This window comes from Leguminivora glycinivorella, chromosome 22 (genome assembly GCF_023078275.1).
Source record: "Leguminivora glycinivorella isolate SPB_JAAS2020 chromosome 22, LegGlyc_1.1, whole genome shotgun sequence".
In the NCBI taxonomy this organism is placed as follows: Eukaryota; Metazoa; Arthropoda; class Insecta; order Lepidoptera; family Tortricidae; genus Leguminivora; species Leguminivora glycinivorella.
The window spans coordinates 2,187,338-2,309,379 of NC_062992.1; the positions used below are offsets into that span (position 1 = coordinate 2,187,338).

At 38.0% G+C, this 122,042-nt stretch overlaps 6 protein-coding genes and 2 non-coding genes across 9 annotated transcripts; 3 read left to right on the forward strand and 5 right to left on the reverse strand.

The window, feature by feature from the left end:
* Positions 1 to 19,619: 19,619 nt before the first annotated feature.
* Positions 19,620 to 19,692, reverse strand: Trnak-cuu. Its single transcript has one exon. It is a non-coding gene; the product is annotated as a tRNA-Lys (tRNA).
* Positions 19,693 to 48,591: 28,899 nt separating this feature from the next.
* Positions 48,592 to 55,094, reverse strand: LOC125238003 (ADP-ribosylation factor-like protein 6). Its single transcript, XM_048145273.1, has 4 exons — positions 54,914 to 55,094; positions 53,793 to 53,921; positions 53,154 to 53,386; positions 48,592 to 48,720 (listed from the first exon to the last, which is right to left on the reverse strand). Exons 1-4 carry the CDS (start codon positions 55,092 to 55,094, stop codon positions 48,685 to 48,687), a joined length of 579 nt encoding a protein of 192 aa, XP_048001230.1. The 3' UTR covers positions 48,592 to 48,684.
* A 3,823-nt stretch (positions 55,095 to 58,917) lies between these two features.
* LOC125238069 (ecdysone oxidase-like) lies at positions 58,918 to 63,405 on the forward strand. Its single transcript, XM_048145358.1, has 4 exons — positions 58,918 to 59,062; positions 60,047 to 60,183; positions 61,456 to 61,619; positions 61,992 to 63,405. Exons 1-4 carry the CDS (start codon positions 58,918 to 58,920, stop codon positions 63,367 to 63,369), a joined length of 1,824 nt encoding a protein of 607 aa, XP_048001315.1. The 3' UTR covers positions 63,370 to 63,405.
* A 415-nt stretch (positions 63,406 to 63,820) lies between these two features.
* Positions 63,821 to 74,319, forward strand: LOC125237881 (zinc finger protein 878-like). 2 transcript variants are annotated; one of them, XM_048145113.1, is made up of 15 exons: positions 63,821 to 64,030; positions 64,341 to 64,472; positions 65,210 to 65,692; positions 65,911 to 66,038; positions 66,634 to 66,708; positions 68,891 to 69,023; positions 70,041 to 70,165; positions 70,728 to 70,791; positions 71,406 to 71,428; positions 71,883 to 71,973; positions 72,363 to 72,485; positions 72,691 to 72,801; positions 73,484 to 73,599; positions 73,874 to 73,984; positions 74,110 to 74,319. In XM_048145113.1, exons 1-15 carry the CDS (start codon positions 63,923 to 63,925, stop codon positions 74,267 to 74,269), a joined length of 1,983 nt encoding a protein of 660 aa, XP_048001070.1. In that variant the 5' UTR covers positions 63,821 to 63,922; the 3' UTR covers positions 74,270 to 74,319. The 2 variants fall into 2 exon arrangements, with proteins under 2 accessions (XP_048001070.1, XP_048001071.1); XM_048145114.1 differs by lacking the exon at positions 73,874 to 73,984.
* Positions 74,320 to 75,813: 1,494 nt separating this feature from the next.
* Positions 75,814 to 80,633, reverse strand: LOC125238070 (piggyBac transposable element-derived protein 4-like). The gene is made up of 3 exons (XM_048145359.1): positions 80,627 to 80,633; positions 78,794 to 78,846; positions 75,814 to 78,085 (listed from the first exon to the last, which is right to left on the reverse strand). The coding sequence occupies exons 1-3, from the start codon at positions 80,631 to 80,633 to the stop codon at positions 76,370 to 76,372; spliced, it is 1,776 nt and encodes a 591-aa protein (XP_048001316.1). The 3' UTR covers positions 75,814 to 76,369.
* Positions 80,634 to 82,100: 1,467 nt separating this feature from the next.
* Positions 82,101 to 82,173, reverse strand: Trnan-auu. The gene has a single exon. It is a non-coding gene; the product is annotated as a tRNA-Asn (tRNA).
* A 710-nt stretch (positions 82,174 to 82,883) lies between these two features.
* On the reverse strand, positions 82,884 to 101,100 carry LOC125237985 (PSME3-interacting protein-like). The gene is made up of 7 exons (XM_048145247.1): positions 100,919 to 101,100; positions 99,143 to 99,241; positions 98,422 to 98,542; positions 96,312 to 96,420; positions 94,207 to 94,301; positions 93,185 to 93,302; positions 82,884 to 83,296 (listed from the first exon to the last, which is right to left on the reverse strand). The coding sequence occupies exons 1-7, from the start codon at positions 101,013 to 101,015 to the stop codon at positions 83,225 to 83,227; spliced, it is 711 nt and encodes a 236-aa protein (XP_048001204.1). The 5' UTR covers positions 101,016 to 101,100; the 3' UTR covers positions 82,884 to 83,224.
* A 516-nt stretch (positions 101,101 to 101,616) lies between these two features.
* On the forward strand, positions 101,617 to 103,162 carry LOC125237928 (guanine nucleotide exchange factor MSS4 homolog). The gene is made up of 2 exons (XM_048145170.1): positions 101,617 to 101,852; positions 102,518 to 103,162. Exons 1-2 carry the CDS (start codon positions 101,730 to 101,732, stop codon positions 102,755 to 102,757), a joined length of 363 nt encoding a protein of 120 aa, XP_048001127.1. The 5' UTR covers positions 101,617 to 101,729; the 3' UTR covers positions 102,758 to 103,162.
* The last annotated feature ends 18,880 nt before the right edge of the window (positions 103,163 to 122,042 follow it).

Sequence of the window (122,042 nt, forward strand, 5' to 3'; positions counted from 1 at the left end):
CACTCCTCAGTATTTCATAGAAATTCCATATTAAGTAGCAAATCGTTTTGACAACTCTTAAAAAGCTGATTTGACTAGTAGGAAACTAGCCTATTCGCGTACAACCGCGAAACTTAACCGTCTAAGAAAGTACACGAAATGAACATATTATTACCTGTATAGAATCTTCGAACCAATTCACACGAGCGTTAAAAAAATGGCTTATCGCCCACGCCTTTTATGACATGAATGAATTCTACATCTTTTAAATTATTTAATTAACTATCTAATTAACAGTCACAAAACATTGTATCCATTCTATTCTAATATTATATAATGCTCAATGGTCCTTAATGTAATTTAAAAATGTATTACCATATTTCGACATATCAAACTACGAATACTAATATAATAATTTTAATTTTAATATACCATATAATAACTATGTACCTAAATCAATTGTGACGTGTAATATGTAACAATATTATAAATAAATGAGTATGAGTATGAGTATTTATTTATTTATTTAACCTTTATTGCACAAAAGAAAACCTTAAAGTACAAAAGGCGAACTCAGTTTGGCCGTAGATTAAATATAAGAAGATCATACCATCCCATACATTAAAATGGTTAGGCATATTAAGTAGGATGAACGATGAACGTAATTTCTTTCCTTTTGTAAACTTTCCTTTCCTTTCGGGTATGAAAAACAAAGCTAAAGAACCACCGACTAACCACGGTCCTATGAAAACACGCCACAGGTGTCTCGCCTCCTCCATCACAAGTTCCTTATATCTTCAGTAAAAGAGCTATGTTCCTCTGTCGCTTTGTCTACTGCCTGTTGCAAAACAGACGTTTTTACGACTTGATAATACGTAATAGCATCGTTTTAAGGCTTAAAATGATGATATTCAACTGTTTCGAATGCTTGAGAAAGTTTCGTCTCGCGGAACAAATGCGGGTTAAACTAATTTCAAGGGACCTTTCGATGTTTTTGATCAAACTGAAAGCTACTCGTAGTTCGGGTAACACACTAAAGCATACAGAGGGTATTCATTTGGTGACCTGCAATAATTTGCGGTGTGTAAAGGACATACTGAGCAACTTGTGCTTGTGGGATCAGCCTCGAAATCCGCTAAAGAAATTTGCTGTTTCAAGTAACAACAACTTTTCGGTTTTGCCCAATGCCTTATGTTTGCCTATTATATAATATGTTTCATTGTTCAATAAAGATTAAAGTAATTAAGTCTTGGGGAGAGTATTATTTTGTTCTAGTTCGAGGTTAAGCTCTTAAAATCCCTTGTTCCTCTCAAGATTCTATTTTAAAACTGGCTCTGCTTGCTAACTTATTAGGTAAGTACTTGAGACTATATTATTCTTTGTTTCATTCAAGATTCAATAAATGTCATCACGACGTTACCATTATAGCATACCATTTTTTTATGCGATAGGAGGCAAACAAGCAGACAGGTCACCTGTTGGTAAGCATTGCCGCCCATGGACACCCGAAGCACAAGAAGGTTTAGAGCTGAACGCTCTTATGGGTATTTTACTGCCTTGTGACATACATTTCTATTCATACCATCTTATTTTGGCTCTGAAGTGTGATTTCACTGAAGTAGACTATTATGTGTCGCATTTGCAACATCTGTTAGTATTCTGTCCTAGTTAGAGCGATCGTTATTCATCCGGATGACCAGATGTTTCCAACAAGCGTGTCTACTTGGGCCCGTAGCCAGGAGTCCATTCGGTCACGCTTCGTAGCTATATCTCTCTGTCGCTCTTCCGAGTTCGTGCCACAGAGCCAATTCACATCGTTCGCCGCGAGTCGTCAACGATTGTACTCTTGGCTACGGACCTGGATGCAAACTGCAAACTTTGCTTACGTGCAATGATAATGAACAGTATTCGCTTTACAGTAAAACTGAAACTAGGAGCCAAAAGAGTTTACGTTTATGCCTGTACTCTTAAGTTCTCGTGTACAATTAGACCTAAGTACAGCTTACAGAATCACATTTTAACGACCGGTCTCGCCTAGCGCGTAGTAACTGCCTGCTAAGCGGTGGTCCCGGGTTCGAATTCCGGTAACCGAGTCATGGATGTTTTACGTATATAAGTATTTGTATATTATACATATCGTTGTCTGAGTACCCACAACACACCTTCCTTCTTGCGCTCTTCTTGCCTTCTTGAGCTTACCATGGGACTCAGTCAATCCGTGTAAAAAAAGAAGTCTTATAATATTTATTTATTAATTTAAATAGATAGGTACAACTCATAATCCATCTTCAATTCTTCGCACGTGACAAGAACAAAAGTTCCAAGCGCTGCTCACATAAAGATATTTTTTCCGTTCACGTTTTTTCCGACACACACAATGCATAGTGCACCTGTCATCAACTGATGGATCGAATGTGAACCAGTCTGTTCGTCGCCTAGCCAAAGTGACAATAAAACGATTTGTCTATCACTCTTAGTAGTGCAATAATGAGAGTCGCATTCCGGATAGCTCCATAAGCGCTCTGGCTAGGATATTATGGACTTGGCTGCAGCAGACTAATTTACACTTATTAAAAACGAAAAAACTTAATTATGTATAAATAAAATAAATAACAATTCATATGTACCTAGACTCCTTAACTCAAATAATATTTTTATATTAAAGGAAAAAATGGAAAAATTTACGCTTCCGGCGGGACTTGAACCCGCGTCATTTGCAATCCGTGCAAGGCTCTTAACCAATTGAGCTACGGAAGCCACGCCGGACATCGCAAATCTTTCCATGCCTTTCCTTATGTACACACGTCTTGGGGTGACGTCTAGCGCCATCTACCGACAGACTATTATAAAATAAAAATGTTTAGAATCGTTAGCAGACGTTTCTGCTTGTTAAAAATCAAATAATATTTTCAATTTAAGATTAGCAGTTAAGTTCATAAATGCATGTACGTTCTTAGAAATAAACAGTTTTTTTTTTCTACCTCAATAAGAGACAAAGAGTGAATACAAACAGTGACACAAATTTCCATACATTTTTGTTACCTGCTTTCCTCTTTTGAGGAAAATGGTAACAAAATAAGGAAAAATCGTATAGGACCTACGAGCGTGTATGAGAAACGTTACATTATAGTCCTTCTCATCGGTTTCGATGACGGCGACCTCAGCAGATTATGAATTATTTTGCCTGATGAGAAACGTTATGAAAGTGTGTGAAGCGAAAGTGGTTTGTCAGGATCGTAGTAAATGGAAATCCGTGATCTCTACCTACCCCTCTGGGAAACAGGCGTGATTGTATGTATGAATGTATGTATGTATAGGATATTAAAAAAATCTAGTAATTCTGAGTAGACTTAACATGAAATTTATCAAATAAGTAACAAAAAAAGACCTGCTCCAGGTACAAAAGACCGGGAGTTAAGTTTAGGTATATCAGCTGTCCTCATTCATACGAACGAACACTAAATAAACAACTCGAGGTTCAATATTTCATTGCATTCCAATTCGAATGACAAAGGGTTATCGTTTATTCATTGGAAAACTAAATCATATTGAAATGCGAATTTTATATTGCTTGAAGTTGCTGACAGACAAATAAATACTGCAGCCAAATAGCAGCCTCATAGTGTTGTGTTCCTGCCGGTGAGTAAGGCTGCCAGAGTTCAACGAGGGTGCGGTGTGCTGGTGAGGGAAGGACTAACTAATTTGTTCCGTCTATTGTCCTCTGAGTCGTCGGCAACTGTGCGTAGATTTGCCCCGCTGTACCTTACAAGAGTTATATTTCGGTTGCAAATTATATAAACTTTTAAAGCACGACCACAATGGTCTTAGAAGCTACGCTTCTGTCGAGTTTCAGTCCATTTGACATTCAAATGAAGTGCCTTAAAACGAGTTCTCTCCAACTTTACTCAACTCCACGTTCGTTAGGGACTCTTCTCATGAAAATTTTGAATTTTCGAGCCACCTCGCATTTTTTAAATATTTTATACGTTCCGCGTCCTGCATTTGTTTCAGTTATACGTCGAAAAAATTCAACACATTTTGTTTTTTGTTCTAAAACGTAAACGTAAGTTAACAAAAAACGTAAGTTTGACAAAAAATATTAAGCATATATTGGGTTGGCACAAAAGTAATGAGACACTTGGTTTAAGTTTTATATTTTTTATTATTATTACAATACAAAAAGCTTAGTCGATGACGTAATCACCATTAGCATCTATGACTTCTTGCCAACGCTCCGGCAAAGTTTGGATACCTTTCGCCCAGAACTTGGATGGCTGTGCCTCGAAAACGTTGTTCAACTCCACCTGTACATCATGGAAATCATTGAATTGTTTACCCCGCAAATGTCGTTTCAGGGCTCTAAACAAATGAAAGTCTGATGGTGCGAGGTCTGGAGAATAAGGTGGGTGGGGTATCGTCTCCCAGCCCAAGTTCTGCAGCTGTTGGCGAACGGTAGATGCGACATGAGGTCGATCGTTATCATGTAGTAAAATTACAGTGGCTCGTCTTTGTCGTTTTTTCTTGATAGCAGAAGAGAGTTCGGTGAGCTGTGTTGAATATTTGTTAGCGTTTACAGTTTTATTGTGTAATAGTTCATGAAACAGCATGCCTTGCGAGTCCCAGAAACAACAAAGCAAAACTTTTAAGCAGTTCTTTTGACTCAGCTTCCGCTAATTCACGAATAGTAGCATCAGGATTGTAGTTCGCGGCGTAAATCGTTATAATTGAATGCAGGTGGTCGCCCTGAGCGTGACTGACTTTCAAGGCTCCTGTCTCCTGATTTAAAACGGTCAAACCATCTGGACACCGTGGCATGGCTTGTACTTCCAGCGCCCAAAGCAGTGTTGATATTGTCAGCCGCAGCCCGCGTACTGTGGCCTAACAAGTACTCGTATAAGTAGTGTTCGAACTTGTCGCTCGTCCATTTTGTTTCAATCTAACTAAACCAATCACGAGGGCGGCTTTATATACCCTCACATTAGAAGTACCTAGAATGTTCTACAACATACTAGAATATTATCGAAAACAATTAACTTAAGAAAGGAAATGTATAGAGTTTTGTAGAGTGTGTCATTACTTTTGTGCCAACCCAATAACTTTCCAGAAAGGATGAGTGAAGATCGAGAAGTCAAAAGAGCCTACCTGGGGAGACCGAATGGACGCCGTCCTGTTGAGTCACCCAAAATATTGTTGGGTAGGTAGACCTCCGTGAGCTCGGCGTCGACGGTAGCTGGCAAGATGCCGCTCAAAACCGAGCAAAGTGGCATGCGCTTATGTTGGAAGCCAAAACTCATTTTGGGTTATAGCGCCAGCCAAGTAATAAAGTAATTATCTGATTTCATGAGGTCATGGTTTATGCATTGCCTATGATAAATAATATCATAAAGTGTAATGTAATTTTCTTAAGACATGACACAGTGCCTACAGAAAACAGAAAATAAATAATACAGTGAGATAGACTACTCCCAAATAGCTTGGCCTAAGATTTGAAATGAATAAAGGAATGATAATATTTTTAACCGGCGCCCAAATCTCGAAGGAGGAGGTTATCAATATTTATGTCTGGTTTTTTTTGGCTTTTTGTTATGTTAATTTTTAACTTAATAATGTTATGTACCTATCCTAACTACACTAACTAGGAAGTGGCTTCTCAGCCATGTTTTTTATTCGATAGACGAGTTGCTAAAGCTCCCTGACATATAATATTAAGTAATTAAGATATATTTATAGTTTTGTAATTAATTGTCATTCAATATGTACAATGCTCATGACATGTAACCTGGTGTTATTAATAAACTATCTGTATCTGTATCTGTATCTGTACACGGTATAAACGATAAAATCGATTGATGTTACAATTATTTCTCATTCACCTTTAGTTTTCTAAAAAGTTCGTAATCAAAATAAAGTGGCAGATCAGGATTGCTCCAGTCCATCGCTTCTACAACAGTTTTCCTATTCGGCCAAAAGTACTGTCCTTTCACCGACTGCTCCACGTCCAGTGCTAAATATACTGGACCTTTAGCTCCTTGCTCTTCTGTATAAAAACCCTTGCCACGATTAATTGAAGTTTTGACGAATCCAGGATGTATGGAATTAATGGAGATGTTCCTACCGATCTCTTTCTGTTGCACTATTGTTAACGCGCATAGCGCTATCTTAGAAATCCTGTAAGCAAGCATCTCTGTTTGGAAGAAGTCTTCAGCCTTAACTGTTCCGTTTTTGACGGATTCTAGAAACCAATTGACGAACGCGTCAATATCAGCTCTCTCCAAATTTTTATTCGTCAGCTTGTCGATCCAATATTTGTTTCGAATATTAGAAATGTGTCCACAGATACTGGAGATGTTTATTACTCTTGCATTCTCATTTAGGATTGGGAAGAAATGTTTCTCAACAGTTTTATTACCGTAATAATTTGTATTAAGAACTCGAACAGAATCTTCATGATTTGTTTTTTCTAAATCATTGACAGTAACGCCTGCGTTATTGATCAGTATATCTAAGCGTCCATGTTTTTGTTGCACGTGATCTGCACAATCCTTGACACTTTTTGGATCAGTTACATCTAATACATGAAATTCTGGTTTTAAACCATCATCTTTGAGCTTTTTAATGGCATCACTGCCTAGTTGTTCATTCATTGCTGTCACGTAAACTGTCTTTACTGTCCTTTTCATCAATTCTTTCACGATAGCGAAACCAATTCCTTGACTAGACCCAGTGACTAATGCTACTTTATTGATCATCATGTATTCCTATTTTTTTCAAAAATTCGTTACAACATGCGTCGTCCTCGATGTCGCGCGGTTTTATGCGAATCAAATGCACACAAACACCCCAAGATAAGGAAGTCATGAGCATAATAAACACGTTTGAGTACGAAAATGCTCGTAAAGTCTATTTTTGTTGCTACTCGTGAGCTCGTGACAATAATAAAGATTATGTGGCCCTTGTTGACACATTTATGGCACACTGTGTTATTATTTTTAGAATGATGTACATAGGTACTCGTAAAATAATAATAGTACATTATGATACAAGTGCGATAAATGAGAAATTCGAAACGAGTGGCGAGTGTTTTAAATCGACACGAGTTGCGAATTTCTTATTCGCACATGTATCGTGCATCGTTTTACAGCATGTTATGGCCATTTCCACTTTTGACATCGTTGCGTAATGTGCTCATCACCTAACGAATGCGGTAATATAGAGCCATATTATGTACTGTAAAGGTATTTACAATTACAATATTACAAATCCTTGGTTCAGTGCCTCGGAGGCCTATTTTAGATGTAAAGTATCTATTAAGTAGTAAGCTTTGATTTTTTCCCCTCACTAGCTCGGAAATACGTGTTTTGTCCTTTAATACCAGCGGGTAAAAACGCATTTTATCCAATATTGGGTAAAGTAATTTGACCTTGAATAAAGTCAAATAAACTGCTTTAAAATTTATAAAAATAGGTGAATCTAGTAATAAAGATGATTAACCACCTGTGGAACTACTGGAAGCAGTGATAAACACATTTTTTGCGTTGTAGTTTCCTCGCTATAGTGAGGGGAAAAGTTTTGTGTTACACTCGGGTGCAAATGTATTTTACTTCTTGTGTGTTAAAAAACTCGCAAGTTCAGGATTCTATTCTCGAACCACTCGCTTCGCTCGTGGTTCAACTATAGAATCCTTTCACTTGCTCGTTTTTCAATTCCACACTCGGCGTTAAAATACAACTTTGCCCCCTTGTATAACAAATAACTATTTCCTTTGAAATCGTTCCTACTTCCGATATCGGATCGGATAATTTGAAAACGCACTTAGTCTTGTATTTGTTTCAATATTTTCAATATCTAAATTTGAACTCCGTGAATTTTGAAGTCAAAATGTAAGCAAAAGAAAGGTTGCGCCATTACACACAGCAAAATCCTTTATACTTCAAATTAATGCAAATCCAATCCCCATTCAGCCTATTTATAAAAGATCTTAGTTAACCCCAACCGGCCTAGCCGATAACAATCGTTGACGCTAGGTGGCGATCCAAACGCAGTCTGGCTCTGTCGCGCCACTGCAGAAGAGCGATAGAGAGAGCTAGCCACGAAGGGGCTCTCCACACGGTAAATTTGCACTACAGATAGAATTATAAGACCAATGGCCATCGGTTCTTCAATCTTTTATCTCTATTCGTAAGAGCAGAGAAAAAAAATAGTACTTATTTTTTATGTTTTTTTAAACATGGTCTAAAAAAAAAACACTTTAAAAGCTCGGCCACACATGCGCGTTTTGATAGCGTAGGCGGAGCGGTAGCGGAGCGTCAGCGGAGCGCAACGATAGCGGTGCGCCGGACGAACGCTGGCGTTGCGCCCAGCGGACGCCGGCGCGAACTAACGAGCGCGGATTGCGAGCGGAATGCGCGCGGATTGCAAGCGGAACGCCAGCGTTCCGCCGGCGCACCGCTATCATTGCGCTCCGCTAACGCTACGCTATCAAAACGCTTTATGTGTGGCGGAGGCTTTATCGAAATTAAATTTCAGTGAAGGGTATTACATACATGAAATTGACATGATTGGATTCACCTTTGACTTTTCTAAAAATTCAAAAGAGATTTCAATTTTAATCTGATTAAAATAAAAGTTATGGTCAAAAAACAAGTTTTCGACCCTAAAATTATTGTGCAACTTTGATGCCAAATATCTCAGAAACAATGAGCTGTAAATTCATTATGAGATACTATTTTGTTAAAAGACGATACTGTTAATATGATAGGCTTTAGAAACTATCATAATGTCAATAGATTTAAATCGAAGGTCATCGGCGCAGGGAATCCCCTTAAGCGATTGTTAGATTGCTGCAATGGCTAGGCTCACAACAAAGGGTAGCGACATTCTAATACGATTCAAACACCAATTTTGCCAATCCAGCCACAGCGAGCGGACGAGACAAAAATTTTCAAACATTTTCACTCCTTAAAGCTCTAAACTCAACGTTTAAGGTTTCCTTTTGAATAGCTGAGTTGCAGGAGTTATTTTGTTTGAGTGTTGATTAAAACACAGAAGCGGGCCGTTGGTTCGCAATACTCGGAATTGAGTTTTATTCGTGCGGCGAGTGAGCAACTAGTGAAATGTTAGCTGTTGTCAATTTAAATAAGTTTTAATGCAGAAAAGGAAATACTTCTTTTATCAGACTTGCTTGAAAAAGAACAGCACCGAAAATGTCGTCCAGGCCGTCCCTACCGCGCTTACAAATAGTACGAAAGAAACGGCCAGGCAGGCAATTATGGTCGCGCGATAAATGATAAAACATCGTCCCTATCGCACTTACTAATAGTGCCATAGGGACGGCCTGATATTTTATCGTCTATCGCGCGACCATGCTACCCGTGCTGATGTTATATCATTTATCGCGCGACCATGATTGCCTTATTAACTGAACTGTAAAACAAAGACCTTTATTCTCCCCGAAAAATAAAACAGAGGTATAACTCCATATTGCGCTGTAACTTCGAGCAACAGGTGGGACCTCAACTAAGCTCAAAACATATCATGCAGCTATATAAACTTGAATAGATAAAAGACTGTCAAATTTATTTTTTAATTATTGTTATTTTTATACAGCTTTTGAATTTTTTATACATTTAACTTAAAATTAAACCTTTGATTTATAATAATAACGACTTATTGGTGTTTTGGGGGACCACAGGGCGGATTCCTTCTTTGCTCAGAGGTTGAGTCTGGCGGTGCAAAGGGGAAACGCCGCCAGCATTTGGGGGTCTATGCCAGAGGCAAAGGATCTGTGGTTTTCTATATTTTACAATACAATACAAACATTGTTTATTGCTCACCGATATAACAAGATGACATTAAAAAAATAAGCATGTAACTTTAATTAACTATGGCACTATTTTATTACATTGTGTTAGTTTTAGTCTTTTAGGAATAGATAAATGATAAAGACATCAAAATTGGCTGCTCATGGAAATACCAATCCCACGTGGCGGGCGGGTGGTCTAGTGGTAATGACGTTAGATTCCCGGCTCGGCCGCCAGTGAGCCTATGTCGTTTTTTCTTTCGTGTATGATATCTATCCCACGGGAAGAAAGGGGATGGTGAAATTCTTATCCCGTCACCACACGGGTAGGTAGGTAATATTTGAAAATTTAAACCGCTCCGGAGGTTATCTCCCTTGTAATGGCGCGACGATCCGCAGATCGTTTGAGCAAACATGCTAGATTGGATACGACTCCTTCAACGCCAATTTAAACTTGCACTGCCAGCCTAGCCAAATGACAATCGTTAACGCTAGACGCCGATCAAAACGCAGTCTGGTTCTGTCACACCAATAAGGAAAAGCGATAGAGATAGGTAGCTGCGAAACAGATATTATTTGTTTATTATTATTTATTCATTTAATCAAAAAATAACACATCATTACAGTTTACACTAAGGCACTGTGAAACTACAAAATACAAAACAAGACACAAACGATAAATAATACAAAATAACCACAAAATTAAAATTTTGAAACCCCCGACCGCGACATAGTGAACCGATTGTCATGAAACATGTCTAAGAATACTCCCGACTAACTCAGCTTTCAAACAAAAAAAACTAAATCGAAATTGGTTTATCCGTTCCCGAACGAGCTACGATACCACAGACAGACACACACAGACAGACAGACAGACACGTCAAACTTATAACACCCCGTCGTTTTTGCGTCGTTTTTGCGTCAAATTAAACATTAGATTTGGGTGATTATCGTAAGCGTTTGTGCCCCGGGTGCGTAGCCGAATGCCACAAACGCTCACGAAACGAAACGCTCGTAGAAACTTTTATTGTTTGTTTTTTTTTTCATGTTCTTATTTACTGTTTTTTTTAACCCCCGACGCAAAAACGACGGGGTGTTATAAGTTTTAGTTTACAAAAATAATTGATTTGTTTATAATCTGGATGTTTAGGTTATTGCAATCCGATAAGAAATCTAAATTCAAAGGTTTATTATTTTTTGCTTTTTAGTTTCTCCGTGTTTTGTAACACGCTTATTTTTGAAGGCTGTTTTATTTTTTGTCTGAAAGCTGAGTTAGTCGGGAGTGTTCTTAGCCATGTTTCATGAAAATCGGTCTACTATGTCACAGTCGGGTTTTTTTTCAAAATTTTAATTTTTTGTTTATTGTTATTTAAGTTTCATCAAGCATTGGATTTATCTGTAATGTCAATGAAATATGTTTTGAAATAAATAAATAAATCTATCTCTATCGCTTTTGCGTATTGGCGCGCCAGAGCCAAACTACCTCTCGCGGCGTTTTGTTTTCGTTTCGCGTCGGAGAAATGTCATTTGGCAACGGCACCTGGTTCATTCGAACCAATAAGGAAGGGTGATAGAGATAGATAGATAGATACGAAACAGATTAACGTAAGCGTTTGTGCCCTGACATGCTGGAGAAATGTGAAAGATAGGTTATGCAGAGCAACTCAATATTTCCTTGACGGATAAAAGGTAAAGCACTTACTGATATTCTATCGCGTTCGACCTGTAAGTGACTTAAGAAATAAAATTTTCCTATGCAAAAAGTTACAGGGTGAAAATGTAATCGTAAACCAAAACATGTTTTTCTTAAACAATTGACGGCTGAATGTCCATGGTGTTACTTATAATAACCACAAAATTACAATTTTGAAAAAACCCCCGACCGCGACATATTGGACCGATTTTTATGAAACATGGATAAGAACACTCTCGACTAACTAAGCTTTCAAACAAAAAAAACGAAATCGAAATCGGTTCATTCGTTCGGGAGCTACGATGCCACAGACAGACACACACACACACAGACAGACAGACTGACAACCAGACACACAGACACGTCAAACATAACACCCCGTCGTTTTTGCGTCGGGGGTTAAAAACAGACAAGTTACCTGTATAGGTAGGTTTTGTTTATAGCTTTACCAGGTTTTGCCCGCGGCTTCGCATTAGAGAGAGACAAAAACTAGCCTATGTCACTCTCCATCCCTTCAACTATCTCCATTTAAAGAATCACGTCAATTCGTGGCTCAGTTTTGCCGTGAAAGACGGACAAACAAACAGACTCACACACTTTCCCATTTATTTATAATATTAAGTATGGATTCACTCGGTGTTGTCACAATAAATGAAGGTATCTTCTTTTCTTTCTTTCATGCTTTTTTTTTTTCATTTTTAACCGTTTTTTGTGGATATTTTTTTATTTCTGAGTGGTTTTAGGATATTTTATGGTTTTATTTAGCTGCAAGGTTTCACTCGAACAGTTATTTTGTCAAGAATTCAGATATCTACATCGTCGGCATTCCTTTTTAACACGCTTTTATTAGGTCGTCGTGTATGTAACTATGTATGTAATGGAATCTGCGGAGGCTAATTTAACCATCTTCCAGGAGTCGTAGCGTAATGAAAATTGGCAGCTATATGTAGTTCCGATGACAATACAATAATATGGTACTGTTGAGCTGATCTGATGATGGAGTCGGAAGATATGAACTGGAACTACATGATGGAACATCGTATCATAGCCGTTTTTGGGTTTCTTAGAAAAGTCTTGTAATGAACTTTGACTACAATTAGGTTTCAAGGTCTGATGATGAAGCCGAAAGATATGAACTGGAACTACATGATGGAACATCGTATCATAGCTGTTTTTAGGTTTCTTAGAAAAGTCTTGTAATGAACTTTGACTACGATTAGGTTTCAAGGTCTGATGATGGAGCCGGAAGATATGAACTGGAACTACATGATGGAACATCGTATCATAGCTGTTTTTGGGCTTCTTAGGAAAGTCTTGTAATGAACTTTGACTACAATTAGGTTTCAAGGTCTGATGATGGAGCCGGAAGATATGAGCTGGAACTACATGATGGAACATCGTATCATAGCTGTTTTTGGGCTTCTTAGAAAAGTCTTGTAATGAACTTTGACTACGATTAGGTTTCAAGGTCTGATGATGGTGCCGGAAGATAAGAACAGAAAAAAGGGGGGGGGGGCTCGAGGGGGAAGCATGAAAGAAAGATCAACGTAGTATTTAAAATAAGTTGGGTTAGCGTTTTCTTGTGACATTTAAGAGCAAACAAGGGGGGCTCAGGGGCGAAGCCCCCCCGCATGAAGGAAAGATCAACGTAGTATTTAAGATAAGTTGGGTTAGCGTTTTCTTGTGACATTTAAGAGCAAACAAAGGGGGGCTCGGGGGGCGAAGCCCCCCGCATGAAAGAAAGATCAACGTTGTATTTAAAATAAGTTGGTTTAGGGTTTTCTTGTGATCCTTAAGAGTAAAGAAAAGGGGGGCTCGCATGAAAGAAAGATCAACGTAGTATTTAAGATAAGTTGGGTTAGCGTTTTCTTGTGACCTTTAAGAGCAAACAAAGGGGGGCTCGGGGGCGAAGCCCCCCGCATAAAAGAAAGATTAACGTAGTATTTAAAATAAGTTGGGTTAGCGTTTTCTTGTGACCTTTCAGAGCAAACAAAGGGGGGCTCGGGGGGCGAAGCCCCCCGTATGAAAGAAAGATCAACGTTGTATTTAAAATAAGTTGGGTTAAGGTTTTCTTGTGATCCTTAAGAGTAAAAGAAAAGGGGGGCTCGGGGGGCGAAGCCCCCCGCACGAAAGAAAGATCAACGTAGTATTTAGAATAAGTTCGGTTAGCGTTTTCTTGTGACCTTTAAGAGCAAACAAAGGGGGGCTCGGGGGCGAAGCCCCCGCATGAAAGAAAGATCAACGTAGTATTTAAGATAAGTTGGGTTAGCATTTTCTTGTGACCTTTAAGAGCAAACAAAGGGGCTCGGGGCGAAGCCCCCGCATAAAAGAAAGATTAACGTAGTATTTAAAATAAGTTGGGTTAGCGTTTTCTTGTGACCTTTCAGAGCAAACAAAGGGGGCTCGGGGGCGAAGCCCCCGCATGAAAGAAAGATCAACGTTGTATTTAAAATAAGTTGGGTTAAGGTTTTCTTGTGATCCTTAAGAGTAAAAGAAAAGGGGGCTCGGGGGCGAAGCCCCCGCATGAAAGAAACATCAACGTAGTATTTAGAATAAGTTCGGTTAGCGTTTTCTTGTGACCTTTAAGAGCAAACAAAGGGGGGCTCGGGGGCGAAGCCCCCGCATGAAAGAAAGATCAACGTAGTATTTAAGATAAGTTGGGTTAGCGTTTTCTTGTGACCTTTAAGAGCAAACAAAGGGGCTCGGGGGCGAAGCCCCCGCATAAAAGAAAGATAAACGTTGTATTTAAAATAAGTTGGGTTAAGGTTTTCTTGTGATCCTTAAGAGTAAAGAAAAGGGGGCTCGGGGGCGAAGCCCCCGCATGAAAGAAAGATCAACGTAGTATTTAGAATAAGTTGGGTTAGCGTTTTCTTGTGACGTTTAAGAGCAAACAAAGGGGGGCTCGGGGGGCGAAGCCCCCCGCATGAAAGAAAGATCAACGTAGTATTTAAAATAAGTTGGGTTAGCGTTTTCTTGTGACCTTTCAGAGCAAACAAAGGGGGGCTCGAGAGGCAAAGCCCCCCGCATAAAAGAAAGATCAACGTTGTATTTAAAATAAGTTGGGTTAAGGTTTTCTTGTGATCCTTAAGAGTAAAGAAAAGGGGGGCTCGGGGAGCGAAGCCCCCCGCATGAAAGAAAGATCAACGTAGTATTTAGAATAAGTTGGGTTAGCGTTTTCTTGTGACCTTTAAGAGCAAACAAAGGGGGGTCGGGGGGCGAAGCCCCCGCATGAAAGAAAGATCAACGTAGTATTTAAGATAAGTTGGTTTAGGGTTTTCTTGTGATCCTTAAGAGTAAAGAAAAGGGGGCTCGGGGGCGAAGCCCCCGCATGAAAGAAAGATCAACGTAGTATTTAAGATAAGTTGGGTTAGCGTTTTCTTGTGACCTTTAAGAGCAAACAAAGGGGGGCTCGGGGGGCGAAGCCCCCCGCATAAAAGAAAGATTAACGTAGTATTTAAAATAAGTTGGGTTAGCGTTTTCTTGTGACCTTTCAGAGCAAACAAAGGGGGGCTCGGGGGGCGAAGCCCCCGCATAAAAGAAAGATCAACGTTGTATTTAAAATAAGTTGGATTAAGGTTTTCTTGTGATCCTTAAGAGTAAAGAAAAGGGGGGCTCGGGGGGCGAAGCCCTCCGCATGTAAGAAAGATCAACGTAGTATTTAGAATAAGTTGGGTTAGCGTTTTCTTGTGACGTTTAAGAGCAAACAAAGGGGGGCTCGGGGGGCGAAGCCCCCGCATGAAAGAAAGATCAACGTAGTATTTAACATAAGTTGGGTTAGCATTTTCTTGTGACCTTTAAGAGCAAACAAAGGGGGGCTCGGGGGGCGAAGCCCCCCGCATGAAAGAAAGATCAACGTTGTATTTAAAATAAGTTGGTTTAGGGTTTTCTTGTGATCCTTAAGAGTAAAGAAAAGGGGGGCTCGGGGGGCGAAGCCCCCCGCATGAAAGAAAGATCAACGTAGTATTTAAGATAAGTTGGGTTAGCGTTTTCTTGTGACCTTTAAGAGCAAACAAATGGGGGCTCGGGGGGCGAAGCCCCCCGCATGAAAGAAAGATCAACGTAGTATTAGAAATCAGTTGGGTTAGGGTTTTCTTGTGACCTTTAAGAGCAAACAAAGGGGGGCTCGGGGGGCGAAGCCCCCGCATGAAAGAAAGATCAAAGTAGTATTTAAAATAAGTTGGGTTAGCGTTTTCTTGTGACCTTTCAGAGCAAACAAAGGGGGGCTAGGTTAAGATGGGTAATGGTTTTCCTGTGACCCTTAAGTGCAAATAAAGGGGGGCTCGGCAAAAAAGAAATACTTAAATTTTGTTTGAATTAGTTGAAATGTGACAATATTTTCTAATCGAGTCAAACAAAATCCCACTAGCTGAGAGCTTCAAAACAATGTATGGCGAAAGTATGTCTCTCTAATGTCTTCAAAAAGTCCGCGATGGCACATGTCTATATTGTCTATCTTTTACGGATAACTTACTAGGTATTTATAAACATTTTTATGATTATACCGTAATAAGAAGGTAGCCGCTAGTTATTATTAAGTAGCAATTAGCAATAAGTACACGTTAAGCCACAAATGGCATGTAAAATCCGCCTACTTGAAATAATTTTATGTATAAATGTTAAAAGGTATTTATTTCATTCTTAATGACTAAAAAGTATAAAATAAATTAATAGTTTAAAAAACACTATAAAACACGCTTTTATAAATGCACGTAAAAGCCAAAAATAAATTATGGATCGTTCAAGTTGTCTCTTTTTGTGTGCTGAAGTTTAAAAACTATGTGCTTTTAATTATAATATTTGATTGTAAAAGCGTGGGGCGCTGGAACAGGAAAGACTTTCTTGTAAACAAATACTAATTCGAACTTCCTGGCGAATGAAGTTGCATTAAGAACATAACGTTTACATATGCCGCCTAAGGGTTACCAAAGAGAACCAAAGATATCTCGTCCACGAACAAGAACTCTGCATCCTGTCACTGTAGACACTTTCCCCTTTTGTACTTAGATTACCGGAAAAAAGCGGCGTTCTAAGTGTCGGTGACTGTCGACTCTCCTCGCTACTAGCGCATATTTTGTCTGAGTTCGACAAACTGGTACCTACTTTGAACACTGACTTTTAATTGATTTGACTGTTTAATGTAGAACCTACTAGTCATGCTGCAACTCCAGTTAGCGCGTCAATCTCTGTAACCTCCTTCCCGTAACATAGCATAATTTGATTTATCAGCAAGTTATACTTATATATTCTGTGGTTATACAAAATGTCTTTCCTGTTCCAGCGCCCCACGCTTTTACAATCAAATATTATAATTAAAAGCACATAGTTTTTAAACTTCAGCACACAAAAAGAGACAACTTGAACGATCCATAATTTATTTTTGGCTTTTACGTGCATTTATAAAAGCGTGTTTTATAGTGTTTTTTAAACTATTAATTTATTACTAAAAAAAAGTACATAACTTTACTGCTAGTGAATTGCACATTCTTTGTCGGCGAGTTAATAATAAAATTCCCTATTTACTTTTAATTACTTGCGAAAGACATAAACCCCGGATAAATTAAATCTGTATTCACTGCACGCAGACTCAAGGGCCTACCACTGACCAAAGCTCGAAAGCGATTCATAAAATACTCATGGTCATGATCATCCTCCTTACGTTATCCCGGCATTTGCCACGGCTCATGGAAGCCTGGGGCCAGCTTTGACAATAAATCCCAATATTTGGCGTAGGCACTAGTTTTTACGAAAGCGACTGCCGTCTGACCTTCCAACCCGAACCTTAACCTTATTGGAATTAGTCCGGTTTCCTCACATTTTCCTTCACCGAAAAGCGACTGGCACATAAAGTCCGAAAAACTCATTGGTACGAGCAAAGGTTCAAACCCGCGACCTCCGGAACGGAAGTCGCACGTACTTACCGCTAGGCTACCAGCGATTTATAAAATACTGGAAAAGTAGTCCTTTCTTTTTAACCCCCGACACAAAAACGACGGAGTGTTAGAAGTTTGACGTGTCTGTCTGTGGCTTCGTAGCTCCCGAACGGATGAACCGATTTAGATTTATTTATTTTTTATTTGAAAGATAATTAGTCGGGAGTGTACTTTAGCCATGTTTGATGGAGATCGATCCACTAATGTCAGGATTTTTTTTTATTTAAGTTTTTGACAGAGGAGTTTAAGTGATGTTCGTGGTAGTCCCTCTGTTCCAGAGTCTTACTAATTGCGTCCCGGGCGAACAATGTGGAATAATTGGTCGCTCGCAAACCGATCTGGAAGTTCTTGCTATCGAGTTGAGCCAATCTAGTCTACGACAATATCTGTCAATTAAGCTGTTGAAACTTAATTGACTAAGTCCTGTCGGGGCGGATGTATTAGGGCCGATATAGACGGATGGAAAACCAATTTGCAACTGATATGGGATCTGCACCCTTCTTATGTGGTAGTATTTTTTTATTTCGCGCTTTGGGAGTTGGTTTCTTAGTAAAAGTTGCTCAATGTGAACTATATTAACGTCTTCTAGTCAATGGTTTTTGTTTATTTACATACTGCAGATACCTATTTTTTTAAATGTCATTTAAAACTAGTTCAAGATTTGACGATTTTCTGATAAATTTAATTTTTAACAAGCAGAAACGTCTGCTAACGATTCTAAACAAGTTCAAAACGATTCAAGTCCCGCCGGAAGCGTAAATTTTTCCAATTTTTCCTTTAATATAAAAATGATTTTCTGATAGTTATAAAGCAATGTTCAAATAGTGCATGGAGTGTAGATATTTAGCCGCTGCGAGCAATCAAGTCATGCCTGACGAAGAATCACCAACTGATTGGAAACTTACGAAACTAAAAATATACGAAAGTAACTATATTTTTCACTATTTTAATGCAACTCACGAAATTCTTTCATTGTTCTGTCTTAAAATCCGAATAGTCTGTTGCAACTTCCTAATGACCTATAAACCATTCAATATACAAAAATTCAAATTCTAATCCCTTCACCCCTGACCACTTTTATTAATAACCCGACGAGACACCCATTGTCCCCGACGCTCCAGCCACCGCCACACGAAATGACACCTTACTAACCTGTCATAGGCAGCACATTGTTGTGACATGAAAGATTCATTAGACGGCGTCTTAGGCATGCCATTAAGGCCTGCGTCTAAAGCACTAGACTAACGAGCATGGAGATATGTGACATGGCTTATTTGAGAGTATACGTACAGCCTGTAGTGTTTCTATTCTGATAGGAATGGTAGATAAAGCCTGACCTATATATAATTATTACGTGCCATGTTGCGGAATTTCATAAAAACTATGTTCTTTATACTATAATTATTTTAAAAATCGGGACTTAATTGCGTATGACTACATATTAAACTGACCTCCAACGTTTCAGAGACGGCGTTGTCCCCGTGGTCTTGGAGAAGACTGGCTTGAAATGACATCAACACCTTCTGACAGCCGTGCGAGTTTTTCGAACTACCCGCACTTGATTTTGATTATCAACTTGAACTGTTTGCGCACTAGGGATGTTACTCTGTCGATATACAACACTGACGATATTCGATTTAACGACTGTCGATATTATTTTCCGCTTACACTTATTTATGACAGGATTCCATGTGGATAAGATCCTAAAACCTTCGTCCCGATCGAAATTGCGATGTTTTTTGATTTCAATGGCTTCACGCTCTTTTCTACTGTAAAAATGGCGTTCCGTGGAAAGGACTTTAAGGTCATGTAGTTCGATCCAATGGTTTGGTCCTGACTCTAACAAATGTTCAGCCACGGCAGACTTGTTGACCTGACGATTTTTCACAGCCGCGATGTGCTCCTTTACCCTTTCTTCTATGGTGCGCTTAGTTTCTCCAATGTAGGAGCTACCACAACTGCAATCAATTTTATAATCGATTTTAAAAATAATTATGTGTAATAATCGTGAAAGTTTAAATCAGTGTTCTTTATACTATACTGAATTGTCACCCCATATATAGTCATCTCATATCAGAATAACAGCGCCCTACTGACAATGGTCATGCTTTAGTTATTTGTGCCACAAGAGAGCAAATGGGTGATTCTTAATGGACCTCATTGACTAACCCTGCGTGACCCGGTGAGTATGAACCCAATTATTACTGATACAAAGTGGCGCCCAACGTGGGGCCCGAACCCACGACTCTAAGATCAAGAGTCTCATGATCTACCGACTGAGCTAGCCGGGCTAAAATGACATTTCCACTGAGACTATCGAAACTGATGCCGACTTAATGTCTTAGGCATGCCATTAAGGCCTGTGTCTAAAGCACTAGACGAACGAGCATGGAGTTATGTGACATGGCTTATTTCAGAATATACGTGGAGCCTGTAGTGTTTCTATTCGGCGGGCCATTGGAACTAATCCATTTTTTCCATTATTACGCTATGATGTTGTGTTCTACGTGTATCCACTAAACACGCCTACCATATTGCCAGAGAAAATTTTTACAACTTAAAAACAAAAGAATGCCGATAAGCGGCCGCTGCGCACATGGCCTCCCTGATGCGCAAACCAAGGAGCCGAGACTGAGCCTGTCGCTCACAGCATTCATAAATACATATACAGGATGTCTGGTAATTAATTTGTAGTGTGTGTACCACACCTTACCCACACATGTGCATAGCTTAGTATATATTGGCATGTACTTGTTATTTAAGACACATTAAACGTATACTCCATACGAAGTAGTTATCATTTACGCTCCACATCACATGGCGATCCTGCCAGTGCGGCCTCGAGCTGCACTGGCGGCGCGCTGCGCCAGCCAGTATTACTGACCGTGACCTTTCGTAAATAAATATTTGGAACTCTAAGTGAATGAAAAGGACTATTATATATTTATAGTGACAGTGAAAAGTTTCAAGAGAATAAATAGAACTTACGGATTGGACTAATATATCAAATATATGAGTATCATATAGTGAAAGTGAAAAGGTTACAGAGACTAAATCGAAAGTTACGGATTGGTGCTTATTGCAAATAAAAAAAAATATGTGCAGTGTGGACTAAATTACATTTCTAATATCTACTTAATAGACTCATGTTATCAGGAGATTTTGAAAATAAATCATTTTTTTTTTCGAATAAACGAAAGTGGCAAGTTGTAAGTTGTAAGGACGTTGCAGCTGGGAGATTGTTCGCGTCACGGACCCCGGGCGTGGCCTTGCCGACGTTGGACGCGAGGACGAGGAGACTGGACACGAAGGCCTGGTCCCGCCACACAACGGTCATGGAATGGTCGTAATCTAAACTAGGTGGTTATATGGTTTTAGTTAATAAGTATAAGCAGTTGATTGACAGTTTCTTCTTATGTTTAAAATAAATATGAAGCGTGTTATATGCATTATTTTCATTAGATAACTATTTTAAATTTCGTTTTTTGAGTAGGTAATAAAAATTAAGTTTCAAAATTGTGTCTGTGTATACGTAATATTAGCAATTGCTATTATTTACGGAAATTAAGTTTAATAATATTGCGATGTAGGAATACAATGCATATGCAAATTAAATATTATGTGGAATCTAATTAAATGCTGCTTGATGACGAAATAGTAATATGGTTAAAAGTACGGCACGTTTTAATATTACATCATTCGATCTCTACTTTGCATTCAGTAATTCAAATTGGTAAACCTAACAAATGATTTCGTGCACTTGGATACAACATTCGTCATAGCGTACAGGTGGGCCGCGTCATCCGCGACACGTGTTCACATATAAGGGATCGGTATGTAGCTTCTGTTATTACGTCTCGAATTTCAGTTTCAACATAATGCATTATTAATGTATTGTGCAATAATTTAGATTACTTCAAAATTATCGTATTTAACTTGGCAATTGCATATAATTATAATCTTACCGACTTTTGACCATATTAAACTGAAAATTGGTATTTAGAACTAGATTGTTATGAAATAATAATGTACCTACTTGAATGTTTATGTATGTATGTATGTATGTATGTATGTATGTATGTATTTTTGGAAATATATATTTAGGTTTATGTATATTTATTATGTAACTTCTTATGTAAAGTTTTAGTAATATCACCGCCCACAATATCTCTGCTTTGCCTAAAGGTTGACTGGTAGAGAATGCTGTCTGGCATTAAGTCCGCCTTTTGTACTATAAGTTTTTCTTTCTTTGTGTACAATAAAGATTAAATAAATAAATAAATAAATAAATAAATGTTTCAGATTTTTTTTCTCGGAAATGACTATAATATGTTTTACGGATTTAACAATGTGGGGAAAATAAATATATTTAAGATCTAATAAGAGATAAAAAGTTGGATTATTTTAAATTGGTGTAAAATGGATATGGAATTTGTTGGTATATGAAAAGTTTTTGTTATTTAGGTATAGGAGTGTCAAGTTTTGTTTTATTTTGCGACGGATTTTATGGCTAGAGGTTTTATTAATGTTGGTAATTTTATGTACTTATAAGTAAAGGGTGGAATAGAAAAGAATGGTTTGTGTTTTGAAAAATTAGGTATATGTGCGAGATTTTGGAAGTCAAGTAAACTGAAGCAGGTATGTTTTTCAAAGAGCGACTGGTCTGATCAACCAAGGGTTGTTGAAATTCTTATTTGTTGAAGTTTTATGGTGTTGGTTTGATTGTGGTTGGTAATTGAATGTTTTTTTTAATGAGTGTTACTGAATCGATATACTTATAAATATGCCTATCGTATCATCGGCAGTCCGAGAGGGGTCATGAGCGATATGGTATAGCAAGGGTACGCCAGGGTACAAGGCAGGTAGGGAATCCTTGGAGATCTGATCATGATTTGATCGAGCATCAATCGTGAAGACTCCTTGGACACATGGAAGGTTATTATGTAAGGACGTGTTAAAAGAACTGCCTGTGTGAGTTAATATATTGTATGTGTGCGCGCTTAAAAATAAATATCCTTGTATCCTGAGCAAATAAATAAATAAATATATAGTAAGGTCGGCCGGCCAGGTAAGTAAATGCGTTGTGTACCCTTGCCATAAAAAAGAGAAGCACGCTTTAGATGCACAAGTAAATACAGTGTTATTATTATGATAAAAATAAAGTTAAGACGTCTATGAATGAAAGTAAGACTTGCAAGTAAATAATGAGATAAATATGATGTTCACCCAAGGTACCCTAGATTGGGAGTTCATAATCGTACTGTACGAACTATCTATTTGGATTTGAATTGTATCGACGGATACTTATTTCACTGTGGATTTTTTTTTTATTTACTTAGTGTAGTTTTAAGTTTTGTGTTAAGTCTTTGATGTTTTACATTTTGTATTCTGGTTATTTTTATACAAATATGTATAATTGTTTATTAAACGATTCGTCATCAAAGCAAGCATAGATAACTAAGTGTATAAGTTGTATAACCTTTATGTACCCACCCATGGTAATAACTATTGTATGGTGCCCTTAGCGTATAATGGAAATTTGTGTTTATTTTAGACAAATTTTATAAGTAAAACTTATAATTTTCATTTACCTATTGTATAAGTATCTCTTTAAAATTTTTTTTTTTATTCGTCAAATATTCTTTCCTTGAACTTCGAACTTTTTTATTGTATGCCTAATACCTATATGTGTAAAAAAAATGATTTAATTTTGTATAAGATATACATTTCCTGAGAGCTTTTGCTTACAAAAGATACCTTTCCTTACTTTTTTTTTAATTTGTGTAATTCTTTTTTTTTGATATTTAAAAAAAAAATATTCCTCATAGTAGAGGACAATTTTTTTTTTCTCTGAGGGGGAAGGTGTAGTGTGTGTACCACACCTTACCCACACATGTGCATAGCTTAGTATATATTGGCATGTACTTGTTATTTAAGACACATTAAACGTATACTCCATACGAAGTAGTTATCATTTACGCTCCACATCACAAATTCATAACCTTTTAACCACCCACAGAGCACCTTACACAATATGGTGTAGGCGATAGGCTGGCAGCCTTACTACAATTTATTTTTCTTTCAATCCCTTATTTGCCTAGAGTGTCACTGAAACTTGCCTACCCTTGAGGGTTTACCTATACCTATACTGTTATGATTTCATATATTTTTCTACATTTACGTACCACAATCCTTGTATCATCATTCACCTGCCCTTGTCCCAGTCATTTGGGGTCGGCGCAGCATGTCCTCCTTTTCCATACCTCTCTATCACCCGTCATCTAATCATTCACTTGATTCCGTTTCATATAATCTTTCGCACAGCCCATCCACCTTTTCCTCGGGTTTCTTCTCCCTTTACTTCAAGTTCAAGTTCTTCATAAGTATTCATGTTGTAAGTAAAAACAGGTATAATGTTATTACATAGGCAAGCATTCCAAACATGAGCCCTGTAAGGGCATAGCAAACATTACTTAATGTAACTTATTTCTAATTTAGCAAAATTATTCAATATAAGTTTTTAAAAATTGTCACTTAAATATTCATCTACAGTACCTTTGTAAATACCTTTTTCAGTACAGATGGTGTTTTTTTTACGCACTAGTGCGAGAAGTGGTTCATTATATGCCAGGTCAAAACTTCGGAAGCTCATCTGTACTGAAAAACGTCGTACGATACACGTGCGAAAAGGAAATTCGTAACTCGTGTCGATTTAAAACACTCCCTTCGGTCGTGTTTTAATTTATCGCCACTCGTTTCGAACTTCCTTTTTTACGCACTTGTATCGTAATGTACTATTTCAGTACAGATGGTCTTTTTTTACGCACTAGTGCGAGAAGTGGTTCATTATATGCCAGGTCGAAACTTCGGAGATCCATCTGTACTGAAAAACGTCGTTCGATACACGTGCGAAAAGGAAATTCGCAACTCGTGTCGATTTAAAACACTCCCTTAGGTCGTGTTTTAATTTATCGCCACTTGTTTCGAACTTCCTTATTTTCGCACTTGTATCGTAATGTACTATTTCGTCACATGACTTTAATCTCTTGTAATTTCACAAAACTGTTTACCAACGATCCTTTTGACCTCACAAATACTAACACAAATTTTACTATATTCGGGCCGCGTATTATAATAACGTAAGGATACTGATATAAATCTTGTTTGCGTGTTTAATCTCAATTTATTGAGCGTTCATTTATTTGGCTTGGCGTTATTGGACGATTAACTTTCAAACTGTTGTTTACTTACCTAATCAGGGCACTTATTTTGAGGTGAATAGATGAATTTTATTGCGACTGCACTATATAAAGTTCGATGTAGGTACCTATCATGTTCGTTTGTATGTTCGCGATAAACTCAAAATAGTATATTACGATACGAGTTAGGAAAAGAGGAAGTTCGAAACGAGCAGCGATAATTTAAATTAAATTGTTTTAAATCGACTCGAGTGACGACTTTCCTTTTCACACGTGTATTGTACGACGTTTTTCAGTACAGATGGCCGTCCGAAGTTTCGACCTGACAAGAAATAACCTACTTCTTGCACTATTGTCCCGGATTTGTAAGTTCACATTTTTGACACATTTGTTTTGAAGTATGTTGTGATGTGGCTAAGACGTATCGTTTGCCAAATCTAACGATTAATTTCGAATTGGTTGAATCGATTGGGCCCATGTACGAGGCGCTTAAACAAATATACCATTTATATCAACTTACTACAATGTCATTTGAATCGAAGTGACAGACTCTGCCACAGCACTAGTCATCATCATCACTACATAGTATAAAACAAAGTCGCTTTCTCTGTCCCTATGTCCCTATGTCCCTATGTATGCTTAAATCTTTAAAACTGCGCAACGGATTTTGATGCGGTTTTTTTTAATAGATAGAGTGATTCTAGAGGAAGGTTTATATGTAGGTTTAGTACCCGTGCGAAGCCGGGGCGGGTCGCTAGTTTAAAAATAAAAATGAATGATAAATGACATAATAAGTAAATTTCTTTGAGTTGCAGGCGTCCATAGGTTACGGTGACCGCTTTCCATCAGGCGGGCCGTACGCTTGTTTGCCACCGACGTACTATAAAAAAAATCCTGCGTGATAAATTAATATCTTAAAATACTCATATTGTTTTTAAGTATTGATTTTTTTAAATATTATTACAGGATTTTATTTAAAATTTCATTAGCCCTTCAGGTGGCGGAGCTACAAGTTGCATAGGGGATAAGTGGCACGGTCGTTTTATAAAACATTCCGTTAAGTGGCAGGGACCGGCTCCCGGACCCCGTGCGACGATATACCTAAATATATAAATAAAACCATCTAAAACTGTATCTAGCTTCCTCACACTTGCACGAACCATTCGTCACTAAACAAGGACGGCATTCAGTAAAGGTCCAACACCCTCAACTTCAAAACAGCTTGAAATATGACCCAATTTGATTGGACCAACCGCCTGCCATATTTGAGACACGTGTTTAAAAACCGTCTTTTTTGCAAAAATTGTACTGTAATATGTTAAAAAAAGGGATATAAGTTTAAATAAATGTATATTTAAGTCCCTGAATTACTTTTTTATACAATTTACTGTTTGTTTTCCTAAACAAAGTTACTTTAATACATGGAAGTGGAAAACGTAGCCACCTGATATTTGATCGAGTCTAGCAAGATTCACATAAATGAAATGTATTTTTTTGCTATGGAATGATTTTAGCCGTTTCATAATGAATCCAGTGATATATGGTTTATGCACAACATCCCTACACTTTTTGAGAAATTATAATTTTTGTAACACAAGTGACATTCGCGATGACCACCCGTGAGGGCCCCGCCACTCAAGGGTAAACTATTTCTGTCATTTTATCGGTATCCTTGCCACTCAACAGCTTTTTATTTCAAGTCCGGCTCCCGGTTACCTGCCACTTTACGTGCGGTCGGCTCCCGGATTTCGCCACCTGAAGGGTTAGGTTGCGCGAGTTAACGTTTTGTGGACGCTGTCATGTGTCAAAAAGAGGTTCTTACATCTCTGGGACAATAGTGCGTAAAAAAGCACCATTTGTACTGAAAACTCCTTATAGGAAAATCATACGTTTGACCTATGATATGACTATTCACCAAAAATGACTAGAATCACTCTATAGTGATTCTTGAAGAAGATATACCTACTTTAGATACAAGTCAATATCGGTCATTTGTAAAGATTCGTAGCGTAGCACTCACTGGCTCTGAATTACCTACGTCGTTGTAGCGCGTAGCAAGTATTTCCCTCGTAGCTTTTATATCAATCGCATTTATCTATAGTAAAAGTATCTATCTATAGTAAAAGCATCTATCTATAGTAAAAGCATCTATCTATAGTAAAAGCATCTATCTATAGTAAAAGCATCTATCTATAGTAAAAGCATCTATCTATAGTAAAATCATCTATCTATAGTAAAAGCATCTATCTATAGTAAAAGCATCTATCTATAGTAAAAGCATCTATCTATAGTAAAAGCTACACACAATTCCCAACTTGAATAAGCGTTAAAGTATCCATTTTGTGTGACGCCATAGATATTTTAAGACGATACAGGAGGGGTCAATTATCCATACAAACGCTCTCGACTGTTTCCTCCCTGGTTTTTGAAGATGGAACAATGATTTTTTCAACACAGATTATTATTATTTTTATTTGTGTCTGACCGTTTTGATTTTTTTGATATTTTTTTTAAAGACGCTAGAGCCAATCAAAAATTTCCAAAAACGGCCTTTTTCATTATGGCGCAAAAAAAGGTGTGATAAGTACTCAAGGTTGGTAACAATTAGCCAAAAAAACTAAACGGTCCGACATAGATTATTTCATTCTTCATTGTTATTCAGATTCTCAAATTGCGTTTCGATTAATTAAGTTTTGAAGGAGGAAGCAGTCGTGAGCGGAACCTCGATTTTAAAGATTTTTTCGCAATATCTTTTAACTGAGTTGTTCTTAATGGACGATTTTTTTTTCGACACATGCGCGTTTTGATAGCGTAGGCGAAGCGGTAGCGGAGCGTCAGCGGAGCGCAACGATAGCGGTGCGCCGGACGAACGCTGGCGTTGCGCCCAGCGGACGCCGGCGGGAACTAATGAGCGCGGATTGCGAGCGAAATGCGCGCGGATTGCGAGCGGAACGCCAGCGTTCCGCCGGGGCGCATCGCTAATCATTGCGCTCCGCTAACGCTACGCTATCGAAACGCTTTATGTGTGGCGGAGGCTTAAATATATATACTACTATGTTTTACCTGCAAAATGACAATGGTAATACAAAATAATTTTATTTATTCCCTAGTTGGACAATGATATTACTTATATTATAACGGTACATTGCTTGGAATTACCAGTTATCTATCACAACTCGCAATATTGGCAACTGTGCCGTAATTTAGGCAGTTGAAACACTCAAGCATCAATTTAATTCAAATAGAAATGGATAATAAATCAACTGAACTACAAACTAGTAAGTTCATCCCTACAATTAATATTTATGTATAATCTGCTGGACCACCCGTCGCGGCCACTGGGTGGTCTATGGTAGAACTGGCGATGAAAGGCCTTGTTATTAAAGGGCCGATTCGAAACTGGGGAACGATTTTTGAATCTCGAATCTCGGCCATTCGATTTCGTGAAATTCGTTCAATAATATCTCCACTACTAGCGATTTAAATTCTACGAACAGAATCGAAAACGAGTGGTCATTACTAGTTTTAAAATTACTAGCCGTCCTTTTTCAAAAATAGCATTAATTACGTCGTTTTCCACAGAATTTAGAACGACGAATTCGTGCATTCGAAATTCAAAAATCGATCGCCTGAAAACGTCAAATTTTAGATATAGATAATATCACAGTATAATAAAGAGCACTATCGTATATAATACAGATATACATACAGCGCGTAAACCTAATAAGGACGATAAATGAAACCAGGCATATAATTCAATATTGTTATCATTAATTAAGAGGTGTTTTTGAGTTACTTTTAATTTTCACCCCATAATGAATTTTTGAAAAATTTCCCAGGAGCAATGTACTGTAAACGTTGTTGCGATGACAATCAATGACAACTGTCAACGAGCGGTTAACGAGAGTGTGTTTGCATTACGTTGCGGGCCGAATTATTTTGTATGGATAAAAAAAATATTTAAATTTTAAGTAAAAGTTATCTAATTCCATTTTTTATGTCCTATACTCACCACCGTTAAGAGGTTCGCCCGTATTAAGTTTACACCCTGTATAATATGATACTGATCAATTTAAAAATGTATTTTTTTCTCTGACTCTCTGTAGTAAAGTATTTTTCTATAAGACTAACGTTAGACAAAAAAACTGGAAAATGTGTAAATATGAAACTACTGAGTCAGTAGTACTGACTCAGACCGTGAAAAATAAAGCTACTGAGTTAGTTTTCACATTATCCGATCCGATATCGGATGTCGGTCCGATATCCTATACATTACATTTTGGATTTTTTCCATTGAAATCCTTACGACATCCGATATCGGATCGGAGATGTGAAAACGGACTTAGAGCGACCATACCAAGTTAAACGAAGTTTAATAGATACATATATCCAGGCCCCGTAGCCGAATGCCATTTCTCCGACACGAAACGAAAACGAAACGCAGTCTGGCTCTGTCGCGCCAATACGCAAGAGCGATAGAGATAGATATCTACGAGCGTTTCGTTTCGTGAGCGTTTGTGCCATTCGGCTACGCACCCTGTTATGTTACGAGTTACGACCCAACTTGTTGCATCCAGTCTCCTGCAAACAAGATCGACGTATATGTGGGGTTCAGGGGGTTTATTTGTTTACTATTTAGAGCCAATTGCATCAACCACAGTTAACCCACATATCAACAGGCTTCGGATATTTCGTAGCATGGTAAGACGTTAGAGAACCATGGAGTCGACTTTTACATAAAAGTTAACTCATACTCATACTCACTCATTCCAAAAGTTGATTATAAAAGAAATAAATATAATCTGGAATTCAATAAAACTATATTTTAAATCTGTGACAAACGGTTTGGTGCAAGTGACCCTTAATCTATCAAACTTACCTCAATCAAATGAAACCATGCAAGTGCAAACACTGTAAACGACCAATCGGCCCGCGTGAGGATTATCGGATAAGAGCATTAGATCCATTAGGACCATTTGTAGCTGCCAAATGCCACGCCGAGGTCGACCATTAACTTGATGACCAATACGGGATTATTTACCAATTATAACTGATTGGTGAGCGATTTGTTAGGTATTTCTCTCGACTGGATAACATAAGATTTTTTTACAAAAGTCGCGCAAGTCTTTATCGCTGAGTTTACTTTTCTTTTGACAGAGAAATGTTACCCAGTTTGGTTTTAGAATAGGCTACTTGACTCTTTTTAACCGCCTTCCAAATCTCAAAGGAAGGGGTTATCAAGTCGTCTGTATGTTTTTTTTTTCTTTTTTTTTAATGTTTGTTCCTCGATATCTCCGTCGTTACTAGACCGATTTTGATTGAATGTATATGTATACAGATTGGTCCCATTTTTCTCAGAACCCAGTTCTGATGATGGGATCCTGGAGAAATCGAGGGAACTCCTCAAATCTGAAAGGCATACATGTGGTGATTTTTGTGTTTTTAAAGGAACAGCATGCATTTACGTACGGAACAGTGACATTTGGTGCAGTGGAAATCCTGATGATGGTCAGAATGGAACTCCTCAAATCTGAACGGCACACTTATAGTGACTTTGGTATTTTTATAAGAACAGCATGCACTTACGTTCAGAACAGTGATATTTGGTGCAGTGGAATTGCTGATGATGGTCAGAACGGAACTCCTCAAATCTGAACGGCACACTTATAGTGACTTTGGTATTTTTATAAGAACAGCATGCACTTACGTCCAGAACAGTGACATTTGGTGCAGTGGAACTGCTGATGAAGAGTGAGCCGCCCCTGGTTAGAGTTCCGTTCTGATAATCATTCTCATCTGTAAGTACTTCAGAATCATCCAGATTTTAAAATTGGTTCAGAAATGACGGAGATATCGAATAACAAACATTAAAAAATATACAGACGAATTGATAACATAATCCAACATTTGAAAGTATTTATCACCAGAACCCCAAAGGAAGGCGGTTTTTATTTTCTTAAAAATTATAGAATTATTTAAAGTCTATTTTATATTATTTATTACTGTCCAATTAACCGAAAAAAATACTACCATATTTTATTACGACTTGAAAAACATAAAAAACATTTATAAAGTTTACTTTAACTTAATTAGGCAAAAACATCATTAGCCATGTTAATCTACAGATTGTCTGCGCATGACGTAAATCGAATTGAACTCAAAATTTTCTATTTAAGTTATGAGGCATAAAAGTTTTGAATGATTCACGGTTATTTTCATTAGACTTATATTGACTGGGAACGGGATTGGATCGAGTTGCATAGTCCTAAGGTAATTTCGACGGAACGCCACTACATACATACCGAGATTTGTAAGAGAAGCCATTGAGATTCACAAATATAAAAATTTCAATCGTGAGGATGGCTTCAAACTATCTAATGTATGGAATCCAGTGATTTGTTCGTCAGTTTTCCGTGATCATGATGCATGCAACTGCGTCGAAATATCGGGAGCTCGACAAAAATCAAAAAGGTGACAAAAATCACGGTCTATATCCCAATCATAATATAAGTCTAATGAGGCATAAAGTTCATCATGTCAGTGATTGACTCGACATTAAGTTAAGTTAGGTTCTATGACGTCACTACACGTCTGACAGCGTTTTCGGTGGCCAAAGTTAAAATACGTAGCCACCATACACTTTTAATACCCAAAATTTATAAAAATTGATTTCTTATGTCAAATACTACAGGAAACAATCATTTCTTGTGCCAAATCGATAAGAGTCTAGTAGTCTATTGTCTCAATGATTTTCAATAAGTAACGTGCAAGAGCATAGGCCCAAGTTAGATAGGTAGGGTAGACTTTGCACATGTTAAGTAAACGTCATAAATCTGAAAATATTTTAAGCGGGTTACTCACGTATTAAGTCGATATAGCGTTCGACATGTTTCGGTTCAATTTCGAGAACCTTTCTCAAGAGTAGCGACCCCGCCTTTACATGTCGAGAGCGCGACGCATACTGATACTGTGTATGCGTCGCGCTCTCGACATGTAAAGGCGGGGTCGCTACTCTTGAGAAAGGTTCTCGAAATTGAACCGAAACATGTCGAACGCTATATCGACTTAATACGTGAGTAACCCGCTTAAAATATTTTTAAATATGTATGAGTCTCACGGGAGTTTTATAGTTAAAATAGTCATAAATCTGATAGAATTTGTCGTTTAAAATACCCCTTGTGCAATCTGTAAACACACCAATAGTCAGACCAATTTGGCATTGAGAAGCAACAAACTTAAACTTTAGTAATAAATTCACTTAAATATTAAACAAAGAGTGGAACATCTGAATCACACTGATTTTCAGGACCACTAAGCAGAGTGCTTATATATACAGTGCAGCGCGGCTATTTTGCTTCCAATTTTATCACTTAATCTACGTGGATAAAGCATCCGTCACGTTCTGGCAAGGATGTCAGTGTGTGAGTGACAGATGTCTTATCCACGTTGATAAGTGATACAATTGGAAGCATAATATGCTACAGAGCTGGTGCTTGAGCCGCTCGATCACAGTTAATTTTCAACATCACTAAACAAAGTGATTACAGTGTGCAACACAGCTGACTGCTTGCACCACATTTTGCATCAGCGCTCCCTATAGGTACTATGGGCATTCATGATCGCTGCTCTGTTGTTTTACACATCAATGCATTCTATTGCAAGCTCGGTAGTTGGATATCAAACGTTAGAATGCATCGATTAGGTAGGTACACTAAGCTCTTGCGTATTTTTACGAGGTTTTATTTATGTATTTGAAATTTTATAATTTAGTTGTACAAAAATAAATATTATGTAGGTAGTAACGAGCAACTGACAGTTTCAACCCGTTCGCGTTCCAGTTTGGTAAGTAAATTGTATAAGGTTCTACTAAGTTGTAACCATGAATCCTTGTTCTTTATCTCCATAAAATCAAAAACATTTTTAACTCCGTATAGACGGATAAAGTCTAAGAAAAACGTATTTCAAAGCCATAGAGAAAAATGTACGGTGGCCTAGATGGTCTTACACCTTTGGGGAACGCTCGGCTAGATGGCGCTAATATAATATTTGACATTTTAACCAAATTGTCAAAACTGAGGTTCAAAAGTTTTAAGCTTGTGTCGAGAGATGGCAGTCTATGCACTGTGATTACACATTTACTTTGACAGTAACTCTCTATAATACTCGATCCTCTGTGATAAAATGAATGCCAATTTTCCGTGTTATTAACGTTTTTAAATGTATAACGTTTTAAAATATATTATATTATATTTAATATATTATATTTTAAAAATAATAAGTGTCTAAAAAGCGAAGCGGCGGGCCGGAGGCCCAACGCTGAGCTTCAAACCTAGCGAAGGCCGAAGGCCGAGCTCCGCGTAGGGCCGAAGGCCGGAGCGTCCCCGATGCACTCCCAAGCACGCGAGGCCGCAGGCCGAGCTGCGGACAGATAGTGCTCCCACACAGAGCAATAATAAAAGTGTCTAAAAGCGAAGCGGCGGGCCGGAGGCCCAACGCTGAGCTTCGAAACCCAGCGAAGGCCGAAGGCCGAGCTCCGCATAGGGCCGAAGGCCCGGAGCGTCCCCGATGCGCTCCCAAGCACGCGAGGCCGCAGGCCGAGCTGCGGACAGATAGTGCTCCCACACAGAGCAATAATAAAAGTGTCTAAAAAGCGAAGCGGCGGGCCGGAGGCCCAACGCTGAGCTTCAAACCCAGCGAAGGCCGAAGGCCGAGCTCCGCGTAGGGCCGAAGGCCCGGAGCGTCCCCGATGCGCTCCCAAGCACGCGAGGCCGCAGGCCGAGCTGCGGACAGATAGTGCTCCAACACAGAGCAATAATAAAAGTGTCTAAAAAGCGAAGCGGCGGGCCGGAGGCCCAACGCTGAGCTTCAAACCCAGCGAAGGCCGAAGGCCGAGCTCCGCGTAGGGCCGAAGGGCCGGAGCGGCCCCGAGGCGCTCCTAAGCACGCGAGGCCGCAGGCCGCAGGCCGAGCTGCGGACAGATAGTGCTCCCACACAGAGCAATAATAAACGTGTCTAAAAAGCGAAGCGGCGGGCCGGAGGCCCAACGCTGAGCTTCAAACCTAGCGAAGGCCGAAGGCCGAGCTCCGCGTAGGGCCGAAGGCCCGAAGCGTCCCCGAGGCGCTCCCAAGCACGCGAGGCCGCAGGCCGAGCTGCGGACATATAGTGCTCCAACACAGAGCAATAATAAAAGTGTCTAAAAAGCGAAGCGGCGGGCCGGAGGCCCAACGCTGAGCTTCAAACCCAGCGAAGGCCGAAGGCCGAGCTCCGCGTAGGGCCGAAGGGCCGGAGCGGCCCCGAGGCGCTCCTAAGCACGCGAGGCCGCAGGCCGAGCTGCGGACATATAGTGCTCCCACACAGAGCAATAATAAAAGTGTCTAAAAAGCGAAGCGGCGGGCCGGAGGCCCAACGCTGAGCTTCAAACCCAGCGAAGGCCGAGCTCCGAGTAGGGCCGAAGGCCCGGAGCGTCCACGAGGCGCTCCCAAGCACGCGAGGCCGTAGGCCGAGCTGCGGACATATAGTGCTCCAACACAGAGCAATAATAAAAGTGTCTAAAAAGCGAAGCGGCGGGCCGGAGGCCCAACGCTGAGCTTCAAACCAGCGAAGGCCGAAGGCCGAGCTCCGCGTAGGGCCGAAGGGCCGGAGCGGCCCCGAGGCGCTCCTAAGCACGCGAGGCCGCAGGCCGAGCTGCGGACATATAGTGCTCCCACACTGAGCAATAATAAAAGTGTCTAAAAAGCGAAGCGGCGGGCCGGAGGCCCAACGCTGAGCTTCAAACCCAGCGAAGGCCGAAGGCCGAGCTGCGGACATATAGTGCTCCCACACAGAGCAATAATAAAAGTGTCTAAAAAGCGAAGCGGCGGGCCGGAGGCCCAACGCTGAGCTTCAAACCCAGCGAAGGCCGAGCTCCGAGTAGGGCCGAAGGCCCGGAGCGTCCTTCAGGCGCTCCCAAGCACGCGAGGCCGCAGGCCGAGCTGCGGACATATAGTGCTCCTACACAGAGCAATAATAAAAGTGTCTAAAAAGCGAAGCGGCGGGCCGGAGGCCCAACGCTGAGCTTCAAACCCAGCGAAGGCCGAAGGTCCAATTCCCACGCAGAACAATAATAAAAGTGTATAAAAAGTGTACCGCGTGGGAGCACTATCTATCTACAGCTCGGCCTGCGGCCTCGTGTGAAAACACTAGAGGTGAACAAAAGACAAAATACAAAAGACAAGACCGTCGGGCCTTCGGGCCCTGCGCACCACCAAAAAGTACTATAGGTACATGTAAATAAATAAATAAATAAAATATTGAACGACACCTTACACAGATCAACATATAAAACATCCATGACTCAGGAACAAATATCTATGTTCGTCACACAATTAAATGGCCTTACCGGGATTCGAACCCAGGACCGCGGCTTAGCAGGCAGGGTACTATAAACTACGCCGGACCGGTCGTCTACGTGTAAGTATATAGCTAAAAATGTACCAACATTTAAAGTAGGTACGTATAATGTCGCTGGCACTCATAGTACGAGCTACAATTAGTTTGAGGACTTTCAGGCTAATAGGTTCGTTGTATGGGAGGTGTCTTTCAATATATACCTATATTTAGGTATTTTTGTATATTTATAACTAGAAGTTTTCGACACACATAGTAACTACTAAAATTTTGAATGAATGAATGAACATTAAAAACACCAAATTCTTAAGCAACCGTTGTCGGTTCCATTTACTGCTGCCGCGCCGCTACAGATTCTGATTTGAGAATATTAATATTATGTTACTTTACTGAATTTGAACTAGGTACAATGAGTCATTATTGCTTGATCTTAGTAATAAAAGTATTTTGCGTAAGTTTAATGTTTAAATTTTGCATACGATGGCCTTAAACGAATCGAAAGAGACAAGATTGCTTCGGTATGTTATATTATGCGGCCGCCGGTGCCATACATTCTAATGCATATTTGAGGAGATGAATATGTTTTACTATAGAAAATGTATATTTATAGTAATCTTTATTAGTTAGTCTTAGTATTTTTAGTGATTTTTGTCGGTTTTATGCTTTAATTTTTACATACGATTGCCTCAAACGAATCGAAAGAGTCACGATTGCCGACAAGTTTCAGTACATTGCCAGCCGTTGCCGCCGCCATTGTTTCTAATGCATTATTTGATAAGATGTATAAGTTTTACTAGAGATAATGTATATTTATTTGAATCCTTATTAGTTAATCTTAGTGTTTTAAGTAATTTTTGACAGTTTTATGCTTTAATTTTTGCATACGATGTCCTCAAATATGAACAATCACTAAATTTTTGTAAAAAATGCCACATTATTGAATTTTTCCAGCTGGTCATAAATAAATATGTTAGTTTTTTATAATATTTCAATAATTCAGCACTAGATCTGTCTAACAATACCATTTTATGGTACAGCACAATACAATTTTTGTGAGTAATTGCTAAACAAACACTACAAAAAACGTCATTTTTGGCCCAAATGGAACGCTTTTACCGCAAATGTGGCGCCACCTGTAGCAGCCAATTATATATGTCCGAGTAATGGCTACTTTCCTCTGTACGGTCATATTAAAATTGTCTATGTAGGTATTATAGTTACAGAGATATAAGCCGCCGCGCCATAACACTTTTCGTTACACCTGGTTTTCGGTCCGGTCACTCTACTACGGGTTTTTAAAGACGTTCACCTAACGTTTCACGTCAAAAAACCCCGCTGTATGGCGATGGGACAGACAGACAGACAGACAGATAGACAGACAGACAGACACGTCAAACTTATAACACCCCGTCGTTTTTGCGTCGGGGCTTAAAAACCGGCCTAGCGTAGTCGGTAGTGGCCCTACCTGCTAAGCCGAAGGTCCTGGCTGGGACTCCTGGGTTCTAATCCCAGTCGGGCATTTAAATATTTGTGTGATAAACAAAAAAAAATATTTCGGCGTTCCTTGTCAAGAGATACCATATAATCCATATATACTGTGTCTACAAATAATGCGAATTTCGTTAAACTTTGGATTTTTTTATGAAAACCTGTCTAGCGCAGTCGGTAGTGACCCTGGCTACTAAACCGTTAATCTAAGGACTCCTGGGTTCTATTCCCGGTAGGGCATTTATTTGTGTGATAAACACAGATATTTGTTCCTGAGTCATGGATGTTTTCCGTGTATATAAGTATGTATTTATGTATATAAGTATGTACATCGTCCTAGCACTCATACCAAAAGTTTTTCTTAGTTTGGGGCTAGGTTTATCTGTGTAAATGTCCCCACAATATTCATTTATTTATTTAACATAATCGTACTTGGAGCATAAGGACCCTAGATGGAATTAGACACATTTAAAACCACCGATCTCAGATTGTTAAGGTAAGTTTATACAAGCTTTCAAAGGTCAAAACTGGGACGTTTTTTTACCTGTGTTCCAATTTTGGGTTGAAGTGAAACTTGGCGCTTTGCAAAAGTTCTTACATCAAGATAATGCTATAATAATTATACATTTTCTCGATGTTATAATTTCTCCCTGAAAGAAAATTGTAGTGATTGATAAAAGCTTATACCAATACAACAACCGGTCTGGCTCAGTCGGTAGTGACACTGCCTGCTAAGCCGCGGTCCTGGGTTCGAATCCCGGTAAGGGCATTTATTTGTGTGATGAGCACAGATATTTGTTCCTGATTAATGGATGTTATCTATGTATATAAGTATGTATTTATCTATTTAAGTATGTATATCGTCGCTTAGCTTAGTTTGGGGCTAAGTTGATCTGTGTAAGGTGTCCCCAATATTTATTATTATTAATATTTTTTGTTCGACAAGCTTATCTTAATCTAAATTTATGACCCCATTTTGCGAAAAACACGCCCTGACAGCTGTTAAACCCTTCATTTAAAATTCAACACCGTGAAAACACCGTGTAAAAGGCAAATATTAAAATTGCAAATCTCACCCATGAAAACCCTTTACCTTTTTGATGTATATGGGTTATGTAGGTCTGTTTATCTATGAATGGGTTACGTTTCATTACATGCAAAGAGGACCGAGTATTATAGAGAGTTACTGTCGAAGTAAAATGTGTAATCACAATGCATAGACTGCCATCTCTTGACACAGGCTTAGAACTTCTGAACCTCAGTTTTAATAATTTGAACCTCAGTTTTGACAATTTGGCCCATATTCTTAGCTTTATAAGTATGTGATAAAATGTCAAATATTAATATTAGCGCTATCCGGCTGAGCGTACTCCAAAGGTGTAATGCCATCTAGGCCACTGTACCTTTTTCTGTATGGTACTGAGGTACGTTTTTTTCTTAGACTTTATCTGTCTATACGGAGTTATATAAGTATGTCTTTGTTACATGTAAGCTATTCAAATGTGAATTAATTATTATGTAAGAAACCAAGCGATTAATTTGAATGTAATTTGGCATATATTATATTATGCAAATGATGGTAATTTCGCTGGTACTTATCAGTCAAAGTACAATAAAATTTCAGTCGAATGTTAACATAAGAGTAATGACATCATTTTGGAATCCCATAGATTATAAGTTACAGGGACGTATATAAGGGGGGGTTCAGGCGGTGTAACAACAACGAAACGCCGCGAAAGGTAGTCTGGCTCTGTCGCGCCAATACGCAAGAGCGATAGAGATAGATATCGGCGAGCGTTTCATTTCGTGAGCGTTTGTGCCATTCGGCTACGTACCCTGATGTGTTTGTAGTAAAATGGATGAGACTCAGCGAGACCACTGATTTTCAGTCCCCACCCAATAAACTATATAAACTGTGACCTTAATATGAAAAAAAAATGATATATAAGGAAGAAACCGACAAAGTTTTTATCACGTCCACTCTTGGAAATGTGTACCGATTAATAAAGTTAGGCTCAAGTTACGTACAGTTAGAAACATAAAAGTTATACTTAACCTTACCCACACATTCTTTGTTCAACAGGTCATTGTGTCGCTTAACTTCAAACTTGGGTAAATCCATTTTGCTTTAAGGTTCAATATATTAAAAACGTAATATGATCTGAAAGATAATCAAACTTATAGCAGAATGGATTTACCTTGCCTTGGATTAAGCTTGAAATTAAGCAACACTAATAAAGATTTCTTATACTGCATCCTTCATCTGAAAACGTTCAAAACCTATTTCTCTTTACGCAAGGACCTTTGTGTTGTGTAAAGCCAAAATTAGTAGCAAATATCTATCAAGAACAATAAATACTAAGAATATAAATTACCTGACTTTTAAAAACTATACATACTTATATATTGATTTAAACTAACACGATTTGCACTCATAGTGCGGGTAGTTCGAAAAACTCGCGCAGCTAGAAGATGTTGATACAATTCCTCGCCAGTCTACCCGTAACCACGAACATAATGTTCGAAACGTCGAGCCAAATACGCGATTAAGTCCCGTTTTGTTCTAAAATTATAGATACTTACCTAAGAATCAGGATCACCCACCATTCTCAAGTTCACTGCATCACTGCACTGTTTGTATTCTGTTATTAGATAAACACCGAGAGACAACAGGTTTCACAGACCAAACATCACTTACAAGCCGTGATCCACACTGTTATTATCTTTATTGATGTTCACTCATTAACAAATCAAATTATACATTAAATGAAAAACAAATCACACCACAGCATTTTTATACACTGCCAACGTTTTAGTTGCACGCTAGTACCCGTTTTCAAAACCGCCCGTTTAGAGAATAGACTACGAACACAGAACTACAAACAGTATCCCACTTCACAACACTAGATGTGGTCACCACGCGAGCTAAGTTTCAAATAAATACACAACATTAAACAATCACATCTTAGTGCTTAGAAGCGACTGAATGCAGAACTACGCACAGGTCACCGCACACCAAAATACACAGAAACCAGTAGGTTCCCACCACTCACTAGTTCTGTTTAAGTTCACCGAAGGTAGCTCAAACTTTCTTTGTGTTAAAGTGAGCGACGCCGCGTGGCCGCTCCGCCGGCCGGCTGACTACTGCCGCACCCGCCGCACAGACGCAAAGCTTTTCATACAAATGGTCCTCATTTTAGAGGGATCTCGGACTTTTGGAAATATTTTATTGAGTTACTGATTACGATCCCGAAGGTTAGGATAAAAGTTTCTGTATAGAGTGTGCGTTACATGTTACGAGATGTAAGGTACCTGTAGCTATTTTTTCAGATAAAATAATTGTACAACAACGGAGCTAAATAACATTTTCAGTAAGTAGGTAGTTAGGTACCTATGGTGTTTTGTTTCGTAGGCTATTTCGCAACGTGCTAAAAGGGAATTCCTAATTCGTGTCGATTTAAAACAGTTTTTTCGGTCGCGTTTTAAGTATCCGAAAATTCCTCTTTTCCGCACTTGCATCGTAATATACATAGCAAGTCACAACTGGATGAGACTAGTCCAAGACCGGGGGGGGGGGGGGGGGGGGGTTCTCAAACATGCAATGAAATATTGCCTTTACGTTCCTTAAAATGGGCTGGGAAGTATCGCTTTTTGGGCGCAACAACTCGAGAGGACTGTAAAGGGATTTCATATTATTTTTTAGGCCTAGGCCTGCAAAGTAACTTTTTTTTATAAAATATTGTCCTTTAGAGCATTTTTATTTTATTTAATTGTATGTTTGAGAAAAGCACTAATACATGCCTCGGCGTGAAAACGGATTCCCGGCCTCGTATCCCTATCTGGGTATATACCCACTTGGCCGGAAATCCTCATTTTCCCGGCCTCTGATGTAATGTACTATTTTACTGCGATGTAGGTACAGTGGCCGTGTGGTGACGGGTTAAGAATTTCACCACCCCCTTTCTTCCCGTGGGTGTCGTAGAAGTAGACTGTGGGATATGGGTTAATCTGTGGCGTAGGCGAGAGGCTGGCAACCTGTCACTGCAATTTCACAATTTGGATTTCTTTCAACCCCTTTTTGCCAAAAGCGGCACTGAAACTTAGTAGTTCATGTGCTCTGCCTACCCCTTTATGGGATATAGGCGTGATTATATGTATGTATGTATGTGTGTAGGTACAGTCGACATCGTAAATAGGTGAAAAAATGTACACATATTTATGAACGTGACTGTACCTACGGTCCTGAAGGAAGCAAAGGGTTCAAGGGTTGATACCGTAGGTAGAAATTATTTTCCTACTGTGGTATAGGTACCTACTGAATAACTTTATAAAAAAATATGCGAATAAAGAAACATGTATCTTTTGAACTTTTATTATACACCGTGTTTTTCTTGTTTTCCGTTAAATTCGACACGTAGCTAGGTTCATTATCAGGAACCACCCTGTATATCACTTTTAGTTAAATTCGCAAAAAAAATTTGTTCATCATTTTCATACATAATAAATGAAATTATTAGTGTGAGAGACCCTTAAGAATAACTTATTTTAGAATATTTACTTTAGGTAATTACAAACATAAATCTCTAATTAATTTACATAGTATCGTTAAACCAATAAGGTTTGTCTCGATACCTACCTATATTCCATTCCGCGGTAGATGTTATACAATACAACAGTCATATATAATTATGTAGGTATTCTATTCATTATACATATTATATAACCAAAAACAAGAAACATTAAATAAATAACATTAGGAATTGATAAAGACACATAGCTGGGGAGTTTATTGAAAAACCTTAAATTTTTTGACCAAAGCATGAAACTTGGCACAGTTGTTCCTTATATCAAAATAAGCCGATTAAGATCGGGAGCCTTCGGGAGCCTCCCCCCTGGGGCCCGGGAGGGGGGGTCAAAGTACCGCTTCACCCGGCTTGGTTTGAAAAATTCTAACTTACCCCGTTTAGTTAATAGGTCATGTTTGGTATCATTTTCGAGTAAATCAATAACGTAGAATTCGTTTTTAGTACTAAAATTATAATTTAATGGTAAATAAAATAAAAAAAAATAAAAAAATTGAAATTTTCATCCATGATTTACAAATTCAGGTCATCATAAATGACAAACTGTTTGCTTTTTCTTTAAATAAAAAATATGACATGATAGCCTATTTAATATAGATTATAAAAAATATAACTTTTATCCACCTTTACTAACGTTAAGTTCACCAAAAAAATTACTTTAAGACGCGCGGCGTCGGGACGCCGCGAGCGTAATTTTAAAATGCCTTTATTTTAGAAACTCTATTAGACCCCGTTTAGCTATTAGGTCATGTTTGATATTGTTTTCGAGTAAATCAATAACGTAGAATTCATTTTTGGTACTAAAATTATAATTTAATGGTAAGTAAAATTTAAAAAAATTTAAAAAATTGAAATTTTCATCCATGATTTACAAATTCAAGTCATCATAAATGACAAACTGTTTGCTTTTTCTATAAATAAAAAATATGATATGAAAGCCTATTTAATATAGATTATAAAAAATATAACTTTTATCCACCTTCATAAACGTTAAGTTCGACAAAAAAATTACTTTAAGACGCGCGGCGTCGGGACGCCGCGAGCGTAATTTAAAAATACCTCTATTTTAAAAACTCTATTAGACCCGGTTTAGCTATTAGGTCATGTTTGATATAGTTTTCGAGTAAATTAATAACAAAGAATTTATTTTTGGTACTACAATTATAATTTAATGGTAAATAAATAAAAAAAAAAATATTCATCTATGATTTGCAAATTCAAGTCAACAAAAATGTTAACTGTTTGCTTTTTCTTTAAATAAAAAATATGATGTAAAAGCCTATGCGTATGTCACCAAACACCCAGACAAGTTTGGTGGAAACTTCCTTCACGAACTGCTTGGTGTCTAATGACCATGGTCCAAATGTTTCAAATGCAATTGCCGCAAATATGTAGTTGTTTTTTAAAAATGCATATTTGCGCGTTTAAACTGGGCGTTTTGCAGCAGCAGTCCCTGGTTTCTGGGCCGAACGTTAGACGTTGGACGGAGCCAAGGTATCCACACAGGTCACGCGCCAAGGGTCGTCCCAGAAACCAAGGCAAAAGCGAGCAACCATCAGGCCGCTTTCCGTCTGCTGCTGACAAGCCGACAGGTTCGAGGGTTGTCGGTATGTTCGCTGTGCCGAGAGCCTTGCGGATTAAATCGTTAAGTGCAGCGGCAGACTGGCAGTGGAGTCCGTGGTGTCCTAATGCGTCGGCAGCAAGGGTGTGGTTGGCATGTCTTTAGCCCCAGTCTTAGACAAATGGCAGTATATGATGAAGTAAGGCAGCCTCGGAAGGAGGTATGTTCTCCAAGTGTCGATCTTTTCTAGTAAAGAGGTTCTTCCGGCACTCATTCACTGCTGCGTAAGGACCCTTGATCTGAAACAATATATGCATTGTCATTTTATTTAAACAGATTCTGCAACTATCAAATTACAACATTTTGGTGGATCACCTTCACTATTACACACTTACCTATCATACAAAATAATTACAAACTTTAGTAGAATCTGATTAGCCTATCTATGATATTGCTCCATCTCGTAATAGTTTGAAGTCTTGGGTGGCCATGTTTCTCCCTTGTTGATCGTTTCAAGCTGCGTTTATCGTACCTATCCCATACTATGTCTAATCTAGAAACGTTTTCTTTTGGCTTTGAAGCTTAGCCAGGCCACCCAAGGTGTCAAACTATTACAAGATGAAGCAATATCAAAGGCAAATCAGATTCTACTAAATTTTGTAATAATTTTGTATGATACGTAACGTAAGTGGGTAATACTGAAGGTTACGTGATCCACCAAAAAGTTGTAATTTGATAGTTGTAGACTCTAAAATGATAATGCACATATTGTTTCAGACCAAGTCGTTGCGTAACGGTGAATGAGTGGTCGAAGTACCTACCTCTTTAGATACCAGAAAAGATCGACAATTGGAGAACACACCTCCTTCAGAGGCTGCCTTGCATCAGCATATACTGCGCACAGTGTACCAGGGGCCCATTTCTCGAAGCTACAAGTTACAATTTTCAACTGGTTGTCAATGTATAATATGACAAGTTGCAAAGAGACTTCCGCTTGTAACTTGTAACTTTCAGTTTTGAGAAATGGGACTCAGGGCGTTCTTGTTTGGAGTCAGGCGTTGGTGCCACACCAAAATTTGCCAAGTCCGTCTTCTTGGGGATGGAAGGAAGAAGGAGACGAATGGGTAGTGTGGTACCCATTCGTCTCCTTCTTCCTTCCATCCCAGTCAGGCAACACTGAAGTGGCCAGTATATGCTTAGAAGTTACAAGATGTAAATGTAAATCAGGTTGCAAACACCGATGCAACTGCATAAAGAGGGTAGAGCCCTCTTTATGTAGTTGCATATGTACCCAGCTATGTCTCTGCGAAGGGAATGTATAGTATGAGTATGAGTAATCTGTCAATTAGGACACCACAGACTAAACTATAAGTGCTAACTTTTCAGTGTTGGATACTCTATGGCAGTTCCGACTCAATTATAATAAGCTCATTATAATTGACTTTAGTTAACTATAATAATTTCAAAAATAGAACTTCATACAATTTCTATACTAATTTGCGATATCTGGCAAATTTTCCTGCATCTGAAACACATTTTTTTTATCTGTCGCGTTATCGGCCAATCAGAGACGGTTATTACAAACAATTGGTTGCTAGGTAATTCGATGTTGATACAACGGTGAACGACTCTATTGACATTAATTTTAACTTGCATGAATGGTGATATTTCCGTCCATTGATGATGAAGATAGACTCGTAGAAAAAGTATTGTATACAAAAGTGATATAATTAAGCTTTTCACTCTCGTACCGTACTACACATGGTACTCGACTGAAAAGTTTTGTATTATATCACGATTGTATAAAATACTATTATATAAATTTCTTACAGGATTCACTACAATCACTACAATGAACAGGTACAGTCGGTCTTTAGATCGTGTGGCCCGACCCGAGTGTTGTCGTTGTCGACACCGGAGTCAATAATAATGAATCTTTTTCTATTTATGCATTAACACACCTCTGACACTGGCGATCAAATATATGAAAGAGGCGCGTTCCCCGCTCGCGTAGGTGAACGCGTACTATCCTTTGTGAATAGGCTTTAATATCATATTTTTATATTTATAGAAAAAGCAAACCGTTTATGGTGACTTGAATTTGCAACTCACAGATTTTTTTTTTTAATTTCATTTAACATTAAATGGTCATTTTAGTACCAAAACTAAATTCTACGTTATTTATTTACTCGAAAACGATACTAAACATGACCTAATAGCTAAACGGGTTCTAATAGAGTTTTTTAAAATAAAGGCATTTTAAAATTACGCTCGCGGCGTCGGGACGCCGCGCGGCTTAAAGATTTTTTTTTCTAAAACTTAACGTTAGTAAAGGTGGGTAAAAGTTATATTATTCATAATCTATATTAAATAGGCTTTCATATCATATTTTTTTATTTGTAGAAAAAGCAAACAGTTTGACATTTATGATGACTTGAATTTGTAAATCATAGATGAAAATTTCAAACTTTTCATTTTTTTTTATTTTATTTACCATTAAATTATAATTTTAGTACCAAAAATGAATTCTACGTTATTGATTTACTCGAAAACGATACCAAACATGACCTATGAACTAAACGGGGTATGTTAGAATTTTTCAAAGCAAGCCGGGTGAAGCGGTACTTTGACCCCCCCTCCCGAGCCCCAGGGGGGAGGCTCCCGAAGGCTCCCGATCTTAATCGGCTTATTTTGATATAAGGAACAACTGTGCCAAGTTTCATGCTTTGGTCAAGAAAAAAAAGGTTTGACCTCTTTTTGTCGATAAACGTCCCCACTAACACGTGTTCAGCAATTATCTTTATTTTTTTAATAACTCGATAACCACAAGAGTTAAGACGCTAGTTTCTTAGAGGAATTAATTGTATTTGATGTAATGAATCTTCCCTTAAAGTTAACGGAATTCAATAAAAACAGGGTGTATGTAGAGACAAATCCCTTTTCAAATGGTAATGTAAATGTTATTGTATTCTTTGATAGTAATCAGTCGTAAATATTTACTAGCAATAAAAAGTTACAGCCTCATACGAGTGTTATCTCATTTTATAAGTGCTCTCAGTTATATGCCTCTGATGCTGATGTGATAGGTACTATCGGCTGCAAAAGTGCATGGAAAAATTATGAATGAATTCATTGACAAATTCGCCATCCACTTTTGCAACTGATAGTGATAAAATTTTAATTTTGTGGTTAGGTTATTTGACATGTCTTAGGCCGTTTTCACATTTTCCGGATGTCAGAAGGATTTCAATAGAAAAAATCCAAGATGGCGCCTGTAATGTATGGGATATCGGTCCGACATCCGATATCGGATCGGATAATGTGAAAACGCACTTAGGGGTGAAATGTTGCTGGCTGAGGGTTGATAAATCAAATTTTTGACTATATGTGTATCCTGTATCCATTTATTTGTATTGTAAATTGTATTTTTTTGACTATGTGTGTATCCTGTATCCATTTATTTATATAAAGCCTCAGCCAGCAACATTTCACCCCTTTTAAGACGTCAAATAACCTAAGCACAAAATTAAAATTTTGAAAAACCCCCGACCGCGACATAGTGGACCGATTTTCATAAAACATGGTGCATGGCTAAGAAAACTCCCGACTAACTCAGCTTTCAAACAATAAAAAAATAATTACAAATCGGTTCATCCGTTTGGGAGCTACGATGCCACAGACAGACACGTCAAACGAATATTTTAAAACTTCAAATTACAGAAAAAAGACAGACCTAAAATATTCTACTCTCCCGAAATAATATTCACATTTTAGGTACTTAATAAGCCTCTTACAAGCATGACTTTACTGTGCTATAAAATAAAACAACATGATTTTTATGGTAGTAATCTAATATAATTTTATTGCAGTATATTTCATATTCAAGACAATAGATAAGTGTCACATAAAATGTTAAATATCACACAAGAAACCTTACAAACTACTATTATCGAGGAACATCACAGAATAAAGCGTTGTAATAAGTACTATTTAAAATTAAACAGAATTGTTAGTACGAATTGCAATATCACTACTGCAATAGAACCACAAACTTAATAACACACATCATTATTCGTTTCAGTGAAATCGGCTCGATAGAAAAAAAATTCAAAGATTGGTCTCGAGTTCGTCATTTAACGGCTCTATGTCGTTCAATTATTCACTTACTTAGTTGTCTTTAATTAAAATTACAATAACAAAAATATACATATCTAAAACACTAACAAAACACATTGCACAATTAATGCATCTTTCTATTTTAGAGGTTTTTTTTTTTTAATACTACGTCGGTGGCAAACAAGTACACGGTCCGCCTGATATAAAGCGGTCACCGTAACCTATGGACGCCTGCAACTAAAACAGTGTCACATGCGCGTTGCCACCCCATTATAAACTTGTACACTCCCTTTTGCTGTGTTAAGACTGTTAAGTACACAGCAAAAAGGAGTGTACAAGTTCCAAGGAGGGTTCGGGTTGCCGACGACTCAAAGAACAATAGACGGAACAAGTTAGTTCCGTAAGTCCTCCCGTCATCAGCACACCGCACCCTCGTTGAGCTCTGGCAGCCTTACTCACCGGCAGGAACACAACACTATGAGTAGGGTCTAGTGCTATTTGGCTGCGGTCTTCTGTAAGGCGGAGGTACTTCCCCAGTTGGGCTCTGCTCTAGATTCGAGCGAGACGATATCCGCTGTGCTGTGCCCTACCACACAAAGCGGAATATCATTCGCTATGCCCTACCTCCTACTACCTACTATTTTAATATTTTTCAGTACTTTTCGTACCTAGCTGCTCTGCTTTAATGGTATCGCGCTCTCGCTTACTCCCACGCGAATAGACAGTGTACGATTGCGTCAAGGCTATTGCGAGTAGCGTGAATCGTGGCGGGGCGCGCGGCGTGCATGTAAACAATTGAAGCTCATACAAGTGTCCTGAGTCGACGCTGCATAGTGTGGTCGCACGCTCGTCCGCCCCGTCGAACGCTTAGGTCCGAGCGGGCTTAGACTGATAGGTAAAATAGATAATACCGTCACCATAGAGTATATTGAATAGTATGGTATACCAGAGGTATAGAGTTATCAGTCAAGATTTTTGAATGTAGCGCCATCTATTATTAAGTTAGGACAACTTTCCATGTGACTTTCCAGCAAAGCATGTGGACCCTTTAAACATGGAACGCCACATATTTATGGCGGGATTTCTAAATAGGTCATTCATCGACCAGTCACATTATTAAATATTTCAACGCTAACTTACTTGCCGAAAAACCGCGAAAAAGATGACAATAATAAAATTTACAATTTAAATACATGTAATTAACCATAGAATGCCGTTTGCTAGTTTGCAGGTGGTACAGCGACATCTAGCGAAAAACTTAGACGTCAAAAACTACTTATACATTTTACGACAACAAGTCATTACCCAGTTTGCGGGGGTAACAGTGACATCTAGCGAACAACTTGCACTACGGCATATAATTGTTTTTCACGCCCTCTATCGTTAATTTTCCTAAACATATCCTAAGTACATCGGATTTACTATTTCCTTTGACTGAAAACACCGTGACCGTCACCTTCTAGCCGCCACTATGTGAAGAGAGTAACGTGGTAATGGTGAATTGGTGATCCGTTCTCAAAAACTTGACATCGATGCCGTACACTGCCAGAACACCAAACAATACTCAACGCATTCGTGTTTGTTGTTTGAGACTCGGTGTTTCCACCATGTGGAAATGCTTTAACAATTTTAACTTCTGATTAGCAGAAACGTCTGCAATCGATGCCGTTAGGCTTAGAATAAATTTAAAGGTGGAAAATGTCTGCCTTGGGTGAGACTTGAACTCACGGCCTCTGGATCGATACTCCAGCGCTCTGCCAACTGACCCAAGTGTTCAAGTCTCACCCAAGGCAGACATTTTCCACTTTTAAATTTGCTTTAACAATGTTCGAATAATATATGTTGGTATAGCTTACACAAATGAATGCTTTTATGACATGTATTATATTTGTGGTTCTAATGCGAGATGATGCATAAAGAAAATTGCCCTCCTAAACCACTAGATGTCGCTCAGTGATCACGCGCAGGAGTGTGAATCTCTCGGACCTGAAAAGGACAAGAAGATACATAAAAAGGACGCACTCTACCGAATGAAGGATTGACTATTCAATAATAAGCCAATGTATTATGAAAATCCCAAACCCTTAAAAGGGCGATTCTCTGTAAGCTTGTAATCGGCTGTCCTAGCCGATTTTTTCAAAAAGTACTTCAATTATTTAAATAATAAGCACGTCTAATAAAACTTTAACCTCGAATCTTTACGGGCCATCATTTTTATAACCATAACTATTTTAAGCGTTTTACTACACGTAATAGCAGCTCTAAAAATATAGTCCCCTGGCTGTCCCCATCACTGTCTTCCCACCTAGAAGTGAAAGTTACGAAAAAAATATTAAAACTAAATACAAGCGGCAGTTAAATCAAAACAATCGAATTATTAAATTATATTATTGTAGTATAACGAGGTCTGATTAATTGGTTATTTATTTAATAAAGTCCAGTAAACTTTGTCCCCAGAATTTGTATACAGTCCCCTGCCTAAAATATTTAGCCATATTAAAAAATAACCACTATGTTCGCAAACGTATTTTTGAGTGAAACGAAACGCGATCGCTGTGAAGTTGGTTACCATGCCTAATGCGGCGGCGAGACGCCATTTTGTTTAGTGTCAGAGCATCACTTGTGAGGTGAACCCGCGTTTGGACCGCTGCCACACCCAGTCCCCTGGTAAAAGAAATTTTTATTTCTGTTGAGATTTTCTTAAAAAAGCTTCTGTTGATTATTGATGTGCAAATATGCCATAGAAATAATAAATGACTGATCAATATAAAATGACTTTTATCTGAATACATGACACGTTAAAAACAGTCCCCTCATGCCCCAAACAGTCCCCTGTTACGATTTTTTAGAAAATCGTTAATAACTCGGAAATTACGTATAAATTCAGTGGGTCTCCTTATGTAACTAAAATAATAGTTAATTTTAGTCAACATAGAACTCAGATTTTTGGCAATAGTTAAAAAAAATTGACAGGACAGCATTTGTATGGGACCTTCACGAGCTTACAGAGAATCGCCCAAATACATTTCCAATAAACATTTCTATAGCGCGATGTAGAAATCGCCACGCTTGGTACAGTGACATCTCTCGGGACATTTGGTTAACTAGTGGTGTCTCGCGCGGAGGTCGCACATACGTGCCAGAGTCGGTCTTGAACGCGCTCGATACTCTGCCTCATGTGCTCTGTCTACTCATGGGAACAGTTTGTACACCTAATTTAATTTCTCAAAACGGGCGCTTTTTACAGTGAAGGATTGACTATTCAACAATTACCAGTCACAAAGCCAATGTATCATAAAAAATCTCAAACCCTTATATAGATTTCCAATAAACATTTCTATACCGCGATGTAGAAATTGCCACGCTTGGTACAGCGACATCTCTCGGGACATTTGGTTAACTAATGGCTACCTTTCTCGCTAGCCACGCGATGCCGTCGTGTATTGAGTTGGTGTCTCGCGCAGAGGTCGCACACACGTGCCAGAGTCGGTCTTGAACGCGCTCGATACTCTGCCTCAAGTGCTCTGTCTACTCATGGGAACAGTTTGTACCCCTAATTTCTCAAAACGGGCGCTTTTTACAGTGAAGGATTGACTATTCAACAATTACATAGTAGAGCGGCGAGAGGGTCTCGGGAAAAGTTGATGTGACTGGAGAGTATACTGCTGACAAGTGGTATCGTTGTGATCGGTACACTTTACTGAGTACGAAATAATGACTTGTCACTTTCTCAGACTGTGGGGGGTTAACTATGACGTCACAAAGATCGCGGTCCCGGGTTTAATTTTTTTGCCAATTTGTCTAGAACCCCTTATCCAATTTTGAAAAATGAGGTGTCGATTGAAAGCGTATAACATGCTGATTAAGATTTATTATATGTGAAAAGTATAGTTTTGTTAGTTATTTTTTAATTAACAATAATGCAAAAAATACGTTTTTTTACTCTCTTTTTTGATTTTTGTGACTCAAAAAGGCAATGAAAACGGCCACTTAGCTAAAAAATATGTTATATAAATCATTTAACTACATTATTAAGCTATCTGTTGCTTTTTGAATTTCTACGATCGGATAATAAATGAGCAAACTACAACAACCACATACCTGTAGGCGGGGAGTACCGCTTGACACGCGTTCCCATACATTCGGCGTCTACCAAATTACACCTCGCGCAAAATTCGTTTCAAGCAGATATACCTCTAATCTTATTCATCGTAACCTATCAATATTGATATCATTTGAAAGCACAATTAAAGTACTTTAAAAAACAATGTCAATCATTTTTTTAAAATCAATAATCGCCAGTCTGTGGTGGTTACAAAGGAAAAAGTGGGTATGCAATTTGACTGGTTTCCTAGGTTTGATACCCTAGACGAGTTTAAAAGGGGAGGTAAAGGTGACATATGGGTTTTTTCTCTGGCCTAAAAGCTACACAGAGGGTCAGGGAGAAAAAACTAGGGTTTAAGTTTAGTTTTAAGTTATTTTTTCCTTTATTTGTTGATTTTATTGTGTTAAATTTTTTTGTAATTTTATCAAGGATACACGTTGGTTTCTTTTGCTAAAAGTTGCCTTTTTTATGAGAAATGTTATGAATTTTATGGCTTTTTCCGATAGAGACTAAAATTAACTTTCAAATAAGGCCACATAGTCATACTTTTACTTATATAATATTAAGGGTATGACTATGTATCAGTAGGCCACATAGTCATACTTTTACTTATATAATATTAAGGGTATGACTATGTATCAGTATGACTATGTGGCCTTATTTGAAAGTTAATTTTAGTCTCTATCGGAAAATGCCATGAAATTCATAACATTTCTCATAAAAAAGGGAATTTTCAGCAAAAGAAACCAATGTGTATCCTTGATAAAATTACAAAAAAATTAAACACAATAAAATCAACAAATAAAAGAAAAATAACTTAAAACTAAACTTAAACCCTAGTTTTTTCTCCCTGACCCTCTGTATAGCTTTTAGGCCAGAGAACAACCCATATGTCACCTTTACCTCCCCTTTTAAACTCGTCTAGGGTATCAAACCTAGGAAACCAGTCAAATTGCATACCCACTTTTTTCCTTTGTAACCACCACAGACTGGCGATTATTGATTTTATGAAAATGATTGACATTGTTTCTTAAAGTACTTTAATTGTACTTTCAAATGATACCAATATTGATAGGTTACGATGAATAAGATTAGAGGTATATCTGCTTGAAACGAATTTTGCGCGAGGTGTAATTTGGTAGACGCCGAATGTATGGGAACGCGTGTCAAGCGGTACTCCCCGCCTACAGGTATGTGGTTGTAGTTTGCTTATTTATTATCCGATCGTAGAAATTTAAAAAGCAACAGATAGCTTAATAATGTAGTTAAATGATTTATATAACATATTTTTTAGCTAAGTGGCCGTTTTCATTGCCTTTTTGAGTCACAAAAATCAAAAAAGAGAGTAAAAAAAAAAAGTATTTTTTGCATTATTATTAATTAAAAAATAACTAACAAAACTATACTCTTCACATATAATAAATCTTAATCAGCATGTTATACGCTTTCAATCGACACCTCATTTTTCAAAATTGGATAAGGGGTTCTAGACAAATTGGCAAAAAATTGAAACCCGGGACCGCGATCTTGTGACGTCATAGTTAACCCCCCACAGTCTGAGAAAGTGACAAGTCATTATTTCGTACTCAGTAAAGTCTACCGATCACAACGATACCACTTGTCAGCAGTATACTCTCCAGTCACATCAACTTCAAAACTAGACGACTTTTTCAATTCCGCCGCCTTACTAATCAGTCACAAAGCCAATGTATCATAAAAAATCCCAAACCCTTATATAAGGTCCTAATTTATTAGATGCAGATATTTTTACAGCTGATAGTACTCGGTCTCTGGAGTATATTAAACCGTGAAACATTATAGCTTTTACGATGTTTTTTTGGAGAAATCGGAAAACAAATTTGCTACGTAAAAACACCCTGTTTATAAATGTGATTATTAAATGAAAACTCATTGAACAGATTCTAGTACCTCTTTTACGTACCACTTAACTGTAACTGGCCACTTCAATGACATGTGCAGTTTTCCCGCCGAACCTTTACGACATTTACAACAAACAATTGTTGACATGACAGACAGTGTTATTGTGACATGTGATAATGCACATGATGATTTTTTTTAGACGAAATTATAATTAATTTTTTTGTTAGGAAAATGAAATCAAAAAAGTTACATGAAAAGATTTCTTAATTTATATTTAAAGTTAATTATTTTAATGTAAAGTATCATGTGTTAAAATATCTGCAACTAATAAATTAGGACCTTATATAGATTTCCAATAAACATTTCTATACCGCGATGTAGAAATTGCCACGCTTGGTACAGCGACATCTCTCGTGATGTTTGAAAGTTATACCTGTCTCGCTAGCCACGCGATGCCGTCGTGTATTGAGTTGGTGTCTCGCGCAGAGGTCGCACACACGTGCCAGGGTCGATCCTGCACGCGTTCCAGACACAGTGCGACTGCCAGCCGGTCCGGCGGCAGCGCGCCGGCCGCGTCAGACTTGTTGGCTAGCACGAGGAGCGGTATACGGCGTCCGCTCATGTCGGGGTGGGCAAGGACCAGCTCTAGCTCTTCTCGGGCGACCACTGGAAACAAGGCAGACAACTTGGTTTAATTTTTTGAAGAAACTAGCTTTTGCCCGCGGCTTCGCTAATGATAAATTGCGGAATGCTCCAACAACTAACCCCCCCCCCCCCCCCCCCCCATTTTAGGAAAGGTGGGGGTTAGAACGATACACAAAAAGCAGTCTATGTCACTTAAACCATTCTTTCAACTATCTCCACTAAAAAAATCACGTCAATTCGTCGCTCTGTTTTGCCATAAGTAAAAGATGGAAAAAACTAACAGGCACACACTTTCTCATTTATAATCTTAGTTAGGTGCCTACATTACATCCTATGAACTATTAGGGTCCAAAAAATAACATGACTATTAGGCTATGGAGCTTAAGTATATGGCTAACTAGTGTAGTATCGCAAGTTTCTCTCTTACCAAGTCTCAAATGATCAGCAGCATCAACGACAAAGATAACCGCCTGCGCACGCCTGTAATGGCGTTCCCATAGCGCGCGAGCTCGCGCCGCTCCTGACACATCCCATGCGCTGAACGATACTCCTCCACCTGTAAACAAAATAACAACTAGTTAGAAAACTTTCTACTCATGCGTACCTTTTCGTAGTTAGGACACTTTGTAGACATACGTCTTTTGACCTTCGACTGCTTCGGGCTTAGGGAAGGGAATGGAAGTAGAAGATACTGCACTGACCCCAAATAATAGGAAAAGGGCAAAACGAATGATGCTGATTGATGACAGCTAAGAGCCTCCTCGCATCAGTGCCTTGAGCGTCGGCTCTATGGCAATTGCCAACTGCTGACGACGATGCTTCTCAGTAAATACTGACTTACAAGCCGCCTAATGGGAAGCGGTTGTCATCGCCCAATACGTAGCCAACATCTTAGAAGCCACTTAAGTACTTATACTGCCGAATATTGAAAACATTAAATAAATACACTTTTCAAGAACTTCGTATCGAAACAAAGGAAACACTTCAGGAAATAACTCATATCGCTTTTTCTGTATGCGGCATGTATCTAAGAAGTGAGAGATTTTCACTCTCTTCACTCTTCTTCGACAGTTTTTCACAGTTTTTCGACGACCGGTCTGGCGCAGTCGGTAGTGACCCTGCCTGCTACGCCGCGGTCCCGGGTTCGAATCCCGGTAAGGGCATTTCTTTGTGTGATGAGCACAGATATTTGTTCCTGAGTCATGGATGTTTTCTATGTAAGTATATAAGTATTTATATATTATATATATCGTTGTCTGAGTACCCACAACACAAGCCTTCTTGAGCTTACCGTGGGCCTCAGTCAATCTGTGTAAGAATGTCCTATAAAATTTATTTATTTATTATTATTATTATTCTTCACCTTATCTTATATATAAGTAGCTTAACTTGTAATTGTGGACTGAATAAAACTACATTCGACAGAAGCGAGTTGTCCTTTAGCCCTCACATCACATGGCGACCCTGCCAGAATTGTAGTTTGAATGCAACACCTCGCACAATGCTTCACCTGACACTACAGGAATATGTGGTGATGGAATAGCGTACTCTGAAAGTGTTCAACATTCGGCTGGAGCTGCGCCGGCGGCGGCGCCCCAGCAGGGTCTGGAGGCCGCAGCGCCCGCAGCAGCGAGGTCTTGCCGGCGCGGTCCAGCCCCAACACCAGCACTGGCGCCGACACGCGGGTCCGCCCGCCCAGCCAGGATGATATGGCGTCCATGAGACCCATTGTGCCTGGAATTATGAATCAAATATGCATATATTGAGAATGTGAGATACGACACTCCTAATAAACTTTACACATAATATAGGTACACCTAGTACTTATACCTACTACCTTATTTAAACAATGAAACAGTGCACTTGGCATCTGGCGTACCTACCTCGCGCTCTTACATTAAAAAAACCGGCCAAGAGCGTGTCGGGCCACGCTCAGTGTAGGGTTCCGTAGTTTTCCGTATTTTTCTCAAAAACTACTGAACCTATCAAGTTCAAAATAATTTTCCTAGAAAGTCTTTATAAAGTTCTACTTTTGTGATTTTTTTCAAATTTTTTAAACATATGGTTCAAAAGTTAGAGGGGGGGGACGCACTTTTTTTTCCTTTAGGAGCGATTATTTCCTAAAATATTGATATTATCAAAAAACGATATTAGTAAACCCTTATTCGTTTTTGAATACCTATCCAACAATATATCACACGTTGGGCTTGGAATGAAAAAAAAAATCAGCCCCCACTTTACATGTAGGGGGGATACCCTAATAAAATATTTTTTTCCATATTTTATTTTTGCACTTTGTTGGCGTGATTGATATATATTGGTACCAAATTTCAGCTTTCTAGTGCTTACGGTTACTGAGATTATCCGCGGACGGACGGACGGACGGACGGACAGACAGACATGGCGAAACTATAAGGGTTCCTAGTTGACTACGGAACCCTAAAAAGGGCAATTGACCTTGTAGGGTCGGGCGCAGTCCACCATTGAAAGGTGCAAGTCGCGTTCTTACATTAATAACCACAAAATTAAAATTTTGAAAAAAAACCCCCGACATACTGGACCGATTTTCATGAAACATGGCTAAGAACACTCCCGACTAATTCAGCTTTCAAACAAAAACAAACTAAATATAAATCGGTCCATCCGTTCGGGAGCTACGATGCCACAGACACACACAGAGACAGACATAGACAGACAGACACGTGAAACTTATAACATCCCATCGTTTTTGCGTCGGGGGTTAAATAGGGCACTGATCGGACGCAGCCCGACCAGGGAGAATAAAGTATAAAGGAGGAACATCTGTCGAAGTACAACAATCGCAAAAATGACCGGCTGAGGCCTTGTAATTGCAGTTACAAATCTCTCCGCTTGGAGTGCATGTCTCGCTCAATGATCAGCGATGTGACATGACATTAGGCGTCATCCATATATTACGTCACAGTGTAAGGGGGAGGGGGGGGGTCATACTAAATGTGACAATCCCTGTTAAAGGGATACAAAAAAGCGTGACATAGGGGGGGGGGGGGAGGGGTCCAAAAACCTGAAATTTGGTGTGACGTAATATGTGGATGATCCCTTAGACGTTCTTTTCTCTAGGCTGATTTCGTCAGACTGACCAAGTCAAGACGTAGTCCCGTGGTAGTGCGCTGGTCTTCGTACGCAGATGTTCTCGGGTTCGATTCTGACAGCGATCTTTTTGCTTTTTGTTTTTTTTTTTACATTAATTTTCTTTTTGTGTATTTTATTTGTGTTTATTTATTGTTTTATTCAGACAAATGTTAATTTAAGCCTTTTTACATTGTTTGCCCCATCTTAGGATTCTTAGGTAATGTTGTAAGTCTTGCGAATGAAATTTCGAAAAGTTGTAACAAAACAAAATATTTTTGGACATTAAAAAAATAAAAGAATTCAAGAAAAATATTAGTAGAAAAAAATAAAAAAGATCTCATCAGGATTTGAACCCGGGACCTCTTGCTCCGTAGGCGGGGTCACTACCGAGAAGGCTAAGAGATTGTCAAACCCTTATGTACCTGCTATTGCAGCGCCACCTATCTTTTCCTTTATATGTGCACTTCTGATACTTAAAGCTTTCGCTCCTTATGTTTCTAATCTCCATAATAACTTACTTAATGACACACATGGACATTTTCAGAATTTGGGTCCCCCCAATTAGCGTAAGTCGTTAACAAAAATTAACTCGATGTTACTTTTGTCCTGGTTAACTTTTTATACTAGTCTTTACAAAGAAACAAGTGTATTGGTACTTTGCATTAATTGTTGCACACAAAATAGAAAACCTTAAAATTTGCTGGTATAAGTATATTAATTTATAACAAAAACTCACCCGAATTTAATTAAATTACAAATTATTGCAGAAAACAACCAGAAATTACGCTTTCACTGTTAGTGAGGTATCGACTAGTGGTTGCTAAGCAACGGGTGGCAAACATGGCCCCTACTAACGTTTTGACGTTTTAGAATTCGTTAGTAAGTAGCGTAAAAATCACGGAAAATCAAGGCTGATTTATATAGGATTGACTATACCTACTAAGAATCGTAGTACCTCAATTTTTAGCGCCACCTACTTAACTATCATAACTACTGATGATGTCTACAACTTTTTTTTTTCAAAATGTCTATGGAATGTAGCCAGCCTCATGGGCACACTTCCACAGGGGACGGACTTGGGGGACCTCAAGTAGTTGCATATAATTATGTATAACATTATGTATATATCCTTTTAATTACTATTTTAGTTATTCATTCTGTTAGTTTTAAATCTTGTGGTTTAATTTAGATTAGTTATAAGGTGTAGAGGAACACTAAAGAAAGGATTTTCAAAAAAATCACCTCCTAAAGGAGTGAAATGGGGTTCCAAAGTAAGTATGGGAAAACAAGATTAGATTAGCACGCTTAGTTAATAATATACGGAATTTTCGGAGTAGGGTAAAGGCACCAGTAGTCAGTCTCAAATCGAAAATTCTATTTTCAAAGCCGTCTAATTTGATCTCCAATAGACCGATTTGAATGATTCATGTTTTTATAGTCCAAGAATTTAATTAAGTTTAATTTTTGAAAAGAATAAACCTTAAGTTATTGTTTGTTTTAGAAATATTTCGTTAAATATAATAAAAGGGCGTTTTTGCTAGTACTCAGCCCCCTGAGCACCAATATGCAGCCTACTAAGTACCCAGTTCCCAGCCCTCGGCTGACTTGTGGGTTCTGTGTTCCGTGACCTCAGTACCCAGTGGTCAACCATGGGCTGACTACTGGATATTTTATGTATGTCAAGCAAATATAGTTATAAGTGCATAAATATTTAAGGGTCATTGATTTATAGACTTACGTACCATTTGAAAACAAAAAGAAGTCTTAAATCCTATAGTCAGCCGGGGAGGCTGACTTCTGGAATTGTGACGTATTTCCTTGAACCCAGTGGTCAGCCGCAGGTGGCTGACTATTAGATTTTGTGTAAAAAAGTAGTTTCCAATAAGCAACCCCCTTAAAATCTGGTTTTCACATATATTTTTATTATTTTTTTACTTTATTCAGATAGTTTAAGTATTAATTAAGCGAAAAAGTTCTTCTTCTTTAACCAAGAAATCATAATTTGGCTGCTAACATCTTAGCAAAATACCATGTGACATTCTAAAAAAAATGGCGAAAGCACATAATGCTTCATGTCAGAAGACTGCACCTCTTTGAAATTTTTTTGTGCTTAATTCTTGAAATAAATTGTAAATCTTGAGATATTTTACAATTACAATTTAATCAATCTATGATTTTATCAAATTTTTACACGAATTTGACAAAAACTTTGATAATTACAGCCCGAAATGTACAAAAAAGGGTGACTACTGGCGCACGGCTGGGCACTGGTGCTTTTACCCTGCGTGTAATTGCAGTAACAGTAGGCCACATCTTTTCTTTGTTATTTTCGATTACAAGGACTTTTGGCGTTTATACATTGTGTAATAACGTTAATCAAATATTGGTTTATAAATTATTGTAATTCGGTGGATGTTCCGACTTCTGAGTCAGTTTTTACAATGGATCTGCTGGCAGACGTAGTGTCTACGGCAAAGGCCATAACTCCAAACCTTACAATAAGCTCGGCCGCTAAAATACTTCAACTTCTAGCCGCTACCACGACTTATGTCGGCGAAAGTTGGCCGGAGAGCAGCAAAGTTAACCGTAAGTCCGTTTTCACATTATCCGATCCGATATCGGATGTCGGAAGGATTTGAATGGAATCATCATCATCATCCTGTCCCGGCTGGTTTCGGCCTCAGCGACTGGGTTTTGGCTTATTATTGAGAGCGACGGTCGCGAGCTCTCAGGTGGCTGACGTAGCCTATTTTTGCAGTGAATGTACGACCACACTCACTGCATGTCAGCACCCCTCCGATGAAATTATAGTTGATGGCTGCAGGTGGTCGGGCCTTTATCTCGTCGCGTCAAGTTCCACTCGTCTCTGTTCGTCGAAGGCTTGCACTTTTTTTCTCACTGTATGCCTCCACTTGCCGATCTTGTGCCGAAGTCTCCCAGTGCGATGGTTCATTGTCACATCTCCGCATGTGACGCTTAAGCACAAGACATCTTTGTAGCGCAAAAGTTGGCCGCCCTGTTTCCGCTCATTCCGCTTGCCACTTTGCAACTCTGAGTAGAAGATGCGCTTAGCCACTCTGTCATTAGACATACTATGGAAGACATGACCACACCATTGGATGGAATAAATCCACGATGGCGCCTGACATCGGTCCTACATACGATATCGGATCGGATAATGTGAAAACGCACTAAGGCTTTATATTTATATTGAACATTTTAGGTACAGTCAGGCGTTCGTCACTCGCCTAACAGTGGCCTCGAGGTAACAAAATTGTAGTCACGTGGCACATACCTACTATTCTTCTGAGTTTTACGTAGTAACTTATTAGTATAAAGTTAAATAAAGCGTCGGTAGATATTTGTCGTTTTGCGGGCAAGTGAAGGAACGTAAGAACGTTTGTAGAACCCGGGCTACTTAGCACTGCAAGCCGAACGTTGCCGGAATCACCCGATCGTGAAAGTCTACTAACTTTTCCTACACCGGCTACCCCTTACTGACTACCTACAGTTCACAATGTGTGTGTTTGGTAATTGTCATTACCTACTTATATAAGTGCTCGTTTCCAGATGGCGACCATTTCAACTTCATCATATTAGTGGGCGGAGGCACAGCAGGATGTGTGTTAGCGAACAGACTTACGGAGGTCAGGGATTGGCGGGTGCTGGTCATAGAGTCGGGCGGAGACCCTCCTTTATTTAGCGAGGTACGTGATCCCTTACTTACTTGGCTGGCGCGTTAACCCAAAATATTTATTAAGTTTTGGCCTCCAACACAAGAGCACGCCACTTTGCTTGAGCGGTATCGCGCCAGCTTTCGCCGACGCCGAGCTCACGGAGGTCAACCTCCACTCTGTCCGCCCAATGATATTTTGGGTGACCAGCAGGACGGCGTTCATTCCCAAGAAGGCTCTTTTGACTGCCCGATCTTCACTCATCCTTTCAAGGATCCTAATCGTGATCCCATAAAAAAATACAATTGGAGCTTGGTCTCCGAAACCATTTGCCATTTGCTACTGCCAAGCACGACGAGATAAATTATAGTTGATGGCTGCAGGTGGTCGGGACCTGCAGCCATCAACTATAATTTGATCGGAGGGGTGCTGACATGCAGTGAGTGTGGTCGTACATTCACTGCAAAAATAGGCTACGTCAGCCACCTGAGAGCTCGCGACCGTCGCTCTCAGTCTCAATAATAAGCCAAAACCCAGTCGCTGAGGCCGAAACCGGCCGGGACAGGATGATGATGATGATTCCATTCAAATCCTTCCGACATCCGATATCGGATCGGATAATGTGAAAACGGACTTACGGTTAACTTTGCTGCTCTCCGGCCAACTTTCGCCGACATAAGTCGTAGTAGCAGCTAGAAGTCCCCAGCAACACGCTGAGATGAGGCCATTTCGTGGCACTTCATTATTTTCTGTCTTATTGTTATTATGTGTATTTTTGTCTTGCCTGTGTTCACGAATAAATGTTATTCTATTCTATTCTATTCCATTCCATTCCATTCCATTCCATTCCATTCCATTCCATTCCATTCCATTCCATTCCATTCCATTCCATTCCATTCCATTCCATTCCATTCCATTCCATTCCATTCCATTCTATTCTATTCTATTCTACTGTCCTGTGCGATTGGATGTCATTCGGTTGCTTGAAGTCAGTAAGGTTGTGACCGTCTTTTTGGACCTCATCAAGCCATTGGTACCTGGGGAAGGCCCGCACACTTCTCAGTTAATTCGATTAAGAAAAGTTAAGGCATACATACCACACGACACAATATTATGGCCCTAATCTTAATTAACACAATACTAATAATCTCTTAGGGCCAGTTGCATCAACCACATTTGACAGACACATCATCGTCAAGCAGCAGACGTCTATGGAACTTCCCACACAATAAAATTTAACGCTTTAACGGTGACAGACGGTTTGATGCTTACTCTACAAATACGTCTAATCTCTTTCTGTTTCAGATTCCAGGCTTGTTCTTTCTAGGAACGCACTCTCCGCACGACTGGGACTATTATTCTGAGGACGATGGAGTGACGTCTCAGAGTCAAATCTCTCACCGAGTCGCTCATACTCGAGGCAAGATGCTGGGTGGCAGCTCTTGTCTTGATCATCTTAATTATGAAAGGTAAAACATCAAATGTCAAAACGGACTTCCCACTGGGGTCCGCCCAGGCTCCCATGAGCGGCAAATGGCGGGATAATGCAGGGAGGATGATGATGAAAACATTAGACGTCTATATTTATTCTTGGACAAAAGGCTAAAGAAGAATCAGGTACCCAAGGTATTTAAAGTAGTAGAACCTAAATCCTGAACTTAGAACTCGCATTTGCTGAAAGTTAATGAGCACCTTTTTTATTTCCAACTCAATCAGACTCAGTTGGTGATACTTACTCATAGATTTTCACCATACCTTCGCTTTCGATTAAATTTCAGTCTTTGTCAAATATTGAAATAGAATGTATACCTACCATTAACGTATATCTTTTTAAATTGCAGAGGCTCTAAAAGTGATTTCGACAGCTGGCCTGAAGATTGGCACTGGGATGATGTCCTGAAATATTTCAAGAAAGCAGAAAATATGCTTGACAAGAAAATTACGCAAGGACCAACTTCTCAATACCATTGCGATAAGGGACCTCTAAGTGTCAGAAGGCATAGTGTTAACGAAGAATTTCAAAAAATAGAAGATGATTTATTACAAGCATACGAAGAATTGGGTATCAAAACGATGTATGATCCGAATGTCCCTAATCCAAATGGAAATTCGAAGTTATACTTTAAAACAACTGAAAAAACTTCACGACGCGCTAGTGCTGCTTTAGAATATTTGCTCCCAATTAAGAACAGACCCAATTTCTACCTTTTAAAACATGCTTCAGTGACAAAAATCCTTATCAATGAAAATAAACAAGCCACTGGTGTAAAAGTAAGAGTTAATGACGTCGAATTTGACGTCTTTGCCGATCATGAAGTTGTTGTCACAGCTGGTGTTTTCAACACACCGAAGTTACTTATGCTATCTGGCATTGGACCTGCTGAGCATTTAAACGATTTCGACATACAAGTGGTAGCGGATTTACCAGTAGGACTAAATTTATTTGATCATGCAGTCGTCCCTGTAGTCACAAGTCATAAATTAGCACTTGCGGCTAATGTTGAGGAGAATATTCTAGCGTTGACTGACCTTGGTACATTTCCTCCCCCTATTGTCAGTGGACGGGTCAGCATAAACGAAACCTTGAAAGATTTACTCCATCTCTCCATTTATTACGATGGATCTTCTCCCATATTTTTGTACACGGTCGGCGTAAATTACAATTACAATCTAGTCTTGTCAACTTCTTGGATCTTAAATAATCCTATTAGAGACATGCTTTTATCAATCATCATTTTAGGAAAACCGAAATCGAGAGGACGAGTAGAATTGAGAAGCCCTGATCCACAAGATCCTCCGAAAATTTTCACAGGTTTCCTTAGTCATCCTGAGGACTTGACAAGGTTCACCGAGGCTGTGAAGTACTTCTACACTATAAAGGATACTAGCTATTTCAAAAACGCTGGAGGTTCATTTTCTAGACCGTCTTTGCCTGAATGTGATCATCTTGAGTTTGGTGGTGACGATTACTGGATATGTTATGTAAGAACTCTGGTTACAATTACATTTCATCCAGGAGGTACGTGTGCCATGGGATCTGTTACTGATAAAAATCTTAAGGTGAAAGGGATAAAACGATTGCGGATAAGCGATGATAGTGTTATGTTTGACCTGCCGAATGCTAAACTAGGCACAGTGACAGTGATGGTCGCAGAAAGAGTAGCAGATTTGATTAAAGAGGAGTATGGAAAATATGAGGCGGACTTTCCATGCGAATGAGGTTCAAAGCAAACTATTAAACTGATTGAAATTGAATGCATTTGTTTAATTGTTGTTTGTAAAACGTAGTGATTCAATGCTCTTTGGTATTCATAAATTCGTTATGATTGTTAGGCCGGCAACAGACAGTCTTAAAAATTCATAATCTTAGAAAAGATTTGTATGCAAAGCAAACTAACACTGACAGATCTGTCAGTGTCAGTTTGAACTGTCAGTTTGCATACAAATCTTTTCTAAGATTATGAATTTTTAAGACTGTTGCCGGCCTTATAAAGATCCCTTTATGTGTTGACTGTCAACTTTTCAAGGGTTTCCCATTATACTACTCTTTGGTTTCCCCGTTTTACTCGGCTGGCTAAATGCGCCAGGAGCGCGAAGCCATAGAAAAAATAAAAAAAACTCCTCAAGTGTCAAGTGAAACGTCAAACGGTTTTGTCTGTTTACTGCTTGTTTGGGTGGAAGTGATTTACATGTTTTTATTGATATTATTGATTGCGTTTAAATTATTGTTACTTTTCGTAGTGAATAATATGCATAATTAACCTGCTTAAATATGGCAGACCTTAAAATATGTAGGATATGCTTACGAACAGAGTGTAAAGTGTTCAAGTTTGATCAATTTCAACTGAAATCGTATTATGAAGAAGTTATGGCGTTAAAAGTAAGTATTTATACAAAATACTTGTTGTATTTCTCCAATATTCTCCTTCGATTCATAGCACTTGCAATGAGTGATAAAACCATTGTTTTATTTGTCAATTTTGGTTATGAAAACAGTATACCACATTGTCTTTAAGTACATATCCCATCACCAAATTAAGCGGAGAATTGGCAGATCTTAAGACTGTCAATGACTTCAAACGAATATCTGCAGTCTGTCTTTTTAAACATTTAAAAGTAGAGAAACAATACATGCTATATGATAAATAAATAATGAAAAGATTATAATGTTTTATCAATGATTTCATCAGGTGAATGAGCATGATGGTCTACCACATTATTTCTGCTACGAGTGCGCTACAATGCTGCACAAGTTCCACAAATTCAAGGAGAAATGTTATTGCGGACAAAAAGCTCTTAGAGAAGTTTTGTGGAGAGGCCCGGTAAGTTACAACCTAAATAAAGGCCAAAAATCTATCTGTCTGTCCTCCTTCTTTTGGATAAGTTTGTTTTTAACCCCGGTGCAAAAACGACAGGGTGTTATAAGTTTGACGTGTCTGTCTGTCTGTGTGTGTGTGTCTGTGGCATTGTAGCTCCCGAACGGATGAACCAATTAAGATTTCGTTTTTTTTTGTCTGAAAGCTGAGTTAGTCAGGAGTGTTCTTAGCCATGTTTCATTAAAATCGGTCTACTATGTCGCAGTCGGAGGTTTTTTCAAAATTTTAATTTTGTGGTTATTTTAGATGAAATTGCATATTTCAGTGTGCATGTTGGCAAAGGCCTCCTCCAGCTCTTTCCAGCATTTCCTCTGCCTGGCCAGTCTAGTCCAGGCAGGCAAGCATGGTCGCGCAATAAATGATAAAACATCATGCCCTCCCTATCACACTATTTGTAAGTGCAATAGGGACGGCCTGATGTTGTATCATTTATCGCGCGGCCATGATTATACGTCAGAAAGGCCCTACAGTGGTTATAATTAATTCCTACCATTGTTTGAGTGGTGGAGGTTGAACTCTGAAGCCATCTCCGGCCAAGTAACAAAATGTTCATATTAAAGTGCTTATTTCTTTAAACTGTTATGTACAAATGTGAGTTTGTCTACTTACCAGGCCATAAAATTAAAAAAAAAATCGTTTGACAATGTTATTTTAATAAGTAATTTATTTCACCGTTTTCACAGATAACCTATGAAACAATTTACAAAATCGACCGCAACGCCCGACACTTACAGTCACCATTAGCAATCATGACTGTAACGGACCAAGTTCAATCGTTCACCGTCACAGAAGAAGCAGAAAGCCAAAGATTAGAAGATGTCACAACCAGCCCCCAGTTTCAACTAAACCCAAATAGTCCAACATCAGTATTCGTAGATATTAAAAATGAAGTTATAAAATTAGAGGATAAGAAAATAGATGAGCGAAGAAAGAGCAAAGATTTTGAACTTGACGCGTGGAAAACTAAAAGTCGGAAACGCACAAGATTTCTTGATGCTAGTAATTGGAAGAAATGTAGTTTGACTGAGGAAGAGGCGGTTAAAGAGTTCAGAGAAAGGGCCGAGGAACCGAAGTATTTGAAAGCTAGTCATAAATGTCAGGATTGTTTTAAGGGGTTTTCTAAGAAGGAAATGTTGAGTCGACATCTGCAGTTGAGACACAGTGAGGTAAGATTTTTTGATATACACCGTGTTTTTTTTGTTTTCCGTTAAATTCGACACGTCGTTAAGTTCATTATCAGGAACCACCCTGTATATCACTTTTAGTTAAATTCGCAAAAATTCATCATTTTCATACATAACAAATGAATTTATTAGTGTGACGGACCCTTAAGAATAACATTCAAGTTATTTTGAACTGAATTGACTAAATTGATTGATTACAGTCACTGGGTCCGTTCTCGTGCCGTCTGTGCCGCATGCGTTTCAGGTGGGAGTCCCACCTGAGAGCACATCTACGTCAACACTTCACCGAGTACCGCTGCCAACGGTGCCCCTTCGTCTGCAACCTTGAGTGAGTTGGCATATGTACATATATCGCAGTTGCATGTGTTTATTGACAATAGGCTAGTTTCCTATACTTAAAATAAAATATTTTATGCAGTGCACGAAATAAAGCACCACATAATTAGAAGAAAAATATGGACAGTAGTTATATTTAAACAAAATTTATATTTAATAAGTCAAAGAGAAAGATATAAAGTAAATGAATTGACCGTGACGTCACTCCTCAGTATTTCATAGGAATTCCATATTAGAAAATCGTTTTGACAGTTCTTAAAAAGAAGCTGGTTTGACTAGTAGGAAACTAGCCTATTTGAGACATATTGGCAGGCCTACGTCACTCGCTCGCGGTCGCGCGTTAAGTACCTACCCCGCTAGCAGTTGCCTCGAGGTAACAAGTGGAAGAGAGGCGCCACGCGGCCACCTGTGTAGTCGCGTGGCACGTACTTACTATTCTTCTGAGTTTTACGTAACTTATTAGTATTAGTTAAATGAAGCGTATGTATTTGTCGTTTTGCGGGCATAGAAGGATCTGTTACGTTAGTAACTTATTAATAATCTGTGATATTGGCATTGGTAATTTAATTTAATTATTTTTTCCGCAGAAATTCGGCTCTGTTGCACGAAGAATATCACAGTGGAATAACAAGAAAGTGTATTCATTGTGAAGAAGAATTCAGGTAACTACAAAACATAGTATATTTTTTTAGTAGTAGTATAGTATTAGAATTTTACGGACCGATACGACCTTCAAATCTTCAAGAAAAGAGCGTACACCCATCTTAAAGGCCGGCAACGCACCTCCAACACCTCTGGTGTTTCGGGTGTCCATGGGCGGCGGTGATCGCTTACCATCAGGCGACCTGTCTGCTCGTTTGCCTCCTATCCCATAAAAAAAAACCTTGCCCACTGAACGTGTCGTCGGCGTTCCATGCCCATCTGAATCCCGTTTGATGACCGTATGCACCCCGTTTCATGCCCATATCGTTGCATTTGATTTTTGACAACATTTCATATTTTTGAGTACTACTTTTTATTGTTTGGTTTGAAAGAACTCAATACTAAAAGATACACGTATTTTTTTATTTTTCCAAAAACTGCTATTTTAATGAGAAATTCCCTTCTTATTACTACTTCGAGCAGAAAGAGCGTAAGTTACAAACGTCAAGACACAGCTTCGTGACGTCACATGTGTTGTTTCATACACCTAAGAAAACGACAAAATCATTCCTAAAATATCTGACCTTGGAATTAACCTTGACATAACCATAATATTTATTCAAAATTGTTCTAATGTTTCCAATTAACTTTATATACTTATTGCTATAATTAGCTATATTTATTAAGTAAAAAATGCATGCACCTAGACCTAAGAAATATTGAATACCCTTACAGGGTGTCATGTACCTACCTCTTTAATGTGTAACACCTAATGTATTATGAACATGACTGCAATACAATAAAGAATAAAGAATAAAAAAAAGTTTTAACAGTCAGCTTAAACAGTCCGGTATGTCTGACTGTCAAGTGTTACTGTCAACCACTAGTGAATGACTACGAATCATAGACTAAGCCATGGTTTTTTTAATATCTTTGCTACGAACTGTGATAAGTTTCACTGTCAAACTCAAGTGACATTCCAACTGGAAGATTTTTTGATATAGTGGCAGCTCTAAATCAGCTATTTGACGTCACTTCCCCTTTAAACTATTTTTAAGATTTTTTATACTAAAAATGCGAAAAAAAAATTAAAAAAAATGATTTATGTGATCTACAAGCATATATCTCGAAATGGTTTTCGATTTAGGGACATTGAAAATTTTGAAACGTTGTCAATGGGCTCTATTCCTATCCAGTATCAATAGCCTACTAAAGGTCAATTTACGGTAATGTATCAAATAGCCACAAATCAATGGAAATATTTAGACGACCGGTCTGGCTCAGTCGGTAGTGACCCTGAGTCGGAGACGGAGAGTGACCGTGCCTGCTGAGCCGCGGTCCTGGGTTCGAATCCCGGTAAGGGCATTTATTTGTGTGATGAGCACAGATATTTGTTCCTGAGTCATAGATGTTTCCTATGTATATAAGTATGTATTTATCTATTTAAGTATGTATATCGTCACTTAGCACCCATAGTTCAAGCTTTGCTTAGTTTGGGCACACCTCGGACACTGGCGATCAAATTATATGAAAGAGGCGCGTTCCTAGCACACAGTCTAAGCTCGTGTAGGTGAACGCGTACCGTGCTTGTATGAGTGAAATATGACAGGTCGACTGTTCGCGTTCTTGACAGGCGGTAACTGTGAGGGGGTGGGCGGCAATTTCAGCGGGGAGCGGAAGTGGCTATACTGTAGGATAGTACTCTTTATTATACTGTGGTTTGGGGCTAATTTGATCTGTGTAAGGTGTCACCAATATTTATTTATTTATTTATTTTCTTCGATTCTATCGCCGATAGGTCATCGCTTACTCGCCTTAGATGGAACCAGGTCCCGTAGTGAATGGCATTTCTGCGATGCGAAACGCCGCTGAAATGTAGTCTGGCTCTGTCGTGCCAATACGCAAGAGCGATAGAAATAGATAGCTACTAAAGAGATATTATCGTGAGCGTTTGTGCATTCGGCTGCGAACACAGTGCCTTAATCCGTACTAATATTATAAATGGGAAAGTGTGTGTGTCTGTTTGTTTGTCTTTTACGGCAAAACGGAGCGACGAACTATCGTTATATTTGAAGTGGAGATAGGGATGGGGAGTGACATAGGCTACTTTTTGTCTCTTTTTAACCCGAGCGAAGCCGCGAGCAAAAGCTAGTAGGGAAATATTTAAAAAAAGCTTGATGACTTAACTAAAGGCCTTTCCAGACACGCCTCGACGTACTACACGCACCTCCGCACGGCGCACCGCAGCGCGTACGTCTGTACGTCGTGTGGCGCGTCCTTTGTCAGCGCGGCCGGGCTGCGTCAGCACACGCAGCTCAAACACAAGCACGATGTGGTGAGGAACCTTTATTGTTTCCATAACAAATTTTAGAATACTTTGATTTCTTTTCGCTTGGCAGAATCCTCTTTACGCTGACTGTATGGTTAGCATTATGCTGAGGCGGGACCATTTCGTGGTAAACGATAATTTTTATATTATGTTTTAATAATTAAATGTTTGTATTTTTAATACCTATTGTAATTTACCACGAATAAACGATTTCTATTCTATTCTATTCTATTCTATTCTCTTTTCGCAGAATGACTTTTTGTATAAATTTCCTGTCACGGTTTTGCAGAATTATTTAAAGCAGAGTAATACAATGGCATAATGGTAAATTGTATAATAGTCGTAAAATCGATTAAATGTTTTGTCGAAAATTGTGTCGCATTCTATTGACTTGGCATTCTGTCATTTCGCACAATTGTCGTAGGCAGAATAATAAATTGGCATAATGTTGATGCGCAGAATAATGTTACTTAATATGTTTTATTTATTTTTTACATTAAAAAGAGTTTCCTGGTTTACTCACTGTCGATCTAACACGCTCCTCCCCGCTTCGCTCGTCGTCGCACCTAAACCGACTCTGTGACACATAAGATTGTCGTGAAGAATGTCGTGTTAGTATTTTGTCTGGATAGGGATTGTAACCTAATCTACATTTCTGGCAACATATCAAAATAAATCCGGCGGGCCGTCTATTCGGTGCAAAATAAAATTACAGTCAGCAACATGAGTATTATGCGACATAAAATGCTGCAAAATTAAGGTCGACGATATTAGCAGTATGCTATTACTAATTCGATGAAATGTAGTGTATACTATATACAATTCTGCTATATTAAAATCGACAATATTAGTATTCTGCTATCCAGAATTCTGCCAAATGAATGATGTGCAATATGACAGTTAATGCTATTTGTACAATTATGCAAAAGTATCCTTCGGGTAAAAAGGACAATCGATATTCTGCAAGATAAAGGGAACCCAAATTCTGAAAATGTGTTAAGCTACAATTCATTTGTCCAACAGTTTGAAGAAAGCGGCGATGACTCCGAAGTGGAGACGTATTGTGAGCGCTGTGACATCCGCTTTGAGTCACCGAAGGCATTTGAAGAGCACAAATTCCACTCTGTACTGCACTCTGAAGGCGTTGAGTAAGTGTGAACCAGAAATATGAGCTTTTTAGGGTTCCGTAGTCAACTAGGAACCCTTATAGTTTCACCATGTCTGTCCGTCCGTCCGTCCGCGGATAATCTCAGTGACCGTTAGCACTAGAAAGCTGAAATTTGGTATCAATATGTGTATCAATCACGCCGACAACGTAGTAAAATAAAAAGTGAAAAAAAAATGTTTTTTAGGGTACTCCTACACGTAAAGTGGGGAGTAATTTTTTTATGTCAACCCTAACGTGTGATATATTGTTGGATAGGTATTTAAAAATGAGTAGGGGTTTACGGAAATAATTTTTAGATATTGTTAATATTTTCGGAAATAAAGCTCCAAAAGTAAAAAAAAATATGAAAAAAATCACAAAAGTACAACTTTATGAAGATTATGAAATTATTTTGAACTTGATGGGTTGAACAGTTTTTGAAAAAAATACGGAAAACTACGGAACCCTACTCATGTTCTCATGAAGATAATTCTTATGAAGATATAAGATATGTATATACGATTTTATATGTTTTGACACTTTTGACCACTTTTTTATTGCAGGCATGAATTGCAAGACGAGATCGCAATACCCAGAAAAGTCCTCGGCAAACGACTTCGCGCTAAAGTAAGACACGTTAGATCTTTTCACGAATAGCAAGACTTTTCAGTACATAATGAATTTTTGTCTGCACTATTTCGCAATGTAGGATATCCTTAGTAACACTTTGTCGGTTACCATTAAGGCATAAATTAAATATAACAAGATCATACCATCCCATACATTAAAATGCGACCGCCTACGAACGCGCTTACACTCCACCACACATAGATGGCGCCACAAAAAAATGCCTTGTTGAGTGTAAGCGCGGTCTTAGGCGGTCGCATTTTAATGTATGGGATGGTATGATCTTGTTATATTTAATTTATGATTAAGGCGAGATATGTATCTTTATGTGAATTAACTGACAAACCGGCTTTATAGCAATCGACAAAGTGGGACGTTTTCTCGTGCACGCTCACATTTGTTGTCAGGCCCAAAACTCGAAACTTCAAAGAGCCATAATGTACTAAAAACGTCGTACGATGTACGATACACGTGCGAAGAGGGAATTCATAACTACTGTCGATTTTAAACACAGGGAGTCCCTTTCGAACTTACTCTTTTCCGCACTTGTATCGTAATGTACTATTATTACATGTGATATTTTCATGTATATATTTGATTTCTTTTTGTTTCAGATAACGAAAGAATTGAAGAAAGGGTATGAAATATTTTTCACTGTTTAGTAAAATTGTAGTATTCAAAATCAAAATCGAAAATATTTATTCAGCAAGTAGGCCACAGAGGCACTTTTAAATAGTATGAATTCAACTAAAGTACAAAATTACTATGAGAGAAGTTAGAGATGTATAGAGTCTCTAAACGCCAAAGTACATCTAAAAAATTAAACATAATAAAAAAAAATACAGACTGATACAAGTAAAAGATAACTAAAATAACTTTAGAGTTGTAAAAGACTCTTGCTGTCACACTAGAGAAAATAAATATACTTTATCTACCTACCTTTTTCGTTGGAGATGTATATCGTCTCCAAGAGTCAGAAAGAAAATATACAAACAATTGTAGTGGGCGAGTCCAAAATTATGTAACTTAGATATATGATAATGCATATTCTTAATATCACTTTTACTAATAGTGTTATAATAACGTTTTAGAGAACCGGAAGAAGACCAGATTACCGCGTCCGACACAAAACGGCGGAAAAAAATGAAAAGAAAACGTCGAAAACCTACCACATGCCATCAGGTAAATGCCATTTTTTGTTCTCCGGCCAGTTAGCGTCAAATTGCAGGTTGCGCTAAATGAGGTTACCGCTTCTCGGCTCCGTCTAGCAAAAAAATAGTATACACACCTTGGCCAGTAAATAATAAAGTCATATCACATGTTTGTTCACCTCGGCTCTGCATCGGCCGTCAATACGCATGTTCATGCTAACATTGCTAACGAGGGATATTTGGTCGGCGAAAATTCCGCGTCGATAGGTTTGAATCTAATAGACCCTAAACTATTAAACATAAACTAAACATTAGCATTAAACTGATTTTTATAGTATTTTTGTACAGGGTATTTTAGTTTTATGGTATTCACAACTTATAAAATGACATCCCGATGTTCTTAACATCTACTTTTTTTAGTGCGGCAAACACTTCGAGACACAAACAGCGTGTATGCAGCACCACCTACGTCAGCATCCGCGTACGTCATTCTACCCAGATAACGAGCGACACATATGTGAAATCTGCGGAGCCTCTCTCGCGGTAACTATACTATATCCTAAGATTACAGGTTCGAGTAATTGAGTCCTGTCACGGTCGCCATGTAAGTCCCTGTAAGTGCTTGTACGGAGGGCGTTGGAAAGGATGTGAAGAAATATTAGCTCGCTATCTCTATTCTTGCTCACTTTCGCTTCTCTATTTTTATCCAGTTTTTTTTATTTCATTTTTAAACGTTATTTGTTTTCAGCCGGGCAGCGTGGCGGTCCACCAAAATATGCACACTCGGAGCACCGTGTTTCCGTGCGAGAGCTGCGGTCGCCAGTTCCATTCCAGCGTCGGGCTCAAGCGCCATCTATTGGTGAATATACTTATTTATATGAAATAACATAATAACACTTACTCGTAAATACCAAGCCGTAGACAATTGAATTTACACTATAACACTAAGTTCTCGCGCTTTGTACACACATTTAAAGTCACACACAAGTCGAACACTCATCCACTTTGCTGGGGCGTCAATCTTTCGCAAAAACTTACCTCAAAGCCCTAGAGAAAAAGGTACGGTGGCCTAGATGGCGTTCCACCTTTGGGTAACGCTCAGCTAGATGGCGCTAATATTAATATTTGACATTTTAACACATATCAAGCTAACAATGTGGGCTAAATTGTCAAAACTGAGGTTCAAAAGTTTTAAGCTTGTGTCGAGAGATGGCAGTCTATGCACTGTGATTACACATTTTACTTTGACAGTAACTCTCTATAATACTCGATCCTCTTTGGTAGAACTATTTTCTCCACATTTTTTTTTTTCGTTATAAACAAAGAAATATTACAAAAAAGGTTTGTACTTAAAACAATGTGTGTACATTAAACTGATCTGTCACCCCATACATCAGAATAACAGTGCCCTCTTGACAAGATAATAGTCATATATTTCTGGTGAAGCTTTAAAAGAAACTCTGTGTCTCGATGTAGATATCACTAAACCACATTTTTGCTATTAGAGGTTCTTAAGTTTTTTTTTTTCCTCTTTTCCACAGACTCATACTGGAGAAAAGCCTTTCCAATGCAACCTGTGCGACAAACGCTTCACGCAGAGTAACAGCATGAAACTACACTACCGCACGTTCCACCTCAAGCAACCATACCCGAAGAGGTGAGTCACTTCTCACTAGACGCGTGACAACTCTCACTACACTTGAGACGACTCTCAGTACTACAGGCACAAACTTTTCATCTTAAGCAGTCATAACCGAAGACGTGAGTCACTTCTCACTAAACGCGAGACAATTCTCACTAATACAGACGCACACCTCCCCCTCGCCTCGCCTTTGTACTGAAACTTTTTATTTTAAATATTATGTGCTGTATTATTTTCCTGTACAATAAAGTGTTTACTTACTTACTTACTCACCTTCCACCTCTTTCAGTCATACCCGAAGAGGTGAATCATTTCTCACTACAAGCCAGACAAATCTTACATACCAGACAAATCTACAGACATATACCTTTATTCACCTCATGCAGCCCTACCCGATGAGGTGAGTCACTTCTCACTAAACGCAGGCCAACTCTCACTACTGTTTTTCATCGCATTTGCCACGTATAATAATGTTAAATATAATTTTATGCCGACTCATTTTTCATTGTCTCATGTTGTCTACAGAAACAGACGAAAGAAGAAGCAAGAAGTAGTCGCAGAGACGGTAGACCTAGAGTCGTCAAGTCTGCCGTCACCGGAGACCGTCCCGGATACCCTGCCGCCGCCAGCCGCTTGCCCCGCGGAGCCGGCGGCGGAGCCCCTCACCTACCTCACACTGCACTAGACGACTAGGCTAACTCTGCACTGATTTCAAATAAAGTGAAATTAAAACTATTTGTGTCGTTTTCAAAGAGACTCTAGAACCAGATTAACTTTGCATCGATTTGAATAATAACACAATCAGACTAACTTTGCATTGATTTCAAAGATACTCTAGAACCAGACTAACTTTGCATCGATTTAAAAGAATCTAGAAACCAGACTAACTTTGCATCGATTTTAAAGGTATCTAGAACCAGACTAACTTTGCGTCGATTGTAGAAGAATCTAGAACCAGACTAACTTGGCATCGATTGTGAAAGACTTTGCATCGATTAAAAAAAATCTGGAACCAAACTTATTTTGCATCGATTAAAAAAAATCTGGAACCAGACTAACTTTGCATCGATTTGAATAATGACAGAGACGGTAGATGAGTCTCCGTCACCGGAGACCGTGGGCCTGCCGCCGCCGCCAGCCGCTTGCCCCGCGGAGCCCCTCACCTACCTCACGCTGCACTAGAGACAAGGAGCGCCCCCATAGGGGTATTTCACTAAAAAAAGCTGGCCAAAATTATTACAAGGGAATGTACAAGTTTCTAATGGGGTGGCAACGTGCATGTGACACTGTCTGAGTTGCAGGCGTCCATAGGTTACGGTGACCGCTTTACATCAGGCGGGCCGTATGCTTGTTTGCCACCGACGTAGTATATATATATATAAAAAAAAAATGACATTTCTATAAGTAGTTCTATAGTGTGAATCCAAATATGCAATTTTAATTTATTTTTACTTTTAACCCCCGACGCAAAAACGACGAGGTGTTACACGTTTGACGTGTCTGTCTGTTGAAAACGAAACTCTTCTAGATATCTATCTCTATCGCACTTGCGTATTGGCGCGACAGAGCCAGGCCCCGTAGCCGAATGGCATTTCTCCGACGCCAAACGAAAGCGATACGCCGCTGGCTCTGTCGCGCCAATACGCAAGCGCGATAGAGATAGATATCTACTAGCGCTTCGTTTCGTGAGCGTTTCGTGAGCGATTGTGCCATTCGGCTAGCCACCCAGATTACCTTTCGCGGCGTTTCGTTTTCGTTTCGCGTCGCAAAAATGCCATTCGGCTGCGGCACTTGGACGTGTTTGGGCTCATTCTTCGCAAAATCACGAGCTGATTCGATCCTGGGGGCAAAATGGGGCATTTTTTTTCCTTTACGTCACGATTTTCGTATGAACTTACTACGAGCGTGACCTATTGGAAACTCGAATTTTGTATGAAAATTTTGGGACATTTTATCGTCGGGATCGAATCAGCTCATGATTCTGAGAAGAATGAGCCCAAACACGTCCAGATCTGGTGAAATTCGATACTCGAGATTTATTTTGAAAAACACCCACGTAATAAAGTATTGTATACCATGCACAAAATAAAGCATTTGATAATTATAATAAAAATGGACAGTAGTTATTTTTAAACCCAATTCCTATTTAATAAGTGTGACAGAAAAATATGAAGTTTGTCACTCGCCACGAAAATATTTTATTGGGGTAAATAATCTGAAATAAAAGTATTATACGATAGACTTATTTATTTGGAATGTATACGTATCTACATAATTAGATTCTAACGATTTTTTTTTAATCTATAGGTACTAATATTATAAATGGGAATGTGTGTGTGTCTGTTTGTCCGTCTTTCACGGCAAAACGGAGCGACGAATTGACGTGATTTTTTAAGTGGAGATGATTCATTATGTCATTAACCCTTTAAACGACACGTCGGCGTTATCCTTAACATGTTCGCAACAAAGAACCCGCCTTGTGGGCACTCGTAAACTTTGCTCAGGTGCCGGAGATCCCGCTGGTTTTCTGACGTAGTGCGCCATTCTTTGTCTAGTAGTGAACACTGTTAACCTTGTCAGCATGCACGAAGATGACACACCTGAGACCACGCTACAGGTCTTTGTGGCTAAAGGGTTTACATTTCAATACGTTCGACACCAAGAACCCGCCTAGCGGGCACTCGTGAACTTTGCTCAAATGCCGGAGAGCCCGCTGAGCGGGTTCTAAGTCATACACGCGGCGCCATTTTTTGCCGGGTAGTGAGCATTTTAAATATAAAGCCACTTATCTGCGAAGTTTCCCCTTTTTCTTAGGCTTATCTTTATTCAAGCGCTTAAGCGTATGATACTCCTTCCAACACTGTCCGACACACAGACCCACTTGGCACTTGGAGCACATGATAGTCACTTGGCTGCGACGCCCAAGAGCTTGGCAACGGTGGCATCGTCGCCGGCTCCTCCTGTTTTTACCTGTCGGCATTTCTGTGTGCGTCGGGTAGTGATCGTTCTTACCATCTAAACGAATTTCGTTACTTCTTGAAACTGGCTGGGTAGTCACTTTAGTAATCCCATAACGGACTGCTAAGTTTTCAGCTAGATCGTAGCGAAAATTCCTATGGCTTATAGGCTTAGAAGTACAGTTAGACTGGTAAAGAACATACGCGTTTAGAATGCTGGAGTTTAATAATCTGCGGAAAATCTTAATGTACCATTTGAGTCCTCTCTTTCGCTCCATAGTGTAAGACATCTTTTTATTATCGACATTACATTTGTTATAATCATGGAGAGCTAAAGGTATTCTAGGTAGCATATGGCTTAAGCTATTCTGCGCGACTAATACCATATCTGGTTTGTGGTACGTAGACACTATAGAGGTTAGTTCAGCGTCTTTCCAGGATATGATGGAGATATCTCCGCTTTGCCAGGAGAGTAGTTCTCCTTTTTGTAATCTTTTATCGTCTATATTTTTAATTACTTCTGGGATGAGAGGCCTCTCTTTATTTATCAAGCCTATGACGTCAGTTCTTCTAGTTTTTAAGTAGCGCGTTAAAGGTACTTGTGTGTAAGTGACATCCATAGCTACAGTTAGCCCTCTGTCTAAGTATTGCTGCATGAGTTTAAGGGTAGTTTTCGCGTGCGCTCTCTCATCATTCACTCTACCAGTATCTATAAGGAACTTTAATAAATAACCTGTCCTAGCTTCGTAAAGCTCATGCGATTTAAACCCGAACTGTTCTCGATTCTTAATACTTCTCTCCAAATTGAACTGTCCTTTCCATAAGGGATAAGATTCATTCAAACTCAAGTACTGTCCAGGCACGTAAAGATTGTTAAACTTCATATTTAAATAATCTATAATAGGTTTAATTTTCGCTATTTTTTTCTCATTTCCAGTCACTTTTGAAACTAGAAGCGTATCGTTATCGACAAAATGTAAGAATCTTAGTAACAACTGAAATCTATTTCGACTCATAAGCGACCTGAAGTTAGACATCTCTAATCTGCCAGTTGACCAGTAATCAGCTAACTTCTCTCTATGACAAAACGGCATGAAAATCAGAACAGCAAAGAATAAATACAGCTCCTCAACTGTAGTGTCTTTCCATCGCGACAATCTCGAAGTGTTTGGAATCCCTCCTTCAGTCTTACATTTAGGCGTGATAGTTTGCCAAGCGTACTTATTAGTTTCATCAGCGATTTTCTGCATAATATTCCTGTCCCATATCGATGTGAATAACTCATATGGAGATTGGGTACTTATTTTGGAGCCAGGAACGAAGGTATAAGTTTCCTGTCTTCCGGAGAACGTGGTAAAGTCTTGTGACCAGTAAAAGTTTTGGTTTATACAGTCGTAGGTGTCAAAAGTTTCTTCAGGAGCGGGTTCCAGTTTGAAATTTGCCTGGTATTGTACGGATAGAAGGGAACGTATGAAATCTTCGTCGTCTGCCTCGCTGCCTGAGTCTACGGATATCACGTTGGGGTCTTTGGGTCTTTTAGTTTTCTGGAAAAATATTGAAACACAATAATAATCATCTAGAGTAGGTACATGCAAATAATATAAGTAATTATCAAGGCTTATATGTCAGCAATTTTTTCTAATTTGCAGTAAGAATCGTCTCTATTATTTCATCCGGACCGCATATTTCAACGTTTACTTTTAAAGTGGAAAAACATATAGGATGTTCCTAAAACCAACGCCAAAACGAAAGGGGTGACAGGACATCTCATTAATTATCACATTATGCGAATTTGACTAATGAAAATGTCATGGTTTTCGATATGAACAATAAAGTACATGCATAGTTTCTCCACTTAAAAAACGTAAATGGGCCATTTTTTTCAAAGTCGTCCACCCCACTTTTTTTTATTTAGAAATTTTTATATGTTTTCCACTCAGAATAGCGAGCTCTTTTAATTCTATTAGGAGAAAAAAGTGTCCCAAGGTTTTTTCCCATTCCGTTACCATTTTTTCATACATTTTGTATGGCGGTAACGGAATGGAAGGTTAGAAAAAATGTATGGAAATCTTGGGAATTTTTTTTCTCCTATCAGGATCGAAAGACCTCGCGATTCTGAGTATGAATCGCGTAAAAAATACCCATGTTACAAAAAAGTGGGGTGGACAACTTTGAAAAAAATGGCCCAAATATCCTAAGGCATCTTCAAAGACGAAACGTCAACCAAATTCGAAATAAATATCAATATTTACCTTATTCCTGTCGTCACTCAATTCACCCTCGTTCGAAACCCCGCTCTCGTCATCTGAAAATTGCAAAAAGTTCTTACAATCATTGCAAAAAGTTAAGGCAGTTCGTTTTGACTTCAAATTGCGACGCAAAATGATGTCAATGTAACATTAGCTTAACACATTTGCTACAATTGCAGGTTTTTTTTGCAATTTTCTTTTGGACCGATTTTTAAGACTTTATATTAGGACTTCAATATTATGGGCATTTTCAGAATTTGGGACACCCAATTAGCATAAATTGTTAACAAAAATTAACTCGCTGTCAGTTTTGTGACGACAATTAAGCCTAAAATTAGTCTAAAAATATACTTTTTTCACATTCTGAATGTAGATTATTGCTTAAAGTTTATGTAATTAACACAAAAACAATATTTTATAGAAATTAAATGCTTAATTATCGTCACAAAACTGACAGTGAGTAAATCTTTGTTAACGACTTACGCTAATTGGGGGGTCCCAAATTCTGAAAATGCTCTTATGAAAAACTTTTTTCATAAAATAAGGAAGGTACGAAGAAATTCGGTCATTGGCCCGTCTGTTTGAATATCTATGATAGAGTTATACCAAACTAAGTTAGCAGCGATTTTGATAGCACAGACAGTGAAAGTTTTCCGTCGGGCTATCAAAATAGATACTAATTTACCATGGTAGGTAGGAATCTAGAACGCGTATAGTATGAATTTTCTGAGATGGTTTTTTAGTTTTTGCCGTAAACAGTTAAACAAAGGCCTTTGTTTCTATTATTCATGGCGGCAAGCTCCCGTTTAAACGGCACGCGCTGAAGTCTCAGTGTAGTTAAAAAGCAACTATCATGATAGCAATAAGGTTCAAATTTATGAAACAGTCCGCAGTATACAGGTAACTTTTTTCGAAGATGACTTTTTACGAAATGGCGTTTTACGGATTTGAACCTTATTACTATCACGATAGTTGCTTTTTAACTACACTGAGACTTTAGCGCGTGTCGTTCAAACGGGAGCTAGCCGCCGTGAATAATAGAAACAAAGGCTTTTGTTTAACAGATTACGGCAAAAGCCAAAAAATCATGTCAGAAAATTCATACTATACATTTAGCTAACTTGTATGTGACATTCTCAAGCAATTTGTGCAACATTAAACATGTAAAATCGGGTAACTCAAGTAAAATTGTCGAAGGTCGCTCGACATGTTTCGCTCCGTAACGAGGAGCATTTTCATCGCGTTTGCTCAATGAAAATGCTCCTCGTTACGGAGCGAAACATGTCGAGCTATCTTCGACAATTTTACGAGTTATCCGATTTTACGTGTTTAATATATCAGTGTCTCACAGTAGTTTTATTATTAAAATGTTACATTGTCATTTACCATAAGGACGAAATTTCTAGACGAGTTACATATTAGAGCTACCTTATGCTTAAGCGACAATGTGATTTTTTCTAAAGAATGGCACATATTGTTATCCTGATCTACAGAAATTAACAGCAAAGCACGTGCGTGCGACAGAGATAGCAACGGTCGGGTCAATGGACGAAATTCTTCGTGCTTTTTCTTACTTTAATAATGATGTTTTATGTTAGGTCCTGTATGATATGGAAATGCGATAGCTAATTTTACATTCACTCTTATGAAAATAATAAAAAAACAGCCCTAGTGATACAGTACACAATTTGAATCAGAACAAACTAAGTTGGCAGTGGCCGAAGTGGAGATGGGCCGAATATTCGGTATTCGGCATATTCGGCTAGTTTTTCAATGTTCGTATTCGGCCAAGTAATTCAGTTGCATTACCGAATAAATAACTAAAGAAGATCTTACGTTCCATTTGATGATAAACTCCTATTTTAGTAGCTTTCTAAGGAACTACTGAAAACATATAATTACCTATGCGTCAAAATATAAATAAATACAATTGTATTGTAAAAAAGTTAAAAAACCGTAGTTTTTAAGAGTTGAGAAGAGTTCAGAGTTGTTTTAACTATGTTTTAGTTATCAACTAAATCATAAGAACAAGATTGTAGTTAGATATGTAACCATTATCAATCGTTTAATAGTTTTAATCTTAACATCTGCTTTAAAAATATGGCGTAACCGAATACTCGGCCGAATGTTCGGTTCGGTAAGAGCGAAACCGAATGTTCGGCCGAATATTCGTATTCGGCAAAGTCCATATTCGGCCCATCTTTAATTTATACTATGCAAGTGAATTTTAAAAGGCAAAACTTTTATGATAAGCTCTGTTTGACTCTCCTTAGTTCAATTTTTATTTAACCATAAATAAAACGTGATAAAAATCCTTGCCAGTGGCAAAGTCATAAAAAAATGTGTCGTTTCCACGTAAAAAGTCCCACTATACGCTATAAGGACGTTTTGACAGGTTATTAGTATAGAAATACAAGCTAAATGCGTTTTTATGGAAACTAAGTGGGACCTTTGACTAGACATCGACACAGATAAGTATAAAACAAAACAACAAATTACAATAAGATACGTTTAATTACATAAAACAGTCTAAATTGTAATAATACCCCTACAAGCCTTGAACGACTTACAATTTATTGTAAACTGTTATTGAATATAATTTTATATTAACACTTTCATTGCCACCAATAATGTTAAGATCCCGACTATCGGGTACGCCCTGGGAATGAAATGTTAAAGTACCCGATAGTCGGGTTTTCAACAAATGTGTTAAGCCTCCACGAACTATAATAACACAGCACTTGAAAAGATTACTTGAAAATATTTTAACCCGTGATTTTAAAACTTAACTTTTGTATGTTGGAAAATTCAATAAAAATTAAACCAGGGCTTGGATACCGGTTAAGTTTTCAAACCGTTATCATGTACTTGAGGATAAACCTTTAAATTACATTTTCGCTCGAAAAACCGCTTTTTTTAAACCGGTTTTTAGAAGAACTCTTTCATAAAGGTTTCGTTCCATTAACCGGTTTAGAACAAAATAAACCGGTTTATTCCGCAGCATAATAGGTAATACTGTTCTAACCAAACAAAAAACTCGCTGAACTTAGGTATTTAGGTGCGTCTCGCCGCTCGTCGAATAAACCGGTTTATTTCGGTTAAAATAAAGTTCTCATAACGTTCGCGTTCTTTAAAAAGTTCGGAGTAAAATCGAAATAAACCGGTTTTAACCGGTAAAAAACAAACCGGTTCCAAGCCTTGAATTAAACATGTAATCGGGTAACTCTCGTAAAATTTTAACTTCTGATTAGCAGAAACGTCTGCAATCGATGCCACTAGGCTTAGAATAAATTTAAATGTGGAAAATGTCTGCCTTGGGTGAGACTTGAACTCACGGCCTCTGGATCAATATTCCAGCGCTCTGCCAACTGAGCCACCAAGACTTCAACCAACCTTAGTAGTGGAAAATTTCGCTGGCTTGGTTGAAGTCTTGGTGGCTCAGTTGGCAGAGCGCTGGAATATTGATCCAGAGGCCGTGAGTTCAAGTCTCACCCAAGGCAGACATTTTCCACATTTAAATTTATTCTCGTAAAATTGTCGAAGATCGCTCGACATGTTTCGCTCCGTAACGAGAAGCATTTTTATTGCCTAGACACTTTTCGTCTCCGAATCCTTCCATACTTATAGCAAAATTTCATCAAAATCATTAGAGCCAATATCCCCGAAATGTATAAGCGTAAGAATTGCTCGTATAACCATAACATCATCATTCACCGGCATTTACGGCTCATGAGAGCCTGAGGTCCGCTTTGACAACTAATCCCAAGATTTGGCGAAGACACTAGTTTTACGAAAGGTATTCCATATAAAAATTACTCCACAAAATGAGGGCGCCACCCGTAATACATTTGAAAAGACGTTAAAAGCCATCTATGCCGTAAAGAAAAAACTTTTTAAAAAGATTACCCGACTATTATTTACTTATTTTACATATTTTGTATTAAAATAAGAACATAATTTACTACCTAAGTAACTATTAAAAAAAATCAAAATAAAATTGTCTCAACTCTTGCAATTTTTTAGCAAATGCTAGCTTGGTAAAAAGTGTAGAATTGGAACTATTTTTTTTTTTAGCATAGCAACACTTAACTGTTCTCATACAAGTGTCAAAATAGTTACCACATACAATACGATTTAGATAGAAAATGGCGGCCTTATTACTAACCGACTTCAAAAAAGGAGGTTGATATTGTCTTCGGTTACCGCGATAGTTACTCATAAAGTTAATAATGCATGCACTAATGCTGTAAAACGAAACGCCGGGATGAACCGTGAATTCATTATACGCGATTTAATCCGTTTCCATAGTTTTAGTTCATAAGGAGGAGGTTCTCAATTCGATTGATTTTTTTTCTACTCTTTTTTGCCAGGCCAGTATGAGACAAAGGCGTCTTCGTGAATGAAACGGTGTAAGAATAATAATACAGTGCGGCTCTAACTTTTCTCCTTGTGTTTGTCTGAGGAAGGCCGCCGGCCCAGCAGATCGGGTTTGCAACATTTGTCCTCCTGAAACAAACATAACACTTTAATACAGTATCGGTCAAAAGTTTGAGTTCACCCTTTGATTTCGGTACAAATGAGTACTTTTGTACGATAATTATCTTCGGTTTGGTAGTCGAAATATGTTTTCAACTTATATTTATTGTTTTGTGGAGATTTGTTTTACTAGTTAGACACAATTCACGTACCTTTCTTTCACTAAAATCTAATAAACATGACGGCAAAATGCTAGTTATATTTATGGCCTTGCCTTTGCCACTAATTGAGACACATCTTTACACGAAACACAGTTTTAGCCAGATAATATAGGCCAAATAATTATTTAGCCTATAAGATTTGAGGGAAACAGATGTTAAAAAAATATAAATTGTTTACGAAACAAATTTTGACGTCTGAACTACAAAAAACTATCTCTCTAAAGCAGTCAATTGTACTGAAAACAAGGAGTGAACTTAAATTTTTGACCGGTACTGTAAGTGTAAGGTAGAAGACGACTATGGGATATGGGTTAAATTGTGGCGTAGGCGAGAGGCTGGCAACCTGTCACTGATGTCACAGTTTCGTTTTCTTTCAACCCCTTATTTGCCAAGAGTGGCACTGAAGCTTTAGTAGTTTCATGTGTTCTGCCTACCCCTTTACGGGATACAGGCGTGATTGTATGTATGTATGTAAGGTTTGAATGGACGCAAAGTGAAATCTTGGGTTTCAAAGCTCGTGCCTTGAAACCCGCGCAACGCACAGGATTCATTACATTCGTATGTTAAATAATCTAGTGAAACAATATTTACCATTACACCAAAACGAGGAAAATACATGGAACTAAATCGAATCTATGATTTTATAGTAGGTACATTACGATACAAGTGCGTAAAAAAGGAAGCTCGAAACGAGTGGCGATAAATTAAAACACGACCGAAGGGAGTGTTTTAAATCGACACGAGTTACGAATTTCCTTTTCGCACGTGTTGGATTTGCCATTATAATATTTAATAATTGTAACATTTTAAGGTACGTTTCTCTCAAACATTTAAATTTATGGCAATAATGTCGGTAGACAAAGAAACCGGGTCGGTCTGGCAAGTTTACCTGGACTGGTTATAAAAGGGACTGCTCGTCGGCGAGCAGTCACTTTTAGTTCTACCAGCGCCACGAACAGAGATAAGTACCTTAATCTGATTATATAATAATAATAATTGTCTGAATTAATTTATGAGATTATTTGAAGTACCTTAATCTGATTATTTAATAAATACCTGAATTATTTTTGAATTTATTCAATGAAAATTGTCTGAATTAATTTATGAAATGGATTAATGAAAATGTAATTAAAAAGTTAATGTTTTAGTGTTTCGTTATAAACAACTCTACAACGCTGTTTATGTCTGATTATTTAATAATAATTACCCGTATTTAACTATGAAAATTAATTAATGAAAACTACCTGAATAAATTGATGAAACTGACTAATGAAATTGTAATTAAAAATAAGCATATTTTACTATTTCATTATACGTAACTTAATAGTAACCATGTTTATGATTTTACTCCCTTGTTGAGTATTTGATGTGTTTCTAAAGAGTAAATATATAATTGGTGTCATTGCTTTATAACCAACGCAGTTTTATTATGTCCCATATTTGCTAATTGAATTACATATTTAAATTTATCCCAAAAACAAATTTAATTAGGATCGCTTAAATGGAGAATTGCCCGAATTGTAATACAAATAAATGTTTACAATTATTTTATCATATTAGTCACTTCAGGTCATATGACATTTGGGTAAAGCTAATTTGTTCTTCGGAGGTTAGTTATTTCGTCATATTAGTAGTCACTACAGGTCATATGACATTTGAGTAAAGCTAATTTGTTCCTTGGAAGTTAGTTACCTTTCTTGAAGTAAAAACGTTGATTATTATTTTGGACAAAAGGCTGCATATTATACACCTTTAACATACTCGGTCGCATAATTGAATTGATATGATCTCTCATACAAGCATAAAATAACAACGTTTCATTATATAACCAAAATACTAAATTCAGAAGTGGAGATACGTTTTACCTAGCCATCTTTTAACACTGTGAATTATTTCAGAGATAACGGATTGAAATCTGCTGACCAACTTTCATACCACCATTCGGAGTGAAGTTTCTTCGGGCTGCCGATACCACAACATTGTGCTTCCTACATTTGGTCCTACTAACAGCGATGATGGGGCTGCACGGCCGACGCATGGTGCACCGATTTCGGGACCTTCTGAAAACCTGAATGGACTGGCGTTGTTATGATCATTAAAGTCGGTAAGGCCCTGAGGGCTCTGCATTATCATGTAAAAAATCTTGCTTTAAAGAAATACTTTTGTACCCACTGTGTTTTAAACTGATTTTGTTTACTTATTACGGAACTGCAGTTAATCGAGCTAGTTATTGAAAGAGCTAGTGTTATGATTATGACATCTTGAATAAATAAATTACCTCGTATTAGATCATGTTGTTTAAAAGAAAAACAGTTAAATCCTGAAGAAAGGGTATAAAAGTCAGAACTGAACAATACAGGTTTAGAACAATACTGGTTTAGTTTCTTCCTTTGGGAATAAATTATATTTTGTTAATGACATAATTCGGTAAACAAGTTCTTGTTGTAAAGATTGTATTATGACACTACTGATCCGGAGTGATCCTATAACTGCGAAACAATATTTCGATTTTCGTATTGGTATAGGGTCTAAATCTCTGTATTGATCAACGTTTATTTTATTTTCCAAAAAATATTTTTAGCTATTTCTCTTGAGAAACACTAATTTGAAAATCACTAATATTTTTTTTTGTTTATGTATTTAGCAAAGTGGCAGTTTTCACTTAATAAATAAAAATTTGATACTAATAAGTGACTCAAGATCGATGTTTTTAAGCAAATATGTACGTTTCAAAAATCGTTTTCATTTTTTTTTAATACTCGCCTTTCAATTGTCCAATATTTGTTTTCGCTTACATTTTATAATGATTTTTCTCCACTTTGACCAGAATGAGACCTAAGTGGATTGCCATTATAATGAGATACAAAAAAATTGGCAATCGATATGTGATTTACTTTAGGTGGTTTCGTTGTTTATTTAACTATACTATACCAGAAACAAACAAATTAGTAAGTAATTAAACCTGCCTACCTACAAAAATGTCAAATTTAAAAGTTGTATATTAGTGTTTTCTTCGGATAGTGGCATGGCTTCAAAGTGAAAGTTATTGGGTTATTTAAATACAGTAGTTTAGTTACATACTTACCTACATCATAAAAAAAAATAGACTCAAAACTTGCTGCTAAAAATGCTGTGCTTATTTTAACCTGTTCCTGCCCACCATGTAGGTACAGTTTGAGGTATTGAAATTTAAACCAAATTATTTAATAAATATGGTAGACTTTCTTTACCTACCTAATTAATAAAAAAATAGATTCAAAACTTGCTACTATAAATACTGTGCTTATTCTAAGAAACGCTTGAACGTTTGTATCCCGCACTAACGTATTTCAAAATTATTTCACCAATTGCGGAGCAATAAAATCTACTTTTAGTACCCAACAGTAATGTTACACACACATCCCTATTGGTTTGAATTCAATTAACATTGAAACTTTTTCCAAGTAGCTGTTACTTCGGACAAATTACTGATCTGATAAATGATAAATCTATTTATCATCATTGCGAGTATGTTTACAATTTTGTCTTCTCTTTTCGTTGAGAAGTGACGATTAAGAAAGTCTGAGATTTTAACTCTACTTTCACGTTTGTGTGTCTGTTATCGCATATCTTAGGCTCAAATAAAGCTTAGGAATAAAGTTTTATTTATTTAAACTTTATTGCACAAATTAACAATAACAAGTACAAAAGGCGAACTTAACGCCTTAAGCCATTTTCTATCAGTCAACCATTGGGCAAAACAGAGATAGTTTGGTGGACGCCATTATAAAGCCAGTATGAGATTTTAATGATTAAATACAAGTTGATTCTATTATAAAATAAACATATATATAGATACAATAAATGAACTTACATACATATTAACATATACGTAGATAAATAAATGGACCTAGTGCAAATAAAGGCTTACGCAACTTGCTTTATAAAGAGAGTTTACTCTGTGCTTGCCTGGTTTTCGAGTTTGGGTAGATTAATATCTACAAAGAATTTTTATTGATTTCCGTTAATATTAGGGGACGGTTCTTTAGGTAAATTACAATTAATTTCTGTAAGAAAATATTGTCTTTTCTCTTACTGTTATCGAGTTATTTAGGGAATGAATTTAGTGGCTCAGTAAGCATAGTAATAAAGGCTGCCTTTGTAATTCCTTATCATTATTTATTGTTACATGTGTCGTCATTTACTTGAGACTGACTTTACTGTTTCTACGGGTCTCTCACATGATTGACAAATTTATAATGTATGAAAACGATTTAAAAAAAACCCTTTTTCTAATTTAATAAGTGATTTGCCGGGTGGTTCCTGATGGGGATCCTGGCGACTGTCAAATTTAACAAAAAAACACTGTGTTTTCATATCAGCGGGTTCGTATAAGTAATAAAATTAATTTGGTCTCCCAACAAGAAAGTCATTATTAAAAAAAGGAAAGCAAAAAAAAATAACATTAATAAATTAAATTATGAACAACAATACAAATCTCACAGAACAAGATTCTGCAAAAAAAAAAGGGTCACTAGGTAGGTACTTATTCATCTTTCATGCTGAGTAGAGTACCTACAGAAAATTGTGTGAATAGATTCAAATAAATAAGATTCTTTGGGAAAAGGGGCCATTTTCAAAATATAACTGTATAAATAAGTGGGCGATTCTATATGCTTCTTTTCCTGATTATTCGTCACGTTTATGCTTTACTTCTCAAGATAGCTCATTACATAGTTAATATGTGATACTGTAATGCTTAATAAAAAGCGTACCTAATGGACCAACAATGTTCTGCTGCCTGAAACATTATTTAGTTTGAGCTAGATTTATTTATTTCATTAAAAATATATATTTCCGATCTTCCTTTCCGTATGTCGTCTTTGTTACTTTTATATGCCTTTTTAGTAGTTCTGCTACTGTATATTTAGATATGTATGTGTGTATATATAATATAAATTTAACGTATTTAATTGACACTATCTATATTCACGATGTCCGCAACCAGTATGCTGTCCCGCATACCTCGCTGGCTCCGCAGAAAACCAGCGCCGTTGACACGCCTGTCGTGTCAGCTGCATTGCTGAGTGGAGACCATTTCGGCCTCTCATTTCTACTTCTACTGTGTTGTTTTGTTTAAGTCTTTGTATTTCTATTTCTGATGTTTGTAGTGATGTATTGGCTGAATAAATGAATTCTATTCTATTCTATTCTATAATAAATATATTAGGTATACTATTTACTGAAAACCGTTGCTGATAAAGCGATATTTACCATGTAATAAGCTACGAATAAAGGAACATGAGTTTTCAGTTTGTACGGCATTTGCATCTTACATGACATGCCCTTCATAAAATATTATGTCGTTAGGTCAGACTGGCCGAGCTGTTTGGAAGATATAATAATATTCACACTTGTTGATTGATCGTTAAGTAATCAGAAATAAATATATAGCTCGATTAATTGAAGTCCTATGATACTGTATCTTTTTACAGTACAATACAAAGATAAAAACATTTTGTGATAAAACTTGATGAAAGATATACCTATCGATGATGCTATATCTGTAAAGAAAATGTAAAATAGTATACAAAATGGTAAATGGCCATATTAAGTGCGGATTATCTTAAAGCATTCCGCAAAAAAGCTGGCTATATTTATTGTGTACTTGCTATACTGTTACATCAATTTAAGGTTACAATAAATAACTGAAAAAAAGGTAGCTTTTTTTTGCCGATTGCTTTAAGTCCGGATTAGCCGTGTTGGATATATACGTATGTAATAAAATGTGTAATATATATTATATACTATGTATAATTGACAACGTTTCAAAATTTTCAGTGTCCATAAGTCGAAAACCATTTCGAGATATATTAATATTTTTTTTTCCCCGTATTTTTAGAATAAAAAAAAAAATCTTAAAAAATAGTTTAATGGGGAAGTGACGTCAATAGCTGATTTAGAGCTGTCACTATAACAAAAAAACTTCCAGTTAGGAAGTCACTTGAGTTTGACAGTGACACTTGACAGTCAGACATACCGGACTGTTTAACTTTTTTTTTGGAAATGATTTTGTCGTTTTCTTAGGTGTATGAAACAACACATATGAAGTCATAAAGCTGTGTCTTCTTAAGCTCTTTCTGCTCGATGTAGTAATAAGGGATTTTCTCATTAAAATAGCAGTTTTTGGAAAAATTAAAAAATACGTGTATCTTTTAGTATTGAGTTCTTTCAAACCAAACAATAAAAAGTAGTACTCAAAAATATGAAATGTTGTCAATTGTATATATACTGCTGGTCGGTTATGTGTCTGATGATTGCTTGACGTCATGGTGCAGCAGGTGACGGAGCTTTCATGCCAGGGCACATAGCTACAAAAATACTGTTGGTCGGTTGTGTGTCTGATGATTGCTCGACGTCATGTCGCAACAGGTGACGGAGCTTTCATGCCAGGGCCCACAGCTACAAAAATACTGTTGGTCGGTTGTGTGTCTGATGATTGCTCGACGTCATGTCGCAACAGGTGACGGAGCTTTCATGCCAGGGCCCACAGCTACAAAAATACTGTTGGTCGGTTGTGTGTCTGATGATTGCTCGACGTCATGTCGCAACAGGTGACGGAGCTTTCATGCCAGGGCCCACAGCTACAAAAATACTGTTGGTCGGTTGTGTGTCTGATGATTGCTCGACGTCATGTCGCAACAGGTGACGGAGCTTTCATGCCAGGGCCCACAGCTACAAAAAATGCTGGTCGGTCACAAGTCTGATGTTTGCCTGGCTTCACGGGCAGCAGGTGATGGGGCTTACATGACAAGGCTTGTGGCTACTTAGTGTTAGAGTTAGATTAAGATATATAATTATGTAAATACTTTTGTACTTCGAGATCGAAGTACTTGTCAGTATGGCCGTGTTGGATTTGCCATTATAATATTTAATAATTGTAACATTTTAAGGTACGTTTCTCTCAAACATTTAAATTTATGGCAATAATGTCGGTAGACAAAGAAACCGGGTCGGTCTGGCAAGTTTACCTGGACTGGTTATAAAAGGGACTGCTCGTCGGCGAGCAGTCACTTTTAGTTCTACCAGCGCCACGAACAGAGATAAGTACCTTAATCTGATTATATAATAATAATAATTGTCTGAATTAATTTATGAGATTATTTGAAGTACCTTAATCTGATTATTTAATAAATACCTGAATTATTTTTGAATTTATTCAATGAAAATTGTCTGAATTAATTTATGAAATGGATTAATGAAAATGTAATTAAAAAGTTAATGTTTTAGTGTTTCGTTATAAACAACTCTACAACGCTGTTTATGTCTGATTATTTAATAATAATTACCCGTATTTAACTATGAAAATTAATTAATGAAAACTACCTGAATAAATTGATGAAACTGACTAATGAAATTGTAATTAAAAATAAGCATATTTTACTATTTCATTATACGTAACTTAATAGTAACCATGTTTATGATTTTACTCCCTTGTTGAGTATTTGATGTGTTTCTAAAGAGTAAATATATAATTGGTGTCATTGCTTTATAACCAACGCAGTTTTATTATGTCCCATATTTGCTAATTGAATTACATATTTAAATTTATCCCAAAAACAAATTTAATTAGGATCGCTTAAATGGAGAATTGCCCGAATTGTAATACAAATAAATGTTTACAATTATTTTATCATATTAGTCACTTCAGGTCATATGACATTTGGGTAAAGCTAATTTGTTCTTCGGAGGTTAGTTATTTCGTCATATTAGTAGTCACTACAGGTCATATGACATTTGAGTAAAGCTAATTTGTTCCTTGGAAGTTAGTTACCTTTCTTGAAGTAAAAACGTTGATTATTATTTTGGACAAAAGGCTGCATATTATACACCTTTAACATACTCGGTCGCATAATTGAATTGATATGATCTCTCATACAAGCATAAAATAACAACGTTTCATTATATAACCAAAATACTAAATCACGTGTATCGTACGACGTTTTTCAGTACAGATGGCCGTCCGAAGTTTCGACCTGGCATATAATGAACCACTTCTCGCACTAGTGCGTAAAAAAAACACCATCTGTACTGAAATAGTACATTACGATACAAGTGCGTAAAAAAGGAAGCTCGAAACGAGTGGCGATAAATTAAAACACGACCGAAGGGAGTGTTTTAAATCGACACGAGTTACGAATTTCCTTTTCGCACGTGTATCGTACGACGTTTTTCAGTACAGATGGCCCTCCGAAGTTTCGACCTGGCATATAATGAACCACTTCTCGCACTAGTGCGTAAAAAAAAACACCATCTGTACTGAAATAGTACATTACGATACAAGTGCGTAAAAAAGGAAGCTCGAAACGAGTGGCGATAAATTAAAACACGACCGAAGGGAGTGTTTTAAATCGACACGAGTTACGAATTTCCTTTTCGCACGTGTATCGTACGACGTTTTTCAGTACAGATAGCCCTTCGAAGTTTCGACCTGGCATACAATGAACCACTTCTCGCACTAGTGCGTAAAAAAACACCATCTGTACTGAAAACAAAATTACGAATCATTCTTCATTTAAAAGACAATTCTACTAGCCAGCCCGGCTATTATGCTTCCAATTTTATCACTTATCTATTACGTGGATAAAGCATCCGTCAAGTTTTGGCAAGTATGTCAGTGTGAGAGTGATATGTCTTATCCACGTTGATAAGTGATAAAATTGGAAGCTAGCCCTGCAGTTTAGGGGGGTTACCATGACGTGCTAAAGCCGTTCAGTTTAGGTTGAGAGAGAGGGACGGAGCTATGTAACTGCTATAGCTGTGTCCCTTTCTCTCAACTTAAACTGAACGTCTTTAGTACGTCATGGTAACCCCCCAGGACATAGAGTTAAAATTTGTATGAAATTACTTTGTTGTACCTCTGTGGACTTTTTTTTTACGAATCACTGTTTAGCCCTATGGTTGTTTGGTAAATAATGCTTTACTAAATAAATAAAATGCAACTTTCTTATCTGTGTCGATGAATCATGAGAGTTTTACCAGCTGGTGTGGTGAAAAGGAATAACTCACTGGCTCGCTGGAGTCTCCAGTGTCGCTAGAAGAGTCTGTGCAGAAGCAACACCGCACTGGCAGGGTCGCCATGTGATGGGGGGGGGGGACAACTCGCTTGTATCGAAGATAGGCTTATTCTGTCTTATGTTACATATTTGCTTCTTAGGATGAGGTGAAGCAGTGTGAGTGAAGTGTTGCGCCACATATCGCTCAGCGCTGTTTATAAAGAAGTGACTCACTGGCTCGAGTCTCCGGTGTCGCTGAAAGAGTGTACCGTAGTGCCGCAGCATCGAGCAACTGCGGCACTACGGCCCGCACTGGCAGGGTCGCCATGTGATGTGGGCATGGCACCCAGCTCAGCGTCACATGGTACTCGGTTTGTTTATAAAGAAGTGACTCACTGGCCCGCTGTCGCTGGATTCTCCAGTGTCGCTAGAAGAGTCGGTGCCGTAGTGCCGAAGCCCTGGCAGCACGCCCACACACCGCATGACGCCCACTCATCGCCACATGACACACACTCAGCGCCACATAGCGCACACTCAGCGCCAATGACGCACACTCAGCGCCACATGACACACACTCAGCGCCACACGGCATTCACTCAGCGCCACATGGCGTACACTCAGCGCCACATGGCACTCGGTTTGTTTATAAAGAAGTGACTCACTGGCTCGCTGTCGCTGGATTCTCCGGTGTCGCTGGAAGAGTCGGTACCGTAGTGCCGGAGCCCTGGAAGTACGCCCACACACCGCATGGCGCCCAGCTCTTCGCCAGTGGCAGGCACGCTGGAATAAGTCAATTGTGTCACAAGGGAGCAAAATGACATATTCAGGGTGAGAATGTTTGCTTATATTCTATGATGAGATGATTTTTTTTTTCGATTCAATGACTTGTTTTTTTTAACTGTGACACATAGATTTGTATGATGTATTTCAGTAATTCACGAAAAGTTTGTACATTTGGATCACGTCTCCGATTTTGATAAAAATTGTTAAGCTGATAGTCTATGATGCTGAAAAGGATCCACTAGGTTTCTCAAAATGTCCCAGGTAGTTGGTATGAAACCAAAACTACATCAAAATCAAAGACGTGATCCAAATGTACAAACTTTAAGTTTGTATGTTTAGTGTAGTCTTAGGCACTGATTCCACCAAAAGCGAGAGAAACGAACAAAAGATAATTGCTTCCGTGTAAATAAAAGAGTCGGTAGTGTTGAAAGTATAAAAAGTTAAAGTTTTTTTTTTTTATACTACATCGGTGGCAAACAAGTATACGGCCCGCCTGATGTAAAGCGGTCACCGTAACCTATGGACGCCTGCAACTCAAACAGTGTCACATGCGCGTTGCCACCCCATTAGAAACTTGTACATTCCCTTTTGCTGTGTTAAGTACACAGCAAAAAGGAGTGTACAAGTTCCAAGGAGAGTTCGGGTTGCCGACGACTCAAAGGACAATAAACGGAACAAGTTAGTTCCGTAAGTCCTCCCGTCATCAGCACACCGCACCCTCGTTGAGCTCTGGCAACCTTACTCACCGACAGGAACACAACACTATGAGTAGGGTCTAGTGCTATTTGGCTACGGTCTTCTGTAAGGCGGAGGTACTACCCCAGTTGGGCTCTGCTCTAGATTCGAACGAGACGATACTTTCGAGTATTTGTAAATTTACGTTTCCTTTCTAAACTTTTACCTGTCTGTGACATTATTGGTGTTATTCTTGGCCGGCGGAGGCGCGGCGCCTTTCTCTGCCTCCAGCTCGCTTGCTTTACGTTTCCTGACGACCACCTATCAAACAAACACTTTATGATTTTTGTATTACAGAATGGTTTAAATTACGTCGCAAAATACTTTTACCAGGTTTGGGGCCATCTAAGGCAGCGTCCCCACTTAAACCGCGTAAGACACGCCCCCAGGCGGCGCGGCGCGCGCCACACCGCCTGGGGCGCGTCTTACGTCCTTCTTATACAAAATGTACTGAGGAGACGTTTTTTGAATTACATTCAGGCGGCGTGGCGGAGACGTCGCCGTGTAATAACAAAATATGTTATTATAGATAAGGATGGGCAGCGTCACGGGATGAGGTGAATTCAAATGATAGGCACGAGTAGTAAAGCGTAAAGTAATGAATCTCAATCAATTCCATTTCATTTATTGTATAAAGGTGTGCCTATATATACATGTCTGGGTTGTCGCTGACCAAGCAATATGCGTTATGTCGCAGTAAACCATTGTGTTACTGCTAAACACGGAAAGTGGCTAATATGGCATTACAATGCGTCTTATTTTATTTTATTTATTTAATCAAAAAAGTAACACAGCATTATAGTTTACACTAAGGCACTGTGAAATTACAAAATACAAAACAAGACATAAACGATAAATATTACAAAAAAGAATACAAATTAAACATTAGATTTGGGCGACGACGTAACAGCGTGGCTCCGTTGCGTCGTCTGATTCTGAGTGTGGATGGTCCTTAAAAAGCATATTTTGTTCTCGACCTATGTTTTACATGAGACTATATTTATATTCATCCCCGGTGGAGACATACAGGTACATCAGTTTGTAGGTAGACGGTGCACAGAATTCGACGCTAAGCGCAACGAGCTAAAAGCCAGAGCACCTGTGGCTATATCCATACTAATATTATAAATGGGAAAGTGTGTGTGTCTGTTTGTTTGTCCGTCTTTCATGGCAAAACGGAGCGACGAATTGACGTGATTTTTAAGTGGAGATAGTTGAAGGGATGGAGAGTGACATAGGCTACTCGTCTCTTTCTAACGCGAGCGAAGCCGCGGGAAAAAGTTAGTTACATATAATTATATCGGAGGGTAGAGTGTGGTCGCCCATTCGTAGCAAAAATTGGCGACGTCAGTTACTTGAGAGCATACCAGCGACGCTCTCAACCGTAAAACGCAGTCGCCGTAGCCAAAAAGGGCTATTATTACATACATACATATATAGAAACTGTGGCATTGCAGTGACAGGTTGCCAGCCTCTCGCCCACACCACAATTTAACCCATATCTCATAGTCGCCTTCTACGACACCCACGGGAAGAAAGGGGGTGGTGAAATTCTTAACCCTATACCCTATGGGGCTATTATTGTTGTTAAGTATTCTTGTTGTTGGTTATCCAATGGCACCCTATAGGTGCATAGGGCCTCCACAAGATCCTTCCACGCCTTTCTATCTTGAGCCATAGCCTTGGCCGCCATCGCCTTGATATCAGTAAAAAAAAGTAAAAAGTAAAAATATTCATTTACCAAAATGAATCAATTTACAGTAACAGTGGGCAGTGACTCCCACACTAAGCTGAGCCTGTATCGTGGACACAGAACTTAATTTAGATAGAAGAAACAAATTCATATATTTGTATAGGGGCCGAGCGTGTCAAATTTTGTACTGAAGTTGATTCTTGCCTGTAATTTTAAATATGTCTCAGGCTCTTGATTGTTCATAATTTTTGTGTTGTTGCAATTGAATATCACGTAACGAGGCATTTTTTATGTTTTGGTTGACTTCAACTTACAAAAATTGACGCCCGAAAGCTGCAAGCTGCGAGTAAAGACGGACAACTCAGTGGATTTCACTGAGTTCATTTGACACGCTAAGTAGATACGTTTGCTTGATCTATGGTATATATGACATCTGTGATCGTGGAAGTCGTTAACATTTACATTGTTTTCAAAAGACATAGCGGCTTAAAAAAAAAATTACAAAAGGCATGCTGACTTAGGAGGACTAATGTACACTTAAAGCTACAAAACAGTATGAATGAACTTATTTGACATACCCCTTGGAGCTTGTTCCTCTGTTGCTGCGCGGGCGTCGTGCGCGCCGGCGCCAGTTGCGCGCGCAGCCTCGTCAGCTCTTCACTTTCGGCCAATGTTGACACGCGCTCTCTAACAACACAAACTTTGTATTAACATAAACATAAATGTCAATTCTCGCACCAATGAGTTTTTTTTTATACTAAAGGCAAACAAGCATACGGCCCGCCTGATGTAAAGCGGTCACCGTAACCTATGGACGCCTGCAACTCAAACAGTGTCACATGCGCGTTGCCACCCCATTAGAAACTTGTACACTCCCCTTTGCTGTGTTAAAACAGCAAAAAGGAGTGTACAAGTTCTAAGGAGGGTTCGGGGTCGGAGAGTTTTTCGTAATTTAGGACCCCTTTAGACGGTTCGAGAACTCGCATACGAGTTTGATTACATTGCGGTATTTGAGGGCTGTGCAAAATTATATGTAACTAACAGGCCGCAATGTAACGAAAATCGCATGCGAGTTCGCACGCCGTCTAAATCAGGCCTTATGTGCGAAATGTCATTTGATATTTGTCAGTCGCTTTTCGGTGAAGGAGAACATCGTGAGGAAACCGGACTAATTCCAGTAAGGTCTAGTTTACCCTTCGGGTTGGAAGGTCAGATGGCAGTCGCTTTCGTAAAAACTAGTGCCTACGACAAATCTTGGGATTAGTTGTCAAAGCGGACCCTGGGCTCCCACGAGCCTAGACAAATGCCGGGACAACGCAAGGAGGATGATGAATCATAAATGTCATAATGACTTTCTAATGATTTTTTGCCATAATGATTTTTTTTCTTTTAATGATTGCCAAATTATCATTAGTCATCATACTGAAATGGCGAACTTTCCAGAGTTTTCATTAAGGTCATGATAGATTGGTTAACTTTGTTTTATGGCAATCCTGAAAAGTGCGTTTCCTCAGTGTTTCCAGAGAAAACACAAATTATGACTAACGAAAATTATCGTTATTTTAGGGCCGTGAAAGAAGATTGCATGCGGATTAGATAATAATATTAACTTTACCTTTTACAAGAACACTGGCAAGCAAGTACAGGTTCGTTCAAGTTCAAAGTGAGGGTATCTGCGATTCCCATTGTAAAAATCGAGTAACTTAGTGTTGCTACATTTCAATGTACGATTCGATTTAAGAGGGCTTTCGTGTTAAAAATAGTGAAATCGCAACCGAGCGCTCGATCATACCGTGTGTGGTATCAAATTAAAGGGCTTTGCGAGTAGTTTATAAATATATATCACATTATAGGACTTTTTCTACTTGGTCTAACAAAATATGAGAAAATGTCCAAAAGTGGTAATAATTGTACCGGTGAAGGCTCGTTTTCAAAAAATTGGCAAAAATCAATAATAGCAATGTATTAATCACTAAGGCATAACAGCAATTTAAGTAAACGTTGCAGATTAATTTAGTACAAAACTTGCTTCGATGTGATGTAGATTTTCAAAGAAATTGTCACTTAATTTTTGGTAATTTCTGAAAAAAATTGAATTCGCCTTAGGCTAGTTTACTCTTTTTCAAAAACTTAAAATAAAATTCTAGTCTGAAATGATTGTGGTACAGGATATACGAATTATAAATTTACCCGTTTTAATATTCAAAATTGTCCAAATTTTACAAATAAGATCGACTGATTCAGCTCTATACGTGCGTTTTTCTAAACGTGCATTAGAGAAAAATTCATAATTAATTTAGTGAGTTAGTTTTCAAAAATCCAGTCTTATAAAAATCAAGATAATAAGATGCTCTAACTGGAACTTGAATTAAATAAATCTATTGGATAACGGAAAATGTAGTATTTCACCGACTAAAACTATCAATTTTACATTATTTTGACGTTTTTTTTGAAAGCAGCCTTAAGTAATCAAATATCGATTTACATTTCTATTATGTTAATGTGATTGATTTTTGTAAATAGGTACATAATAATTATAATTCATTAAAATCAACAAAAATGTGGACAACGATACATTATGACTTAAGACTTAACTATATAAAACCAATAGAGACCCTAATGTATATTTTAAGTGGAATAAGACCTTATTTAAAGCAAAAGTGAAGTAAATGGCGAATAAAGCAATACCTGAACTCCTGCATCTCCTTCTGTTCCTGCATGGAGATCTGCTGCGCTGCCTTGGCTTTACTGCGCTCCACTAGATCCAGGAATCCTACTTCGTCGTCATCCAGCCCTCGGATCATGTTTTCTGAACATAAATAATAAATATCGGGAAGACCATACACAGATCTTAGCCCCAAACTAAGCAAAGCTTGTACTATGGGTGCTAAGCGACGATATACATACTTAAATAGATAAATACATACTTGTATACATAGAAAACACCCATGACTATAACATTATAACATTTATACATTTTATAACAAACTAGCTTTCGCCCGCGGCTTCCCTCGCGTTAGAAAGAGAAACAGTAGCCTATGTAACTCTCCATCCCTTCAACTATCTCCACTTAAAAAATCACGTCAAATCGTCGCTCCGTTTTGCCGTGAAAGACGGACAAACAAACAGACACACACACACACACTTTCCCATTTATAATATTGGTATGGACTAGCTTTTGGCCGCGGCTTCGCTCGCGATAGAAAGAGACAAACAGTAGCCTATGTCACTCTCCATCCCTTCAACTATCTCCACTTAAAAAAATCACGTCAATTCGTCGCTCCGTTTTGCCGTGAAAGACGGACAAACAGACATACACACTTTCCCATTTATAATATTAGTATGGATTTTTTAATAGATTATATATATATTTTTTATATATATTATGTAGAAGAACATTGTTACATACTTAGTTTGTGAGCCTCCTCATACTCGGCATCTTTCCTCATTTTCTGTTCCTCCAGTCGCTGGTACAGGGGCCTGGTGTCATAGGGCTCTTCTGGGGCCTCTGAAAATTACATAAAGTTGGATTATTATTATATTATTGACTACTGACCAAGACTCACAAATGTTTGACCAATCTTTAACCCAATTAAATTGGAATATCTATGCTTTACTTGCCACAAGAAAAGCCCACAGCTCTGTAGATGGGAAGACGAAATAAAGCTAACAGCGGGACCATTCTGGAGAAGAGCAACCATGGACAGGACACACTGGAGACACAGAGGAGGCCTTTGCCAGGAGGCAAATTGAGTAATGAGTGAAATATAAAATTAAAAACCCACATATGAAACTTAACTTTAATCAGGCCTATCCCACTCACGCATGTAGGTATCAAACTGTAAGTACCCCTTGCGAGGGGCAAATCAGTGGGGCCTCACAGGCGAGCGGTGACGCACGCGCGAGAATTGTTCGTCGCATACCTATGAACTTATTCGACCGCTGTCATATAATTGGTTTTTAGAGGTTTTCTGTACTTGTACTAATAAGTATTCTGTGCTTTAATGCCAAATTGAGAAGTCAAACTTAACTTAGAACTCGGTAATAAACGCTATTTAACTTTTTTAATTTAATTATCTATGCTCTACTATTCAGTAGACATTTATTAACTTCACGCATTGGTCCCATAATAAATCATACAATATTCGACTTAAAATCGGCAAAAAAAAAAATTTATTAACTTCACTAAATTTACAGGTCACTTCTAGAAAGTAAGAAAGTACTACAGGTTCAAATTTGTATGAAGTTAAGTTTTTTTGCATTCTTGTAAATAAAATGCAACTTTCTTATCCATTTTCCAACAATCAAGAGAGCCTTTACCAGTGAGTGTGGTGAAAAAAATGTTATTACTGTTTAGTTTGCCAAATATATATATTTTTTTAATATTATAGGACATTCTTACACAGATTGACTGAGGCCCACGGTAAGAATAAGAATAAGAATAAGAAAGCTTTATTGCCTTATACATACAGTTACAACAAAATACATGCAATTATTAAAAACTATTACAGGTGAGTTATATCTATTAATCTAGTGAGTAAAGGGATAATTTTTTTTTTTTTGTATTGGGCAAAGGGTTTCGGTCTCAGTGTGTGCCGGGACAAGATGCCCGGCACTGGTTTTCAAACCGAGTAAGCTCAAGAAGGCTTGTGTTGTGGGTACTCAGACAACAATATATATAATATATAAATACTTATATACATAGAAAACATCCATGACTCAGGAACAAATATCTATGGCATCTATGCTCATCACACAAATGAATGCCCTTACCGGGATTCGAACCCGGGACCGTAGTTGGCGGGGTCACTACCGACTGCGCCAGACCGGTCGTCATCTATCTGTTTACTTACAATCTAAATGCATTATCACAAATCCCTGTGTTTATATTGTACTTTTGCAGGACGCCAGAACGAAACAGAAACTGATGATAGCGTTTAAAATAGCAAGTATTAAATTTTTACTATACTGATCACTCACCTCACAGTTGATGCATTGATAAAGAAATTACGCATAAAATTTAAAATACTCATATGACTTTTATCATTTACAGGGTTTCATATAAGACGAAATAATAATATACTCTTGAATACCATTTGAGTTTTTGGGTAGAAGTATTATGTTCTGATCATCAATAACAAACACATTGAATGAGAACCAAAACAATATTGGCAAACTAGTTCACCTTTGGGCTGGTCTTCCGTTCGAACCTTGTCCCATTCTTCTTGGCGACGACGTCTTTGTTCCAATATTTCAGATTCAGATATAAATCCGGAACTCATTATCCTTAATTTTCACAAAGAAATAGGCAAATGAAACCACCAAAACGAATCTTTATTTCAGTATTGCTAACCTAACTTTTTTTTCTTTTCCTCGTCAATGTTATTTAATTGATTACGTTTATGAGCATTGCTACAGATATGGCAATCAAATGTATTAGAAAATGAATATGAAACTAGAAAATCTCCCGATTTCAATTTACGATAAAGACGTGCAAATTATAAATTCAATGAAAATAACACAAAATATAATAGATGTAATATTTAAAAGATATTAAAATATTATTAATAAACATTTCAATCGTATGGTCGCAACATTCCTTGCGAACGTCAAGCAATAGCGTTTACGAAGCCTGTTTTTGTTGTAATTTAATAATGTTATGATGATATACAAACCTTGGTTGTAAGTGGTTTTAATCATAAACTGTTTCATTTTACTACGTAATCAAAATAATTCTAACACACAATTGATTACATTAAGAGATATGTTTATATACTTAATCAAAAAAATGTCACAACTTTGTTTGTTAGATAGCTAGCTCTCTAAATTTGTGGTCACTTGTAGCTGTCAATGTCATTGTCATGTAATTTCTTACAAGTTCTGCAAGTTCACGACGAACTGAGTTGTACCGGTTGGGAATTATTACAATTATTTGCATAGAACTTTTAAACAACGTAAATTGTTATTGCTCTTCTATTTCCACACATAAACCCACTATGGCAGACGTAGAAAACAAGGAAGATCTCGTCGAAGACGGAAAAAACAAAATGAATGTTAAATGCAAATTCTGCAGCTCTAAAATTCTAGACAAAAAATCGGCTAATTATATCACGCAAGAGGTGCGTTTCAGTTCTTTACAAATTGAATTTTATATTAGGATTTTATTTTGGGATTTTTGACATATCAGTTTTATATACCTTATTACTTTTCAAATTACTACAAATGTTTAAATTATGATAATGTTTTTTAAGCATTACTATTGTGTACATACAACCTTGCTTTGCCCTAACAGGGCCCATGTGAAACAAGCTATTGACTGTAACACCTATAATTATTACCATGGTTGCAATAAAGGATTATGATTATGATTATGATTACTACAGCATTTTTGTGGTGAAATTAGTAATATATCACTTATCACTCGCGAACAAGTTAAAACAACAATATTAATTGAGCTTGTATTCGTCCCACTGCTGGGCTGAGCACAGGCCTCAGGAGGGGGAGTGCAGATTAAAATATACATACATACATAGAATCACGCCTGTATCCCATGAAGGGGTAGGCAGAGCGCATGAAACTACTCAAGTTTTAGTGCCACTCTTGACAAATAAGGGGTTGAAAGAAAACGAAACTGTGACAACTGTGTGTGTGTGTGTGAGGTTTTTTTTTTTTTTTTAATAGCCTATATGGTGTCCCACTGCTGGGCAAAGGCCTCCCCTTCCTTTCTCCAGTCCTCACGGCATCAAACCCTGTGTGAGGTTAATGTAAAAATTTTGTTTTTCAGATGGCATTGCCTTTGATGCAGCAAGACAATAACCGGAAGGAGGGTGAGATTCAGAATGAAACAGTGAGCGAGTTCTATCATGTAGAAAACATGTATACATTCGAAAACATCGGTTTTACACACACAGTTGACAACTACAAATATTTGAGTTGTGCAGACTGTGATGCTGGGCCAGTGGGGTACTACGACATGAATACTAAGCAGAGCTATGTCGCGTTGTCGAGAATTGTACATTCCTAGGAATTTGTAGTTAATAAAAATTTGATACTAACAGTGCATTTCACACTTACGAAGTGCTTTTGCTTTGTATGACAAGTACTTCAACATTATCAGACACATAATCATAGTCTTAGTGTTTTCAGAAGTATTAGAAAAATCATTTCCTAGGAGATTCTTGTGGAATGCCTCTAATGCCCATCTTGAAATTGATGGAAAGAGAATTGTATTCAAAGCTTATACTTACATATGATTCTGATTGTCATATGATGCTGAATTTTGATGATTGCAAATGAAATATTTAGTGTATATTACGGTGGAGCGAAAAAACACTTTTCTGGAATTAGCAAACCTAATAGTTATCAATCAATGCCCCTTAGTCTATGAAGCCTTTGTGCAAATTTTCAGCTTCTTAAATCAACATCTTCTGCCTCCGCATTAGGTTTGAAATTTTGAAAATCTCATACAAACCTGAAAATTCAACTTTTAGATAAAAAATGTTTTTCGGCAGTATTATGTTTAGTATACATTATTGATATTGACAAGAAACTACCAAAAATTGCGAAAATAGCGTTAAAAATCGCCAATTTTCAGTATTTTAGCGGCTATTTTGGCGAATGTACTGAAACTAGACAAACTTTGGCGATTCTTAACTATTAGGTTTGCTAATTCCAGAAACGTGTTTTTTCGCTCTACCCTATTGTATATGTTAACCCTTGGAGTGCTAGACAGTGCTCCTGACCAAATAACATCATGAAATCCGAATCAATATAATAAAAATTCCAACTACTCACTAATTATGTATACTGCCACTTTAATGTACCTACCAGCAGCGGCTGGTCCATACAAGCCGATTCCCACCGGCTTGCCTAAAATTGATTACTAGTAAAAAGTACCTAATGTTAAGGTAGGTTTCTTTTTGCTTTGGTGTTGCCTAGCAGAAATTTTCACCAGCCGCCACTGGAACCTACACTTTTTTTGGAATACTCCTACAGTAATAATGAAGCCAACTAATATTTGAGGAGTTTATTAAGCCAAAGGGCAGTGCGACACTAGTGCCACTTTTGATGTTTTCTTATATCATCAAAATGAAATCTTTTTCAGTAATATTTCTACATCAGTCGCTAAAATAACATTTATAAAACACTATACACATTTTTTCCTTGTGTAGTTATCCCCAGAAACTTGAATAGGTAAAACTGATCACTCTTCTTTTAGGCAAGGTTTTGAGAATAACTATACACTAAACAATAAAGTGTATACAGTGTTTTCAGATTGAACTGACAGGTTGCATACAAATCTTTTTTAAGATTATATTTATGAATTTTTAAGGCATGCCACAGACAGTCTGAAAAATTCATAATCTTAAAAAATATTTGCATGCAACCTGTCAGTTGAAACTGACAGATCTGTCAGTGTCTGTGGCGTGCCTGAGACTGTCTGTGGCGTGCCTTAGCGACAGATCTAGAAATATTACTGAAAAAATATCTAATTTTGAAGATATAGGTAAAGAAAATGGCGTTAGTGTCGCATTACCCTTCGCTTTAACTGCTTCCGTATGTGCGGAGCACAATTTGAGCTTATTGCTTGATCAATATAATTTTTGTATGTTTTTCTGTAAATATATTTCTATGCATACTTTTATTATATTTTTATTATCACCTGAGAGAAAAAGACCAGCACGGGAAGCATGGTCGCGCGATAAATGATAAAACATCTGGCCGTCCCTATCGCACTTACTAATAATGCGATAGGGACGGCCTGATATTTTATCGTCTATCGCGCGACCATGCTTCCCGTGCTGGTTGGTATTAGCCCTATCTAATTCTTTTAAACGAGCAATTCTTGTACCTATATTTTATTATCTGTGACATTATCCGGGTAAAGGGACCTAAAGCTAGGAACATACTACGCGGACGTCCGCCGTCGAGCGACCGCGACCGCGACCGATCAGTGTGCACGGTTTTCGGGACGTGGCTACGGCTGACCAAAACATCCAGCGAGCCAGATTTCGATCGGACGTCCATGCGCTCAAGGCCACGTCCACGACCGTCGACCGATAGTTTGCACGGTTAAGTGTATATTCATTGTCCAGATCCGCGTCCGCGGCCGCGCGACGACGGACGTCCGCGTAGTATGTTCCTAGCTTTATTGTCGATGGCGCTTACGGCGTTATGAGCGATGTTCGTGTACAAATACGACGCCGCGGAACGTAAGCGCCATTGACAATAAGGTCCCTTTACCCAGATAACGTCACCTATAAATTTTATAGGTAGGTACATATATACCGGCGATCATATCAAAATAATTTTTACCTTGATGTGTTACCTTAGTTGTTAACACTGAAATTCCTTGCCATATTTTTTTTTTTTTTTTATTTAATAGAACACATATACATGACATTACAGTGACAAACTAATGCGCCATGTAGACAATAATAATGACATAATTTAAATTACAAATACAACAACATTCAATACAATAAAAATAAGATCAGATAAATATGAAAAATTACAATTTAAAGAATTATAGCATGACTAACATACCAAAATACAATTCAATTCAATAAAATACAATTCACAATTTTTTTTTTTTTAATAATTTAAATATTTTTTTAAATAGAATACAATTCCATTCAATAATGTGATTACAATACAATTTAAATAAATTAACATTTCATAAATAAATTACATTTCTACAGTGGAGCACCTATTATCCATCCCTTCACAAAATCGCAGGCATTCCTTGCACACAGCTGCCCATCCCCACGCAAACACATCACACTCGGGTGCTGATGTCAGGAGCGCATTCAGTTGTGTTAGGGCACGAAGAAGTGGCGAATTTCTGCGTGACACGGTGCGCACCGTCGGCACTGCCAACAGGTCACGTCGCCGGGGCCTGAGGGCTATCCTGGGGACGTCAGGGACAAATAATTGCACCACACGGCTGACTAACTCAGGACAGTCCGACTCACCGCGCAGGATGCGACACGCAGTGGTCAACAGAGTGTAATTTCGCCTTACCTCTAATGAGTTATAACCGAGAGTGCCCAATAAGCATTTCGTGGGGTATAGAAATGGGTAATACCCATACATTTTTTTGTACAAAAACCTCAGAAATACCTTTTGGACCCTCTCGAGTAATAACGTATATTTATACTCATATGGATGCCACACAATCGACGAGGCTTCCAGCTTACTTCGAACCAACGCATTGTAAACAAGTTTAATTGCTAAGGGCTCTTTAAAGTCACGCAGGTTTCTAATAACAAAGCCCAGTCTTCGATAGCAGTCAGCAGCAAGTGACTCTAAGTGCTCGTGAAATGTGAGACGCGTATCGAAGACGACGCCAAGATCCTTAACAACGGACACACGATTAATGGGCTCAGAACCTAGCATGTACTGTGCAAGTATTGGAGCGTGGGCACGGCTGAAAGTACAAACACTGCATTTGGCAGAGTTGAAGAGAAGTTTGTTTGCCACACTCCATTGGTAGACCAAGTTAACATCATGTTGTAATGACTCACAATCGGTTCTCTGCTGTACCCCGTACACTAACTTCAGATCGTCAGCATAAAGAAGACACTGGGAAGATCTAAGAACAGACTGCAGGTCATCTATCATTATTCCGAACAGGAATGGTCCTAATATGGAGCCCTGACTGACACCAGATCGAGTATGATAAGGAGCCGAAACAAAACATCCATGTCGGACATATTGCTGCCGATCGCGTAGATAGCTTGCAAAGAAGATCAACAAACTTGGGGAGAAACCGATCTGACACAGTTTGTTCAGTAACACATCATTATCAACGCGATCGAAAGCCTTCCTGAAGTCGAAATAAAGGATATCAACCTGGATACCTCTATCAAGATGTTCGGAGATAGAATCTACTAGAATAAGAAGATTTGTGTTGACAGAGCGGTTAGGTCTAAAGCCGTGTTGGGCATCGCACAAAAATGGTCTAACTTGTGCTGATAAGGTCCGGTGAAGTACTGACTCAAACAACTTAGCCAGCGTAGGAAGCACCGCTATTGGCCTATAATTTTCTGCCGCGGAGGTGTCGCCTCCTTTTGGGATTGGTCTGACTCTCGATACCTTCCAACGGCGAGGGTATTTTCCCGATGTAAGTGCCAAGTTAAATATATAGTGAATCGGGATTTTTAGGCTTTTGGCGCATCCCTTTACCACATATGCCGGCACGTTGTCAGGTCCCACAGAAGAGTTACCTTTGAGTCGTTTTATAGCTGCCTCAACTTCCCCCATTGATATTGATCCAACATGAATAAGGTTAGCATTGGCGTTTATACTTCGATCCCCTGCCTTCAATATATTCGGGTCTAGGAGCGGAACATCAGACAAAAACACCCCTGAAAAGTAATCGGCAAATGCTCCAGCAGCCTCACTTCCGGTAAACTGTGTCCCGTTGTAAGTAACACTAGAGACAAACCCACCCTTTGACCTGAGACTATCTAGATATTGCCAAAACTCGCGAGGATTATCTCTTACTCTCTTCTGCATTCCATCAATGTAGCCGGCATATGCAGTCGCTATACGTTTTTTCACCGCAGACCTCAGTTTCGAGAATTCATCATACGTGTCTTTATTCTTTGTGGATTTCCATTCTCTGTGAAGTTTACTTTTCTGATTTAGGTCACTAATAAGGTCTGCAGTGTACCAAACAGGGTAGCGCCTACTAGGCCTCCGTGGTCGAACTCGTTTTGGTACACACAGGTCGAAGATCCCATACAGCGTGTCATATAACATATCAACAGCATCATCGATATTCTTAGAGCTGAGAATTTCTTGCCAGTAAGCCTCAGAGATCAACTGATACATTAGCTCGTAGTTCCCTTTTAGAGAAATTCCAGTCTCGCTATATTCATCATATTCAGAATTCTACTTTAGAATCCATCGCTACGCTCAAGATTCAATTAAAGAATCCTTCATTCAGAATTTAACGAACGTCCTCGCTGTAAATATGTCGAAATCGATTTCAAAAAAACTTTGACGAAATTAGGTAGACATAATGTAGTAAAATGTTACTTAAATATCATAAGACTCAAAAATTACCTAAACGCTTAATGCAAATATACCTGCATAATGTGTATTTGTGCAGTAGTTACAGGTACATAATAATTAGCAAAAATCGCAAGATGCCAATCAAAATGTCCCAGTCTCCACAATTCATGCAAATTAATATGGCGACACAGCGTTGCGTAAAACAATAAAAAATTACTCATTGCGAATGGTCATTGCAAATGACACTTAATGAATCACGTCTCGCAAATATAATCCTTTATTTTAAATAATTTGCATTTGGTAATTGCGATTGTAAGATCTTTAATAGTTTTCTCACGCGTCGATATTCTTTAGATATCAATCATCATAATTAAAATTTACGACATGTAATTTATCGATCCGATCTTAACACGAAGCTTTTGGGCAATTATTTCGGTTATTCGTTCTGTTCATGTGTTTTTTCTACTCCCGAACTGTTATTCGTCATTTACAGGGTCGTGTATAGATCTTTAAAACCCTACATAAAAGTCTATTCCCCAAAGCCAGCGTCCGCCGGCTTTCCGCGCATGCGCGCAGTATCGAAAAAACTGAAAACGCATTGTTTGGCTCTGTAACCATGGCAACGCATTGTTATAACGATACTGCGCGCGTGCGCGGGAAAGCTTTGGGCAGCTGAGCTGACAGTGCAAACCTTTGCGTCAAAATATAGGAAACATTGTGAATTTCACGAAAGTTATTCAAGAAAACTTAAAAACTAAGTGCATGGTCGTAGAAAAACTATTATGTGCAACGGTGTTTAACTGAGTCAAAAAATACTCGTGGCGTCGTAGTAGGTAGGTATATATGTATATGTAAAGGTGCTCACACCTAAGAATTCGTCGCACGATTTTAGAATACTGCGACTTTCACAGTTAATTTAAGTACTTAGTCGAATAAGGACCGGTATAATTTTTTTATGAGCAATATCTCCACTAGAGTGTTTATTGCTACTGTCCATAGTTGCTGACTGTTTTGCGCCAGGCGCTTGCATGCTATCGTCGTAATAGAAAAGTCCGTTATAGATTTTAATGGTAGCACAATATATGTGACGTTTACTTACCATAAGTATGTTTTCCCCTCATTAGCTCGGAAACACGTGTTTTGTCCTTTAATACCAGCGGGTAAAAACGCATTTTATCCACTAGTGAGTAAAGTAATTTGACCTTGAATAAAGTCAAATTAACTGCTTTAAAATTGATAATAGCAGGTGAATCTAGTAATAAAGATGATTTACCACCTGTGGAACTACCTACTGGAAGCTGTGATAAACGCATTTTTTGCGTTGTAGTTTCCTCGCTGTAGTGAGGGGAAAAGTGTTGTGTTACACTCGGGTGCAAATGTATTTTACTTCTCGTGTGTTAAAAAACTCGCAAGTTCAGGATTCTATTCTCGAACCACTCGCTTCGCTCGTGGTTCTACTATAGAATCCTTTCGCTTGCTCGTTTTTCAATTCCACACTCGGCGTTAAAATACAACTTTGCCCCCTTGTATAACAAATAACTATTTCACCACACCAACACGAACAAAATACTGACTATAAAACATCAAACTAAATCAAATCCATCGTACCTAAATTCTATCAGCTAGCTTAAGACATCAAGTTAAAATTTGTATGAAATTACTTTGCACTCTTGTGGATAAAATGCAATTTTGCTATCTGTTTTCGAATAGCAAAGTAAGCCTTTACCCGTTGGTGTGGTGAAATATTAATTATAAACCCTTTCAAACACTGTTTTTCATCACAATACCGGGATCACTATAACTTATATAACCTTTTCACATATTTTGCACGACCTCCAACATTTTTTTGTACTTATTTTTGCACTTGCTAATTAAAACTTAGATTAATAACCCGTATCATAAGCCTGAAATTGATTTTTTGCACCCCGATGCACAGGAAACTATTAGTAACGCAATAAGTAAATTTATTCGCCATTGTCATAAACATGATTACCATATTTCGTTTACGTATCTCATTGTTAATTTGTTATTACCGAAACTACTTCAACAAGCATCTTGAAATTTCAAAACACATTAATAAGCTACTTTTAAAAGTGAGTGAGTGAGTGGATTCGTCCAGGATTCTCTCAAGATTCACGCAAAGTATTATGAAATTGAATCTCGAGCGTAGCGAATTCTATCATTATAGACGGTTCAGGATTCAGAGTACGTCGGCGTAAATAGGTATATCGTTTAAATAATCGCCTGGGAGTTAGTTCACTTTTAAAAGTGACTTGTTAATGTGTCTTGAAAGTCACTTATTGATTTTTGACAACCCTAAACATTGGTAGTTGGCAGAGCGCTGGAGTATTGATCCAGACGCCGTGAGTTTAAGTCGTTCACCCAAGGCAGACATTCTCCACTTTTAAATTTATTCTAACCCTAAATAATCGAAAGAGAGACCGCTGTCAAACTACGGTTTTCTAGGAAGTGTCATATCTGTACTTTGGTAGTATCAAGGATTATGTAGGTACCTATATAGGATTTTCAGTCTCCATACTAAGAATCGTACCAGATCGTACCTCATTTTTTTAGCGCCGCCTATTAAATACTATCATAACTACACTGACGATGCCTACAAATGATTTTTTTTTAGATGTGTATTGACGTGATATTATTATATTCAAATAAAGAAGGATGTAATTTGTTCTTATAAAAAATAAAAACAGGCAAAAATATTTGGGGAAAATATGAATGGGCTGCGAACAGCCCATCATTTTTAACAGCACAATCACGATTCTAAACGAGTTATCCCCTAACGAAATTTGAAAACGTCTTCCGAAATACTGATTTTTTTGAAGTATAAAAAGACATATTTTAAAATATTATCTTATGATTAACTAGCTTAAGATATGTTCTTTTAGGAACATTATCAGTTTTTTAATAATCATTTATAGTTTCTTTATAATTTTGAATGAAAAAGGTTATATTTTGCAAAAAACGCTCGTCTTTAGGAATAAGGCCTCTTAAGCCTAAAATGGACATTTCAGGGGTACTTATTTGTATGGTCATTATCTGTCCCGTATTGTATGGTCCTTGGTAGTATTTATAATTTATATTCCGTGCATCTAGCCCCTCAGAACGGAAGTTCGGATCGCACCGAATGCCCTTTGGCTCACAGCATCTCCCACGTACACATACGTGTTGAAGTTAAACTCTTACGTAATACAACATAAGTCTAACGTCAATTACTGATTTCGTGGGCCACTACTGTTACAACTGATCGACGACTTTCGCTATGTTTGGTTTAGGTCATCGCTTGTTTTGGTAAATAGGGGAGTGTGCTCAAGAGCTACACGAGCTTATTCCACCGTCCTCATTCTACCATCGGACTCTTAGACGCACGGCCGGTCTCCATCCTTACTTGGTGGATATTCCACGAATCGGCACGAAGCGCTTTGCTTCTTCTTTTCTTATGCGCACTGCCAAGGAGTGGAATTCCTTGCCGGCGGCCAGGGCCGGATTAAGGGTAGAGCGAGTGGAGCGGCCGCTCTAGGCGCCACATGGTAAGGGGGCGCCAAAATCGACAATGTGGAAAAATCCATACAAAAAAATTATACATTGCGTGGGCGCGCACATATCACAAACCGGCGAGAGGAGTCGGGAATTAATCTAGCTATTTAAAATCTAGATTTGTAATTCAGATTGTGGAAAGTTGCACCACATTGCCAACATATACCAACATTCATAAGGGCGTTATCCAAATGCAAAAATATGAGTCTATCCGATTGTCCAAACCGGAGTTCCTCATAAAAGGCGCAAAACGTCTCAGAGAGGCGCAATTTTGTGAGTCACAGCAGATGATGAGCGAACTTCAAAGGACTAATATCCCGAAATAATATGCGAAATTTCAACCCTTGTCCCTTTCGTACTCTGTATGATGAAATCCATAAATTCTGTAGGTACAATTTCGTTAATCTTCAAATTACGGCATTACTGTGAAAAAAATTTCGCGCTCGCTACGCTCGCGATTTTTTTATCTATGTCGTAAAATTTCTTCCCAAGGGCGCCGAAACTCAAACTCGCTCTACCCTGATCGAGTGCACGGGCCGGCGCTGCCGGCGGCTATATTTCCGAGCTCATATAACCCGGCAACCTTCAAATCAAGAGTGAACAGGCATCTTCTGGGCGAGCTCACTCCATCGTAGGCCACGTCTTTGCCTTTGGCTAGTCTGTGGTCAAGAGTAAGCCCATTTATAATTAAAAAAAAAATACCTACGCATTAATTCAATTAATTTTCGACTGATCTTACACGTACATACATAATCTCATGCCGGTATACCCAAACGGGGTAGGCAGAGCACATCGGGGTTGAAAGCAAACGAAATTGCTAGCCTATATTGCCTACACTACAAATTAACTCATGATTATGGGCTCCGGTTTCTGCACTTCTTTCTTCTTCTTAGTCTTAGAAAGAGCCATTGTATGTGCTGTATTTGCCGACTAGTGGGACAATTGTAACTTATCCATTTTTTCCACTATTACACTATGATGTTGAGTTCTACGTGTATCCACTGAACACGCCTACCATACATATACATACATATAACCGGTGGACACTCTGTTTAATAATGCAAACATTGAAAAACATGGAAAAAATGGATCAGTTATATACATTGCCCCCTCAGTCAAGATTTGCCCCGCTGTACCTTAAGTAAATAAGTAAGTAGGTATATATATTTTTTGTGTAACTGTGTTCTACTTCTATACCAAGGTTTTACATTTCGCGACAATTATACATCGTAGAAAATAAACTTTGGAGGTCAAGCAGTTATTTAACTTACGTTTGATGCACGATGTCAGCGATGTGTAAATTGGTAAATGTTATTTGAGTAATAAAAGAGCAATATCCTTCAAACGTTGATAGTTAGGTTATAACACTTGTATTTGAAATAGCTATAAGGTAGGCAAATCTCGACTGGGAGCAAATGTAACTGGTCCATTTTTTCCATGTTTTACAATGTTTGCATTAATAAATAGAGTGTCCATCGGTTATATGGTAGGCGTGTTCAGTGGATACATGTAGAACTCAACATCATAGTGTAATATAATGGAAAAAATGGATCAGTTACAATTGAGATTTGCCCCGCTGTACCTTGCTACAATTCTTAAAGCGTTTTCACATTATCCTATCCGATCTCTGATACAGGAAGGTGGTCAATGACAAATGGCACCGCTAATATAGGATATCGGTCCTACATCCGATATCGGATATGGTAATGTGAAAACGCACTTGGGTTATGCTACAATTCTTAAAGCGTTTTCACATTATCCAATCCGACATCGGATATAGGAAGGTTGTCAAAGATATCGGTCCTACATAGGATAATGTGAAAATGCACTTAGGTCATTATGATAAAGTGATTTGTTTTACAAGGGATGTAAGTTGTTGTTTTACCGCACTTGCCAATTACCCGAGTAAGCAAAATCTTCCAATATTGAACCGTGAGCGTAGCGAGTGGTTCATAAAGTGGAATCTTTAGCGTTGCGATGGTTTCAAGGCACTTAGGATAAATATTATATAAAGTTTAAAATTTATATAACATTCATCAATTTATATTTTTAATTCAAAATCATCATTTATAGGTCATTTCTGCCAGCCAGATTAAGACATCAAGTTAAAATTTGTATGAAATTAATACTTACCTACTATGGACTCTTGTGGACAAAATGCAATTTTGCTATCTATTTTCGAAGAACAAAGAGAGCCTTTACTAGTTAGTGTGGTGTAAATTCCCTTACTAGGATTCGAACCTAGCACCATCTGCAAAGTCAAACCGGTCGCCGGTGGTAATACAGGGTGTAAACCTAATACGGGCGAAACTCTCAACGGTGAGTATTGGCTTCGTGCGAAGTACATGGAGGGGGTAATAAGCGATCGCAGTGCTTGCGGTGGTCAAAATCGACACTGATTGTGGTTGTCATCTATCAAAACTCATAAAATATAATACAATGTGTAATGTTTGATATGGGGCATCAATGTTGTTTCGTTGTTAATTGTAAAAATAATGGCATAAATAGTCGATGCACACGTTCTATGCGTTTCTTAGAGCACACTGGAAATTGGATCAAAGAACTAAATGGATAGCTACGGTGAAAAGAAAACGAAGTGACATGTCAAAACAAAACATTATATAAAATTATATTTAAGCTTTGTTTACCTAATATTGTTCAATACGCTGTTAGTATTTTTCCTACCGTAAAAGATTATGCTTAAAGATTCAGGCCTAGCCTGGGAATAGGCCCGTGTCGGATATTTCTGCGGCCGCGGACATGACTAGGTACTTACGTTTAGATTTGTTTTATATGGCATTAACGGGACGGAGGTTTAGCGAATACCATATCACTAGCTCGAAGAACTTGTACCATTACTCCTATGTTCTTCAAGATTCCTTTTATGCCCTGCCAGCACCAATTTATTGACTCTTTCTGTAGTCTGGGGTTGGAAGTTTATACCGTGAGTAATGGCTTTGGAAACTGATTTTTGGTATTATATCCATGTCTTTATAATCTATCTACCTAAATTACACTTGAAATAGTAGCTCTTGTTATTCGATTTATTTAAAATTAACGAAAAATTCGTTAAAATATAATGTTTGTTTACATGTCATTTTTTGACATTTTCCACTTCAAGTTCACATGGTCGTGGGCGTAATTGACGTGCACGTAGCCAATAGGACATAAGAAATGTATTTAAGTAAGAAAGAAAGAAGAAAAAAAATCCCTCAAACTTCTTTACTGTAATTACAGTGTTTTTTTTTATTAATTGTACAATAAGGAGTTTAGGTACTACTACTAAATAACTTTTACTTAAAATTGAAATATTTTTTTTATCCATACAAAATAAATCGGCCCGCAATGTAACGCAAATACAAATTAAATATTCGTTGACAGTTGTCATTGATTGTCATCGCAGCCACGTTTGCACCACATTGCTGCTGGGATTCTTTTCAAAAATTCATTATGGGGTGAAAAATAAGAGCAACTCAAAAACACCTCCCAATTAATTATCACTCTAATGAATGTATATGCATGTTGTCGTGGCCGAATGGCATTTTTGCGACGCGAAACGAAAACGAAACGCCGCGAAAGGTAGTCTGGGTCTGTCGCGCCAATATGCAGGAGCGACAGAGATAGATATCTACGAGCGTTTCGTTTCGTGAGCGTTTGTGCCATTCGGCTACGTACCCTGGTTTCATTTATCGCCCTTATTATTGTCCCGGATTTGTAAGTTCACATTTTTGACACATTTGTTTTGAAGTATGTTGCGATGTGGCTAAGACGTATCGTTTGCCAAATCTAACGATTAATTTCGAATTGGTTGAATCGATTAGGCCCTATGTACAAGGAGGCGCTTATACAAATATACGATTTCTGTCAACTTACTGAAATGTCATTGGAATCGAATGACAGACTCTGCCACAGTACTAGTTTAAAAATAAAAATGAATGATAAATGACATAATAAGTAAATCCTGCGTGATAAATTAATATCGTAAAATACTCACTAACGAAGATCCGCAAAAATGTAACATGTGTTAGATTATGTTTAAAGTAAGCGAAATATTATTTTTAAGTAGGTACTTGATTTTTTTAAATATTATTACAGGATTTTATTAAAAAATTCATTAGGTTGCGCGAGTTTACGTTTTGTGGACGATGTCACGTGTCAAAAAGAGGTTCTTACAGCTCTGGGACTTTACGTTTACACGCTGTATAATGTTAGTGCAAATGGAAATACGTAGTCATCAAAAGCTCGTCGTTTCAAGGGTTAAACATCTCATATCATTAGTGCCAATGATCTCTCCACACGAAAAACATCCTATTAAGGCTATGTTTAGACGCATAATTTTTCTGCGGTTGACAAATTATTAGGCACAGTTGTAACCAAAACTGAGTATGTCATGGACTATTTGTACAGCGAGAGAGCAAAGTTTATTTCTTTTAAGACGCTGCAGGAACGAAAATGCTAAAATGGAAATGAGCCTCCCTTTCAATTTGGGAATTTTTGTTAAATAAGTATACCTACTAAGTGTTGTTATTAACTAGATTTATCGAAAAAAAATTGTCCATTCAGAACAACTCAGTTAAAATATATTGCGAAAAAATCTTTAAAATCGAGGTTCCGCTCTCGAATGTCCTTCAAAACTTAATCATTGTAACTAAATTTGAGGATCTGAATAACAATTAAATAAGCTGTGTCTGACCGTTTACTTTTTTTGGCTAATTGATACCAATTTTGAATACCACACCTTTTTTGCGCCATAATCAATAATGGCTAATCGCTTTTGGAAATTTTCTCTTTTTGGAAATCTAGCGTCTTTAAAAATAAGAATATCAGGAAAATCAAAATTATCCGACACAGATAATAATAATCTTTGTTGAAAAAAATCATTGCTCTATCTACAAAAACTAGGGAGGAAATAGTCGAGAGCGTTTGTATGGAGAATTTACCCCTCCTGTATCGTCTTATCTAGTGCTTATTTCAGCATGAGATATTATGTACCTACGTAATATAGCGTAAGTAGTATTTTTTACACTCGCACACTAAGTACGCTTTTGGACGCAAGCGGAGCGGAAGTTATAGAAACATCTTTCTCCCAAGGGAGTTATGAAATTCCTGGTACTTTTTTTTTCTTTTTAAATATTTTTTATCGTGCATGTGTGATTAAAAACGTTGTGTGTAGCTCGCGGGGCGTAAGAATATTGCAAACTCGAGTCGTCAAGCCGTCAAGATTTATCTTAGTTTCGTTTTCAAAATTACTACTATATTATTTCCTTATAGGTAGGTACCGAAGCTTTAGGTACTGAACAAAAAATTCGTCGGTCGGGTCTTATAGAACAGTTTCTTAGAATTAACACTTGCGCTCGCGACGTAAAGGCGGACCGACACTGTCGGAGCTTCAATACCGTGTTGACATCATATTGTGCAATAATCGTTGTACATTGTATTAAACTTTTGTACTTTTTGCTTAACTTTTTGCTTTTGCACACCGTGAGCTTTTGTTTCGATGAATTAAAAGAAATTAACGTCCGATTCTAAAACTTTTTTTATTGACTGATTTATTAAGAGACATTACATTCATAAATTCAAGCATCTGTGTATTCCTAAAGGGGCAGGCAGAGCATATGAGCATATGAAACTCTCAAGTTTTAGTGAGTAGGTATATGTATGTATGTTAAGTTGCTATCCCATCGCCCGTGTCAGTACCACAATTATTAAACCCAAACCCAAATCCCACATGTAATCGACACTCCACGGGAGGAAAGCCATAGAGCTGCTTGAAGGATTTGGCGGCAAGATAAAAGTCATCAGCTTACTGAAAAAAATATAAGGACAAATTCTTAATATTCTTATTAATGTTGCTAAGAGTTGAGTTCATGTATAAAATAATAAAAAATAATACTCGGTGTAAACTTGAAATTTGAATGAGTTTTACTTACTGCATTAAGCATGAGATAAGGTATACTACTATTACTAAGAGTACTATGGTCGATAAGACATACTGGTTGCTGCAAAGATATAAAGAAATAGTGTTATTTTGCGACTGTACTGCGTACCTCCGTATGATGGACAAGGAACAATTTACGAAACCAAAATTTACAAGAAACAATCCTATGTTAAAATAACTCAAACTAATTTTATTTATGGTATACCTATATAAAATTGACTCATTGAGTATCATTTGGCTTTACAAGCAAAATTTTAAACTTATTTCACTGTCCATAATGGGGGATCCATTACTGGAGAACTGCCGTCCATGATTGGAGAAAAAACACCTCATTTTAATTTGTTAACTATGATGAAACCAATAAGTAGGTGTATCTATTCTGCAATACGCTTGAAATGTAAAAGAAGGATAAGACATTCAAGTTTTAACACGCTTAGCGGTAGAATTTTTATACGTATCAGTGAAATATCAAAAATAGGCAAAATTTTATCTTAAACTGTCCATGATTGGGTCCGTTCCCTTATATATTATCCTATTTTGTCAAACAAAATGTTTAAAACTGGTCACTGCAAAATGCAGTGTAAGTACCTATTGTAGGTACCTACATGAAACAAAAAGAATCACATTCTACTGTCCGATTAAGAATAGCTTGTCCGATTTGTAATCGACTGACATAATCGCTCCAAATCGATTGCAATCGCAGTTGTAAACATTATCGATCCACCTGTTCGAGACAACAATCAGAAGTCCGCCCACAGAATCCTTTCAAAACATATCTGAAGAGTCACAACTTAACATTTTGATCCTTAGCTTATTAAGGGGCTGACAACACCCAACTGCGCAAAATTGATGTTACTTGCGCAGTTTTTTAAGACAAACTATTAGTTTTAGTAAGGCAAGTAAATTATATGTTATTATTCATTATATTTCAACGAACATAGCCGTACTCGATACACGATTTAACGAAATCGGCTCGATAGAAAAAAATTGCAAAGATTGGTCTCGAGTTCGTCATTTAACGGTTCTATGTCGTTCAATTATTCACTTAGTTGTCTTTAATTAAAATTACAATAACAAAAATATACATGTCTAAAACACTGACGAAACAGATTGCACAAATAATGCATCTTTCTATTTTATTTTAATATTTTTCCGTACTTTTCGTACCTAGCCGCCCTGTTTTAGTGACATCGCGCTCTCACTTACTCCCATGCGAATAGACAGTGTACGCTAGCGTCAAGGTCATTGGGTGTTGTCAGCGTCTTAAATATCTACTATGTAAGCTGCAATATTATTCTTATCTTATCATATCAATATGTGGCTCAAAAACAGGAAGGTTCTTGTTCTGATTTTATTTTAATTGAATAATTTTTAAGAAAAAAAAACTGCTGATTTTGGGGTTCTGGTGAAAGGTAGGTACTTGCGAATGTTGGATTATGTAGAAATGTGTAGGTATTTTTTAAAACTGCTTTTACTTAATGTAATTTTTTTATTATTTGATGGAAACACAAATGAATATACGTATACCGTTAAGGTTTGAAGAGTTTCCCCATGAATCCGATATCCGATTATAAGAAATCGAGCTTGACAAACTTTAAAAACTCAATATGTATAAGCATAACAAAGAGAACAAATCTCCTAACAAATAAATGTGACTGTTCTGAACTTAAATGCATGCTGTTCCTATAAAAATACGAAGTTCACTATAAGTGTGCCGTTCAGATTTAAGGAGTTCCGTTCTGATCTTCATCAGCATTTCCACTGCACTAAAATGTCACTGTTTTGGACGTAAGTGCATGCTGTTCTCATAAAAATACCAAAGTCACTATAAGTGTGCCGTTCAATCAAAAAAAAATTTCAAAATCGGTCCAGTAACGACGGAGATATCGTGGAACAAACATTAAAAAAAAACCGGCCAAGAGCGTGTCGGGCCACGCTCAGTGTAGGGTTCCGTAGTTTTCCGTATTTTTCTCAAAAACTACTGAACCTATCAAGTTCAAAACAATTTTCCTAGAAAGTCCTTATAAAGTTCTACTTTTGTGATTTTTTTCATATTTTTTGAACATATGGTTCAAAAGTTAGAGGGGGGGGGACGCACTTTTTTTTCCTTTAGGAGCGATTATTTCCGAAAATATTAATAATATCAAAAAACGATCTTAGTAAGCCCTTATTCATTTTTAAATACCTATCCAACAATATATCACACGTTGGGTTTGGAATGAAAAAAAAATATCAGCCCCCACTTTACATGTAGGGGGGGTACCCTAATAAAACATTTTTTTCCATTTTTTATTTTTGTACTTTGTTGGCGTGATTGATATACATATTGGTACCAAATTTCAGCTTTCTAGTGCTAACGGTTACTGAGATTATCCGCGGACGGACGGACGGACGGACGGACGGACGGACGGACGGACGGACGGACAGACAGACAGACATGGCGAAACTATAAGGGTTCCTAGTTGACTACGGAACCCTAAAAATCAGACGAATTGACGAGAACCACCTTCCTTGAGATTTGGGTGCGGTGGTTTAAAATAGAAATACTAGTACTTACAATGAACTTACTTTATTCTCATCTCATCATCATATCAGCCTTTTATCGCCCAGAGCTAAGCATAAGCATCTCTTCTAGTGTGCCACTTGACCCAGTCTTGAAGTAATCTCTTACAGATGCGACCCGAAATTTGTGTTCGTGTTCTGCCCAACTGAGTAAGGCCTGATTTAGACGGCGTGCGAACTCGCATGCGATTTTAGATACATTACGAGCTGTTGAGGGTACATATAATTTTGCACAGCCTTCAAATACCGCAATGTAATAAAACTCGTATGCGAGTTCTCGTACCGTCTAAATGGGCCTTAATTCCCGATTGTACATTTGGATCACGTCTTCGATTTTGATAAAAATTGTTAGGCTGATAGAGTCCATGATGCTGAACAAGATCCACTAGGTTTCCCAAAATGTCCCAGGTAGTTAGTATGAATGAAACCTTCCTTTTTTGTTACCAGATTTCTATACATTTTCGGTAAAATGTACAAAATTTTCGGGAAATGCTGGCAGGCAATCATGGTCACGAAAGATGATAAAACATGAGGCCGTCTCTATCGCACTATTTATAAGTGCGATAGGGACGGTCAAAAGTTTTATAATTTATCGCGCGACCATACCCGCCCACAACTCCCATCTACCGTGGTGCGACAACGGATCTCGGCATCGGCACTTCTCAGTCGATCTTGAAATTGTATACCAAGCAAGTACCTATGGCACGCTCTGTGGCTGTTTGTGCTACTCGGATTTTACGCACTGATTTCTTATGGACTAAGGGCCGGTTGCATAAAACCGTGTGTCACCGTAAAAGCGTTCGTTAAATTTTATTGTATGAGAAGTTCCATAGACATCTGCTGCGTGACGATGATGTGTCTGTCAAATGTGGTTGATGTAACTGGCCCTAAGAGCCCAGAGCCGCCAGACCATCCCCATTTTCTCAAGGATGAAACTTTGGGATAATGTCTACATTCTCTGTCTCATTACACGAACTCTAGTTCGTATCGATGTTTAATGTCTGCATATTACCTAGTTCGGCCCGTCGGCCATTTTTTTGCCATAAGGTTCTTAAGCACTAATTTGCCTTAAATTCTCAAAGCTGATTTTTATATAGGTATGTGTTAGAAAAGACTGTAATTGATAATCATCATTTCCTAACCATTTGCGCCGGCCTTAGCTTGAGAAATTGGGGTAAGTTAGAGAGACTTTCAAGCGTCTTCTGGTATATGGTATGCAAATTAAGAATTAAAAGTTCACTGAGAGAAATTTGCATTGTGAATTTAACAAGTTCGACTTGTTGCAGTTTATCCGTTTGAATCAGCCAAACGTATGTTTATTTTTTATTTTTTTTTTATATTTATTGGTTTACCAACAATTGTTTACACCATTATTGACATAAATACAAACATTATGATTATGATCGCTAAGCGTAACAATTACTTAAAGGTAAACACCACATGCATCAAATCAATTCATAAATGTATTTATAAATAGGTAAAAGCTATGCTATATATATAAACACATACACACTGCAATGTCACAATTTCGTCTTCATTCAACACCTCTTTGCCAAGAGTGGCAGTGAGACCTGAGTGGTTCATGTGCTCTGCCTACCACTTTATGGGATACAGGCGTTATTATATGTATGTATGTATATACATAAAACTTCTGGCATTAACTCGGTTTAAAACAATATGTGTCAGGTTGTTTTTATAAAATTGACTTGTTGATTCAAATATATTGCCGATTCAAATGACAAGTAGCTTGTTGTTTGAACCAAAGAGCACGTAGGCGCTATTTTAACCAAAAAACTTGTTGAACGAACATGAAAACTGGTTGTATTTTCTCTCAGTGTTACGGCCGGACTAGGTAATATGCAGACATTAAAATTCGATACGCACTGCATTACCCCAAAGTTTCACCCTTGAGAAAATGAGAAAGGCCTGGCGTCTCTGGGCTCTTAGTCCATTGTTGTTATTGCTAATGAATCTCAGAGTACTATTAAATCATATAGGCAAAGGTCTTATGCGACCGATTATCATAATTATGAGACGTTTTCACTTTTCGCTTTATTTACCGTGAAAAATAAAACACATAATAAAGGGAGGGCTAAAATAATATAATTACTGATTACGAAATTTTACTTACCTAATATGTATAATATTTAAAATTAATGAAAACGCATTCCTTCTTTTATTGTTATTTTACTATCTGTTTTTTTATTCTTATTTTTATAGTTTTTTACATATTCGT

Excerpts from the sequence above, each read along its gene's own strand:
- LOC125237881 (XM_048145113.1), top strand. The coding sequence starts at position 63,923 with ATGGCAGACCTTAAAATATGTAGGATATGCTTACGAACAGAGTGTAAA. Across the intron at positions 64,031-64,340 it reads AAGAAGTTATGGCGTTAAAA|GTGAATGAGCATGATGGTCT; the intron begins GTAAGTATTTAT and ends TGATTTCATCAG. Across the intron at positions 70,166-70,727 it reads CTGCACTCTGAAGGCGTTGA|GCATGAATTGCAAGACGAGA; the intron begins GTAAGTGTGAAC and ends TTTTTATTGCAG.
- LOC125238070 (XM_048145359.1), bottom strand. Across the intron at positions 78,086-78,793 it reads TGAGTGACGACAGGAATAAG|AAAACTAAAAGACCCAAAGA; the intron begins GTAAATATTGAT and ends ATATTTTTCCAG.
- LOC125238069 (XM_048145358.1), top strand. The coding sequence starts at position 58,918 with ATGGATCTGCTGGCAGACGTAGTGTCTACGGCAAAGGCCATAACTCCA. Across the intron at positions 60,184-61,455 it reads ACCCTCCTTTATTTAGCGAG|ATTCCAGGCTTGTTCTTTCT; the intron begins GTACGTGATCCC and ends TTTCTGTTTCAG. Across the intron at positions 61,620-61,991 it reads GATCATCTTAATTATGAAAG|AGGCTCTAAAAGTGATTTCG; the intron begins GTAAAACATCAA and ends TTTAAATTGCAG.
- LOC125237985 (XM_048145247.1), bottom strand. The coding sequence starts at position 101,015 with ATGAGTTCCGGATTTATATCTGAATCTGAAATATTGGAACAAAGACGT. Across the intron at positions 98,543-99,142 it reads TGAGGAGGCTCACAAACTAA|AAAACATGATCCGAGGGCTG; the intron begins GTATGTAACAAT and ends ATTTATGTTCAG. Across the intron at positions 94,302-96,311 it reads AGAGGAACAAGCTCCAAGGG|GTGGTCGTCAGGAAACGTAA; the intron begins GTATGTCAAATA and ends TTTGTTTGATAG.
- LOC125237928 (XM_048145170.1), top strand. The coding sequence starts at position 101,730 with ATGGCAGACGTAGAAAACAAGGAAGATCTCGTCGAAGACGGAAAAAAC. Across the intron at positions 101,853-102,517 it reads CTAATTATATCACGCAAGAG|ATGGCATTGCCTTTGATGCA; the intron begins GTGCGTTTCAGT and ends TTTGTTTTTCAG.
- LOC125238003 (XM_048145273.1), bottom strand. The coding sequence starts at position 55,094 with ATGGGTCTCATGGACGCCATATCATCCTGGCTGGGCGGGCGGACCCGC. Across the intron at positions 53,922-54,913 it reads GAATGTTGAACACTTTCAGA|GTGGAGGAGTATCGTTCAGC; the intron begins GTACGCTATTCC and ends TTTTGTTTACAG. Across the intron at positions 53,387-53,792 it reads TGCTGATCATTTGAGACTTG|TGGTCGCCCGAGAAGAGCTA; the intron begins GTAAGAGAGAAA and ends CCTTGTTTCCAG.